The 127,650-nt window shown below is 39.7% G+C and overlaps 4 protein-coding genes and 1 long non-coding RNA gene across 15 annotated transcripts; 3 read left to right on the top strand and 2 right to left on the bottom strand.

The window, feature by feature from the left end:
- The first annotated feature begins 7,028 nt into the window (after nt 1-7,028).
- On the top strand, nt 7,029-12,041 carry pofut1 (protein O-fucosyltransferase 1). Of its 2 annotated transcripts, XM_049017956.1 has the most exons (8): nt 7,029-7,199; nt 7,425-7,546; nt 7,694-7,876; nt 8,388-8,500; nt 9,119-9,311; nt 9,550-9,792; nt 10,747-10,952; nt 11,237-12,041. In XM_049017956.1, the coding sequence occupies exons 1-7, from the start codon at nt 7,064-7,066 to the stop codon at nt 10,930-10,932; spliced, it is 1,176 nt and encodes a 391-aa protein (XP_048873913.1). In that variant the 5' UTR covers nt 7,029-7,063; the 3' UTR covers nt 10,933-10,952; nt 11,237-12,041. The 2 variants fall into 2 exon arrangements, with proteins under 2 accessions (XP_048873913.1, XP_048873912.1); XM_049017955.1 differs by having other exon boundaries at nt 10,747-12,041.
- A 139-nt stretch (nt 12,042-12,180) lies between these two features.
- Nucleotides 12,181-21,578, top strand: kif3b (kinesin family member 3B). 3 transcript variants are annotated; one of them, XM_049017926.1, is made up of 9 exons: nt 12,181-12,666; nt 13,874-15,374; nt 15,475-15,576; nt 15,953-16,075; nt 16,221-16,339; nt 16,498-16,614; nt 17,006-17,111; nt 18,646-18,848; nt 19,228-21,578. In XM_049017926.1, the coding sequence occupies exons 2-9, from the start codon at nt 13,953-13,955 to the stop codon at nt 19,331-19,333; spliced, it is 2,298 nt and encodes a 765-aa protein (XP_048873883.1). In that variant the 5' UTR covers nt 12,181-12,666; nt 13,874-13,952; the 3' UTR covers nt 19,334-21,578. The 3 variants fall into 3 exon arrangements, with proteins under 3 accessions (XP_048873883.1, XP_048873881.1, XP_048873882.1); XM_049017924.1 differs by having other exon boundaries at nt 19,225-21,578; XM_049017925.1 differs by lacking the exon at nt 12,181-12,666 and adding an exon at nt 12,829-13,525 and having other exon boundaries at nt 19,225-21,578.
- A 2,301-nt stretch (nt 21,579-23,879) lies between these two features.
- On the bottom strand, nt 23,880-28,654 carry LOC125745277 (protein-L-isoaspartate O-methyltransferase domain-containing protein 2-like). 4 transcript variants are annotated; one of them, XM_049017958.1, is made up of 6 exons: nt 28,546-28,654; nt 27,382-27,725; nt 26,916-27,018; nt 26,565-26,736; nt 25,586-25,709; nt 23,880-25,076 (listed from the first exon to the last, which is right to left on the bottom strand). In XM_049017958.1, the coding sequence occupies exons 2-6, from the start codon at nt 27,686-27,688 to the stop codon at nt 24,634-24,636; spliced, it is 1,149 nt and encodes a 382-aa protein (XP_048873915.1). In that variant the 5' UTR covers nt 27,689-27,725; nt 28,546-28,654; the 3' UTR covers nt 23,880-24,633. The 4 variants fall into 4 exon arrangements, with proteins under 4 accessions (XP_048873915.1, XP_048873914.1, XP_048873917.1 ...); XM_049017957.1 differs by having other exon boundaries at nt 28,404-28,651; XM_049017960.1 differs by having other exon boundaries at nt 23,880-25,073; nt 28,404-28,651.
- Nucleotides 28,655-37,287: 8,633 nt separating this feature from the next.
- Nucleotides 37,288-63,608, bottom strand: LOC125745258 (myelin transcription factor 1-like). 5 transcript variants are annotated; one of them, XM_049017916.1, is made up of 23 exons: nt 63,479-63,608; nt 57,290-57,390; nt 54,445-54,499; nt 53,780-53,810; nt 52,735-52,797; nt 51,717-51,982; nt 50,518-51,504; nt 48,898-49,032; nt 48,495-48,585; nt 47,549-47,668; nt 45,744-45,958; nt 44,661-44,866; nt 43,691-43,951; nt 43,412-43,566; nt 42,942-43,004; nt 42,247-42,315; nt 41,606-41,668; nt 40,752-40,835; nt 39,779-40,000; nt 39,359-39,450; nt 39,107-39,210; nt 38,726-38,869; nt 37,288-38,143 (listed from the first exon to the last, which is right to left on the bottom strand). In XM_049017916.1, exons 1-23 carry the CDS (start codon nt 63,534-63,536, stop codon nt 38,000-38,002), a joined length of 3,729 nt encoding a protein of 1,242 aa, XP_048873873.1. In that variant the 5' UTR covers nt 63,537-63,608; the 3' UTR covers nt 37,288-37,999. The 5 variants fall into 5 exon arrangements, with proteins under 5 accessions (XP_048873873.1, XP_048873874.1, XP_048873875.1 ...); XM_049017917.1 differs by having other exon boundaries at nt 37,288-38,140; XM_049017918.1 differs by lacking the exon at nt 63,479-63,608 and adding an exon at nt 60,839-60,971.
- Nucleotides 63,609-80,021: 16,413 nt separating this feature from the next.
- On the top strand, nt 80,022-82,141 carry LOC125745289 (uncharacterized). Its single transcript, XR_007398619.1, has 4 exons — nt 80,022-80,314; nt 80,462-80,525; nt 81,277-81,355; nt 81,764-82,141. It is a non-coding gene; the product is annotated as an uncharacterized LOC125745289 (long non-coding RNA).
- The last annotated feature ends 45,509 nt before the right edge of the window (nt 82,142-127,650 follow it).

Raw genomic sequence — 127,650 nt, 5'->3', positions numbered from 1 at the left:
TTAAGTAATATAAATAAATATTGACTATATAAGATAAATAAAAAAACAATCTCTTTGATAATCACGAGTGATGGTAAGGTATGGTACAAATTGTTGTTTAAATATAACTAGATTACATAGCTAATTCAAAGAGATAAACTGGGAATAGACTTGAATAGTTTCGGAAAGATAATATTAAAACACTGAACAAGACTGCAGTGGAACCCACGTGAGAAGTCCTGGTCGCCGACAATACACCTAGTATTTTGGGGCTAAAGAATTACTTCCAGGGCATATCAGCCCGTTTCCTCGCTACCCCTCAACCCCCCTTAACCTCTGCACAATCACTCATCTGGCGGATGGATGTAGAAGCATGTGTGAACTTCTGTTTGTCTCTGCTTGAGAAGCCGTGGGGGGATTGGGGTCTTCTGTGTGCTTTGACCAGTTCAAACGTTTTGAACTTCGTATAATCAGAGGAGGAACTAAAACGAAATGCTGTGAAATGAAGTGTGCCATTCCGTCCGAATAACATCATTTTTTACTTCTTTTCTTGTATTTATACCTTTTACTAACAAAAACGTTTGTGTTTACGGTTTAAATCTATTGAGAAACCGTTGTCAGAATTAAGTTCTTTTAGTATTCTATTGTTTAGGGCATGAGAAAAAGAGATGTGCAACGATAACATTTTATTAGGCTACATAAAACGCACTGTCGATCATGTGTGTCCTTGGAATATATTTAATTTAATCGAAAAGTTTCGAAAACGTTAGTGTTAGAATGTCCTACGGAATTGCACATACACATTACAAATTTCCAAACGAAACAGAATATTGATCACTTTTTGAGTATATAACGATATTTCTCTCACTAGTTCTAGATCCATCCATCCATCCATTTTCCAAACCGCTTATCCTATTGGGTCGCGGGGGGTCCGGAGCCTATCCCGGAAGCAATGGGCACGAGGCAGGGAACAACCCAGGATGGGGGGCCAGCCCATCGCAGGGCACACTCACACACCAGGCACACACACATGCACACCTATGGGCAATTTAGCGACTCCAATTAGCCTCAGCATGTTTTTGGACTGTGGGGGGAAACCGGAGTACCCGGAGGAAACCCCACGACGACATGGGGAGAACATGCAAACTCCACACACATGTGACCCAGGCGGAGACTCGAACCCGGGTCCCAGAGGTGTGAGGCAACAGTGCTAACCACTGCACCACCATGCCGCCCCTAGTTCTAGATCATGCATCTAAAATTAAAAAGAAAACAGACCACATCAAATCATTTTTATTAGAAAACGTTAAATAATGGCTGACTTTTTTCAAGTTAAATATTCAGGTGATATTTGTTTTTATATGAAAATAAAATATGCAGTGTGCTGCTTGGGTTACTCTGCTTTAAGTACGACATTTAGCATGTAAACATAAATACATAAACAAACCGCAATTTATATATAAGAAAACATTTGGGTAGAATTTATGTATAGCGGGTTCTGTGCTATTGTCTCAATCCACTCAGTGCTCCTGAATTTTGTTCACATGTTTAGATTTCATTGTGAAATAGTAATTTCTTCAAAATAGCAGAAATGTCCCCGCGACCCAGTAGGATAAGCGGTTTGGAAAATGGATGGATGGATAGCAGAAATGTTAAACTGCCTCTGAGACTAAATTTAGTCAGGATTGGTTTGTAAGTTTAAGATTAGTCAGTATGAAAGTATAAAGATCCATCCCTGTACTGTAGAAATGGGTCTGAAATTAATTAGGACCCATAACACGTGTCCATTTAGGACTCCACTTAGAGTTTCTCCATTTCCACTATGATTTATTTTATATTAAAATAATTTAACGTGAGCAATTGCAATGTTAATGGAGAGTAATGAAAAGTAACATTTCCTATCAAAAAAGTACAACTGGACCAGCTGTCCAGGTGTGGCATTTCCACCCCATCCTCCATTTTGGGTGGGTATTGGCAGCTTATTTTTTAAAATACCATTTAATATATATACGTTTTTAGTTATTATTGAGAAATTTCCATCATATTTTGCTTAGATGATTAGTCTCCTCCCCTGGTCACCTGTCCACTTCAGGGATGCCAGCAAAACCAGCAGAACGTGCTGAATGAGACCCCATTACCTATATGTTGCGTGCTGTTGATGTTGAGAGGAAAAATATATATATTTTTTTATTGAAATGAACCTTCTGCTTCATGAAATTTCACTTGTTTTTCCATGTTCTGGAGCACAACCTTCTCATTATTAAATTTGATTAAGTTAAAAGTGATGACATAGAGAAATAATAAAACACTGTTAGTGTTAACAGACTGGAGGCAGTTGAAAATCTAATCTGAGATAGTTTTTGTTACTATGTCAGTCTACCTCTCCTTTACACTTTCCACACATTTCTAACTGCTTCTCCTAAAAAAAAAAGAATACGACACATTAAAATTCCATCATATAGAACAATGGCAGTTAGTTTGAGGATATTTATACACATCTGGTCTTTATTTTCTCATGAGCAGAAAAGACGGTAACCCTTCCTTTGACGCGCAAAGCTGCCCGCTGAGTTTGATGGGCTTAATAACAGATGGGTGGTTTAACGTTTACCAGGGCTGGCATAGAGACAGTCACTCAAATACCAATCATATTAACAGCAACTAGTGCAAGTGCATCTTCTTGCACTATGACATTTCACACTATATTTGGTGAAAATAGCCACAAGATCCATTAGCAGTAAGTATAGTATTTTTGACAGTCTAACTGTAGATGCATTTTTTAAATCCTTTGCTCTCCTTTCAATTTGCTGTAGAAATTTATTTTGTGAAACATGTTAATGAATACACCACGTGAGAAAATATAACGATAGTTATATTAAATTTGCCCTCCCTGCCAAGTTACTGTATTTCCTGTTCAATGGGAATTTTTGGTAGAATATATAGGAACAGGATTTAGAAAAAAGGAGGGAAGACAAATGAAGAATAGAGAATATTTCAAGAATGCAAGTGGACCGATAAAAGTGTGTGAAAATAAGAAACCTAAATTTGGAAGATGGGAGGGGAGGCAGAGCCAGTGGTGGAATATCATGTGTGTGACATTCAGGGTTGGGTGTCTGCTGTCAGATGATAAGGCAATGGGTGTACCTGATGTTGTTCCACAGAACATAGATCATCACCATTCACTCCTCATTACTACCAGAAAGAATTCTGTTATCCAACATTAATTAGTAGAAAATAATGATAAATGATTGCCTGTTTTATAGCAGCTCGGTATTTTTTATCACTTTTGTTTTGCTATTTTTGGTTGTATTGATTTTTTTTTTTGTACAAGCTAAATATGGAAACAAATGAGCCATGGTGCACATGTGGAAAATTGGTGATTGCCACACATATGTGCCTAGAATGGGAAAAAGGCAGATATCTTTATGGTATGGCATGAGCCGGTAGGGCTTGATGGTTTGAAATAGGGTCTTGGTGCCGACGTGTTTTGTGATGGGCTGCAGGCTGCACACTGAGTAAATTAGCAATATTTCATTAGGGGAGCATGTCAGCCTGAAGAATGAAAGGAAAGACATTGGCCTCAAAGTGCTAAAGCATGCACAATTAACTCAAGCAGCTGCCCAGACTGTGAGGTCACAAAGAGGTAGGCAAAATGGACTATCTGCTAAGTGTAATATAGATCACGGGAGCACAATGCATGCTGGGTAACATTTCTGGGTGCTCAGCACATATTTAAACACTTATTACTTTGCTTCAGTCAAATATTGGTATTAACTTTGGACATTTCAGCATAAGTATTTTCTACATGAAAACAGTACACAAACATCGCTGTCTGAGCAAAACATGCAATCTTCACACACAAATTCATGTAACCACTATTAATTAATTGATCAGTGGAGGCATGTTATTCGCTATTGGGATTACTTATTCATGGGTATGGTGAAAGTCCAATTGAGAGCTGAGCCACATGCCAAAAAAGTTATGGAGGGTTCTTAATAGTGTCCAACTTATTGGTCCCATTGGCATGGACTGGGTTCATTCATCCCTTTAGAAATGAGCATGAATGCAGGAAAGCCTATAACCTGGATAATATAGTCTTCCGTCATTAAGCAGGTGCAACCAGAAACGCTCTCTTCTCTAACTGGTAAAAGACACTTTTACTTCCATGCTTATTAGCCAATATAATCTCTGATTCAGGAGTACAACACTGTTTTTTAGACAGAACAGGTGCCTGGAAACGCACTGAATGGCAGGGATTGCCCTGGAATCAACATGCCGTTTTCTCCCACAAGCAGTAGTAGGACCAGCCAGCTGGCTAAACAACCTGCTAGCAATTGCCCAGGAACCAACAGACCTCAACCCAAAAGGAATTACTGTACTTCATGAAGAATTTCTTATGTGGTAGCAGCAGCACTAACCCCAGTCTCAGTGAGGGAGAGTCAGAGAGGGAAATACCTTGTCATGTCTGTGTGTGTGTGTCCGTGTCTTTATGTCTACGTGTGTCTGACTGCCTTAACTCCTGCGGAAGGTAGTGTACCCCTACAGGGTGATATATGCTTTCTGAAGCCTGTTTGCAATTATTGCTGAGATTTAGCAAAGTTCCCATAAAATGCAGATTGAGTACTAACTTCTGCCTTTATCTTTAGTGCCATTTGGGTTTGCTGCAGTCAACCTGTAACACATGGATTGTAACTATGGCTAATTAAGTAATTAGATAATTACCAACTTGGAAAGCCCTCAGAAACACCTGCCTGTAAAATGCGTACAACGTGTATTTTTACAGTTCCTAAAGTCTCCTTTTATACTATTATCCTGTTTCACAGACAGACACCAAGCTAGAATCCTACTTTTATACTTAATTTCTGTGTTATTTAGACATGAATTTTGAATTAAATTTAAATCAGTTTAATTGCACTGTATTGAAGAATACAAAAAGGTTTAAGAATGAGAAAAGTTTTGGAATTAAAAAAAACTTGTGTTAAAAAATTAAGAATGGAGGGGTGAAAACTAAGGTCTTCATAATTATATTGCTCTTTATTCATGAAGCCAATAATGTTCATTATTATTGTTATTACTATTATTATTATTATCATTTTCACAAAGTATCAAAAACAACTTCCTTCAGCTTCCTTTATTCAGCCTGAGTGCCTGGTGAACATGTGTTTCTAGCAGATCCCTGTCTCATAAACACGCCGTCCTGTGCACATTCAGTGTCTGTCTAGCCCCTAAAAGAGCGTATCACAGCAAAGGGACCAAGTTGTAGAGTGGCGTGTGGAGGGGACCAGTTATAGATAATTAATGTACTAAAAGAAACTCCATGTTTCATAACCTTTCTTGCACATGCCATATCAATAACAATTAAACAACTCTTAGCATTGAAGGATATACAGCACATGTACATTAAGCATTACTACAGTAAAATGTTTTAATTACATTTTGCTGCATACATTTATCGTGTAACTATGGATGCATGTTCTTTCTATATGAGGCTATTTAGAACAACGTTTCTTATCTAAAATGCAATAAATAACACACATTAATATACATTATTCTAATAAAATGCAACTTAGACAATGAAATTATGACTTTATATAAATTTCTTTGTAACTATAAAAACGGTCAAACAAATTTCCAGAAACTCACAACTTAATATATACATGAATATTCGGTGTATTTCAATGTGTAGACATCTTACAAAGGTTTTTCTCAGAGACACCTTACAAATACACATATATGCAAATAAGAGGTTGCATTTAAAGAACTACAGCAGCGCTTAATAACGGAATCCGATTCGTTGAGGTTTAACAATATACATCACAAATCAGAACATACGAAATACTAAGAAACTGAAATGAACGATTATTGTAAAATGCAGACAATAACTAACTTTACAGGAAATAAGTAGATGGAGTGTACACAATTGTAGATTCGTTGATAGCTACAAAACAAAATCATCAATTATCCAGTTTGGAAGTATTTGACGAAAAAAATTATAATAAAGAAGTCATACTTTGAAAATATGTTTTAGAAGATAATACTATTTTGTTCAATCTAGCTGACGTAAGATGATCGTTCGTCAGGACAACCAACTAATTAAGAACAAATTAAGTGCATTTGATTTCATATCAAGAAATACAATTGAAAGAAATTGATTACTTGTTTGGAAATGTACATGTGTTTGTACCAAAATACATTAAATAACATTTTGTTCGTCAAATTGATATTAGTGATTTATCGCAGATACATTTCCGGTGGCCGAATGACATTTTTCATGAACCAGAAGTTGAATCGACACTGCAGACGAAATGCATTGTGGGTTGAGGCACAAGCCTTATCTAGCGTGTCCTTTATTAAAAGCTTGAACGCTGCCGCGGGAGTAACACATGTGGCAAAATGGCGGCTCATATTCAAGGCAATGAAAGTAATAGATTTACGTAGCTGCATTTCCTAAGAGTAAAGCTTTTTGCTATAGCCAAGATAAATTCTCGAAAATCCTCAGATTGGTTATAGGCGCTGTCTCTCCAATCGTTTTTGTTTTGTCATGAATATTAATGACCTTATTATATTTTTTATCCAGAATGTATACTTTTTAGTAAACTATTTGTCAGAAATAAGTACCTTGGGGAATTATCACGGACATTTTTATCAAAATACATTTTTAAGCACGTATATTGTATTTAAAAACATAGCTTAAATATATATACCTTTTGCCACGGACACGCTTGTCCATGTATAAGGACTGTTTGACTATCCCTGCTTCCAGCTACCTTGCAAATGTATAAGTACACAACACAAATCCTATCTGATCTCGTTTTGCGTCATTGGATATTAAAGCATTTCTTGAAAAAGATGCTCCATTGCTATTAACTTTTATTGACATATACATGGATGCCCCAGCACCAGTTTAATGTTTTATAATCCTAGCATAAAAATAACATACTACAATCGAATCCAGAAGCTCATACTTCCATTCTTTTCGCGCTTTTTAAAAGCCGCCAACACGCATGGCTGGTGCTCTTATAAGCTCCTCCCACATGTGGCGTCACCAGCGAGACACCGGTTTTGAAAGCCGTCTGCTTCTGTAGACATGGCGGCCGGAGTGGGTGATTTAAAATGTTTCTTTATTAGGTTAATTGGGATAATCCTCCTATCTCTGCTGTTTTCTGACGCAGCTGTGCCTGTGTGGGATGAGAATGGCTACGTACTGTACTGTCCGTGCATGGGTAATTTTATTTCGTTTACCTTGTATTGTTTTTGGATATAGTACCAAGTACATTTCCACAGGCAGATTAACCAGCCACTTTAAACTGTGCCAGTTTAACAACCGATTCTGCTGCACATGTGGTATACTACCTGCCTAAGTACATGATCGCCTGTGTTTATGACAGTTTAACTTTGCGATTTCTTTGTTACACTAGTAATTACTTAATTCGTTTATTTTATTTCAGGTAGATTTGGCAATCAGGCAGACCATTTCTTGGGGTCCCTGTCATTTGCCAAAATGCTCAATCGGACGCTGGCAGTTCCGCCCTGGATCGTTTATCGGCACCACACGCCCCCTTACACCAATGTAAGCAGATTGATTGACATAGATGTATTTAGGATGTTTTATCTGTATTAGCCTGCTGTACCTGGAACCAGAGTGATAATTAAGGCAATGTAAAGTCACATTCAAAATGTATATCCCCTCATCCCCCAACCATACACGCGTAAAAAGATGCACATCCCCTACGAAGAGTTTTTCCAGCTGGATGCCCTGCATGAATACCATAGGGTGGTGAGTCTGGAGGACTTCATGGAGCATTTAGCACCTACACACTGGCCTCCAGGCGAAAGGGTGGCTTATTGTTTTGAGGTGGCTGCCCAACGCTCTGCTGACAAGAAGACCTGCCCCATGAAGGTAAGCAATTTATCGCAGACACATAAACTTAACACTATAAACATAACAAGATTGACTTCTGAATTCACAAGTTACTGCTTGCACACAGCACTCTCCCCGAGCTTGATTATAAATTGTTTGCGTACTGGAATGTTTCTCTGAAAGATTTAATTGAATGTTTTATGTCGAGAGTTTACCGAAGAATCGATATGATTTTTGTTTTTGATGAATTCCATGTATTATCTTCTATACCCTACTAACGTGAATGGATTTGACAAAGCCTGCAGTCCATGTTCTGTTTTACTTCAGAAATGCTCATTTACCATGAAATATACACTGTAAGATAAAGTTAGTATTATTTCATTCAGTTGTGTAAAGTCAGTTGCATTCTAGCATTTATGCTAAGACTTGGTTATTTAAGTGCAGCTCCTAATATGGAGTCAGCAGTTCTTTGTCTTTCAACAGTGTGTCGTCATATTTTTCCATTTTCATATTTATTTTGAACGTTACGTTGCATTTTCTTTTCTTCCAGGATGGCAATCCGTTCGGCCCATTCTGGGACCACTTTGCAGTGGAGTTTGATAAGTCGATACTTTTCAATAGTATATCATTTGGATCCTACTATGAGACCCACTGGATGACAAAGTGAGTGTTTAATGTAATATTTTCATAGTAAAAAAATGTTTTAAAAATGCAGGCTATAGCACATTACATTTCTGGCATGTGCATGCAAAAATGACTTAGTCATTCTTTCAAATAGATTAGTTGTACAGACATTCCTAGGTTACCAACAGGTTTTGTTCAATAGGTATATCTTTAAGTTGAATTTGTAGGTCGGACAAAAAAATGTAGACAGTAATAATAAAATTCACTACATATAATTCTGTACTGTACGTTGAGCTGATGAATGGCTAAAGCCACACAATGTTTTCATGAGTCACACAGTAGTGTATATATTTATCACAAACCATTGTATTTAATCCAAACCCTAACATTATAGGCTTTATGACAGCCCATTTGTAAGTAAGAGTTGTCAATAAGTCTGGCATTCTTAACCCAGCCTGTATATACATTTTTGGCTTGTGTATTAGGTTTGCATATTTAAAAGAGACAAAAAGGACCAGTGATGGTTATATAGGGACTATGGAGAAAAATTACCTTAATTTGCTCTAGAAATTGTGGGACTTAACTTTAACCGTATTAACTTTTGTATTGTTGATGTTGTATTATAGCAGGCTTGTTGCGTACCTTTTGTGTGTGTAGATTCCCTCCTTCTGAGCATCCTGTCATGGCTCTCCCTGGAGCTCCAGCCCAGTTTCCAGTTCAGGAAGAGCATTTAGGTTTGCAGCGTTATATGGTGTGGTCAGATAAGATGGTACAGGCAGGAGAGGAGCACGTCAAAGCCCTGCTCAGTCGACCATACGTCGGCATTCACCTGAGAATTGGATCAGACTGGGTGAGATGATTGTGGTGCAGACATTCAGCGCATTTCTTACATTATGTATTGTTTTAATATGAGGAAATCACTTTGTGAGAATGTTCAGTTATTTAGCATTCATGTATATTGGATTTTTAATGGTAGCCTTATTTTTTATTAATCTAAATTTGCTTTGTTTTTGTTGTACTCTGGTTCAAAACAACATGGTATTTAAAATCTCGCAATGGCTAAAAAACTGCTCTTCCTCTCCTTTCAGCAAAATGCCTGTAAGCTTCTGGAAAATAAGGACACAGGGCCCCATTTTATGGCGTCCCCGCAATGTGTGGGATACAGTCGTCACACGGCTCGACCTCTCACCATGACAATGTGCCTGCCCGACCTGGCAGAGATTAGCCGTGCCCTCAGGCTGTGGGTTAAGAAGATAGGTGCCCGCTCTGTCTACATTGCAACTGACTCTGAGTCCTATAAGACTGAGATCCATAAGCTATTTAAAGGAAAGGTTAGTCTTCGTGAATGACAAACCTCCTACACCCTTGATCAGTCATTTTTCATTCTGCTATTTGCACCTCTTGGATATGTTGCACTGTTCCACAAATACTGCTTATATTTCTGGTTTCTTACTTTTTCCTAGTGTTTTTTTTTCTCCTATATTCATTGTCCTTTGTTGCGTATACATATTGGCTGGAGTTCTACCAAATAATATTTCACTTATGAACTGAATTGAAAATGCTTGGTAAATTCCAAATCATTTCCTGGAGCTGAAATTGAAATGGCGATTGCTCCTTGGTCTAGGGAAACATAATTGCAACTGAAGTGGAATGATAGGAAACCGAATTGAATTTCACTTAATTTCAAGAAATTTAAATTCTAATAGGTTTTCTTGATTTGCTAAGTATTATTATTATTATCATTATTATTATGCTAAATACTTCAGAAGAGAGCAAGCTTCCGAAGTCACATCCACAACCACACTGCTACCAGCATCAAGGGATGTTTTCTGAACCTACCATTCCATGGTTAGGAAACTAATTCTCTTGAGTACCGGAATCCAGTTCCATTACTTGGCCAAACTTGTATTCCAGGACATAGCTGTTCAGCAAGAAAATTAAACCTGACCTATTTGTAATCCTAGCGATTTTCAAATTCTGAACAGGGCATGATTGTTCAATGCAATAAAAAGTGATATTTAATAAAAGGACATCAGTATAAATCAATAGATAAGTTTTGAGGCATTGTATTAGAGAAACAAGTATTGCAGTACACATTTTTTCCACTGCACGCAGTAACTTGCATGTCTATATATGTAACTAATCAAAATATTTCTGTTCATGTAATCGTTTACTGGATGAAATAATTTAGTTCATTTTATGGAAAATGCATCAGTTTTAAAAACAGATTTGTTTGGATCTGAAAATTGTACAAGAACTTCTTCCCTTTTCCTATTTTCCTACAGGTGAAGGTTGTCAACCTGCAGCCAGAAATGGCACAAATTGACCTGTATATTCTGGGACAAGCAGATCACTTCATCGGGAACTGTGTGTCTTCCTTCTCTGCTTTCGTAAAGAGGGATCGAGATATCCATGGACGTGCCTCATCTTTCTTTGGCTTGGACAACCCTGGAAAGAGGGATGAACTTTAATAATATCAAGTAGCATTGAGGTGTAAACCCTTGAATTTACTTCATTTGATTAGTCTGAAACATCTGTCTGAAATGGCTATGAATGGTTTTTACCGATAGAAATGAGAATTAGTAGGTCAGCTACAAGGAGGAAATAATAATGGAAATGGTCACTTTTTAGTATCTCTTTACCCAATTCAACATACTTATATTAATGTAGAATTGAGATACACTGAGTTTCCAAAATATATATATTTTTATATGCACTACAGTATTATACTATAGAATGCCAGTTTGATACTGATTTGTTTATTTGGTCCAGCAGGCCTTTCATGGCACTGGAGCATTTCCAGTTTCCCCAAACAGAACTTCTCTTCAATAGTTGAATTTGCATCCCAGTCAAGGGAGGACGAACCTGGGTCAGTTCATTAAGCACGCATTCTCCGTGGCTGCAGAAAGTACATCCCTTTCAGAGAGCATGTTATGAAAGGAAAAACAGGGAACCTAGAACCTTTCTTCCTCTCAGCTGGATTTTTCATCATGTGAGCATGGGCACATATAGGTGGTGGTAACTGATCCTTGGGATGCTAATTATAGGGAGGTCATTATAATGTTACCGCCTTGTATATCTTTCTGTTGCACTCCGATTTGTGTGTCTAAATATGCCAGCTATTTTCCAAAGAAACTCTTGAACTCACTCTGTACTTGTTTCCTTTAATGTGAGGCACGGGCAAAGTAAATGCGAGTTGAGAAGACACTGAATAGATTTCTGTTCGTTCGTGAAGTCCTGTTTTACAATGTTGTCTGCTTCCTTTATATATCCAGTAAGATGTTTTCAGAATGCAGTATAGTTATGTTAGCAGTGTATTATCATTTCATCTGCATTATTATTTTAAGCATGGAGTAATCATGAAGCAGTTTCCCTGCCTTTATTGTAACTAAACATACCTACACTATGAAGACCTATGACCTGGAAGTGCAAACATTCTTTTTCCATTCCATATAATAACGTTCAGTGTATACTGTTATGTGTCCGTTCAATTATCATGTGTTGCAGGTCAAATTTGAAGGGTGGCCAGATTTTATTCAGTTGTAAAAACCAACTAATTTAAACGCCTTTTGGAACCATTTACGCATGTGAATTATTTCTCCAACTCATCTTGCACTTTGTAATGTACTATATACAGCTGTGTATCGTCTGCGTTGACTTTTGTAACACGATACATGGAAATTGTAGAAATTACTTCACATTTTGGATTCTAGCAAAGTATGCAACAGTTTCGTATTACATTAAAAGAATGCATACTAAAACGTATAACTATAAAATATTGTAAGGCCAATTTATTTGTTGAAATTATGTCTTTAGTATGTTTTGGGATTTATCGCAATATGACTACTATTTAGATTACCGAAAGATTCTGTTGCAAAAAAATGTAGCCACTGCTATTTTTAACACATCCAAATGGATGTCCTTAGACATATTTTGATAATTCTGTATTCCAGATAATATGGTTTTTGTGAAATAAAACTATCTTTTTCCGATGGAGTGAATTCGTCAGGCTTGGAAGGGTGGGAGGATGTTTTCTCTCATCCCAGCTTTTCCGGGTGGAGGCGCAGAGGCGCTATCCCGCTCCTTCCGGGAAAACGCAGGACATGCAGGCAGGACTGCAGTAATGGCCGATCTCGTCGCTGAGCGGAGCTCCAGGTAGTAGGCAAACGAGGAGCTGTGTCATCGGCCTGACGTTTGCTTTTTCTGTAAGTGGAAAGCACAACTTGCTGGGTTTGCTAGTTTGGGAAAAACCGGGTGATGCCTTGATTTTCTGCGCGCGGGGGGTCGCGCTGAAGCTCGCCTTCCTTCGCACGAGACTGTTTTGCCGTTGCTAGGCCGCTCGTGCTCGGTTGCCGTGGAGGCGACCCTTTAGTTTCATTCAGCGAAACCTTCAGCACGAAGCTGGCGTGGTGGCTGGCGCTCTTGTCGGCGTTATTTTTATGTGTATTTATGTATAATATAATTCGATGTGTTTTAGACAATAAAAAGTACTGCTTGTTTAGTAGGATGGTTTACGATACTATTTAGCCCTTGAAAAAAACGCCCGGCAGTAAGCAGTTTGAGACTGGTAGATTTTGTACAGGTTACTATCAGCAAAACGTATTTATGCGTTGATTAGGTTGAATAAATTAATTCTGTCAGCTATTTCCTGACCGCTGACAATCTGAAGTAGCGTTTGCATAAGTTAATACAGGTACCGATTGTTAGAATGGAAGGGTAAGCTGGCTAATTAGCATTAGCTAATGAAAACGAATTAATTTTGCCTGGCTCGCTAGTGGCGGTCATAGACGTCATTGTCTATGAATGTTTATAATATTAATAGTGAAATCGATTAATTCAACTTGAGGACCGTCAAAACCAGGTCTTCGTGATTTATAAAATGCTTTCTGAAGGAAGCGGCGATTTCCTGTGAAACATTCGTCTGTTTTATGACTGGGATTCCCAAGATATTTAATAAAGCAGAGGAAAACCCCTGGAAATTAGTATTTTGACGCTGTCGGGTCTATAGGGCGAAATGGTTTAAGACTGGAGGATCAAGCTGGCTGCGGCGACTAACAGCCACCGGTCAGTTTTATACGTATGCAGTGATTTCGGCCTGACAATTCATTTAATTTTATTAATTTGGCTGTGACATTTCCCCCCCCCCTGAATCTAATGTCAAAATTGAGAATCCCTGCTTTACGTGTAAATAAATAGTGATTAAACGTTTTCTTTGTGAAAGGTTACAGAATATTTTACGTTATTGATGTTAGAGTAATTTCGTTCTTTCGTACGAAATATCTAAGTTTCGCTTGGGTAAACAGGATTGTTTTTTGCAGAAATACACATGAAATGTTATTAAAGTAAATTATTCTGTAAATGCCATCAAAAACGCCAGATGTTTTTTTTAATTGAGTGATCCTCTTCCTGCAGGTGTTGATGCTCCTGCAGTCAGTGCTGTGAAAGAACGTTGTAAGCAACAAATGAATTAAGGAGTTAAGAAACTAACAAAATGTCCAAGAGTAAGAACTCAGAGTCTGTGAAGGTGGTGGTGCGATGCCGACCAATGAACGAAAAGGAGAAGGCAGCCAACTTTGAGAGGGTTGTCTCAATTGATGTGAAATTCGGGCAGGTGTCCGTGAAGAACCCCAGGGGCACTGCCCAAGAACACCCGAAGGTATTCACCTTTGATTCTGTCTATGACTGGAACTCTAAGCAAGTGGAGCTGTATGATGAGACGTTCAGGTCGCTTGTAGAATCTGTCTTGCTGGGATTTAATGGCACAATTTTTGCCTATGGCCAAACAGGCACAGGGAAAACCTACACAATGGAAGGGGTGCGTAATGATCCAGAGCGCAGAGGTGTTATTCCAAACTCTTTTGAGCATATTTTCACACATATATCACGGTCACAAAACCAGCAATATTTAGTACGGGCTTCTTACCTGGAAATCTACCAAGAGGAGATCAGAGACCTTCTGTCGAAAGACCAGACTAGGCGTCTAGAATTAAAGGAACGTCCAGACACAGGAGTTTATGTCAAAGATCTGTCTTCCTTTGTTACAAAGAGTGTCAAAGAGATAGAGCATGTAATGAATGTGGGAAACCAAAACCGTTCAGTTGGTGCCACAAACATGAATGAGCATAGCTCCCGTTCTCACGCCATTTTTGTCATCACCATCGAATGCAGCGAGATCGGCCTAGATGGGGAGAACCACATCCGTGTTGGCAAGTTAAACCTCGTGGACCTGGCAGGCAGCGAAAGGCAGACTAAGACAGGGGCTCAGGGGGAGCGGCTGAAGGAAGCGACCAAGATAAATCTTTCTCTGTCTGCACTGGGAAATGTTATATCTGCACTGGTGGATGGCAAGAGCACCCACATTCCATACCGTGATTCGAAGCTGACGCGACTTCTGCAGGATTCACTGGGGGGGAATGCCAAGACTGTGATGGTGGCCAATATTGGTCCGGCCTCTTATAATGTGGAGGAGACCCTGACTACCCTGCGGTACTCTAACCGTGCGAAGAACATAAAGAACAAGCCCCGTGTGAACGAGGACCCGAAGGATGCACTTTTGCGGGAGTTCCAGGAGGAGATTGCCCGTCTCAAAGAGCAGTTGCAGAAGCGTTCTGGCAAGAGGAAGAAGAGGAGGAGGAGGAAGAGGTTCGGGGAAGGTGGGGAGGAACTGGATGAAGAGGAGGAATATGATGATGAGGATGATGACGGAGCTGATGGGGCAGATGGAGAAGAGAAGGAGGATGCTGACTACTGGCTGGAACAGCAAGAGAAGCTTGAGAAGGAGCAGAAAGCCATCATGGAGGACCATAGTCTGGTGGCAGAAGAGAAGCTGAAGTTGCTCCGGGAAAAAGAGAAGAAGATGGAGGACCTCAGGAGGGAGCAAGAAGCTGCAGAACTGCTGGCAGCTAAAGTGAAGGTAAATAATTTCTTTCAGTGGCGCACATATTCTGAGCATGTTTTTAATGTGTCTATGACATCATTTAATGTTGTTTTTGCCCCATTTGTTCTTTTATAAGGCTATGGAGAGCAAGCTTCTGGTTGGAGGGAAAAATATCGTAGACCACACCAATGAGCAGCAGAAAATACTGGAGCAAAAGCGACAGGAAATTGCTGAACAGGCAAAATGTTTAAGCTTGAATTTTTTGCTGTTGGGTGGCTGTTTGTATCCTTACTTGTCTTAAGTGCAAGGTCCAAATGAAACACTTTACAGTTTGATGGGTTCTTTAAAATTATGTTTACCAGTCTTTTGTGTGGACTGTTGTAATATGAATTACGATTCACTTCCATTAGGAAGGACGTCATTGTTAATGTTAATGATCTATCACGTTTGTCACTTGACAGTATTTTCACTACACAGATGTATAGTGTATGCATGTGTGTGAGACAAATAAAACTTTTTTTCCCCATCTGCCTTCACCCCATTGCTGTCATGCTTCTGCTGCCAATGCCTACTTGTCAGTGTGGGTCTTTGTTACACCCGTGGTGTGTTTACAGAAACGCAAGGAGCGAGAGATACAGCAGCAGGTGGAATGTCGGGATGAGGAAACGCTGGAGCTCAAAGAGACGTACAGCTCCCTCCAGCAAGAAGTGGACATCAAAACCAAAAAGCTAAAAAAGGTCAGTATGAGTGCACAGCAGGTCATGTTCCTACCTCCTTTCATTTGAGTTGTAGCATTGCAGTCAGTATTACAAACCTTTTTAGGAATTATGTTTCTGTGGTCGTCATGATTATTAAGTCATTGGCATAATTGTCTTTTATCAGCTGTTTGCAAAGCTGCAGGCCGTAAAGTCAGAGATCCAGGATGCTCAGGAAGTACACATCAAGGAGCGACAGGAACTGGAACAGACACAGAATGAGCTCACCCGGGAACTAAAGCTCAAGTAGGGAACTGTAACTCCTTTCATTTCATCGCCTTTTGTACCATGACAAAATTTCAACATAACCCCTATGAAAGTGACACAATTTTGAAACTAGCTCTTTTCCTCTCTACGTAGTCTCTACTTTCCACGCATCTTTTCTTATTTTGTGTGCTTCACAGGCACTTGATTATTGAGAACTTTATCCCCATGGAGGAGAAGAACAAAATAGTGAACCGAGCATTCTTGGATGATGAGGAAGACCAGTGGAAACTGCGGCCCATCACCCGTATTCAGGAGTAAGCGTCGTGTGCTGCTCTGTGTGTACTGCCGGTCACTTGGAAAGTTTGTGTTTTGCTCTTGTCAAAATGTCTATCTTAATGTGAAAGAGGTGAGGATATGAGCTTGCGTGAGTCACCTTCAGTGGAGGCACAGGAGAGCTCAGATTAAATGGATTAAGTCTTCAAAGACAAACTTAACATGCCAAGAGTATGATTCACTCCTGGAATAAAACCAGTGCACGAGTCAGAAAGGAATAATTTTCTAGAATGGGCTTGGCTTTTCTGTGCACTCCGCTCGTCTGAATTAGTAGGGGGGAGGTCACAGAAACATATGTCGTTCGTCATCTGCAAGTTTTTTTAAAATCATTTCTTCATCTGCTTCCATCTGTCCTGTTGCCCCCTTTCCCAGTAACCAGCAGATGATGACTCGGCCTGTGTCAGCAGTGGGCTATAGGCGACCACTCAGCCAGCATGCACGCAGTGCTATGATGATGCGACCAGACGTGAGATACAGGGTATGCCTGCTTTTTCGTTTTGCTTTAACTGCCTTCCACCAGACTAGCTTGTGCACTGAACATTGATTTGTAAAAGCCACGTGAGAAACCAGAGCGATGGCACTATGTTAATAAATCCCTGGATGGCTCATCTGTCAGCCGCTTTTCTCTAATGCATTTTAATGACCATGTTTCTCAGGGCTGATTATTGATTTAAAGGGGATTTTGCATTAAAGGGAAACAGCAGTTCTTGTATTTTATATAATGTACCTTACAGAACTTTAATGACCCCTTGCATCTGGTTATTTTTCACGTTTGTGGCCCCTGTTTGAAAAACGGTTTCAGCAATTTAATCTTGCAGTGGTTCTTACAGGAGAGGGTAACTTGGCAGACTGCAGAGTAAAGTTGTATCATTTTTCCTGTGTATGCCTTGTGGATCAATACTGTTTGCTTTAGACATTGTAAGTGTAATGCATATAAGCTAATGGTCACAGAGGAAGCCTCATGACTGACTGTAGTGTGGTTCTCTTTCGCTGTGTCTCCAACTGCTGCTTGTTTTATCCATTATGCTTTTCAATACCAGCTTTTTATTTTGGCAAATCTGTTAAATGACGGTTCCTTTGTATTATGGAAAACTCTGGAATTTGATTTAGTTTGATTTTGATATTGTTTTCCAAGTTTGGGTAAGTATGGAAAAAGGAAGGAAAGTATACCAAGACTAATGCAAACATTTGGCCTACTGTATGTTCTAATTTATGTGTTCTAGTAAATCTGAACTTTTTAATGTTTAATGTTTCAATCACTGATGTGAGCTGGTTGTCAGTGCCAAAGTGCACAGATAGCACTTTGAAGAGCCATGGAGTAGGGGTGTACATGTGTGCGCTTGATTAATCTCCATCAGGAAACATTGATGTATGCTACCTTGCAGTTTAAAATGCTCACAGTGGGCAAATGCGAGTTTTTACCTGCTTGTTCTGGCAATGGCAGATATTATTACTGGTTGGTTAAGGATCCCAAGTGTGAACAGAAAGCAAGATACAAAACACGTGTGAAGATGTTTGACATTTCAAACATGGGCTTGTTGTGAGCCACATGATGGGCAGAAGCATTGCCATCTAGTCGCAGCCAGTGGTGGACCCTGGCATGGAAAAGATGGCCAGTTGTCCAGGGTGGCAATCTCCTTGTGCATGTGAGAATCAGAACTTAATCATACACTACAACAGTCTAGTGCAGTGTTTCCAAATCTGGTCCTCAGTCAGTCCACATTTTTGCTCCATCCCAGCTCCAGGTGGGGAGCAAAAACATGGACTGTCTGGGGGTCACCAAGGACTTGATTGGGAAGCACTGATGTAGTGAAATGCTTTGGAGTCATCCAAGGCTAATTCAGTTGAATGGACATGATTTGGAAAGACACACACATGTCAATGTAAGGTCCCACAACTGACAATGCATATCAGACAATAAAAAACTGTCTGCCAAAAAAGTCTTTTGCATGCACGGTAGTATTATCACTGTATTATATGAGTGATCACTTAAGACTTTTCCTGTGCCGCAGGCTGAGAACATACTACTGTTGGAACTGGACCTGCCCACACGGACCACTAAGGTATACGAGGAGCCAGTCATTGCGCCCAAGGTGGCAGCAGCTCTGGAGGATGCCCTGCGGGATGAGGACGAGATCCAGGTTGACGCCTCCACGTTCCACAGCACCGACCTGCTGTGCAGCAGTGCTAGCAGCATGAGGAAGCCAAAGTCTAGGTGAGCTGTTTGCTGGAATACTGCTTTGTTTTCCATTTCCTAATTTAAAAGTACATATGGTTGAAGTAGCAATGTAGTGTGTTGATTGGAGGAGTAAATATTACTGCCTGTGTTCAAATAATCCTATGCAGATGACAGTGGTTGGTCTCCAAAGTATTTGTTTATGTAAATTAGTGTCTGTAAGTAAAAGTAATTCTGTTTGCAATGGAGAATATTATCGATATCGCAAAATATCATGTCCTGATAATATGATGAGGTATTCCTCTACCTGTACTTTAAACATGTCAGTGAGTCGAGTCTGTTTTTCTTTTGAATTGGTAGGGAGGCAAGCTAAGGATCAATCAGAATAAAACCCTTTTCTCCCTCTCCCATTCAGCAGCCTTCCCAAGACTGGAAAAAAGGCGAGCACTCCCAGTTCCTCACAGATTCCCTCCAGCTCAGGACATCCCCTCTACCCACAATCTCGTGGACTTGTACCCAAATGATTACTTGAGTTTCTCTATTCTGGGGGCCCTCTGCTGTACAGAAAGAAATGAAAGGACTGGTACAACCTGACTAAAACACAGGGCAGAAATCTCCCAATACAGGATATTCAAGTTCTGCTTTTTTCCTTTGGTACATTAGATTTCAAGGACCACAAGGGAGGCAAACTGTACAGGACTGTCAGTCTGAATTGTAACCTCTCAAGTGTGTCTACTGTGAATAGAAGGAGTCTTATGTCTCATGTTTAAAGTTATGACCTTAAATTGTCCTTAAAAATAACTACAGTAGAGTGTGTCAGGATACACGCTTTCCCCGTTACTTGAATCAGTGCCACGGTGCACATAGTGTTTTCTTGCTTAAAAGGACTGCATTTCCTTGACAAGGTTTGCATACATTCTGATGTTATAAAATGGCAGCACTCTTACCAGCTGCTGGCTGGGTCAAACTGCTTGTTCCTGGGCACTTTACAGATTGACACATTAAAGAGGCACTTTAAAATATGTCAAGTGCACACATTGCATAGGTGTTTGAAGTTAAAATGTTGGTGTATTTTGTGTAATATGTAATATAGCTTGCGTGCACAATTCCAGGCTGATTCTAATGCTACTCCAAAAGTTGATGAGAACTTGCTAGGACATTTCTGCTATAACAATAATTTAGTGGGGCTAAAAGCAAATTCATCAGTCCAGAATTAGGGTTGGTTTTCAGACATTTATTTATACACTTTAAACACTTGAGCAAATGATATCTTTGCTTGAATTTTTCATTGAAGATCAGGTGAAAGGAGTTTCTCAGAATATAAACTGCAAATGCCGACTGTTTGGCAGGTGACTTTTAGGCTCAGTTAAGTTTTTTGCTTGATGACATGCAGAGCGCCATTTCTGTTTTTAAGCTGTTGCTTCCAGAACATCTGGAATAGGATAATATGAGGGGAAATATACATGAACGTTTCAAGGTGCCTTTAACTTCACTCCATCATGTAAGAAGCAAATATATTTCAAAAGCGCATTCTGGAAAAAAGGAATGACTGGCACCGTCCTTTTAATATGTAATGGCATTTCTTCCTCTGTGTCAGTTTGCAAAACTAGCCAATTCGACTCATACTAGCTTTAAACAATTTTGTGACCGGTATCCAAGCAGCACAATGTTTAGAAGACTAGTTATCCAATCTCCATATCACGAAGAATTTTCATTCCCTTTCCAGCTGAACATCTGTGGTACTGTCTACTGTCTACCAGTAAACACCTCACTGCCATGCATTTGTTGGTAATGTGTTTTATGTGTTGTGATTCACTGCAGTTCCAGAATGAGTTCTTGAATTGTTGTTCGCTTTGCCTTTCACGTGGCGAATACTGAGACACAATTCAGAATTTTTGTCCTGCACCCTTACCTCCACTTATTTCCATTTAGTGCCACTGCTTGCTGCTATTATACTGTAATAACTCTAACATTTACAATGTATATAGTCTGTAAGAATGCATTGATAGATTATCCTTAAGTTTTTCAGTATATGTAAAACCTTTTCAAACATTTGATACAAAGTACCAAGTTTGCAGATCTAGCTCTTATTTTGGTATTACCTGTTTATTTTATAACATTGAAGCTCATTTTGTTGTAGGTTATTTTTCTTGGAGTAGACTTTTTAATGTAAGATTTAAGTTATGCAATACTTGTATATTTTGCATTTTTGAAATGCAGATAAAAGAATATTTTCAGATTGGTAAAATGTTTTTAGCTTTACTTTGTATAAAGTGCACAAAACCTTTTCCAGGAAGGTGGTCCACAGTTTTCATTCGCAATCTTGCGTAATAATTTAGTTTTATTGACTTTAACAAGTACGCATGCTTGGCTTCTTGCATACCTGATTTGAGAACAAATACCCATAATTAGAGAAATTGCGTCAACAACGAGCCGGAAATCACACCTTTTTTTCTAAATTGTGCGGAAAGTAATTATGTACAGCATGATTTCATACATTCATACATATTATAACGTGAATGAATATGACTGAAATGTGAGTTTTAATTTTCAAATGCTACTGTAACAGTCAACCATATAGTCATATTCACTGAATACATATTCCCTGGATTATGAAATGCATTTCCTAAATGTCCTTTCTAATTTATACTGTGATGAATAGGACAAATGTCCATGTATTTTCATTTGTGTGGCTGACTGGGAATGTTAGACTCATCTTTTTACCCTTCAGCGCTTTTTGAATTAAAGATATAAAACAAAAAAGTCCAATGATCACTTTTATAATTTTTTTTTTATTGGTGTCATTTATAATTATTTTGGGAGGGTGAAAATAAATGTCATTAATTTAAAATAACATTTGGGAATTTGAGAATGAAGGCCATGCAAGAGAAGATGCTGGCTGTTATAATTTAGCTTAATTTTATTTTTTTCTCAGCATTTTTAGCTAAAATGGATCTGGGTGTTTTATTCTTCCTGGGTTATGGGTTCGAATTTCACCATCAGTTTGTGTGTGGTTGGCATGTTCTCCCTGTGTTGTGTGCGTTTCCTCCTGTGGTGAAAAAACACGCACTAAAGATAACTCGTCTCTGAACTGTCCATCGAGTATCATCGTGTGTAGGTGCCTGGCAGTGAGCTGGAATACTGTCCAAGGTGTGTACTTCTGCATTATACCCATTTCTGCCTGGGATACGTTCCTGGTGACCGTGGCCAGGTAAGCTGTTAGAAGATGGATGCATGGATGATGACACTGCTATTTTTCCTGTTTTGAATTTAGAACAGAAAAAATTAAGTACAGAATTATACTTTTGTTATGGTTTACATGACCATCTTTGATCTATTACGGTAAAATGTTGAGACAAGGAAACTAAATTATTTTCAAAAGCTGTTTCCAGATATCTGCGACCTTGCATATAAGGATCTTGCAATAAATGAATGAGCTTTGAAAAATTTTGTAGATTTTGTAGGAAATGTCCAGTATACAAACATGAGTAGGGTATCTGCATTATCATTAAAAAATAATACTTTGGTGTGTTAATTTTTCAAACTGCATTCCATGCGCTGTGCTGAATTCACTGTTAAGATCAACATTCCATGAAAAATCAAGTCATAAAAGAATATTGCTCTTAGTCTACACTACTGGTCGAAGGTTTTAGAACACCCACATTTTTCCAGTTTTTTATTGAAATGCAAGCAGTTCAATGTCTTATTGCACTCTGAAATGAAAGCATAGAACAAATACCTAAAGTTAAAAAAGTTCTTCCCAACTGTGTTGCAGAAGTTCCCACAAATGTGTGGCACTTATGGGTTGCTTTGTTTTTACCCCACTGTCCAGTTCATCCGAAACCAGCTTGATGGGGTTTAAGTCTGGAGACTGCGCTGGCCGCTCCATGTTTTCAAGCTTACCATCTTGTTCTTTTTCTTTAAGGTATTTTTGGCATAGCTTGGACTTATATTTCTTGTCATTATCTTGCTGTAGGATGAGCCCTAACCCACTAGGCGCAAACCAGAGGGCACTGCATGGCGCTGCAGAATGCTGTGGTAGCCATTTTGGTTCAGGGTGCCTCTCACTCTGTACAAGTCACTGAGCCTGGATCCAGCAAAACAGCCCCAGACCATCACACTTTCTCCTCCATGTTTGACAGTTGATGTAACACACTGAGCTGTAACCACCACTATTAAGCTGTGCTTGAAGCTGTGGTCCTGTGAGCCACCTATCACGCAAGCTGTTGACTCTCAGAAACTTGTCTTCTGCTGCCGTTGTGACTTTGGGTCTGCCAGACCTCTTCCTGTCAGAGTTTCCCCCAGTTTCTGAGTGGCTTTTGATGGTGAAGGAGACTATACTCATTGACACCATGACTTTCTCTGCAATTTCTCTGTAGGACAGACCTACACTTTTGAGTGTTATGATGGTTTGTCTCTCTTCTATTGTTAATTTTTCTTTAGCCTGACATCCCCTTTATCACAGGTGTCCACCATCAAGTTCTGGGAGGCTTACAGTAGAACAAGGGGTCCCCAGAGGGGGCACCCACAGCTCCCCACCTAAGGTCTCCAAGAGGCCTAGATACACTGAACTGATGTTCAGAGCATTGGCAAAGGCAAGAGTTAGAGCCCATCCCTCAACAAAGTCATAGTGAGACGCCCCTCATTTAGTGGGGTAAACTCCAACGTCCTGGTACCAAATCTGGGGGGCTATGAATAGACCTGGCCGTGCCTGGTGCCTCTTACCGAAGACAACTCCAGGATGGAATAGACTTCAGGCTACGTTGTAGCACATTAAACACTGTTAACACTGTTGCATATCACCACTTTGCACGTGTGGAGTTTTTGAGCAGGATAAGTGGTTGCAAGAGATTTATGTGGCTAACACCTATTTTAAAGCTATGAATATTAATATCATGCACATACTCGACTCCACTTTAAATGCTACTGATTATGACCAAAGCAAACAAACATCAGTTTGTTAGAGGAAAAATGCTAATGTAGAAATTTTGTTTTTAAGTTAAACTCTTGGCCTAGAATATATCCTCTAATTGTGAATATCAAAAATAATGATGATCAAATGAAACTGAAGAGGTACAAAACATGTTTATTGAAACATCTCAAACAATATTTTATTAGCAAGCTCATTTTAAGTTGCATAAAAATAGAAAAATGACATGGACAAAAGTGTGGGAAAATCGTTCCTGTTTTACAAACAAACACATTGCAGCTGAAGTGCTGCACTTGCACAAGAGCTCAGGACGTCAACAGAAGAAAGCAAAGTACAAGCTATCACGTGTCTATCTGGTATTTAAGCTGCGTGGTCATAATCAAACTACTGCACCCACCTCACACTGGACACTGATGCAAACTCTGGAGGAATGTATAGTAATCCAAAACTGTTAGAACCATTATTCCAAGTACCAGTGTCGCATCAACAGATGACAGGATATATGGAGAACAGGACCCGTCTGCTACAAATTTATTTTTATTTACAATTTCTTCTCAATGGTTCCGAAGTGTCATTTATAGGTGTGGAGACCCCACACTGCTAATGAATCTTAGAAAGAACATTTATCTTCCAGAAACATTAAATCCACTAAAGACTACCTCAGCTTTTCTCCTAAAGGTCAATGCTTCTGCACCACGAGTCAGGTTTTGCTTCTCAGAGTCCAAAAATTTAACCAAAGTAGTATACTGAGCACCATTACTCCATCCTAGAAATATTTCTGGTATTTTAATACAAGAAAGGAGAAAGTGAGTCTTTATTTAACCAGGTTAAAGGCTCCCCAGAAATCTTGTTTTCAGCTGCAGCTCAAGAAGTGTTTGCTAAGATGCCGCTTGTTTACTTTTGTCGGTAGTACAACAAGTACATTTTGAGTGGTTCGGGCAATGGCAGGGAGAGGATTCTCTCTCTTAGCAAGTTAATTGCAGGCTCTTGTGCAGAATCTCTGTTTCCCCTCTCCTCTTCCTCATCTTTGGCCTGGTACCCCACCCCAAGACGCCCTAGCTGACCCTCCTCCTCCACACCGTCACTGCTGTCATCGTCAAAGGATTCCGGAATCATGCGGTGCTCTAAGGTGTGTTTGCTGGCCAAGAGCACAGAGTTGATGCGTCGCCGGTGAATGCGCCTGCGCTTGAAACAAGGCCCGCTCTTGGGTACCCCCAACACTGGCCGCTGACACCCAGCGGCCCCGCGCTCATGACTGGCCCCCAGAATCACCTTCAGGGTGTGACGTATGGAGATGCGTGCCAAGTCTTGCAGCGTCCGCACTTCGAACATCGCTGCTTCAGGAGATTCACCAGAGGATGTGCATTTGTACAGGTAAATGAACAGAGTGACAATAATGGGAGGAAAAAATTCAAGAGGTTATTTTTCTCACTACCAAGATAAACACTCTTTTACTGGTTAAACAAAACTAATAATAATCAATGACAACTTGGTGTAATGTAGCCTGACACAAAGCGGCGAGCCACTAACCAAGTTAGAGTTCATTATTTTCGTATAACCACACACCTTGAAGTGGTTTATCCCGCTTATACCACGGCTAATAAAGATTACACTAGTCATAGTTCATTTTTTAGAAGAAAATTAAATCAATTAGCATTTAATAATGTTACATTGTGCCCTTAAAAATACAGTCTCTATAAGGATAGAATGTCTGGTCAGGCTATCACTGGAAGCACCTACGCAACATTGCTGGAGCTATAAGAAAATAGTATTGAACAAAGCTGTGGTATAATCTTGAATATTTTATTAACGTTTGTCATTTATATGGCTGATTCTGCACACTTACGTAGAGAGACCTCTGCGGATTGGCTCCTGTCCCCATTCTTTGGCAGGACAAGAGGAGCAAAAGAAACTGCAATGATCTTCTTTGTTTCCCAGGTACTGTGACTTGTGCGGATGATCTTTGTCAGCTGTAAGAAACAGGAGAACTAAAATGTGCCCTGCATGTAAAAAACATTTACATGTGAACATTTTGTTTGTTTCCAAAATGTAATAATTTAAATTGTGAATTTAACTGTATTTTTTTTAACACAAAGTTCCAAAGTAAGCAAAATAAGCTGAGTGGAAGGGAGACGACTCCCACGGCTGGCCTAAGCAGCTGATATAGCTTGACCAATTTTTATCCTCCATCAGTGTAGTCAAAAAAAATCCATCAAGATTGAACTATACTGCTTCATCTAACACAAACACAACCACAGAAGCACACTTGGTCAATAGTCACTTTAGATCATTTGGAAGGAAAAAAAATAAGTCCTTTAGTGAGATCTACAAATCCTTTTGCATTACCAATAACAACTGCAGTGTCCGTGCGAAGCACCAAGAGTAGAATTAATGGACTAGTGACTAAAGCAGAACGACGTGTACAGTACAGTAAAGAGTGCTTTAAGCATTACACTACGGGGGATAATGCACACCACATCATTCTCAAATTATGCATTTTTATAGGTATTTATTAATAATTACACTGTGTCCATTCATCCCAATGACTGTAAGCAAGTGATAGCTATTGAACATGAAGGACACATACATACATCAATCCATCCATATGTCCATTTTCTATAAGTGCTTGTCCTATGGGCCTTGCACCCATAGCTTCTGGGACAGGCTCCAGACCCATACTGTACCAATTTGCCCCTTTGCTTGTCACTGGGACTGTACCCTCAAGTGCCTGGCAATTGTACCCTAGCTGTAGGTAACTGTACCTTTTAAAGTTAAAATCCAAATTGTTTTTAATGGTGCTGGATGAACACATCAAAGTGACTCACCTTCTCCTCCAGTGGCAAAACCAGGATTCCCCCAACCTTCAGAAGGTTCTTCATAAAGTTCTCATGCTCCCTTTGTACCCCTGCTCCACAGTAGACCCTGTCATACTGTCTGCAATTTGGGATGATCTCTAGGCAGTTCCCAACCACAAAAGAGGGCTCGCAAAACTCAAACCTGCACGGGGACAAATCAAAATATATCAGTCTTCAATGCGTATAAAAACAAGTTCATCTTATGTTACACAACAAAACAAATATTTAATAAATGTGTCACCAGGTCTATGCATTTTCACCCCTTAAAGGTGGCAGCTATGGATTTTCCTACACAAGTAGGGAGTGCACAGGAAGTGTTACTTGTCAAAGCTGTCGCTGGTTTTGATGAAGAAATCCAGTTTCTTGTAAGCATAATCTATGACATCTGCATGAAGCTCAACCCCGTGGTTGACACCAAAAGGACCTGGCAAAAAAGTCAGTGGTCAGAAAATGAATAAATTGTGGACTTACATCAGCAATGAGAAATCCCACATTAGAAATGGCCATATTTTGTATGGTAAACTAAAGTTGTTTGTGCAGAAAAAAAACGTTAGAAGACTAAACACACACGTTCCAGTTTCAACATACAATTAACTGATCTTGCAAGACAAGTTAAACATGCAGCAATGAATATTTATTTTGCCAAATAGTTCATTACACAATCTATCGGCAAGGAGCAACTGCTTCTGCAGGAACAACTGAATATTCAGCAGTTTCATCTCAGTTTGAACAGTTGAGGACCAGAAAGGGGATCATCTGACATCTCAAACTTAGTAAAAGGTCTCACCGAGAATGAGGCCCACCATGGTGCTGAGGTAGCCCGTACCGCTGCCCAGGTTCAGGAAGGACAGCCCTGGCTGCAAATCCAGGGCCTCCATCACCTCAGAGTAGATGCAGGGAGCAGACAGGTGGATGTTTCCATGCCTCCAGGCGAGGTCTTTATAGGCGTTATCACGGAACTCCTCCAAATAATAGTCAGCACGGTCAATGGCCCGAAAGGCCTGCTCCACCAGGTCGGAGCGAATGTAATGTGCTTCCTTCAGGTTGTCAATCAGCTCATCATTGTCTTCCCCAGCACTTACAGCCCCTCCCATTTCAGCAGCACGAAAAGGCCTGAGTAGGTGTCTACTCCTGCAAACAGGAAATGGGGGTTAAATTTAAATTACACAGAATTTGTTTAAAATGCATATAGGACGTGGGATGCATTATCTGCCCGGCCATTTTAAACAACAATCAACCAATAATAAGTCTTGCACACATTTTCCCTGATTCATACAAATATTTCTCATATTGTTTTATACATTTTTTAATATGGCACAGCACCATGGATGGCTTTCAGCACAAGCCACAATAAATAAAATGACTGGACAATGTCATATTCAGGGAATGCAGGTGTCCTTTTTCTGTCACACAAGAGATCAAGAGCTAAATATTTGCGGGCGTGCCACCAGTTGATGGCGCTGGAGGGTTCATTTAGTAATAAACACCACCACTATTTCCTGCGGGGGATTTACATGCACTGTGTTTCCTTATTTGTCCATCGTTTTTCCCCGTATGCAGGCTTATTTAAAAAAATACAATCTTTCCATATACTAATAAGAATGCCACGTTATACTATTTAATGCACGTGGCACCTTATAAACATGAATTATACGAAATAATAGAACTGCCATACTCACAATGCTAAAATGTTGGCTATCGAATCGTAGCGCTACCATTTACAAGCAGCCTGACTTCATTCGGAAACCGACGCTTAATGCAACTGCGCAACAAAATTACAGCAACTGTAAGGTGCTAAAGTTCGCCCACCTTCATATATATTCCCCGGTATGTTAAATCGGAAATATAAAAAAACGAAAGAAGAGGAGGAAATAAACGGAGGAAGTTTCGCCACGGCTGAGAAGAATAGGTCACGCAAGTAGAATTAGTTTAGGCATTAAAATGTTTTTACCAAGAGTATCTCGATTTGGAAAGAGAATAACGTGTCGCTGCACGATGGTGCCCCTTTTTTCCAGCGCTTCCTAGCCAGCGCCACACTGCATGTAAACATTTACCACCTGACCAACCGACGTCATGCGCGCTCCCGGGAGTCGGGGAGTTACCGGCACTATTCGCCACATTCATCTAACACATAATTTCTCCTCTAAAGAGAAAAAAAGAATTCCCCTCAGATCATGACCTTAGCGTGGTGGAGGGGGTTGTGTACTTTAACAATCCACTGAACGATGCATTCTGGAGTTTTATCTTTCTGTATAATCTCCCTTAGCAAACAGCTTTGTGAAACGAACGACGATCCAACAGAGCATAATGAAAAAATAAAATAGAGTAAGGAGCATGCTTATTGGAGCCACTCGTGGATCCAGGCCTGATGGTGGTGTTTGTGGGGGGGGACACTTAGTAGTCGGGCCATCCATGTAACCCAGCAAGGCTCAGCCTGAAATGGCTATATTGAGCATCTTCCAAGCTCACCACTCATAAGATGAAAAACGGGGTCAGATACAGTGCCATATGGGCAGCAAGGATATGTAGGTAGGACCCAGAATTCAGACTGTCAGTTCTGGAACTAAACCCTTCAATCTGTAGTCTATCCTTCTCTGGATGTACTCTTGGTGAAAGACCACAGGTGGGTGTTTGGTACTCTTGTCTGCCCAGTAGGTTAAAGGATTGCTTCTATGCAACTGAAAGTTGCAGAAACTCGAGGCTGTGTGTTTTGAACATTAGTGCAGAGAGTAGAGTGTGCCATGTGAATTCAGGGACATGAAGTATCAATGGACTATGTTCAAGGAATCAGTTGTTGCAGTGGCCACATTGGGCTTTGGGCAGAAGGCAGTCACGCCTGTCATGACAGTAATGGATTGATGGACACTGGTGGCGAAGGAAGCTGTCAAGCTGAAAAGGGAGGCCTTCAAGGCAATACTTGCATAGGGCTGAAACAGCTGAAAGGTACCAACAAGTTATAAAGGCTGCGGCAAAGGCAGTGACAGGAACAAAAGCTTGTGCGTAGGAGGATTTAAAGAGGCATTGTGGTGTTGCCCCAAAAGATGTTTTGACAAAGCGTTTAACAAATCAGGTGGGACCTCAGGAGAGAGGTGAGATCTTGCTGAGGCTCTGTTCACCTAGGGTTGGGAAGTGTTGACTTACTCTAGGGATATTGTCGAGCAGTGCGAGGTAGACTTTGAGGAACTTCTCACACTGACGGAAATGGTGGCTGTACTTACCAGGGGTCAGTATTAGAAATATCTGGCGGACCCCAGTCCCCAGCACTGCGATCTTCACCAAGGAAAGTGATGTGAATAAGATAAATAAACACACAATTAATTTTCAAATTAGTGTTGGTTTAATCGTGGTGGCACAGTAGTTAGCACTGTTACGTCACATCTCTGGGACCATCGTTGAGTCTCTGCCTCGACTCCCTGTGGGGTTTCCTCCTGGTACTCTGGTTTCTCCCCACGGTCTAAAAACATGCTGAGGTTGATTGGAGTTACCAAACTGCCCATACAGTAGGTGTGCAGGTGTGAGTGCTCTGTGATATACTGGTCTCCCATCCTTGGTTGTTCTCTGCCTCATGCCCACAAGCTCTGGACCCCACACGACTCCTCACACTAAGTGGTTACAGAAAATGGATGGTTTTATTATTTCTTTGTTTATGTGCAGAATTTGAAATTAATATAATTGTAATTGTACTAGGAGACTTCACTGATGCCATCAGGAAGTAAGATAAAGGAAGTGATAAAAGTTAATTTATAGGCTAAACTCCACTTTTGAGAACTGCCTGGTTGCTGCCTACAGTAACCACTGCAGAATGCAGTAATTATATAGGAGAGATATGGAAAACTGACTCCATACAAACAAATGGTGTCCTGAGACCCCTGAGTAAATTAATCATCAAACAGCTGTGTGTACACAGCTTGGATTTCATTTACATTTAACAAATCGTGTAGTAACTTGGTTGTATTCAGTTAAGCTATTTTAGTGTAAATGCTCAGTCATGCTGATTTTGAAGTGAAATGGGTGTCAGTTATTTTTTAGATTTCTGCCATGGGAAATATGCATTTAAATGATGCAGTTTTTGTTCTCCTCTCTATTACAAGTTGCTCTTCAAAATGACCCGGTACTTTTGTCCAGCAGGTGTCAGCATTCATTTACAAAATTCAACAACTTTTCAAAGCAATAAAAATATCCAAGATGTCCCCCTAAAATGTTCTTTAGCCCCCCTCCTGTCACGATCGGGCTGATGACACGGGTGTACGGGTGAGCGTAGTGGCAGGCAGGCAAGCAGGAAGCAGTACGGGACAAACGGGACTTTAATAAAGGCGCGGGACGGGCGGAGCAGAACATCAGCCCAAAGACTAACATCAATGACAGACAAGGAAGTGAGGCAAGACATGGACTCAAATAGACGAGACAACAGGGTACGGCTGGGTACAATCAGGGAAGCACACGTGGATAATCAGGGGGGCGTGGCACACATGAGGATCATATGAGCTGGGCGTGACACCTCCCCCCTACAAATAAGTATATATTTTTTGGCTTAAGTCATTAATAGCTTTTACATTACATATAAATTTGCCATCGCCCCCCCCCCCCCCAAGTAAAGACTCCTCTGATCCATTCATCTCTAACTACACCCCTGCTGGATACAATCTTGGCACATTATATTTACATATAATTGGCGCAATCACAAATAATTAAATATTTTATTAGTTTATACATAAAAAAACAATATAGAACAAGAACCTACTGAGCTGAAGTTCTTGCTGTACCCTGTCCTTCCCAGGTTCCCGATAAGCTCCACTGTTGATCTTTTAAAATATAGTATATAGATAGTAATTTACTGGTTACAATGCTTTATTATAACCATAATTGCAAGTGAAACCTCAGGGAACTATTGCTCAATAATAAATTCTTGTGACATAATAAAATGTTGCCTACAATTTATCTCATTTTAGGAATGGCTACATCACAAGTCACTTTGGATAAATGTAGCAACCAAACTGAAACATTATTTTGCCATTTAGATTTCTAAAGATAGGCATGCATGTATTGATCTAATACAACCTCATAAAGGCTGATTACATACCTTACCTGACAATTTGCAGGACCAAGAATTGGCTGAGGAGTTTGCTGGGAGGTCATGTGCAGTGATTGTCAAAGAAACTCTCACTAGATTAGACCTGAATTGCATGGAAAAACCATGTCAAGGCTGGGAGAGAGCTGCTGATTAATGCCAAAGCTGCTGTCTGACTGTTATGGCCCGACTTTGGTTTAAATCGTTCCCTAAGTTTTACAGTCTGAGCCTTTCAGTATACTCACTTAATTTCACATGCAAATAAATTAAAAGGGACATCAATCTTTACCAGTTTTCCCACCTAGGGTAGGGTGAGCCTGAAGCCTGTTCCAGGAAGTACAGGATATGATACAGTGGACACCCTAGATGGATGCCAGTCCATCAAAGGTCAGTCACACACAGAGAATGTCATACTAAGGTCAATTTAATCCGATTGGTCCCCCCAACCACATGTTTCTAGGCTGCAGAAACAGGGAGAACATGCCGACTCCTTGCCCAAAGAACAGGCACAAAATTACAACTCCCAACCCCAGAAGGCTGAGGCAAAAGTGCTACCAACTGAATTACCACTCCACTGTTAAAGAAATACACTTTTTTCTTATTATTAATAACATTTGGGTTTCTATTTATGCTAACAGCTAATTTGCTAAGTACACAAGGAGTTTGGGGCCAGTGCTCTATGCCAGAAACCACAGGTCCTGCTGAGAGTAACTTATTTCACTTGAGACTCCCTCCATCTGTCAGCACATGGGATGGTGATCGGCCATCTTACGGCTGCTACCAATCTCCGCTTACAACATCAGCACCCATTGGTGTTGCAGCCACGTTGAGATCAAAGTAGAGATTCACTTTCCGGTCTTTGTCTTAGGCTGCACCAACCAGCACTAAAAAAAAAAAATAAATTAAGTCAGGACTTCATAAAAAACACAGAAGAACAAAATGGTATCAGAAATTCTTGGATCTCTGTGTTTTCTCTTTCTTCCTCTTCCAGAAACACGCATGCATGCACAAAAGACTGACAAAACAAAAAAAAAAGATGTGCTAATGTATGGATGCAGATGAAAGTTATCTTTGTTTCTCACTTATTTTTTATGCAAATGGATATGGGATTAAATATAAGACCCGGCAGAAGTGCGCTGGCTGAGTGGTGAAGCTCGTGCTTTGAAGCTTCCTCAGCTGTCCTGGCTTCAGAGGCTAACAGCTTGTCATCTGTGCCAAGTGCAGGCACTGAGAAAGAAAGGACGCGAGGTCCACTGCAGATGGACAGGCTGTTCTTCTGAGTTTTGAATTCATTGAGAAAAACAGTAGGGGTTTAAAGGCTGTGTGTGGGTGTGTGTAGGGGGGGGGGTGACCATTGGAGTGTTGATACACAGTTTTCATTTGTCGTTAACTGACTGGTTTTTGAATTATTATGATTCAACTGGAGAACTGCAAGTGAAACCTCAAGTTCTTTTCTCTTTTGCAAAGGACAAACAATTCTATGAAATGCTTTATTATAAGCGTAAAAGGAATTAAACTAGTTATAAATATGAAAAACATTACGCAGTCCTTTTTCAGACTGATGGTAAGCATCTGCTCTAATAACAGAATGACTAATGATGGAAGCCATATGTTATTTTTCGCTTGCATCTGGGCTTCCAAGAAATGACGGAAAAATAACACTGGCTCATTATTTCAATAATAATTTATTATTTTCCATAGATAACATTAAAATGAATCATACACACAATTACAGACGCCACTTTTTTCAATAACACTGACAAATGTAAACAGCTGCACAGGTACATGAATTCAGAGACTTTACAATCCAGGCAGATTTACAGAGTTCACTTCAAATAGACCTCAAATAAATTAAAAATAAAGACCCCAGCATACACACACTCAAGGCTTGGCCTGCTTTCTATAAGTAACCCCTCTTCTACAGAAGAAAAAAAAAAAAAATAAGCACAGTTATTATTATTATTTTGGAAGTTTTTGTCATTTGGAAGTACCGTCTTTTCAAATCAATGTCCACATCAGTACTATAAAAAATATTACCAGTAAAAATAGTTATTTTTAAAAATCTGCTAGCAGGACAAACCTTGACTGTAAATGATATCATACCTTATCTAACTTTTTTTTTATTTATTTAGTGCTACATCAACGACAAGAACAACACTGTCATTTAATACAAAGTTTTACAAAGAAGTCCACTTGTTTAAAAATAATGCCCTGCCCTTGTTCATAGTCCTTCTATATGTCATCATTTGTTTCCTCGTATCTTTATCTTACAGTATTTCACCAGTTAATGGAATTTGGTACCTGAATCGTCGTATCAAATCACAGTTTCTTTGCGTGTTTTCTCTCCCTAAAGCTATACGGAATCTGCCACCATCTTAGTCGCTACACCTGTTTGTGTTTAAGTTGGCGGCATCTTTCACTGCGTACGATTATTTTCATCCTCACCCCTTTCACTGGGGTCATTCTATTCACTTTTCACATCCTGAGCAATATTTGAATCCAGTTCCCTTGTGTAAACAAACTCTTTCCTGCAATGAATGGAGTGAGAAAGGCACAAATGATAAAATTACAAGTTTTAAGCTACAGTACCTAGTAGGGAATTTTGGTTATGCAAGCTTAATAGAGTCCATTTCTACCAAACATGCCTTTCTCCTCTTTGTGCATGTGTTTTATATCTTAGAAATTATTATTATTACTTTTTCATTTGAAGCTCTGGCCATGTCTATATTTCAAATATCTAAGTACCTTGTTTTTCTCTAAACCAGTGTGTCCATTTTCTAGCTTTTGTTAAGTGGAGCACATGGTTTGAGTCAAGACACAGTTTAGGCCTTCAGCCGGTATTTTTGGTGCATGTAATTGTAAAGATTCCTTCATTTGACACTTTAATTGCTGGGTACTGGAACCTAATGTTAACGTGCATATAGAGCGAAGAACACATGGAATCCTTTAACCCATTTGTAGGAAAACAACATTAAACCCATTGACCAAGGAATAAAGGAACTTAAATGGATAGAGGCTACATAGAACCAACACTTGCCAACATAGAACCAACGTTTTCCTTTCTTTCTTGAAAAGGGAAATTCAGAATCTCATATGGTCTTCAGTCATTCCTATTCATTCATTATCAAGACACAGAGGTTAAGGTCAAAACACTACAAATTAAGGGGGGGACAGGAAAATTAAGAAATTAAGACATGGTGCATAAGTACCATCAGTTTAGAGTGAATAATCTGTAGAAAAATAAATATATGTATTAATAGTATTTTAAGTTATCAGTGATGGACATCGGTAAATGCTACAGACTCATCATTCTCTGCCTCAAACCCATTTTTTTCACATAGGGCTTGATTCCCTCTAGTTTATCTCAGAATTTTACAAGGGTTATTGTTGCTTCGGTATTTATTCTAACAAGCTTCAGTTATTCGTCAGTATATAACTTAAAACCAAACAGGTTGTGTATGTCGTAACAGAGAGACTGAAGATTCTGTCTGTTATTGGTTTTAGGGTTAGGGTTAGGGTTAGGGTTAGGACTGAACTCAGTCAAAACACTAATATACAATCAGTTTGAAGTTACAGTTTGTGACAGGAAAAAAAATAAATTAATATTTGCATTTTTGTAAATACTTGTTCTAGTGGTAGGGCTGACTTCTGTCCATAAAAGCCGAGGCTATGGTACCATTGTTGGTGTATCTCAGGGCGAAATGCCACACTCACTGCCAGAGTATCCCCAAGTATTCTGCCAGTTTGGATTTTATAATGTTACATATTTGCTGGGATACAGCCTGCAGTATTACCTAATCCACTTTAGAAACTTCAGCAAGCCAACTCAGTTATTCTATTCATATAGTGGGTACGATTTCATCTCTGAAAACTCTTGTCAATGCTATCATAACTGATTTGTACGTGTGACTTTAGTATGACTTTAGCAGAATAGCCAATACCAACAGTTTGTGCATGTTAGATATCTGTAGAAACGTTTGTGTTACTGCCACAAAGACAGTACCTACATTTAAAGACATCACATCTTTGTTTACCAAGCATGATTATAAATGGTTTTGTCAAAATGGTCTAGCTTCATTTGTACAGCATACAAGACTGATATGTGTAGGCAATGGCAAAAGTGTTTAGAAAAATTCCATTAATTTACATTAATTTTTGAAAACCTATTCATATCTAAAAGATAACACTTTGAATGGAAATATCCTAAAACCACAGTCAACCAGGTCTGAAACAGGATTCACAACTTTAAAATGATGCACTTACTGAGTTACAGTATTTACACAAACTGTGTTGCTAAGTTACAAGGAGAGAACGTTAAGTGTCAACAATTACACTTGAAAAATATATCTATATGTATTTATATATAGTATTTTTAGAGAAGGTAAATATAGTGTATTCATGGCCATCTTGGCAAGAGAAAAGACATTTCATAAATCACTACTATAATCACTACTATATTACGCCACTGAAAAGAGGGTAGCATCATTGCTGAATGAGAATCAACAAAATGAAGTTATTAGCGGCACTTTGTGCATCAAAAATATAAAATAAGAATAAGGCTACAAGCCTGTATGCTTGTCTCAAAGAAGCTGTCATACGACTTATTCCAAAAACGAATTATGAATTTTCATTTCTGTCACCGGAGATGGTTCAACATAACAGCACAGTTTGAAAGAAAGTATTTTAACAGAAGGCATAAATCATTATAAGGACTAACTTGGATGAACCTGGTATAGATGCTACAGACTGCTAAAAGGTAAAGTGTAGTACAGTAAATTTATAGCATTTGTCTTATTTTTCATCATTACTCCCCTAATAGGTTCAAAGATTGTAAATACTGACGGACTTTAGCACAATGTGAAAGGAAAAACTGCTGGTTTTCTGATACATGATGGACACATCATGGAATCCATACTATTCTGGACATTTTTGAGAATGAGTGAATATGAATAAATGTTCTCTCACTTAAATATCGAGAGGACTTTCAATATTCACACTCTACCTTCATAAACACAACATTTTAAAATAAATATTTGACAATATCAATGTTTCCATTGTTGCCATTATTTGCTAAATATTAAATAAATAAATATGTCATATTATTTCTGCCGAAGGCTGAAATATTTTACAGAAAAAACATAACAAATGTGAAACTTAAAAAAATATCAAACCTTGTCAGATACAAAATATTTGCACTTAAAAAAGAGGCTAAAAATCTCACCTGTGAAAATAAATAAGATATATAAAATAATTTGCTACAGTTGAAATTCTAAACCGCTTCCTCAACTTTGAAAACATATATGAGGAAGACTTATTTCCTCATGGCTGTTTAAAAATACTGTATAAGGGTGACATAAAGTCAATAAATAGGCAAGGTTAAATAAATAGGCAGATTTAACATAAATTAGTGTGAATAAATTACATTTCACCCCCTCAAAGATTTAAATAATTTATATAAGACCTGTAATTCTACAAACTATTCATGGAAACGAAGTGCAAATCCTATGCTCAAAAATACCAATGATAACTCTAACTGACGGCTATTTACATGATATATAAAGGGAGAGGCGGAGCCTGTACATGTCACATGTAGCTGTTACAGTATGAGCCATACAGTAACTTGTAGAAATCTCCTTGGATGCAAGGACTACGGTCTTACAGAGGAAACAATTTACGTGTTGCAACGGCACAACCTCTGAGATCATGTATTCTCCCACTCCAGACGTTCTGCCACGGGCATCGTCCATTAGCTGAACCACTTCATTGTAAACAAGCAAATGGCTTGCAAGTGGCAACTGTCGAGTGACAAACGGAGAACCCAGAAAACCCAGAACAAGAAAACTTTAAGGCCCGAATGCTTATTGATGAAGAGATGCCACTAATGGAAAGAGCCGTGAAAAAGAATGTTTATCTTCCTACTGCCTATACGCATATATGCGCCGCTAGACATTTATGTGCATTTTTGACCTTCCCTGTTGTTCAGAAGGTCGAGAGAAACCAGACTTGGGACATCCATTCGCCTTGATCCCCAGTCATTTGTCTTCAGTGTGCCATGATAGAAATGGAACTGGGACAAACCAAAAAAAAATATATCTAGAAATAAATATATTGGAAGAATAAATACGTAAATAAATGTGCTGATAAATAAGAAGAATTTGGTTCTGTTTGGCTTATCCTTATTAACCAATAGCAGTATCTCTGGATGTCTTTCGTGTTTGTCTTCTCTCTGATGCAATGCCTCTGGGATGTAGTTAAACAACATGCTAATAACCTGAATGCCTGTTTCCACCACGTTGAACTCTCACTTTGCTCTTCTTCGCGTTGTTCTCGTCGGCCTTCAGACCTTGATGCCCTTCACTGCTTGGTTGATAGTTTCCAAAAGGGCCTTATTCTCCGGGTTCTGGTAGCAGTCCTTATTAGTGTACATGTCGGTCAGAGTGCTCACGTAGGCATCAAAATTCTGCTCAGTTATTGGCTCCTGCTGAAATAAAATGTTTTGCATGTTTAAGAACTGAGTCTCCCCAAATCTTTTCTGCTATTGTCCCTCCCAATCTGGCAGGTCGTCTTAATAATTTTGTCAGTGTGACACAACAATCCGCTTTTAAAAGGCTGCAATTTTTTGGCAGTTTTTTCATCTATATTTGCAAACAAATATGGAACATTTTCTGTTCTCCAGCATTAATGATAAGTGCCCAATCCAGCAGTCAGGAGAACCTAAAACATTACAAAATATATGAAATAACCAAACAAACAAGATATGCAACATGTGTTTTCCACATTTATAATGTTATAATGTTCCTAAAAAAACAGTTACATAAAAAAAAAAAACCTAATGTGATTTAGTGATTCTAATCTCAACAGAACACCGAATTACCTTGGAAATCAATAACACTCGGAAAGGGGAAGTGTATCTTTCTATTGTGTGGAAAACATTTGCTGCGGCTCCATGCCAGCAGATGGTTTTCTCTGTGACAACTCTGATTGGACACCGTGTACCGTGTCAATGGCTGCCACGGTGACTTGGGGACCTGCCGGCCCAGCATCCAGCGTGTGTGAAACTCACCATGTGCGGAAGGCGGATGTTGGCCAAGCTGCGGATCAGGGCCTTGCTCAGCCCTGATAACTCCACAAACAGAGCCTCGTTTTGCTCCTCGATCAGTTTGTTTTCCTCCTCGATGTTCTTCAGGTTTTTCTCCATTGATGAGATCTGAGGGCAAACCCCAGAGTGAAATTATTCCACATTATACTTGCTAATGTCACTTACAGAAGTAATATTTCCATCAACCATAATATTATGAAAGATAAAGCCTGCAGACTGTGTTAGCCACACACAAATGTCACCCCTGAGTGGTTTAACAGGCTATTAAAAGCACACATACACAATTATGATCAAGTTGAATAATTAACATAGAAATACTTTGGGCGAAAGGACTCCAAGACAAACCTGTGTCTGGAGATTGACCATGTCTGCCTCCATCTCACTGTTGGATTCATTTAGTTCACTAATCTCTTTGTTAAGTTGCTTGATATCTTCATCGTTGTCTAAAACTGATTGGGGAAAAAAACAACACTGTCTTACAATAAGCAAAGATACTCCAAGAGTAAGTAAATGCAAGATGGTCAATACATCTGATATTCAAAATATGTACCAGAAACTGCTACCGAAAATGAACAAGAAACGTGTTTATTAACTTACCATCACTGGCCCTGAATTTTGTGTTCAGATATTCATCCGTAGAGAACTTGGCTTTCTTTTTGGCCAGTGAGGCTCTGGGGCATCCGGAGAGACTGCAAAACACAAGTGAGTGGTGATCTGAGAACTGGGAAGTTCTGGTCATCCTGAACATATCAACTTGGATGTGGTCTGAGAAGAACCACTTAGGAGGCACTGATAGTCACTTTAATTCACAATTCAGAAAAATAACAATTCCAATGAAAACTAATATAGAAGTGATAGATTTGTATGGCATGTCCCTATGCATTTTAAACTGGAAAACGTGCTGTCGGTATTGGATACGCAGCTCGAGAATGTGGTTGGATGGATGGATAACTGCCAGTGACGGATGAAGTGGTACACAGGGGGCACCCTGTGACTCCAGGCTTCAACCAGGATTACCTTCTGTGTGTGAGGAAGCTGCCATTGGCATGTCCAGAGCCATCACAGCCTGGGGTCGGGCAAGTGGGCCCTTCGGTCTTAAAGGACTTCCAGGAGAATGGAGAACCATTGAGGAGCCCCTCCTTTTGCCTGCGGGCAGCCAGCGGGCATCCGTAGGCACTGCGATGGGTGGCATATTTCCCACTGATATGGCCCAGGCTGTCACATCCCGGGACTGGGCATCTGTTGGTTTGTGTGTGCAGAATACATAAAGAATTAAGATTAGCTTGACAAGGGTCAATGATGCAAGACGTTTCGATTTCAAATCCAGTGCTATAAGACATTTTAATCTCTGTACTACTTTAGGTTTAATTTTCTTTTAGCATCGCGGTGTCTGTCTCATGCACACAAACACTAGCACTTCTGATGACAAATGAGAAGTCCACTGTATACTATAACCGTGCATTTAAACGTGCATTTTATAGTGGAAATTTATATACCTGATAGAAAATGATTGTGATAATTTGCTCAAGAAAAGAAGTTAAAAAATGACTCCAAAAGAAGCCAGCCAGACAGGAAATATTGACCAGATACATGCATAATCTTAATGTGTATGTGTGTGTGCATATGTGTATTCACATACGAATTATGTATATGCATGTGTGTGTATATGTGCGCACGTGTGTTTGAGTATATATATATATATATATATATATATATATATATATATATATATATATAAAATTTGTTCTACAAATCATACATATATAAGCAACATAACTGTGACACAACTGTTCTATTTTAAACCCTTGTGATGGATATTACCTCAACTGTTGTCCTCTATAAATAGCTATAGTGATAGCTGTGAGATACCTGCAATTGGTTAGTTCCTATGGGATTATATCAGTCTGAAAGTTTGGTCAGTCTGTATCGGCTTTTTGATGAGGAGGTTTGTTATCGGAAAACGTGAGATGACATTTATCGCTGTACGAACTTTAAGAGCTCAGAGTCCTCCTTGTCGTCCTTGGTTGGGGTTGTTTTTGCTCCACCTTTCTTGGCACGCGGGCAACCAGACAAACTGAAAAACAAAACCAGAGAGTGGAAAGGAAAAGCTATGAAATGGCATGACAGGACAAAAGTCCATTGTTAATTCTCACAGGTATTAAATCCATCCATTTATTTAAAATAACATACAGACGCTATATTTTTCCCAATTGGGGGAAGTTGGGTAGTGACTGTTATCCGGTTCAGTTTGGGTTCCGAACCTTTCAGATCTATCAGAACGCGTAAACATTTGGGGATGTAAACAAAAGGTGTGGGTTGAAAATAAATCCTTTATTTTTAGAATATTAGATCTTGAAAAGCGCTATATAAATAAAATTATTATCGTTGTTGTTGTTATTATTATTTTAAGTAGTAGTAGCAGTATTAATATGCACCCAGGGCACATGGCAGGACACAGTCCACACAATCACAGACTACAGTCAATGCAGACGCACCGAATTTCATCATTAGAAAGTGGGATGTAACCCAAGTTCAGTGGAAACCCAGTACTGACATGTGCAAATTCTTCACTCAGAGAGCCAGGACTCAAATCTAAGGCAGAGCCCTAGAGGTGTCAGGCCACGGCGCTTCTCACTGAAGCACCACTGCACTTGCATATTAAATCCAAATCCTTCAAAAGCAACAACGTATGAGAGACTGATATAACATTTAAAGACATAGGGGGCGATGTGCCTTCAATACAATGAATGTGTCCTCATATCATCTCCCCGTGAATTCCTATGGATCCCGATGCAGACTCTCCCTTCAATTAACAGGGAACCAAGGAGATAATAACAAGCGTACCTTCTGTGTGAAGCGTAGTTCCCAGTGATATGTCCCGAGCCGTCACATCCTGGAGTAGGGCACCTGTAGGTTGGGGAATGAGGTCTACTATTAGCCTAAAAGCAAGCAGAAGCATGGCAGATACAATCCAATGCACTGCAGCATGGCTCACTGCGGCACAGTGTCTACAGGAGGGGCTCTTAACAGATGCAATCAGCTGCACCACTAAACATGTACACATCAGTATTCAACATTCCTCACCTATATGTCAAATGCATGCGGCGAATGTGACCCCAATTGGAGGGAGACTGATGCTGAAGTAGGAGCAACGGGAATGTGGCTATATTAAACTTTTAAATTGAGCAAATGAAGCCGGGTGTGATTTGTAAACATCTTAATCTGTGCTTTTACAAGCCTCTTACGATTCTGTCTGTACAAGGTTATTAATTTTAACCTTTAAATTAATTCAGTTTTCATCTTTTTCTTTTTAAACATGAAAAATTGTGCATGAGCCCCAAGATCACGCGTGAGAATTAAATGAGATGACAAAACTGGATTTTTTTGTCATGGTAGCATGGATCTGTAGTGGAAGAAGGAAGTCGAGGCTGAGAAGCAGTAGGACCAAGCAGGAAGAAGCAGCAGAGTGAGGCAGCCACACATACTTGAGTTCAGGAGAGTGGGCTGCCATTAGGGAGCGCAGACTCTTATCAGCAAGAGGACACCCAGAGAGGCTGGAAGAGAGAGACAGGGAGTGGGCACAGGGCAGGAGTAATGGGAGCCTGTTTCCGGAGCAGCACCGAAGGAGGGAAGCAGACAGGAAAAGCAGCCTTCGTGGAGCTGTGCTCTTGTTAAGAAGCCAATGAGACAAATGCATTTACTTGCTTCTCTGACACCTGTCAATAATTCTATAATCCAGGCCCTATAATCCAACTGGAGGCAGGACCACAAGACTACAGACCAACATGGGCAATTCAGGGCTTCCAGTCAGTACAGAAAGCACCTTTTCTGATTTTTGGGAGAAAAGGTTAGTTGGAAGTCACAGACTTCAGGCAACAGACAGGAGTCTGGGGGCAGGATTTAATGGAAACCCTCTTCAGATGTCAGATGCAAGCTGGTGGTGAAAATTAGCAAATATGTGAAATGGCTGGAGTGGTTTGGGAACTGAATCAGTGTTCTTTAAGTCATCTAATGGAAAACTGTGCTTTTTCCCCTACGTAAATATATACTCACTACCCAGATAAGTAGATTTAAACATTTGTTTCCATCCTGTTTTCCAAGACCGTAAAAATAGTAGAAAATTGTGAAAGATGAGCTTATTCTGAATGGTCAGCTGGCAGAAGGCAGCCTGGAGGCATACCTGCGATGGGATGCATAGTTTCCAGTGATATGGCCGCTACCATCGCAACCAGGGGTGGGACACCTAGAAGTAGTGTGTGACAAGGTTAGGTGGGTAAATGTTTCAGAACTTACAGTTTGCAGGTTATTTAATTTCTACATTAGAAGTTAACAAGAACCATGATGTTAGAGCCTGCAGGATTTTTATACCTAACAAATCAAATCATTACGAAGCCTAACACTCTGAATGTATACATTTACATCAGAAATGTGGAATAAAGGTCTGCCCAAAAGCCCCTTTTGAAAAGTAGACTACTGACTTGGTTATTATTATATCATGAAAGTGATTGCAATCTCAAGGCATTTTGAATAAGCACCCAAACAGAACTTACAGTAACTAGCACGGAGTACGTAGTAAAGAAGGGCTGGTTTTTTGACTGACTGTTCATTGGTGGCATCGAGCATGCTTGTGTCTCCACAGAGGGCACTTACAGCAGGAGGTCCTTCTTGCAGTCCTTAGTCTGGAATTTAACTTTGAAGCTGGGGGTGGTCACTTCTCCGGGATACTTTCTATCCTCTGGGCAGTCTTGTTTCATCTCACAGTCCTCAGGCTCAGATGACATATAGGACTGGCTCGTCTGCTCCATCTGCACAGAACGAATCACGTAAAGAGCCTTTTTGCACAGAGGGGGCCAAGGAGTAACTATTTGCCTGCTGTGTCTTTATTTGGCATTTGAAGAAATCGAAACAGAAAAATGGGGAAATGCTGACCTCTTCCAGGTCTTCCTCTCGTTGACGATTGGGCTTTGTGTAATCGAGAGGCCCCTCCCATTCGTCCTGTTTGTAGGTGTGGATGGACTGGGGAGAGGTCACACTGCTGCTACTGCCTGGGAGCTGAGAGGAAGAGGAGAAGAAGGACGGATCTGGGGAGTGGATCCCAGGGCTGCTGCATGGCATACTGCCCTCTCTCTTGGCACATTTCTTCATGCTAAGGTCCAGCGTTCCATTCTCGTCCACTTCTATATCCATCGCCTGAAAGGATAAGAGAGGACGGCGCTAGATCACACTGCCACGACATCGTCATCTTCCCCAACTGACTAGCCGAGACGTTTGCCGCGATCATGGATCCGATCCAGTTGCGATCAGCCAAAGTTTTGCTGTTAAGAACCTATTTATCAAAGCAGAAAGTGAACGCAGGCTCCAGTTTTGGCTGAAAAGGTAACTGGATACTGGGAGGAAGTGGCAGTAGCCAAAGAAATCTGAGAGCAGTGGGAGAGACAGGGCAGCTCCCAGAGTGCACCAGGGCAGATTACTGCAGTGCTCTCAGTCAGCCGCACCATTAATCTTCAGTTTTTTTTTTTTATTTCAGAAACCTAGAGGAAAAAACATGCAAACAATGGAAAAAAAAACAATGTCAGGAAATGGAAAAAATGATGAAGTATTCATTCTGCAGCGGCACAGAGGGCTTCAAAAAAACACACAGAAGTGCTGGCACAATTATACTGTCAGCAGAGGGAAAACGCGAACCTGCATCTATCATCCTATCTGCTCTGCATGCTTTCAGCCAACGAAAAAGATCAGCATGAAGCACTCCATAGCTTAATCAATGAAGACCAGACGGCCTTGCTTACTAATAATAAAAGGCCAAAAGGTTTACAGGTGCTAAATGATACTATCTCAGAGCAATCATTGTTATGACAATAATTATTCTGGGATGGAATGGAGACTGGGAATGCCCCACCTTGCTGGGTGTGGTCTGTTGCTTGGTGCTCAGATTCTCGGGCATCTCCCAGCATCGTGTAGAGAGGTTGAGGATGGCAGTGGCAGCCATGTGTGCCGCCTCTGCATCATGTGAGTAGTCGTACCCGCTAGATGAGGTGGAATTGCTCTTTGTGTAGCCTCCAGGAATGTTGTGACTAGGGGAGGAGGCCTTAGGGAGAGGTTTAGCTGTGGGCCCAAAAGTGACATCACCAAATTTAATACATTCCTGAATTTTATGATGCACAAAACACAAACATACTCTTCATACATTTCCTCAGCTGGATATTTTGCACATATTAGTTCAAGTTACCTTTTTCGGGAATATGACAGGGCAGCCTTGTACAAGGCAGGGCATATTAATTAGATTTTCATACTGTAATCCAGAATCCTACCAATAATGTGTGATACTTTAGCAATACTGCAAAACAACTACTTTGTCATAAACAAGCTAAAACTGCACACATTTAAGAGCATGAATGGAAGATCAATGAACTCCCATACAAACTTCAGACCAGGTAATCCATCTGAAGCTAAGTAGGTTAGGGGCTGGCTAATACTTGGGTGAGAGACCGTCTAGGAAAGTGCTGTTGCTGCTGGAAGAAGCATTGATGGGACCAACAGATCAGCCCATCCTGTGGTCTGTGTGGGTCCTAGTGCAGTGACAGGGACACTGTGCTGTACAGATGGTACCATCTTTTGGATCAGATGCTCGGAGATCATAAAACATTCCTGGGCATCTTTTGAAAGAGTAGGGGTGGTACCCCGATGCCCAGGCTAAAATAGTCTACTGATGCTCTGTCAAATCTGGCCTCCTAATCATCCCCTATATCTAACTGGTGAATTCTCTCCTGCCCCTTCACCACCTTAGCTACTCTGTGGAGAGCGTACTGGTGCAGAATGGCTGCCATCGTATCATCCAGGTGGGGGGACTACGCAGCAGTGGTGGTTAAAGTGGCCCCCTATTGGTTATATAAAGTGCCTTGGGTGTCTAGAAAAGTGCCAAGTAAATGTAATATTCGTTCAAAGACTTTATCTTCTAAGGTGAGCAGAAGAAGGTCCTTACGTTTAAAGGCTTTTGGTGAGGTTTCAGTGGCGTGTATCTTTGGCGCCAGCATGCGTTTCCCAAAGACCTGAACGTCGAAGCTTGCATAATCGAAGGAGACTTTGGAGTACTTCTCCAGCTCCTTGGCTAGGTTGGCACGAGGAGTAGTAGGGAGCACACTTGGTCTGTAGCTGCCATAGTGCGGGATCTCCAACTGCTTTACGAAGCACATGGGCCTGTGGAGAAGAAGAGGGGTTGGGGTTAGATGGACAGAGAGAAAGCAGGAGAGTTATACCTGAATGAAGTAGCTGGGGAGAGGACAGGAGGGTACAGATGGAATGAAATGGGGGACAGAAGACTCGGGATGTAAATAGGGTGAGGGAGACAGCAGAGGACGGAAACGGAGTCTCAGGAGCGACAGATATGGGATTAAAATCCATTTTATCAATACAGGGCACATTTATATGTGGTAGTGAGGAAGTCAAGAGCTTACGATGTCTCATTTTTGTCAAGTGTTCTGCTAAATCCTCAGACAGGCACATATGTCTCAACAGATTCCCTGCCCTTTATCGGGAAAAGAAAAGGTGACACCAGGAGACATTAGATGACTGTGAAGTAGAGAACAGGAGGATTATCATGACTAATCGCTGCTGTGTGTATTCTTCTTTAATTATGTGCCTTACATCGAAAGATGGAATTTGAAATTCAGAGAGTCTCTTTGGAAGCTCCTGCATGTTTTGCTAATAAGGTCTCAAAATCAGGCATGCTTATTAGAAGAAAAAAGAGATTAGGTTTGTTATGTTTTTAATCCTGAGTGCTTTGTTTGACCATGGAAGAGATTCCTCAAAGAACGTAATTATTTTTCAGTGCTCACAATGCCCTATAACTCGCATAATTAGCTTATCTGCGGGATAATTAAAATACTCTAGAAAATGAGAAAGGCACTCAGAATAATACCAGAATCGGGTCGTTAATTATGATTCTTGTAGATGCTATGAAAGGGTAGGAGGAATGCAGTAATGTGCAGATGTTGAATTAGGGACCTGTTTAGAGCAGACTGACTAATCATGACACTTGGTGCACTTCGGCCTGACTGCAGCACGGACGAATCACGTGGCTTCCTAGTGGCCTGACGTCAGTGACATCAGAACGAAAGATGCCTTTTGCATCATCAGATGAAACTTTGGGTTATTTGTGTCATGTCCTGCCTGCCATGTCCACCTGACCCTCCTGTCTCCTCTCTGGCGTGGTCCTAACAAGCCATGGCTGATACTTGTTTACCTCCCGTTCCTAACGCTCATGTTAATCACTTCCAGCTGCCTCACATTACCTCCCTCTTTTTTTTCCATATGCATGCGCTTCCCAGTCCTGTGTTCCCCAGTCCGGTCATTGACGTCACTTATCTTGCTAGTCCATGTCCCTCCCCATTGTATTCCTCTCGTTTTGACCTCTGTTTGTTTAAGTTTAATAAAACCCCTTTTGTTTTGCCCAAGATGCCAAGAGTCATTTGTCCTGCGTGTTGTGACAACTTGACGTATTCTCTGCTTCTTTGATGAGTATGAAGTGCTTCATTACGGAGTACCCAGAGTAAAACACCCAGTAAAGTTAGGAAAGAACCGGCAACTAAAACGATGTTTTGGAAAAAAAAGGCAGCTAAGTATTCTGCCTGAGTCTCGCTCGCTAAGGTTCAGGAAGTGTTTTGGGTGACAGGGAGCTCCGCATCGCCATTTGTGTGAGTATCCCCTCGGGAGGGACCGTGTCACTGGCTATTCAGCAAGCTGTTACTGATGCATCTCTGATCCCGTTCCATCAGGACACTCGCTCACCTGAGTACTCTGTCAGAGTTTGGGCTTCCTTTGGCATGTTCACTCAGAGGCTGAGAGAGCTGCTGCTTCTCGTGTGTTTTTGACAGCTTCTCTGCTGCTGCGATGGGACATCCAGACAAACTAGAGGAAACACAGTAATCACGTGAAATAACATTTTCTTCTCATGTATACTGTGTTCAGTTTTCAGAGTTACCAGGGACGTGCTATAGCTATAATGTATTTTACTTGATGGAGTACAAATAATATAGTATTATACTATTACTTATGTAATAACTAACCACAAACTAAGTCTTAGTTACATACTGATCTCATGTTAATATGTAATTAATGAATTGTGACGTTTTATCTCATGCAGTTACTATGTTTGTTAATATATCTGTTAATTAAGTAAACCTTTGTGAATTACTGAAGGAACTACTGAAGGAAGAATTGAAAACAAGTCACACAGGTTAACATAAGTGGAACACTGATCTCATATTTGTTTGTCATTAATGAATAATGATAGATCTTTCGTCCCAAGCAGTTACTATATTTGTTCCTGCATCTGTTAATCCAGTAAACCTTTGTGAATTAGTGAAGGTGCCAGTAATGAATAACACAAGTGAAATACTGATCTCATGTTAGTTCATCATTAATGAATGGTGACGCCTCTTATCTCAAGTAGCAATTATATTTGTTCATGATTTGTTCATAATTTGTACTTCAGTAGTACCTGAGTTATTAATACGTTTTTTGTGCGCTGTCAAGTAAAGTGTTACTGATATAATTATACAGCGAGGAGTCACACAGCATATTTGTTTATTTGAAATTTTTGCAGCCTGAATAGTAATCTATCTTCCACAGGTAGCATGCTCTGCATCAGCAGGAGCTAGAGGTGTGAAGCTGGTGCACACGTGTTAACTGATAAAGACCAGTGAGGGGAGGGAAAGTTGAGGGGCTTTTGCACCTTCTGTGCGTGTTGCGGTTACTGTTGACGTGTCCCTGTCCCGTGCAGCCAGGCGTCGGGCACTTTAGCACATTCTCATGCATGGCTAGGACTGCAGAAACAGAAGGAATCTGCTTAGACCGAAGGCATGGACTGCAAGGAGTATGTCCCAGATGGCTCTCAGACAGTGAAGAAGACTCACGGAAACAGAAATAATGTCACATTCATTATTCATTAGTTATGTCTACATTTTATTATTTTTTTAGAAGAATCAACCTTATATCCGTGTTTACTTGTTGAAGGATGGTGACTGGACTGTAGAATTAGAATTTCGATTTGTGCTAAAACAAATACTGAGAGGTTCTGTGATGAAACACAGCACAACGTAATGTCAGATGTAAGACAGGACACCTAAAGTACTCACTTTCTGGTGGGATTCTGTCCTTATGTGGGCATCCTGAAAGGCTGCGGTGGTGGGGGTACAGTCCGGTCACGTGACCTGTTCCATCACACCCAGGGGTGGGACATTTGATTTCCCTTTTCTCTGGCCTGGAACTCTCTGTGGTGTGCATGGAGTGTGGGACAAGTTTGTTAGATGTGACAATAAACCTCAGCAGATTCTCACATGGACGGTCAATGCATAATAATTTCTACCTCTTACTCCCAGACTGTCCCAAAAATAAACCTTACATGTGAGCAGTAAGCAGTTCCTAAAGTGGGACAGAATTATTACTGTAATTACCTACAGAATATGCGATAATACCATCATATCAACATGTAATTACCACAGGTGAGAAGATGAAAAGCCTGTGGCTGTGGTACAGCCGATATGGCATCCATCAAACCGCACTCACGGCATTCTTCCCGTTTATAAATCTGTATATATAGCAATCTGAAGCCCTACACAGAGTGGAGAGTAAGAATGAGAGGAAATGAAGGAGAGTGACCTGCTAACTGAATGTTAACAAGACATGCAGCTTATAATTAAAACTGGACAGAAAACGAGTGGCATGCCGTGTTCTCAGAGGCAGGGCTGAGCGAGAAGCAGACTGGACTGGGACCTGAGCAGCACTACTTTTTATCGTATCTGTCAAGAGAGATACTTTTGCATAGGGTTCAACATCATGCTCAAGAATGATATTAAGAAATTATTTTTGCAACTACCCTCTTACCAATACAGGTTATGAAAAATTCCAGCATTATCTGAGCATTAAATAAAATATATTCCGATTATAAATGGACAAAGGACTGCATTACATGATTCACTGTAGGCTTTAAAACTATTGTGTTTTAAATCCCAGAAACAATTTTTTATTAAGAATTGTTATTTTTTCCCTGATAAATTCGAAGTGAAAATTTTTACTCTATAAGGCACATTGCAAAAGCAAATCCTTTATGGCAAAGTAACAAAATTACATACATTTATATATTCGATTTCTAGACTTCCCTGAATACCTTCTCCAAATTATGCATAGCACATAATCATAATCTGGGAAATAATTTCTCAGGAATATATGTGCAATATATGTCTTATATGCAGCGTGTTTTTTTTCAGGCATTGAAATCTTTTATTTGCCATTTTCTTTTGTTCAGTCTGTTCATATCCAAGTAGGTAATGATTTCTAAATAATCCTGATTTCATTCATGTACCTCAGCCACCTCTTCGTCTTCCAAAACAAAAAAAAATCCCCATGAAGTACAATTTTGTGGTTTTGTAATGTAAAAAGTCTACTTATATACTCAGATCATGCAATAAATGTATGAACTCCTGGGAAATTAAAATATTAGTTTTCATTTCTGCAAGTCTCCTTTTTAAAATATTATTTGTATGCTAAAATTAAATGTATGTTGTACAAAGTAGCTGAAGATTTGCTGAAATGGCGCCTCCAGGGAATTTAACAACTGGAGGGAAGTTCTGGCACGCAGAGGAAGTAAATATCATTAAATTAATGTATAACCAGCCGTACTTGTATTTATTTATGTTGTGCCAGGCAGATGCATGTCAGTGTTTTTTTCTCTGTGATTTATTAAATGATGGCCTTACCCTTGCTAAAGTAACTCTTGCGAATTGTATCCATGCGCTTCCTGTCCTCTGTGGAAAAGTACCGCAGGTGTTCAGGGCCATGGTTCATCTCATGTGGACTTCTCACTTGTTCAGCTTTGAGAGCAATAGCTTGCTCCAGCAAGCCCAAGTTCCCCTTTGTCATGTCATACATCTCTGACTCGTCGGTTACTGCTGACTTTTGTGACTGGTTGTCCTCATCGTCCTCATCCTCCTCCTCCCTCTCTTCATCATCTCCATCTTCCTCCTTCTCTGACTCCTTAGACTGAACATCGATGACAATAGAGGGTATGACCTTATGGCACATGTAGTCCTCTTGAGATGCAGTTCTATGCCCCTCAGTCTCAGATCTTTGAAACTGGGTGCTGGTGGTGATGACGCCAGAGAAGGCATGTACACTATAAACTTCTTCATCTTCTCCCAACTCCTCATCTACCCGTAGGACGTCCTGCTTCTTTAATCCTAATTCTCCCTGCACTATATCCTTTGCCTGGCCATTCTGGAAGTCTCCACTGAAATACTGATGGTCCGAATTGTCATTTTGCCTTCTAAATTGCTTTTCTTGTTTTTCATCCTCATTGCAATCTTCTTCTTCCTCATCTTCATCTTCAAAATGCATCACTACTCTGTCCCCTTCAGTCTGTGGCTTTGTCACAGCTTTCTCCATCGCCTCATTGGCCATTCGACAGTTCTCACCTTCGTCCTCCTCTTCATCATTCCCCTGGCTGTCTAAGGGTGTTTTCTCTGACACATGCGGCTTTTCCATACCTCTGGCCTGCAGCAATTGGACAGGTATGGTGTCAGGAGGACTGTGTCTCTCAGCAATCTGGCCCAGTTTGAGCAGGGAGCTGGCCACCATTTCTTGGTAGCTTGAATACTCGTCTCTCTGAGTACCCGCTGAGTCTTTTGGTTTTGTCTCTGAGTCTTTAGATTTCACTGTATTTGAAGGTTCCAGAACCACACAGTCCTCTGTATAAGATAATAGGAAAACTGAATGAATTAGAAAATTAACACATAAAAACACATTTCAGAAAAGAAGATGAGAAAGACAAAGTGGGGAATATTCCAAAATATCTTTGTGCCTAGTACTTTGACTAGAGGTAACATCACAATTACTGTTTCTGTTATTGATTTTCCTATTATCCAGTCATTTCTTATAATTGATATTGCATAAAACACACCTTCCTCATGCTCATTTACGTCTTCTTGCTCTTTGCTATCTACTCTCTCTTCTACCCCATCCTCTTGTTCTTCTGGGGATTCTTCTGATTCTGCACAAGATTCCTCCTTCAATTCTGTCTCTTCGCTGCTAGCATCACTGTCTACGTTGTATCCTTCATCCAGGGCCAGCTTCAGGGGGTGGGACTTCCTCTTGGATATCGGCTGATCTTGGTCTGAGTCCACCTCTTGGAGTCTCCTTTTCCGAGCCAATGGGCAGCTTAGTGCACTATTGATGGAAGGTAGTGGTGGTGAAGGAGGAGGGAGGGGGGGGATGGGTCATAAGGAACCACAAGAAGGACAATTAGCATCACATTCAAGCACATCATATCTGTGAACGCCAATTCAGACAAACTGATCACCTGACCTTCAGCCATAGTCAGGTGGTTCAATGACAAATAAATGAAAATAACACGCCTGTGCAAGGGTAAGTGACAAGGGATTTGATATGAATAATGGATAGGTGCTGAGTATGAACCCAACATGGAGCAATGTGACATAGCATCCAGCTGACTGGAAAATTTCATTAACAAAGAAAAGCAGCAGAGAAGTGAATTCAATAAAACCTTCACCTAAAAACTAGCAGTGGGGGCAGAAAGATTTATAAAAGGAAATAATCCATAAAAATTCTCTCTAAAATGAGCACTCGTGTAAATAAACAGGAACATAATCTCTTTGCAATAAACCTTTAGGCACGTTTGAGTGTGCTGGTTGGTAACGCGATTTTCATATGAGAGCATTCGTGATATCTGAAGTTGGCTGCCTCTTCAGACTGAAAAACTTCACTCTCTGCTTCATTTCCTATTCTTTTGCTGTTCTAGTGCCATCTGGAAAGTCTCCATCCCTCAATGCTGAGGGTGTAACTGTAGTGCTGTTTACCAGCAAAACACGGCATCTCGGGATCAATTTTGACTCTTCTTCTAGTTGCTTTGGGCCTCGCCTATATCTCAAGCCACTATACCTCCGGTGTTGCTGCCCTACCTTCTGTGTCTTGCATATTTTCCACTGATATGGCCTGAACCACTGCATCCAGGAGTTGGGCAGCTAAATGGGGTCAGAAATAAATTGGATGAAATTAGTTGATTTGTAAGACTTTTTTGTCGCCCCGCAAGGATCAAAAGATATTGGGTGCACTGATGCACAGGAAGCAAATCTTTGTTGGCAAATATGCATAAATACGCAGACTCACATGCCTACACAGCCAAGAGTACAATTTAGGAGGAGTAAAGTATACATATTTTAACCTAATTCATAACGTTCACTATATTCTGAATTAAACTATTTAAAATTTGTTCTAAACGAACTGTAAATATTACAGGAATATCTTGTTTCTTCGTTCTTACTTCATTCTGTGTATGACCTAGCAGGAATGACATTACATTTATAAGGTACCAGCACCACTACCCCCCCCCCCCCCCCCCATTGCCTGATATGACCTCTCCTTTTACAACCTATAAAGTCCTCTTCTCGTAATATTCTAATGCCGCCAACAATCCCATCTTTACCTGTGAAACCTGCAAAATCACTTCTCATAACACATTACCAGAATATTATAGCTTCAGTCTAGACATCTGTGGTGTCCCCAAGGATGACTAAATCAAATTCTCAATACCATTTTTTTCATAATGACCATTTTTATTTAAATAAATATTGCTTCTATTTGTTAAATGGTGCATTAGCATTTTAAATCAAACTGAGCATTCACTCTGATGCCTTTAGGTGTGAATTCTGAAAATTGATTAATGCTGCAAGGTGAAGCATGACAAATGAGAAATTAGGCAAAATTGGCTTTTGATTCAAGAATGATGGCATTGTGATAAAAAATGAGGGCTGGCTGAAGTTGTGTTTATTCAAAAAGAGCTGGCATTATTAGCAATATCACATTCTGAGGCATCACACTGGCGATTGTATTATGTTTGTCGTTATATGTGCGATGCTGTCTACTCCGGAATCATCTGAACATGCTGCATTTCTGAAACTTTAGGAAATATAGACTAGTATCTAACACAAGCAGCTCTTTTCTTACCTGAATTCTTGTCCTACAACTTCTATTGGCACTATGTAAGAGAGAAAAAACAGAAGCGTAATAATAAATCAATCAGGATTATTGCTAAAAGACGGAAAAGCAAATAACACAATATAAAGTATTTTTTTTGATGTATTCCAGACAAATTACTCTAAACTATAATGCTCTTCTGTGATCAACATCATGTCAAATCTGAAAAACAAGGTAATATTTGATATTGAAATTTACCACAAATCAGATTTTTAATTAAACTGTTAGGTAATAAAGATTAGCAATTAATCAATAACAAGTAATTTGCATCAAATGAAGTAATGAACCCTAGCATAATAATAAAACCAAAAATCAAGACTAAAATAATTCCTATTAAAAAAATGCAGGGATTCTCTTGCAATTATTACAGGCTCTTTCATCATCACTGTGACTAGAGGAATCCTACTGCATTCATATCACAGCAGGTAATTTCACCATGAGTGAAATCAATCTATGTTGTTATTGATATGTGATGCTCTGATAGTTTTACAGGTAATTTTTAATGGAACTAAAAAAATTTGCAGTTAAACAAAGCATAATTTACAAGGACCTACCTTATAATGTTAGTTTTAAACAAATAAAACAACAAATAAAAAAAACTAAAACATTTGCACAAAACCTTTATCTGGACTCACCTCTTATTCCTTTGGACCGTGTTCGTGTTCTTTTGTGGTCACTGTCCTCGTTCATCTATAGCCAGAGGAAACAGTGAGAATCAGAGAGGAACACAAACAAACAGACACATGCAAACAAAAACAAGCACGTTCAGTGAGCCAGAAAAAACAGCGAAAATCAGAGAGAACACAAACAGACACATGCAAACAAAAACAAGCACGTTCGGTGAGCCAGAAGAAACAGCGAAAATCAGAGGAACAGAAACAAACAGACACATGCAAACAAAAACTAGTGCGTTCAGTGAGCCAGAAAAAACAGCGAAAATCAGAGAAACACAAACAAACAGACACATGCAAACAAAAACAAGCACGTTCAGTGAAGAAGCTCCCCAAACATTTCGTCTCTATTGTTTTTGTTGCATCTTGTGTAACCTGGCACGTCATTCTCCCTTTTGTTTACAGAGACCATTGGGGATGGTATTAAAATAAAAAATCCTGGGGGACGAACCCAATATTACATATATACAATAGGATGGAAATGAAAAAGGGGCTTGTTGAAAGGTTTCAGTAAGATAACTGAAAGCAAAATAAGGCTCTGAAAATCCTAACAGCGAAAACCTCACAGCGTTTGTGCTTCTGTTCAATCCCACACCGCCCCCCCCCCCCCCCACCCCACAAGCCCACCTGGCCTTGTGCTGTAATTTACCGCACCTGAGCGTTCTCTGTGATTGGACACTGTACTGAGATGCGTTCCGTCTGGCGCGGTGCCCTTTTATGGCCGAAATGCTACACAGTAGAGGGCAAGGCGCAAAAATAATAACAGTCAATTACAACTCCCTGTTTCTAGCATGCACACTTAGTATACGACAGTGGTTGGCACAAAAGACCAGGTGTCAACTCAACACCTCTCTTTTATTTCAAAGTCCCCCCCCCCCTTTTTTTTAAATGCAGCACACGCTTAGCAATCTAACGCCTGCTCCGACAATGAGGCCATTAGTTTTGATTACTAGGGACATCACGTTTATCGTGAGCTCTGCACTTAGCGGCTTTGTTCCTCTTACTGGCGGATTTGGCAGGGGTATAGTTGATTTAAACAGAGTCTCTGGCAATCACCACTTCCTGCTGATAAATGATTTTAAAAGGGTGAGGCAGATTTTTTTATTTTAAAAGAAAGAAGTGTAGCATCCCCGGGCATGTTCTGAGTGACTGTACTCTACAGGTGCAGTGGGGCCCATTTAAGGCAGCACTTTTAGATGAATGCTCAGTTACACAACAAGCCCACTTTGTGTGCTGCTTGACGGACCAGTCTGATTATCTCCATAGTTCTGCCATTAAACTTGGTTTCCTAAACACAGGACGGGAGCTGTCTGACATGCTCAGATGTTCACACTTATGAAGGAATTACAGTGACAAAGCGGGATGCATCTTTCTTGCTCTGCAGTACCAAGCTTCAAAAAAATAACTGTCATTAGTTGTTTGCATGTACATATATTTGTGTGTGCATATATATACTACCATTTTCATATGTAAATTGTATTTCAAACATTTTTTTGTGAACTAATTATAATAGGCAAGTATATTTAAAGATTGAAAAAGAATTTTTGGTCTAGCTTTAAAGCAGCATTTCATCTTGACTTCAATCATATGATTTTGATGAAAAAATATGTGGGTTTTATCAGAGGAATGAGAGACAGGCCCATACACTGGATGCATGGAGGCCTCCGTGTGCCTGCAGGCTGCAGTGTACATTATTAATAATGTCCCTCTTTGTCTGCCATACTCACAGGAAGGCTTTTCTACTCTGCATTCTGACAGCTATATGTAAATTTCTGGCTGGGGGCAATGACTTCATAGAGAAGGTCACCCCTTCTCCCCTGCCTGCATAAATGAGCCTTTTATTCATTTTCACTTTTACAAGCAAGTCCAGGAGCAACATGGTGCATTTATTAGGCAATACGAGCGGTTAGCGAGAGACAGACTGATGTTTTGAAAATTACCTGCAGGCTGAAACCACCAATTAAGAGCCAATCCATTCTGGAGTGCCGCTACATACTGGAATACGCTGCTGCCTCACTCAAACACTCCATAGTTCACCACAAAAAGGCACAAATATGTCTTATATCCTGTATGTTTTCTTACATATATATAATGTACAATATATTTATATTTTTATAATTTGTGTTGTTCAGTTGTTTCAAACTGAATCCCTCAAAAGAAGTTTTTTTTTTAAGATCTGTAAGGTCTGATATATCTCACGGGAGCGTAAGGAAGTAAATGAAGCAGTCTTTTGAATAATCCTATTGAATGTTTTAAAAGCTGTGGCACTATTGAAAGCAGGGAAAAAAGATCAATAAAGCGATTCCTTTTGATGTATGCTCGATATCAGTGGGAGGAAACAGACCACAAGGCTCAGGAAATGGATCGCTTCCTTATATAATGCAACTACAAGATACAAACCATCCCTCATCAAAAATGGGAATAAAACGAAAAGATATCAATTCAAACTTAAAAAAAAAATTAAAAAACTCTATTCAACAGGAGCACAAAACAAACACTTTGACAGTATTGCTGTTTGGACACTGAAAGATTTTTATGCTGATCAGTCAAATGTAAAGAACTGCTTGAGTTATAATTCTGAAAAGTGCTCTAAATGGACTTCTTAAAATATAATGCTGAGTACAGACAATTTGATTTGTTGTGTTTAGGGGCCTAATGCACAATATCCATGACTCTGGCACAGTGCACATTAAGTATGGCTCCTCATTCCCCCTCCTACCAGGTCCGCCACACCCTCTCCCCCCACCCTCTCCCGCCACAGCCCCTCTGATGCTCTCAAAAGGCAGATGTAAAGTGCCGTGTCACTTACTTTGATTTGTCTGCCCAGAGAGCTTCGCGTAGATTCACAACTGCTGATTCTCTCTCCTCTTGTCCACCTCTGTTTCAGCAGCTCACCTCGAAACTCATTTTCTGATGGGTCACAGATGGATGGGGATATATGTATGGGGGAGAGGCAGCGAGAGGGGAAGAGAAGGGAAAGGAGGCTTTATTCAGGCGATGTCAGCAGAAGAGCGTGGAGATGAAGTGGAGAGCCAGGAACACTGGAGGTGGACAGAATAGGGGTAACCCCACAGGGCAGCATGCTGCCGGCAGTGTTGTTAAGTCGAGTCCCAGCTGGATCACCACAGACTGCTATTAGAATCAATCAAATCTGTGCATTTTTATTGTCCTCTTAGTACTTTCAGGAGTATGAAAAGGGGTGGGGGCAGGGTGAAGAGGCCACTGAATAATGAATCATCCATAAATCAAGTTTTTTTTTATCCCCATAATTCTAATAATCAAACATACCTTCCCCTTTTAATCCACACACTATTAAAAACATAGGAAAACCATGAGGAGTCAGGCAGTAACCAAAGCACATTAAAAACCAATGTTACAATACAACAGTTCTACATCAAACTGCACACAAACGCGATTACTGCAGAATTATAGAGAGTAAACCTTGTTTACAACTTAATAAAATTAAAGCTGACCAACAGTGACGACAGTTTTTTTTAGTCACTGCTCATAAACATTTTGAGTAAAAGGAAATCTGTTAATAAAATATCTTTTCAAAAATTCCCTATCATGCAGAAGCGGAACTGGACTCTTTCTCAAAAAATATTTTATCTATAATTCAGACCCTAAGCAAACTCACAGAAAGCGCTAGTCAGGAATTTAGTTAATTTAGTCGAAAACTTACCAGAGACAAACTTATCGTGGAAAACAAATTCCAGGCAAACCTGTCTGTGCCAGATTTGTTTGAATTAAGCTTCCTTGGTGATGTGTTTTCCCGGATACAGAGAAGCATAGTCTCTAAAAAAAACAGTTTTACACCTTCGCCATCCTCTAATCTGATTCATTTCCTGAGAGTGAGTGCCTTTCCTCCTTAACCACCATCTGTCTGTCCCTCGGCACTGGCACAGAAGCCTGCGGCTGTAGCCTCCAGATGGGAATGAGTGAAGCAAAGTTAAACAACTACATCTCATACTCTTCAAACCAAAACAACAAACTCCCTCACAGTCCACCTAAAAGCCCCCCCCCCCCCCCCCGCCTCCGCCTGATCGTCTCTTTATCACACCACATTTCTCTTTCCTATCTTTCTCGTATTCTGCCGAAAGAAAAGCAATGTTTTGCATGGCTTTAAATGTAGGTATTAAAGTATAACAACTTATAGCTGTTTTTATAAAATAAGTTAAACAGCAGCAAATGGAAATGCTTCAAGAAGACCATGACCTCCCACACTGGTCAGTGACAAGGAGCCTGAGCTGTGTTGATGTGCTTGATGTCAAACTCCCCTTTCCCTAACAGCCGGAAACAAATGACGTAGTGTAGGATGAAGCATGAAAACAAAATTCCAAAACAACAAATTCTAAATATCATTAAGAAAATCTCATTAGGACATCTACAAATTTTTAACTCTTAATTTTATTTGTACAATCGGTTGCAGATGTGAAAGAACTTTTGTAATACTCAATGTGCAAAACGTACAATGCATTGTGAGTCTAAAAGCATCACACAATAGAAAGAGAATCACATACACCGTGTATAATATTCTGCTTCCACTGAGGCCACCACTTGATAACACTATTGATAATAGTTAATAACCAGCATTTCATTCACCAGCTTAAGAGCTATAATAAAAAAAATGCATACAAATTATTTAAATAATATTGATTATTTAATCAATCGATATTACTATTACTAATATAGCATGACACCGAATAAACAACACATTTGCACAATCTATTATTATTATTATTGTTGTTATTATTGTTATTATTATTATTACACAATTTAAATAACCAATTTTTGGTACGTACGATCAACATCCAGTATCGTTGTTACAGACTCAGAAGTACGAGGGGAATGAATGAGTTCATGACTGATAGTGTTACAGTATTTCAGTAAACATTACAGTGCACTGCCTTTTCAGTTTAGAGATACGATGCGTTTTCCACTTCTCCGTGAGCAGAGGCGGCTGGAATGTTTCTAAATGGCGACATGAAATGACCCCCCGACACACACACACATACATACACACACACGCACACACACACACGCACACACACATACATACACCCCTCCCCATCCCCCCCCCCCCTCTCCCAAGCACGACAACCTCTCAGTCCTTCGTATTTCTATATAACCTTACAGTTATGTGTTACTTTCATCACTCGGCCTTAAATGGATTAAGTGTGAAGCCGAAGCTTAATAAGATGCGATCGATAACATAAAAAGGTATTTTAAATAACTACATTTAGGAAAGTCGGGTGAAGAATCCCGTTCTTGGTGCATGGACACGCTATATGAAGCAGTCATAAATAATTCTAAGCAATAATTTATTAGGTCGATCATGACAGTAGGCCTACATAATACATTAATTTTCATCTATTAAAAGCAAATCCCAATACAAAAAAATCAAGGCAAGAAAGCTCGACAACAATACACTGTACAGGCAAGTCCGACCGCGCCACAGTTGTCCATTTCCCCATTAGTTTTCTGTTACATTCACGTCCGGTCTAATTAATCTGATTAAACAATGTTTGGGCACACAGTAAAACAGGATAAGTGCGATGAACTTTTAAACTCTCAAAGCAATTCTTCTGTTTCGTAGGCGCAGGTCTCAAGCTAAGAAAACGAAACACTGAGCATCGCGTAAGAAGATAATACGCCGGTAAATTTACTGCCGCTGCTGTAAATTACACATCATGTACTACTACTACTTTAATAATAATAATAATAATAATAATAATAATAATAATAATAATAATAATAATAATAAATGTGACGCTTATAAGATATATATATTATGCGAATATTGTATAAGAGTTCATTATTAAGTTTACTTAATTCTTATCCGGCCGAACACCTCACCACTGTCTTGTAGTCATCCGTGTCAGAAACAAGCTCCAGTCTTGAAGACGTATTCTACTATGTCTCGTAACGATTGCGAACCAGCAACCATTTAAGCAAACAAGCCTAGATGTTTATACGGTAAGAACATCATGACAAGCTTGGTAACGTACTGAGATATAGATCGCAAGCTTCCATGAAAGAGCGAGCTGTGCAATAAATGCAAAATACCTGCCTTGAAATATTTCTCGCGGAAGCCTCTTCCTTTGACGATTGCGAGTATCCTTGTCTTTATTTCAACAACTTCAATCCTAAGTCAGCGAACAAGTCCGCAATAGCCCAACCAATACCAGTTATTATTATCCACTAATATTCTGATTCTGTTAATAAAAAAATAACAGAATTCTGGTACTTATCAGCGTTATAAGCAGCCCAGCATTCGTTGCGTCAAATGTTACTTGTTTGTAAGCAAAAACATGGCTTCATTTGCCTTTGTCAGCGAGAAAATGTAATATTGACTTACCTTTCCCTCATGAACCATTGTCCCCCCTCCCCTCTGCGTGACATCACGGAAAGCTGTAGTAAAACCTAAAGCACAACATCATATGGGCAGGGCTTTGGGTCCCCCCACATCCAATAATGTGCACATACGTACATACACCCACAAATACCTCTCATGACCTTTTGAGTTTTAGAACTAAACGAAATCAAAGCAACTATCACCAAGACACCGATATCTACTTCACACAGACAAAGAATCGTGCCCAGTAAGCCATGCTTTCATCTTTTACGCTCGCATGCAGACATTTATTAATTTCATCCGATGGCGAATCTGAAGATGAATAAATATTCCACATTACATTAGTTACACTAATTGTAAAATCATCAGCTTTTGCTTAAAGCAGAATACGGATTATTCGGGCTAAGTGATTAATTTTTAATATCCTCTCTCACTCCAGGAAGGCTTGAACATGTCACAACTGTCATTTGAACCATCCCCCATAATTTCGCGCAGGTGGTACCGTCCAATAACTCAACACAATGGACACTTCATGGAGCAGAGAATGCATGTATATATACAATAAATATCTTTGCAAATTCATCCTGACGTGGCCGCATTCGGAAAAAAAATGTTTTTATAAAAAGAGTGTCAAACAGTAATACGAATGTGAGTTGAATAAACGCATAGACTTAAAAGGAACGGATCCACAGAATATCTTACCAAACGTTACTATAGAAATTGATTATTTATGCAGCTGCTTTTCCAATAATAGGTTTTTCAAGGGGAAATTGTCAAACGTGTTTGTTTTTAATGGCGAACTCAAAGTTTACAACATCTTTTTCTCATTCTATAAGATTAAAAACACCGAATTGAATAGGCTAAATGTCCGATATAGACTTGACAATTAAGTGCATTACAGTTTCGTATTGAACAGATAATTAAACACCCCCAAAAAGCATACCTGCTTCCACTTAACTTTCAGAAAAAATACATAACGATTTTTAAAAATAGTCTCAAATGTTACGAAGTGCACCGCTTGCTTTTGTTGTTTCCTAACCATTAGAGAAAATGACAACCATTCATTACAAGCCGTTTGAGAATATTCTTCACAAATGCCATCCTTTATCTCATGCCTTCACATTGTGCATGCATGGAATATTCAAAAGCCAACCTTCGTCTTTCAGAAATTCTATTAAAATCTTATCTCTTTGCAGCAGGCATTTCTTTAGCACTGCCATTGTTATGCATTCAAGCTTAAATCAATCACTGATGTCCATGCCGCATCAATATGATTTCACTTGCACTATAGCTTGAGATTATCCGCCAAAGCGTCAAGTGAGTAAACAAAAGGGCAAAACACACATAATCTATCGCCTTCTATCCAGAACACGTCAAGTGTATCGGGTGTTACTTTGAGTTTGTAGCATAACACCAGCTTGCATTTATTTTTTTCTGGTCAAGCGACTAATGTAACTTCAGGACCCAAGACAGCACCCGTAGCCCCCCACAGTTCAGAACCACGGACAGCAACTTAGATTTCTCTCAGGTGTGGAAAGGTGCTGCCTTTTTTCAAGTAGGCGTGGGTTTAGTGATATGGATTGTCCTGGTCGCTCCTGTATACATATCGATATGTAAGTTACCTAATGGGCTGATCAAAGGGATCCGCTGGCCTTCATCAACATAATTAGTAACACGAGAAAACACAGACCGACACATCAATAATATTGTGACACTATAAGGTCCTATTATGAGGAAAACAATAATAGTAAAACAGACGGTAATATAATAAAAACTCTTCGTACGTCAACAAAAAAGAAAAGATTGTTAAGAAGATTCAGAAGAAAAGTTTTCTGTATATTTAATAAGCTTGTACTTAGTCGAATACCAGCTGGGATACTTTTTTTTTTTTTTTTACCCGGCCAACCTCTGTCCATATGGGTAGCCCCATTGCTTTAGAGTACGATTAGTTATGTGCATAAATGCAATAATCTCGCCGGCTGGTATTATCCCCATAGCATCGAAAGGAACATCCTTTAGGCGTCCATCTTTTTTTCTACTTTTATGAAGAATAAATTTGTCGATCATTCTAAATTATGAGAAATATTCAGCTTGGAAACAACGGATCGTTAAAATCGTACAATATAACCGGGGATGACACATAAACGTCCGATTTCAGAATAGAAATATTTTTGACTGTAAATAATTTGAATAATGTATAATTTTATACAGTTGAAAAACTCTGAGCAACTTAATCCAGCTTCTTCGTTCGTAGTAGAGTTGACATATAATCAACAAGTGACATGATTCTTACACTGCGCTATAATTAAAAACATCTATCATTTATATATTCGTTTCAAATAATATTATATTAATTATTGATAAATATCGCGTTAAAGTCTGCGCTCGCGCATTAACATACAAATAGTCTACAAAATGAAACATTTCGTAAAGTGTGTTAAGTTTCATATATAGGCTTATATTAGACAGGCCTACGCATAAAACGAAAACGCATCAACGTAACATTAAGATGAAACTGCTACAACAAAACTGAGAATCACATGACAGCTGGTATTTGTTTCTACATACATTTAAGTTAGATCGCTATCCGAAGAATACAGTTGCCTGTAATGGTTAAAAGATGACATATAGGATAGTACGAACCTAGAAAAGTTCCGCACAGCTTCATGTTTGCGGTCTTTTCCCCTTCATTTACTACCATCACGCACGAAGAAGTTAACTTCTTGGAAGAGTTTAATTCGAAAGCGTCCAGCTTATCACTTTAGAGGGGAAGGGAACCCGAATGCCGCGGAGCCGAGCGGCTTCCCAGGAACCAGCCAATCACAAGCGCTGTCGAGTAATTGTATCTGTGCACAACCAATCTGCATAGCCAATCAGGGCAACGGACTCTCACAGTTTTCATCAACAATGGTCTTTTAACGCGAATACAAAAGATTGGAGTTATCTTACCCGAGGCAACAGCCGGTCAAACTTGTTTGTTTCTTGACTGTCTGGCAGTTTTATGTTATACCTTAATTAATATCAGTGTTCTTTCTTTCTTTCTTTCTTTCTTTCTTTCTTTCTTTCTTTCTTTCTTTCTTTCTTTCTTTCTTTCTTTCTTTCTTTCTTCTAAAAACTTTGTACTGTTGCAAATATTAACACTAAAAACAACACAATAATGCAATAAATAATATACACACATACACACACACACCTAAAATTATATAATTTATTATCATGTCTCTTCAAGTCGAGTTTGACTCCTAGACCGACAGATGGATAGTACTGCTTACTAGGAATTACATTACACTTGGTGTAGCTGGGTAATTGCACGGTTTTGTCTTGTGCAACGCAACCGATGGAACTTGATGAAGCTGCCATCTTAACTAGCAGCTATATATATATATATATATATATATATATATATATATATATATATATATATAAAGCATACTTTTAAATGACAGCAACAAATGTGTAATGAGTTATATCAAAGTTACATGTTTCATAATTTATTTTCAAAAACAGAGCAGACACTGCCTTCTCCACCTCAATAACCTTGAAGTTATTATATACTTGCAGCCATTTGTCAATAAAGTAAGTTTTACGACTTTGTTACTCAACATCCAGAAAAATGATTTGAGACACTAATACAGCCGTAAATTATAGGTGCATCGCTATAAATTACTACTACTACTTATACTACTATCATTTATTAATGAATATTATTGTATTATATTATTGTTATTGTTGTTGTTCTCATCATCATCACATAAATTGACTTGAAAAACACATCCAATATTTATTTTTGCGTAGGAAATGCATAATAGAAACAGAAAATTATGTATATCTGAAGCACTTGATTTTTCAAGAATAAACACATATGCTTAAGAAAAGTATAGTTCCAGTTATTTGTCCCACCTATTATGGGTTGCAGTTTAAACTGATCTGATTGGGAATCTGCTAGATAATGCATATAAAACTCTTATATTCCAAGAGCAAGGTATCATAAAAACAACATTTCACTGAATTCCCAATATAACATTCCCACAAAAGTTTCACAACATTCCCACAAAAGGAAAATAAACCAAGCTGAAATGGTTTGTTTCTAGTTCGAAGGTTCTATCTTTATTAGTACCTAATAAAACCACAGGTAATTATGTTTGTCTGTAGTACCCTAGTTAGCCTTAGTTAAATAAGTTAGCAATGGGTGCTGCCATAACAGAGGGCCCAGTGAACAATTATGGTTCTGCTGTGATGTCTCAAGACCTTGTGCTTGTTGCTATGGTAAAAAGGGAACAAGTAATGAATTCACCGCTTATTAAATTTTCTGTCACTGTGTGTTCATATTGAACAGCTCTAAGTTTATAATATTGCTGACCTTCCTAATATCTCTGGGAGGATTTATCTGGGAATCCCTGGCACTTGGTGGTCTCACTGGGCAGCGGTGAAGAAGATTTGTTAACCAAATAACTTTAAAATCACCCCAAAAAGGGCTCTCTAACACTGTTTCCACTCAGATTCCCAAAGTTCTACACTTCCTACATAGGTCTAAAATGTAAAACATGTAAAACATAAGTGAAAACACACTTCAAGCAAAAGTAGATGGGAGTACTTTTCTCAAGCAATGGAAGACAATAAAAATGTCCAGGAATGCTTCATTACAGCCTTCATAAAATGAATATTAAACATGATTGGGATTTACATTAAATGACCAGCAATTATGAACGCAAGGAATCATACAAATTAGGCGGCAAGAGCAAAAGTTCGAAGAGCATTTAAGGTGGGCAGTGCAGGCAATGCATTATTGTAGCCGTTCCTGGTACTGTTGATGGTCTTGGGAGTAGAGTAAGGTATTGTAGGAGCTGTATGTACTGCCAATTTGTCCCAGTGTATGGTCTGGTATTTTGTACAACAGTATTTTGTACAAACAGAAACCAGACAGGTCTAAGTGCCAGGATTCATAAGCTTCATCATCAGTTCCTTGTTTAAAGATCCACAGTCCTGTTGGCCCAATCCTGCCAAAAGGAATCCAGTCTCTATCTGCCCAATTGCTGGACCTTGCCGGAATGCAGCTTGGCTTATTCCTTGTTCCTCCCCACACACCTCCTGTGCTCTCCCCCCCCCCCCCCCCCTCAGAAATCCTGCCTCATTCAAACATACAGGCAGCTCTGCAGTAGCAGGCTGGGTAAATACAAGGCATGACCAGTGGTAAATACAGGCATCACTCCACAAACAAGGCCTGATTACAATGACAAAAGCCACCACACTTTTGGGTGGAGCTTACTGCAATTTGGGGCTGTGGGGGCCACTGAGTAAGAGGCATTATTAATGGGCTTTGTGTATGAAGAAGAGGCCTGAGCTTCTTTGCCCAGCTGTCACAAGCTAGTGGCCACAGCCATTTCTTCCTTCTTTTCAAGGTTAAAGATCACATGACACATAAACTGATATTTACATAGCATGTAGCTGTATCCAGCTCTAGTGGATATGATAAAAACCAGATACTAATTAGTTGTGGAACTGTATTAGTTTTGAAGTATTCCATAATTTTGGAAAAGTATTTTTCTTTCATATTATTGTGCCAGACTTACAAATACTTTCAAGAGTAAATTTTTTTTTTTAATGCACTCAGAGGCTTAATTTTAGGCCCCAAAATGGTGCATGGATGTGTCAGGCAAACTCCTTTTGAAAACTTAATAGAACTAAGCAAGAGTCACAGGGTGTCTCAAAAATCTGTTTGAGCTTCTAATTCCTGGAAAATTAGCTTAGCAGATGTCCCACAGCATAGCCGCCTTGTTCCAAGAAGTAAAAGGGTAAAAAAAAACAGGATACAAGGGAAAAGCAGAGGGATGTATGGATCTGGTGCATAAGCTGAATCAGAGGTGTCTTCTCGGCCCTCCCCATTTTGTCCCGCGCACAGTCCCGCTCTTTCATCATTATTAGACGTTTCTCACTTTCCAGTCTCCGTCCAACAGCTCAGCCACCCCTGTATGTCTCTCAGCAGGAAACCGGGCAAACACTGATCCTACCTCCTCCACTGTGGGCCACTGAGTTACCATTCTCGCTTATTCTCCCACCATGTGTTCCTCCTCATTTTCTTTGCATTATGAACTGTAAAGTAAAACGCAAAAAATAAAAAAATAAAAAAAAAAAAATTGAGAGAAAAGATAAATAGGCGAGGGGGAAAGAGGTGTGATTGCAAAAAACTATGAGTGCCCCAAACTTCAATGGCAATTGTAGTGCCACCTGGGCTTGTAGAGGTTCAAAACTTCACTTACCATAGACTGATGGTTACAGATTTTGGGGTGGCCACACATGCCCCTATTACCATGGAGCAGGGACCCTCCCTGCATCTGATCAGAGGGGGGATTTTTGGGAGACATCTGTATGCAAATCACATTATGGTATAGAGCAATGTGGAGTGGACTGCATGGAGTCTCGCGCTGAGAATGCACATGGACATAGGAGCTGTGTCTAACCTGTCTGTTAATTCTGGTTTGTTAAGAGTGGAAACTACGGTATTTTAACGTTGAGCCTGTCCGTGTGTCACTTGGAAATACAGGAAGCTTTAAATTTTTTTTAAAAAAGAGCGCATCGTTGGTTTATGAATGAATTACCTCAAAAGGTTAAACAAAACACTCTTGAGAACATTTCCTCATATTATATCAAAGTGCTTTGGCTAAAAGCTAAGCAGCTGAAATACAGTTGCAATGGCAAAATGATAAAGATTCCCCTATATGCATGATCTAAAAGAACAATTAAATAAAGGATGCAGCACATGCGAGCAGAGCAGAGGACTCCCGCCTCCCCGAGCGGCCTGCGCTTTAAGACCTTAACGGCGACAGCTGATGAGTAACTGAAGCAGCCATGATACCAATCAGTGCCGCGACGTCACCCTGCCTGCCCCGATCCACCCAGCCTCTCCCAGCGTATGGCCGCCCTCGCCCCACCCTCGGGACGTGAGCTGTGCTCGTGCTCGACCCCCAGAATCCCCCCCCCCCCCCCCTCGCCCAGAGTACTCCCTGCCAGGCTGTCGCGCAGTGCCGGTCCGCAGCACATGGCTGTCTTCCTCTCAGTACCCCATTCCAACTGGCTGCCTTCCAGTTTAAACAGAAGGTTCAAAAAAAAAAAAACCAGCACTGGGTCATGAATAATTCATGGCACCCGGTAATAAAGCGGGTACACTCTTTAAAGTGTTTCTTCTGTAATGGAGTTTCAGAGACAGAGCTATCATTTTCTCTTAATGGTGTTTTCTATGCCGCTCATCGTATTCCACAACCCCCCCCCCCCCCCCCCCCGCCCCTTTCCCAACCACAGCACCCTAACCCAGCAGTGATAACTACACATTACCATCAGTATATAGAGGGTGATTACCAACAGCTGCTGGAGTTTTGTTGCTACAAAGTGCTCAATTTTCTCCCCGGCTTTTAAAAAACAAAATGCCTTGTAAAAAAATGGAATACATGCATTATGGGTCATTGCTATTCAGGACATGTGTGTCAATATCTGAGTTTCGTGCAGCTGACAGTGAGTGACACTGAAGGCCAACCTTTGAGGTTAGCAAACAGCAGCACCAAGTCCTTGCCACTTCTATGGAGCCCTGCACATCTCCTGCTTTCAGGTGAGGTGAGTGTTTGGTTTTCATTCCTTAAATGGCAACACTTTACTTTCCGTGGCACAAATAGTTAGTGTTACCTCAGTTACTACTAAAGTACAGATCATGAACAAAGATATTAGCTACTTAGGATAAAAGATGCATCACGATTTATTGATGATAAACAAACATGAGATCAGTAATTCACTTGTGTTATTTATTACTTGTTCATTCAATATTTCTTTAGTAGTTTGTTCAGTGGTTCCTTCAGTAGTTCTCAAAGATTTACAGAATTAAGAGATAAATATTGTAACTGCTTGGGATAAAAGATGCTTCTCGACTCATTAACGATGAACAAACATGTGATTAGTATTTCACATGTGTTATTCATTATTTGTTCCTTCAGTAGTTCACAGCCGATTGTTGAATTAACCGATGTAGTAACAAATATAATAATTGCTTGGGATAAAAGATGTATCGCAATTCATTAATGACGAATGAACATGAGAACAGTATGTAACTATGAGATAGTTTGCGGTTAATTAATACATAAGTAAGAGCATAATTCTACATTATGTGTGCCCCCTCAAGTAGGGAGTGACCCATTAGGGATGCCATTAATTGGAGTTAGGTGCAGAGATCCAGCACGTCAAAGCCTCTAAGAGTGGTGATGCATGTAGGTCATGCTCGACGCACCTTTTATCTGGCCAAGAATTCCATACTGTGCTAAATGGAACCAGAACAAAAAGGATCTCTGCCAGAGGTGGACATTTCGGGTCCAAAACTTTAAAATCCAGGCCAAGATTTGTTTCAACCAACCAATTGAGGACTCTGTGGCAGTGACTCTCTATACTCAGCTGCTTGTTTGACACAAAATCATGGTCTAGCGTTTACTTTCTAGAATATCCATCTCTAATATCTATTCATTTCAAAACCTTTCCGTCCCTAAGATGTAAAATGCTGTGTTCCCCGGTAGCTCTGGCTCAGCTTGGGCTAATGCACACCCAGTGTACCTGGTGCAGCTGGCAGGATGTGAGCAGAAGGAAACACAAGGTAATGCACTACTGGTAGGCTGGACACAGCTTTTCGTGCTCGTCACTGAAATGAAACAAATAGTCGATGGTCCAGCCTAATAAACATTATTTCTAGCTTCATTGTGAGTTTCCTCACATTCAGTTTCAGAGGTGGATAGTCCAAGTCCAGAAAGCAAAAATCCCGACCAAGATTTTATTTCAACCAGCCAGTTGAATATAAAGAGGCACAATCACAGAGTACTCAACTGGTTGATTGAAACTAATCTTGGCCTGGAATTTTACTTTCTGGACCTGAACTATCCAGCTCTGGATATCTTACAGGGTTTCCTGAAATGTAACACACAGGCCTTGTCTTATTGGAAAGGTATCCAGCCTTTAGTGTTTACTTATATCAAATGAATGTTTGTTCATTGTAAACAGGGATTAGAAATACACTGTCATTTTTATTGTATCATGGACATTACAAATGTTAAATTAAGATCAATATAGCAGTGTGTGTTATAACAGGACAGTAGTGGTCTACAGTGGGGTCTCTTTACACTCATGTGAAAGTAAACCTGGCACATTAAAGAGCAATTGATGGCATTTTACTGGGAGCTGAAGTGAGTGTAAATGGGATTTTCTCTCCAGGAAGAGGAAGGGGAAAAAAACCCCGTCTACGCAACTCCGACAAGCGAGCAGCTGTTTAGTGCGCATACCTGCTAGGCAGATGCACTGCAGCAAATACAGAACACAGACGCTCAAAAAAGGCCCAGACTTTAGTGTAGGGAGGGGTGAGTCAGGTGCTTGAGGGAAGGCTCACATGCGCGTCTGCATGCGTGTGTGTGCGTGCGTGTGTCCCCTTGTGTGCACGCATACGTGCCTGTGCGCAGCACCTGCCGTCTGCCGTCCACTGGCAGAGGGGCCATATGCCGTTGAAAGAATGCAGGGAAGTCATCTTTTCTCCCTCAGGCAGCAGAAAGAAAGTTTTCCTGTTCCTACAAGTCGAGAAAACAAACCATTAGGCCAGAGACAAAGGCCAGGCCTGCACCTGCTGCAGTCTTTGTGGGGCCTCCAGGCGACTAAGCACGGAACTCTACACATTAACCCAGAGTTGCTCCTTCAGGACACTGCATGCATCCCCTCTTAAAACTTGCCTCATATATATATAACCCCTACCCAGCCCTAACCTTAACCAAAAGTAACCAAACAAAATACAAGACTTTTGACATTTTTACTTTTTTGATTGCATTCACAGATTTTTTATAAAATTGAGGTTACACAAATAGGGACCTAAAGAAGTGTCCCCGAAAGTAAGGAAGTTTCAGGTTTTACCGCACTTCGGGAGCATTTTTACATGTGTGTGTGTGTGTGTGTGTGTAAACATACTAGATTATTGAAGTACAATCCAGAAAACAATGTGACCAAAATATACATCTTTATGAATATTTTTATCGGATTATTAAATAAATCCGCAAATAACATTTGTTTGAAATAGGAGAACTGCTATTATTGTCTATGGTTTATGGTTACCAATGCTTATCGAAATGTGCATTAAAGAATATATTTTTTTCCAGTTTAACATTCTTGTTCTGGTCCTAATGTACCCTATTCTTACCAGGCTTAGAGTGCTATAATACTATATAAATGTGGAAGAATGGTTCGTAGTGACAACTCGCTTGCTTTTTTTTTATGTATATATAAAGGAAGGAAGCAGCGTGTAACAGATTGTGTGGGGGAATTTGTATGTGCATTTAAGGGGATGGCAGTACTGTGAAAAATGGGAAAGATCCACAGTGGTACTTAGTATTCAAAGCCAAGCGGGCAAAATCTGTCAGGTATTTTCACTGTGATCTGAGCTGGCAAAGCGGAAACTACGGAACAGCTAAAAAATAAACACACTTGGAATCCGGTGCAAACCGAACGGGCTTTTTCCTGTTTGACTGACCACAATGTGGAAGGAAACGTGACAGAAGGCAAAAAAACAGACGCAGGCCTAGTAATCCAGAGCAACGGGGGTGGGGGTGGGGGGGGGGGGATAGGCGTTGTTTAATTTTTGTATGAGAAATTTTCATTACCCTGTGAATCGCAAAGATGGAAGTTGAAATAATCCATCAACGTATTTGAGCGACAGTTCATATTAATCTATTACGGAATTTAATTTATAATAAATGAGAGTGTCAGACTACTAATCCGATGTTTTATTAAAAGATTTCCTACACATGGCAAACAGTGTTTTAGTTTGATGGTCTGCTTTAGTGAATAAAAAGCAAAAGCGACACAAGAAAACATGATGAGGTAGAAGATGGAAACAGGGTGAATACAGAACAATAACTACTTATCGAATCATTACATGTATTAATAAAATGATTTGCATTATTATTTCACAAAACAGTGACAACAATAATCATAATAAATAATAAGAAAATACTGACTGATGTGAATCCAAGAAAAAAAAAATTCACTGCAACATTACTGTTGGATTGTAGTATTTGACTGGATTCTTAAAAAATATAGCTTTTGACCTAAACGAATGGCTCGATAGCAATTAAAAGCATATCAAAACCATTCAGTTATGTTTAGAGGTCATTTGTTGCTATGGCTTGCCAAATATCTCCAAACCTCAAAGGCAGAGTGGTGCGTGACCCACTCTCTCACAGACAGTTAAATGTCAATTACATGTAAACAGAAACAATGCCTGGTTCCATCTGTCTTTGTCACGGATCCATAATTAATAACAAACATTTAGTTTACAGCATAACAACAAGTGCGCCAGTGCTTCTGCTCTGGCATGACAGTGACAGTGTTGGCCTTTTGAAATAAGCCTCTTGTGCTTTTATGCATTATTTTGATGCATTCCCTTTTGTTCCATTATTGCATTATTGCACTCCCCATATAGCACAATGAACTGCTTCGTATTTCCCCTTTAGTGTTTCATAATATAATCATGGTAATTTTGGGGGCTGTGAAAATGACTCCGCAGTCAGTGTATTAATACCATAATAGGCCACCTTGGAGATGGACGGGTGAAATATTTAGTAGGCAATTACACTCATGGGTTATAGAAACAAAATCAAATGCATTTTTGCAGTAACACATCAAACACAGGTTAAAGGGAAAATTACGCTAATTGTCGATTACATTCTTCCTCATTTTTAAGGCACGTGGCATTAACATATTTTTGTGTTTCATTATATGTCCAAAGCTCAGAATGTGTATAACCCCACTGGCTTCTGATCTTGTCTAGATCTTAGGCCTTTCCTAGTGCTCTGACAACAAGGCTGATCCGGATAGCTGTTACCCTAACCAAGCCAGACGCTGCTGCTTCTTCAGTACCTGATTCGGTTTGACGTTCCACTAACCCGGACCAGATGGTGCTGCATATTCAGTACCAGATCTGGCTAGCTGTTCCCCCAACCCGGGCCAGACGCTGCTACTTGTTCAGTACCTGATCCGGTTAGATGTTCCCCTAACCCGGGCCAGATGCTGCTACTTGTTCAGTACCTGATCCGGTTAGATGTTCCCCTAACCCGGGCCAGATGCTGCTGCTTGTTCAGTCCCAGATCCTCCCTGAATCTCCTGAACACAGCACTGTGGGACTAGCCATTTGTGGCCAAAAATGACTTTAAAAAACATTGTCATGAACATAAGTACAATAATTTGCTACCCTAAATAAACCACAACTGAAATCTATTATATTTTAGATGTATTAAATATTTATCACGTGTGACTTTTCCTTTTCATCCTGTGAGTTATTAGCGGTGTATCTGAAGCAGCTGGAGACCTACACACATCAGAAACCTGCAGAGAAATGTAGTTACTTAGTTTAGATAGATACCTCTAGTTTAGAAGATACCTTTGCCTCAGTATGGCACAAGAACTCACTCTTCTGGCGTAAACTCCATCGCCTCCCCCCAGGCGCATCTGACAGGACTGTCTTCATTACCATAGCTGACCATTCTTTACACTGCTTATTAGAGTTTAGGTTATAAAAGCCAGCAATCTGTACCTTGCAAGCTTTAAGGAGAACAAGAGAGGGGAAGGCCGCAACAAAAGGGAGGGATTTTCCTGGGAGCTACAGAGCAACAGAGGCAGAAGAGCTCAGAGGCCTAGAAGGTCCCGGTAAGGTATCTGCCTGCACCGAGCTCCACTCCTTTGTATACTAACACAGTCTGGGTCTATTATCCTGGGCAGCTGCTCAAAATGCTGCCTGCTGGTCAGAAAAGACCAAAAGAGCCGAGTGTAATTTATTTACTTCACACAATTGTCTGTTTGAACAGGCTCCAGGAAAGTATGTGGGAGGGGAGGCTGCTGGGGAGGTGTGTTAGATGGGGTCGGTGTGGGGGGTTGGGGGTTTTGGGTGGTGGGGGACAGATGAATGAACATTAGTACAGTCTCCATGCAAGGCTTGATCCTATAAAGTGAGTGTGCAGCCAGCCAGCAAGCACATGCAAAAAAAAATAAACAGAAACTCTGCAAGTCATTTTGCTGCTCTATATTACGTCTATGTGCTAATGACTTCCTTGATTAATTCCTCATAGGACAATGTTCATTTGAATGCATGAATGCAAAGCGGAATTATTTCAACAGCAGTTACAATTTAAGAACAGCAAGGTTACAGTGACTTGCTTCCACTTTTGAAAGGCGAAATGCACAGAATTTCCAGGCCAAACTCTGACTCTGCAGGAAGGACCGGGGTTAGATGGTGACCGAGGGTCACTAACAATACTTAGTCTCTGACCCTAACAGCACACTACCTTCGTTCCCTTCTTTTTATGTCCCACAGAGAGAACACTATGTGTCCTGGAGGCCAAGCGACCTCTGGCTGGGTTGTTAGGGTCTTGATTGTCCTATTCAGCTTCGTGTGGCTTCCTGGGTGACATTTTACAATGCTCTTACTGAATGCCACTTCTTGTTTCATCTTTAGAAGCAATTACTACTAAACAGCGGTATAGAAAACACAAGAAGAACCTTCTGTTACTCTAAAAGCTTTACTTGGGTTAGTTGTAACATTTCTGAACAACATTGCCATCTCAGAAATTCTTCGTTTGCTCACTCGAGGTATTACTCAAGGAATTTAAAATAAAATATTTGTATCATTAGACATCATCGGCTTATTCATAGTCCGTTAAACGAAATAATGTGCAATAACTATGTTCTAATAATGGCAGCGGTAGTCAGATTGTCCTGATTTTGTCTGGATTGCAAAGTTTTGGGTTTAAGCATTTTGTGAGTGAACTTCAACGGTAGGTAGACATTTATGTTAGTTTTTCAGGACCAGAACCAGAAAACACTTGTACAGTCACAGACATTTATGGTAAAATCTCCAGTGTCTCCAGTGAACTACAATGCATGGCTACATCGCCCTACATCTTCTGTATTTGTACTGTTTCTGATGATTCTTCTCTTCCAGCTCATAGCTATACCAGCAAAAAAGAAACGTAATGATTTTGCCTTAGGTTTTGTCTCCAGTTCTGTCTTGCTTTATCTATCCTAATAGATGTTTGTGTGTATGCGTGTGTCTTGATGTGTGCTGGTTATTGTTTCTTGGTCTTTTGTTTCCTCCACTCTTTGTAATTGGGCACTGTGTGTGATCCACACTTGGCCGCCATGGAGACCAGAATCAACCTGCATGTAAAATTCAATATATGGAATAATAACCATCTAAACGCACTGGCTTCTCCACCAGGAAAACAGTTGATTGATAGTAATACCTTGTCACAAGAGTGACGCATTGTTATTATTTTGACAAAGCCATAAAAATTGTGGCAGCGCACAAGTATTTTTTTTCTTCCTATGTGCTCTTCATTAATATTGTTACAGCAGGCAAAATGGCAGGAGTGGTACCGAGAAGGACATGATAAATGTGGAGTAATAAAAGAGCATTTTGATGGTATGATTTAAGGAATGTTAGTGAAAGGGGATCTTGATGCACACATGAATCAATTGCTTGCTACTCCTTGATCCACTGGTTTAATTCTTTGCCTTTTTTTTTCGCATGCAGAGATTTCCGATTTCTGATTCCGTATGACTGACATGGCTAAACCTGGTTTTCCCAGCCTCTCTCTGAAGATCCCATCTGACGTATAAATGAACACAAGCCAGCGTGCATCGCCGACCACCTTAGCTGTGTTTGCTCTCGTCGGCGAATAGAAGCAACACAGCACTCATTTGCCATTGTTTAAGCTTCTAGTTTTGTATTGTGGCTGGATACTGACTGTTGGGTGAGACTGCAAGATGTGTGCATCACCAAGCTACTCCTCCCTACATCCGGAAGGCAGCAAATGGCACGACGATCACCTAACAGTGGTTAAGCACATATCACCCACATTTCTTACACTCACACATCCCCATATGATATACAGATAGGGCTACACTGATCCTGGGGAGCGGTGCTGAATGATTAATAGAACAGTCTGTCGTGTGAGAAGGATTTTTACAGGATTATTATATATTGATTTATAACTTATTCAAATCAGCCCTTGAGAAATAACATCAAGAACAGCACCAAAGTTGCCATATTAAAGTCAACATCCTCTCAATCTCCAGTACTACCCCAACCCCCCAGAACGAACTTTCCTAGACCCCCACACGTACAGAACAGCATTTTCAGATGTATTGTTTTCCGGATTCGGCTGGAGTGTGTGCTATGCGAGGTATGCATGAATGGGCAGAATCAACCTTGCAAATTAATTTGGAGAGGTGTAATGAGAATCTGCGCTCTGCACAGGCCCAATTTCACAGCGACATTATCAGGGTAAAATAAAGCCCTGCCCTAATCGAGAAAGCCCCAAGGTCAGCCGCCACGCCTCCTAATGGAAGATGACAGGTGAGAAGCGGCGCTCCACACTTTCCCATTAAAGTCACATTTTTTAGGATATGACTTTGAGAGGGACTGCAGGCTTGCAAAGGAATGCTGAAGTCTGTAAGCTGTGCTCCATGCAATATAGGCGCTCTTATTGTACTACGGAAAAAGAATACATTTTAAGCTTTCTTCAGTCAGCAAATTTCTACACCTGGCAAACAACTGGAAGCTTCTATGCATGCATATGCATTTGATATAAATATACAAACAAAAAATATATATGTCTAGCAATGTGTACACACACACATACATACACACACACACACACACACATATATATATATGTATATATATATATCATGCAAACGTATGCAAAGTGGAATAAAGAAAAGGCAAAAAAAAACAAAAGTTTCAATCCAAACATCATCTCATCCAGTAAATAAGAATATTCCAGACAGGGAATGACTTTTATTCATATGCATTTGACTGAATAATGAGCTAATTTATCTGAAGAAAATAATGCTAGATGTGGAATGAATTATCTAATGAATCATAGACATTTCAATAGCTAGCCAATAAGCAGTATTTTACACTTAAGAGTTTGACTGTGGCTGTGACAATAATGTTCTCAGGGAACAGGCAATTGACATGTTTTTTTAACAGCATTTCTTTTGTGCATGAGTGCACCTGCAAATCATCTGACATCGGAGTTCCGAATGCGTATCTAGGATACCGATTCCTTTTTTTTCTAGGGCACAATCACACACTAAGGGCAATTTGGAAACATCAGTTCACCTAAGCAACATATCTTTCAATCTGTGTATGGAAACATATTGTGCTTCAACTTCTTTTATATAAGGTATGTTACTCATTTGAATGGATGAATGAATTTAATGCATTTGTATTCACTTCTGTGAAGCAAATATATCTCTAGACTAACACTAGACTGTGCACTCTGCCTGACTGAAGGCAGAGAAAGTTGCTTGGAATTGGTAAAGATCCATTGGCAGGCAGATTACTGTGGCAGACCGTGTGTTGTTGAGAAAGACCTGAAACGACTTAGTAAACAGTAGATATTTCCCAGAATAATTAGCAAAGATTTGTCTGTGTGACTGCTTGACCAGTTGTAGCTATGTGATTTAGCCCAGTGTCATTTTGCAGTAACTTACACAATTATTTGTCAATTAAAATCGCCCATTTAGTTGTTAATCTGGGTTTCATAAATTATGAAAAATAAGATTTACTTTTAATGCATAGAGTATCTCAGCTCTTTTTTTCTTTGTTCCAACAGCCAACATTGGTATCGTCTTTGTGTGTAAAAGGCTTTGAATTTATATAAAAAATAAAGTAACTTTTACATAACCTTGCCAACATTTTCCTAATTAGTTTTGTGTGTTTGGTTAAAACATAGACCAATAGTCACTTGCACAGTTGAATGAACAGTTGAATGAAACTTGGTTTTTACTGTTACATCACGTTTTGTGTGCCTTTGACATGGGTCAATGGTTTATTTTCATAAATATCATAAATACATCAACTGATTAAATCACTCAGTCATATTTAGGTCTGCATCAATACATATATACACATCTTACAAAAGACTTTGCTCAATAAATTGAATTAATAATACAGTAATGGGACACATGATTATAACATAATTTTTGACAGCCTAACAATCCTATTAAAAAGAATAGATGTAATATGAAACAAAATTGTACATTCATTAAACTTTAATTCGGAGCATAAAATGAGATTCATCTCCCTAATTCAAAACAAATAGGTCAATATCGAGGTAACAAGAAAAGTAAAGAAATTAAATTGCTTAGTTAGTCTTAGACATTAGAAGGCACTTCTTCATCATAGACTTAAGCATGTACTCTAAGGCAGGGTTCCCCAATTACAGTCCTGGAGGGCCAGAACCCAACACAGTTTGTAGATTTCCCTGGTCAAACAGCTATTTACCAGGTTGGGTAGGTGTATCTGAGCAAGGAAATCGGCAAACTGTTGAATTCTGGCCCTCCAGGACTGTATTTGGGGAACCCTGCTCTATAGTTCTCTATCTATAGTTGTCATCTACTACATCTAGACTGCAAACACGAATTAGCTATATTCTTACCTAGTTCTTGCTGCTGATAGTTTCTTCTTTCTGTCTAAGCTCAGTGCTGTTTCCATTTGCTTAACATTAACAGCATAACAGTCCTGCTGAAAAGATCAAGGGCCACATCAGGAAACAACGGCGAGAATGTGAGGATTAGATTACAAGTTAATACTCTACAGTGCAGGCGCTCAGAATTCAGCCAGGCCTTGTGATGAGGGTCATGATAATGAGAGTCGTGCTTTGCTAATTCCTGCATGACATCCACACCTACAACCAGTCCGCGGTCCAGCTGCGGTCGTATTGTCTGGCTTATGACTGATGAAGTTTGGTGCTAGCAATCAGGTATTTACAATCAGTGATGCTTTTCCTGCCTCGGTGTCGTGTTTCATCACACTGTTAAGTGTACATTTCTTTTACCAATGAGTGAACAATTTGAATATAAATTGTTATATGTCATATAATATACTAAGACATGGTGTTTTACATCCAGATGGAAAATGTATTTCTTACATAGAGGATTTTTTAGAGTGAGCAAAGATCATCTTTGGATTGGTATCCGCTGGAGAGTTTGCAGCAGGCTTTTGAATAATATTGTTCATTGCAATTTTTAAAGTGTTTTCTCTTGTAAAAAACTGGTTTCTTATAGTGGTTAATTGGTTGTCTAGGGAACATCTTAGTAGAGAAATGCAGTGATGGAAATAACAATTCTTTATATTTCAATAGAATTTATAGTTTTAATTCATATTAAAATCATTCATACTAAAATATGAATTTGCTTTTGGATAAGTTACACAACTTTTTTATTAAGGAATTGAAATTGTTTATATACATAACAAATACAATTTGTCTTTATTAATATGTGAAACAAGGAACTCGCTCTGGATTTAATATTCTGTTAAACAGCAAATAAATATTTTACTGTTGGTAAATGTAAGCAGGCTACCTATAGTATAATTGCACATTTTTGCATTATCATTCCATGGGCTACGTATTCAGAAAGTTTATAAGTTTGCATTTTATGCTATTTATTTGTGAACTTATAAGACTTCAGTTTATGAAATGAATAGTCTTCTAAACCAACACACATCAGATGGCAGAAGAATTCCCTAAAGACGGCCAGTCAGCACTGGCGGGGTCTCTCTGCTTTGCAAAGTTCTTGAAGTTAAGGGCTTAAGACTCCCTGAGGCCGCAGCCCAGTTTTGTTGCATTTTGTGCCTGTTTGCTATGGTTGGGGGGGGGATGGGGACTAAAAAAATGCCACATTTATTCTGCGTCTGGTCTTATTTAATGATCTAATTAGCAGTTATATGCTGCAGCTGTCGGTACGCTAATTGCATTTGTACACGCTCTCATTGGATGTCCCTGCTAAAGGAGACTCAGTCTGATAGAGTAAATTAAAACGACTGTAATAGAATCAAGAGAAAGTAGAAAGAGAACCGGCAACCAAGGCATCAAACTTTTGTGCATGCCAGGTCCCTGGGGCGAAGTGCCTATTGACACCGGGGGACACATATCTTCCTCCAGTTCGGATTTTGACCCTGTTCATCAGAGACAGAAGGTAAAAGATAGTATAGCCAACTCCCTAAACACACCCCCCTAATCAATATCCCTTCACCAGCTCCTTTGGTGGAGGACGTGCCTTCGGCAGAGGATGTGAAAGAGATCTGATAAATCTTAACGACGCAGAGCTAAACCCATCAGAAGTCCTGAAAGATCTCCTGTTGGGATAATAGGAAGGACAGCAAAGTTTGCCACAATGGGCTTTCCTAATTAGCGGGCCACTTCCAAATGACATATGTTCAAGTAGCAAGACAGCAACATAAAGCAGCTTGAGCCCAAAGACAATGGTATCTGTTTATCATAATGCCAAAGAGTAGTAACATGCAGATGGAGGACTATTCTGCAGGTGACAGCAGCTGTACGGTGGTCCAGGGCTGAAGTACAGCTGATATGCAGTGCCGTGATGAGGAGCGCTGCTCTTGTGTAAACAGTGAGCATCGCTGACTATGATGGAGCAGCAAGACGAGATACGAGAACATCTAATGGCTGATGACTTAATGGGGAGAAACATAAACCTTCTTCAAGCCTATTGTCCCTAGTTGTCATAATAATTGGCATTGTTTTATTCCTCTTGTAGAGCTGTCATGGGGACAATAAATACATTTAAGGTTAGAGGTATGTCCGCAGACACTCAGGAGAAAGTAAGTGAAAGACAACTGTATTTGTTGGGTTTCTTCCTGTCTAGTCACTTAACACTAGCTTCCTGATGCCATTTTTTGTGAAGGATAAGTGAAGTTTTGATCTAACTGAACGCTTACTGTAGAACAGAAGCTGTATTAAATAAAAGATGCAAATGTAAATGAAATAAATGTTAACAAAATATAATATCTACAGCTGATTGTGAGGTAAGCATATGTATGCATTTTCAAGTAATGCCACATTAAGTCATATCAGGTATTACATTATGAACAAGTAAACTAAGCAAATGGAATAGTGGACATGCCTTTACTGGTCCAGTGGAATAGTGGACATGCCTTTATTGGTCCAGAGGAATAGTGGACATGCCTTTATTGGTCCAGTGGAATAGTGGACCAGTGTTGGTCCAGTGTTCTTGTGTTACCAGAGGGAACACAGCCCTAGCAAAGCCTAGCATCTATTGTTATATGTTTGAGATGATCTATGTCCAGAATTACTCTAGTTTAATATCCAGCTACATAAATGAGTCATGCAGGTAATTTGATTATTATTATTTGATTATTGTTATTTTTATCATTATTATTCTATTATACAAGTAATTTTTCACATATGTACATAAAATTCAGCTGCATAATTTATATGACATTATAGGGCAATACGGTGGCTCATTGGGTAGCTTTGTTGTTGGGATTAAATATAGCTTTAGTATGTAAGTAATTTGTCGTGCTCTCCCAGCTACTGCGGTTTTCCTTTCAGAAACGTGATGCTCTGGCAAGTTATTGACTACTGAATGCCCTTTGTGAGGAGATCTGCGTGACTGAGCTGACAGCATTCGGTGAAAAGTTTGGTTTTATTAAACATGAAGATGAAATGTATTCAAAATATTCTGCGCTTAAATGTAGCTTTTTGTTGGCTATGAGGAATGAAGAGGTTTTCCGCTAAGGTACATGTGGATGTTGTAAGGTGCACTTGTGATGTTGTTTATACAGTAGGTGATTCAATATACACGTAGTCAGCTCAAAAGTTATTCATACCCTCCATAAAAATTCGAAAAATAATTGTGCAATAACACACACATGATTGAAATGTCCTACTTTTGTGTTTGGGGAAGTTGCCTATATTTCTTTTAACAAAATAATTTTTCAGGAAGATAGTGGTACAGTTAAAAAAAAAAACATAGTAAAACAAAGTGGAACAAAGTGGGCTTTGTTAAGAAATTCTACTCTTTTCAATTGATCTCCAGGAACTGTTCTGCGGTCCTTCCTCAGATCCTGTATCCCTCGGAAAGGTTGCAGCAACCTCTTCGGGAGGCTACACAAAAGATGACCTTACTGAACACAACCCACAATTTGCAGTGTCTGAACTCTTCAGGCATGCACACAATCGGCATGTTTGACATCAAAAATGGCATCAAGCAAGGAAAAGCACCACAGTGAATTATACTGCTGGATCATCGATGCACTGGGGCTGATTGGCTGCTGCTATATGTCCGAAAGCTCAGTTTCTCCTGCCAGAATGTTAACACTTGGCCATAGATCAGTAAGACAATGACCCCAGATATTCATGAAAATATATTAAAAAAATGATTGAAGGACCGCAAAGCTTAGGTTTTTCAATGGTTATATACAACCCCATTTCCAAAAACGTTGGGATGACTGTGTAAAATGTAAATAAAAACAGAATGCAACAATTTGCAAATCATGAAAAACCCATAATTTAATTGAAATGTTATTGTTTTACAGTATGACAAATATATGCTCAATTTGAATTTCATGCCAGCAACACATTTCAAAATAGTTGGTACAGGGGAGTGTTTACCACGGTGTTGCATCACCTCTTCTTTTAACAAAACTCTATCTATAGTTTGGGAACTGAGGAGACCAGTTGCTGGAGTTTTGAAAGTAAAATGTTCCATTCTTGCCTGACATAGGATCTCAACTGCTCAACAGTTCAGGCTCTCCTTTGTCGTATTTTTCATTTCATGATGCACTAAATGTTTTCAGTGGGTGACAGGTCTGGACAGCAAGCATGCCAGTCTAGTACCCGGACTACAGAGCCAAGGTATTTAATACACGCAGAATGTGGTTTGGCATTGTCTTTCTGAAATCTAAAATGCCTTCTCTGAAAAAGAGGAGGACAGCATATGTTACTCCAAAACCTGTATAGATATATCGTTCAGCATTAATAGTGCCTTTGCCAAGCGGAGGATGGAGCGTCTATGATTTGAGTTTGGAATTTTGATTCCTCAAACTACAGGATAGTTTTCCATTTTGCCTCAGTCCATCTTAAAGGAGTTCGGCTCCAGAGCAGCGGCGTTACCAAATACTACATTTATGAAATATACATTCAAACCTATAGCATTTCATATGAAGGTTGTATCAGACCTTTACTTAAGAATATCAGAAATAATGGAATGTCCAGCCTGGAGAAGTGCTGCAAGACCCCCACCTCCAAAAACACACTCAGCTTGTCACATCTTACAGGAAGAGGCTCAGCTATCCACCCCAGGGGATGCTTTAAGAAATTATATCTATATTTTTTACAAAAAAAAAAAAAGTACTAGCCAATAAAATGTTTGAAAAATTTGGTAAAATTTATGTTGTGTTATAGGGCTTCCTCAAATACTTTAGCAGAACATTTGAATGCATATTGTTATGCTTATTTTTATTTTATCAATTAATTTTTACTGATTTTCATAAAGGGTGTCAATAATTCTTGAATTGACTATAGGTGCTCACATATGCACGCACACACACACACACACACACTCATGCACACACACTACAGACTGCAAATGCACTTAGTCCATTTTTTGCTACATAAAAACATTTTAGACACATGGAAAAATAACCTTACGAACTCACAGGGCTTACATCCACTTAAATACAGCAATTTCTACTAAACACTATAGTTGAGCTCCTGGATAACAGTTGGCCGGAGGTCTAAATATAATAACATATAAGGGAGTTTTATAAAAATCAGTGCATATTATGTTTCTTCATGGGACAGATTTGTTAACAAATACAAAATTTATGAAAAATACATTCAGACCTATAGCATTTCATATGAAGGTTGTACCAGACCATCTCCATGACGGACACATCTTCAGGCTCCTGTGTTGTCATGAGCCTTGACCCAACACTGGTAAGACTGCTTTCCTTCATCTTTGCATGATCAACCATAACAGTCTGTGGCCTTGACCGGGTTATTGCAGCAGTGCAGATTAAATTACATCTTCTCTTGTCATACCTATAGTGCTTCTTACCTTGACTCATAATCACAGAGATATTGTTAAAAATATATTTAAGCACAGCCTGGGAACCTTATCACTGGACAACAAGCATGTGGCTAAAAAAAGAGCAACATCCTGTCAGGACTGCATCCAGCCGTCTATTTCCTTGGTATGGGTGCTCTCAGAGTAAAGCTTTGCCTAAGGCACTGAAAAGGTAAGACTAGCTCTGCATCCAGTACCCAACACATAGACACAGTGCTTGAATAAATCAATCAAATTGTTTCCAGCTTGTTTTTCTACAGAAATTACCGGGGACTTGTGAATCCTCCTAATAAGTGAGTCTTAGGAAGCAAAATACTTACAAGTCAACAAGCCAATTAGTTACTATAGATGCCAAAAAATAACAAAAAGAGTGCTGGTACAGGGTGGAAGTATATTTGCAAAGCAGTAAATAAACTTTTGTTTTTGAAACTGATTTGTTTTTAAATTTTAATTCTGTTGTCTCCAAATGATGAACCACGAGTCACGGTGAATCCGACGAGCTGCTCTCTTTATGCTTGGTGTATCCGAGGATAACAAGCGAGCCGATAAAATTACCCACTGTGAGGTAAACATTACATCATGCACTGGGTCTCATCAGAAAAAGGTCTTCAAACCACCTCGCATTCTGCATGGCTGCAAGACCCACAGCTCCCACTTCAGACCTTCTGACCTCAAACGCTCGAGTCTCTCAGAGCTGAACCACTGCCCTCCGCCTTACAGTTCATAGGCCAGAAGGCAGCCCCCAATTCTGTTCCCTTAGGGTCCTTATAATCTGATCTAATTACAGAAGTTAGCCTTCTCCCAATCAGCAGGAAGGACCAGATTATCTCTGCACCATATGGTGCGTCAGTGAAACCCACTGTTAGTTAGAGTGCAAACACAATGCTTGGAAAGTTGATAAAAAAGATTTTTTTTTCCTTTTATACTTAATTTTTAAGACATTTTTTTTGGGGAGGGGGGATGTGGGGGGTGCGGCAGTATTGTGGTGGATCATGCTTATTCCCTGAAAGGAATGGAGGCTACTGCTTTTACTTATTATGGTTTTACGGAGTAATAAAATAATGATGGAAAAATAATTTTACTATATAGAAATTAATAAAGTAAATGATTACGGTAAATACAGTATTTTGCTAGGAAATCATTGGCAAATAAACCATTTCAGGAAGTGATGTAGAATCCTTCCCTGCTCTACACTGGGGTTCACACACACACATACTCGGGCCAAACACAAGTACATGCTCTCACATCCACAAACCCTGAAAAACAAGGCCCTCATACCTCTAAACCTTTAGATTGGATCTGAATTCCAAATTATGAGCACTGCCAGGGGAGCCCTGGCATGGGCCAGAACACGCCTCATTATCAGACAGGGACTCTCCGGTGCTATCCGGCTCCCCGAGCCAGATGGAAAGATCCGAGCGTTCTGCGCAGATACGGGATGGAAATCTAAGGGGGGAGTCATTTACCGGAAACTCAACTTGCCTCAGTTTTTGGGATCCGCGGCTCGCCGCTTCTAGCACGGCCGTGGGCGTGCTAGCCTGCCCTTTCCGTTAGCATCACCAGCTCATTTGGAGGGTGGTAGCGTGTTTTAAATCACGCGGGTGGTTTTAGAGCACTCGGGGGAAATCGCAAAACGGCAAAGGGGGAATGCGTGGCACGCTCTGGCAGCAGAAACGCACGGCCCTCCCCACACCACAGTCAGGCAACTCGATTTGACTCGGCCACTAACGCCCAAAAAGGTAGGCCGTCGGATGCTGTAACTTTCCACCTTTGTGGCCAGGAAAAAACTCCAGCAGATATAATTTGTATTTATGAGGTATTACACAGCTATTTTAAATATTATGCTTTCTATTTTATAGCTTTTGGGAGCCTGGCTATTGCTGTGGAAACCACAAGGTGTGATATTAGGGAATGGGAGAGCAGAACTGTGGAAAGAAAGCACTTAAATCCGACGTGTTTCTGCCCCATTGTTGGGAATAACAGCATTCCCAAGAGTTCTTTGTCATCCAACAGCAGACTGGTGCGCGGCTATTTACATGCTAATGTCCACTCCACTCCCTTTGTCCCGAGCCGCGGCCACTTTATCACACATGCGTTTTCCGTGCTAATGAAGCAAAGCCTTCCTTCTGCTCGTATTTCAGCTAAACGGGCCATGCGGTAGACGACGAGGGCCTGTGATCCTGCCTGGGCTTCCATCAGTAGATTTTTGCACCATGCTGCTATTTTCACCCCCCCCCCCCCCAAAACCACTTCACCAGCCGGGGTGGGAGGTATAACAAGCAGAGCAGGGGAGTCAGGATGGCATGAAGCACTGCAACTCAATGAGATGTCATCATTTTCTGATAATAAGGGGACGATTTTTAGCATTTTAGCGCCTTTAGCCTAAAATGATGGTTTCATCATTCTGAGCAATTAGGATCTCTGGTTGGTGCCACTTCAAAGAGTTAATACCATGACTGAAAACTTGATTATCTTCAGTGCGCAAAAACCAAAGAAAGCAGACACACTTATCTTACTAAAATCCATCCATCTCCCAAACACTTATCTTGGACAGGATTGCAAGCTGGCCTGGAGCCAAGCCCAGGTATCTCAAGTTGCAAGTCACTCATACTAAAATGAGGAATAAAATAATGCTGTGATCATTTAAGAGGAAAATGCATTAATAAATTCCTCAAATGATCATTCCAAATATATAACAGATTCAAAAATAAGACTAATGCTTTGCTGTTTACAATTGAATAAAAAGATCTTTGGAAGTGAATACGAAGAATAAACATAAATTCTTAAGTTCTTATAACATAGAGACTAGACCAGTCTTTTTCTCGTCATTTATATTCCCTGTATGTTTGGGTCAACTGAGAACACAATGGCAGTTTTTTTTTCAGTTTTTCCAGTGTTTTTACCAATGGGTGGGGGGATATTCATGTGCCACCCACTCATTCATAAAATGTTAGGTTCCTCACTGCCCCCGGACTCTGACAGCGGGGACAGAGAGGAGGATGAGCTAAGCCATTGACAGCTGCCACTTCAGTGTCGTCCCCAGGAAGGGGATCAGGGACCTCCGGTCAGGGGAGCACAGACACCCTTCTGTGTGCTGGGGGGGGGGGGGGGGGGGGGGGGGCTCTGCACTGCTGCTGTCTAAATGCTGGGTCAGGAGGATAAGCAAGCATTATTCCTGGACACTAAATAACTTTTTATACCAGCATCTGATGAAAAGTAAAAAGGGGTTAGTAGGGACGGGCAGGAAGATTAGACTACTCCCCCTCACTCCCCCCCAGCCCCCCCAGCTGTTAACGCTACTGCAAGTAAAACTGGTGCTAAAGGAGCTGATGTAGGTATCAATATCCAAATGTTTACTTTTAAATTACAACGGTGCTAAATTGTAAACAGCTACACTCATTTACTCATTTACTTCATCTCCTTGGTGCCATTAATGCATTTCGCTTGACAAACTGCTTAACAGAACGTTACCTTTATCCACAAGGGATCGCGAGCTACTGCTTGAAGAAGCATTAAAGCACAATCACTGTCACCATTTAGGCCTGGCCATGCTTTTGCAAAATAACAAAGTTCAATAATTTCATGTTCACTAGTTTATTGTTTATTATGTTTATTATTAATTAACAGAGGTCCTGTTAATGAACAGTTTAGGAAGTGAAAATGAAAATTGTTAGAATCATCACTCGCTATTTCTTCAGGCTCTGCGTATCTTAATTCAAGTTTAGCTCTGCCGTTCATTCAGATATATTTCAGCTGTCGCTCTTATTCAGAGTGACTTCTGCGGCCCCCCAAGGAAGGACACCAGAAGTGCTAATAAACTGCAAAATGCTGCAAAAAACACCAGCTACCTGGAGACAATAAATTCAGAGTATAAAATGAAGAAGCACCAAAACCAGCAGTACGTGATATATTTAAGCACAGTAACCTCTTGATCTTCAAGAGATTTCAGTTAAGGAGCTGAAGACTATTACCTGCTGCTTCTTGGCATACCTGTCATGCGTTTCACAAAATAATCCAAAAGTTATAGCATAAAAATCCTTTGTCGTATACTTATTAGTTTCATCACTACTTTTCTGAACATAGCTAAAGACTGTGTGTTGACTTGAATCTGCCTCAGGAGTTTCGAAATGAAATGTAGCAAAAAAAATCTCTGAGGGCAGCTGTCATCTTGGTCTTGCTGGATAAGCAACATCGTTCAGGAAGTGGCGGGCTCCGGGTCAGTGCTGTGTCTGTGCTACACTGCAGATAGGCCAGTCACTTCCTGGGGGCTCAAAAACAGTATCTAGGTCACCATCAGCTACTTCTGCCCCAGTCATTTCCAACAGTCGGCTGAGGTAGTGAGGGATGAGTCTGAGATTTAACCCCAAGTGCGGAACCTTTGTGCCTTAGATTATTGTGGTGTTTTCTATACATACAATAACCTTAAACACTTTCTATGAATGTCATGTCTATAAGAATCTGTGAACACATTCATAGCACATTACAATGCACTCATGAAGCATTATAAACATGACTACAAATAGGCAAAACGCATTGTAGCAACGTTTAATATGCATTATGAATGCTTTATGAAGCAGTCACCTATAATGCATTATAGATACCTTCATGATGCAGTACAAAGAATCTGTAATTCTTATACTGACAATTAATGCATTATGAAAGTATCTGTAGTGTATTAAAGATGAGAGCTTCATTGGAGGTAATGAAGCACTATAATCAACATAATTCCTTATGACTGTGAGTAGAAGATGCTATAATGCTTTATTAATTCTTATACTGTCCATTTTAATACATTTTAAAGGTATCTGTAGTGTATTAAGATGAGAGTTTCATTGGAGGTTATGAAGTACTGTAATCAACACTATAATGCCTTATGACTACTAATAGAAGATGCTGTAATACTTTATTAATGTTTATTGTGACCAGTATAATGCATTATTAAGACATCTGTGATGCATTTTATAGGACAGCTTCAAGTACAGTTACCAAACTTATCACACTTCAGAGAATTGTATTATGTTGTAATCAATGCATTTAGGGGGACATTGTCTTCCTCCTTGACATCTATGTCACTCGAGTGGTGAGCTGGGGAAATGTCAATATTTCACACATGGGTTGAGAAAGGGAGGTGTTTAGGAGACAAAGAAAGCAGGAGATCACACCAACACCACTGCACGCTCTTTAGAAAGACATTTCTGTTAGGTGTTGCACGTTGCCTGTGTGCCGTTGTTTTGACTGCTCAGTTATGTCTGAGCACACACTGATATGCGCTCTTTTTGTCAAGTTGAAAGAATTCCTTTTGCTGGACCATACCTGACACATTCCACTTACAATTCCACACTTCCTTTCACATCCAATGCTCCCTCCACCCCCTGTGAGTTTCCAGTGCATCTCCCTTTTCCCCAGTTTGAAAGTCATCTGCTTGCAGAGCGGTAAGCAATATTAAGACCTGCTTGACAAAATGAAAGTATACAAATGATTTGTGGCAACTTGGCCCTGGCGGCGGAGGGAGATAATGTCAGTTTCACCTTGTACTTCTGCACCAGTCCGTAATGATAATTTTTTCCCATTTTCACAGCAAATTTGTTTCAACGGTGCTGTCACAGAAACGCTCACCTCGCAGAGAAAACGCATTTGCACGGTGACCTTTTTCTGATCCAATCTCGTTGATGAATCCTAATGAAGGATTTAATAAAATCACAGTTTACAATCTGTCTCCGTGTTAAAGCGTGCAATCCAATTCAAAACAGCCCAGATCTACATTTCCAATATCCTTGTGTCCCCCTTACCCCCCCATTTTAAAATAAACAACTCGCTTCACAAAGCTGAGGACCTTAAAAATTGGCCCAATTGGATTGGATATGTCTGGGTCATTTCTTCCAGCAGTGCTCTAATACCATCATTTGTCACATTTATTTGATCTTTAATGAATGTTCAGTCAACTAATATAAATTTTGGCGCTTGCAGGCTGCAGTAGCCCCACCTCCGCCTAGGGCACCATCCCCCAACACTTTCCATCTTAAATTATGCTTGGAAATCTTTTGTTTCATTCTGGCCTACACCATATTGAATGACCTTTTATTGTAGAGCTCTTTGTCAACCTTTTATTGTTCTCCCCCCCCTATTTGAGGCAGGTTCTATGACCTGGGGGAAGGGGGGGGGGCAGGTTGTCACAGCCAACTAATTTCCTGTTCATCTTGTTACATGAGGACCACTGCTGCTGAGCCCAGACTCACCACCCCCCACTCCACCAGTGCACACATCAGCTGAGGACTGATAATCTACAAGTCCATCATCCTGGATCTCCACTGCATGCTGACTCACTTCATTCCAGTTTTTGGGGGTTCAGCTGTGGTGGGGGGGTCTTACCGGTTATCATAAACGTTACAATGGTGCCACTTTCCACTGTATTTAGTGGCAGCTATAGGTTTTGTGCCTACATAGACGGAGTGTGGGGTGTATTATATCAGCTAACCTGATTATTTTTGCAGCCTTCTGCTGAGTATATGCACAATATTTTACTGCCGAGTTGACAATCTGGCTGCATGAAATGGGGAAATCATGAAACAGACCCTGTTGTTAATAAACACAAAGACAAGTATCCAAATGAATGGTTGAGACAGTTTGGGTGGGGCTTGGTGTGCAAGTATACTTTATGTCCAGCTATGTATGCCAGTATAAAGGTTCCTACAAAAAGCTGCTATTCTACAGAGCACATGCTGAAATTAAATTGTTGCTGCCCAAGTCCAATGTATTTCAGAACCTAGATCTGGGTCCTTCCCTAAATGTTTTGTCCACTGTCCAGAATGTGGAATTTAACTTTAGTGACATCTACTGGTGTAATGGCGAATAGCAAACAATCAATGTTCGATGCAGTGTGTCTAAAAGATTTAATTAAGCTTTGATGACAGACTTGCACTTTTATTCCAAGGATGCTTGTATTTATCCATATCTCCTAAATGTTTATCATGGTCAGAGTAAAGGACTTTTAAATAGCGGAAATAAATATTGCAGAAATAATATATTTTGTCTTAATAGCATCGGAAATATGTTGTTTCTTATATTCACATAAAATGTGCTTCCCGAGGCTTATGCTATGTACGAAGAAAAACAATCTTTAAGGATTTAATAGTTTTACTGCCCAGTAACTATGGAGTACATCACAAAAAAAAATCTGAAGTGTGAGGGAAATAGAAAAATGAGTGTGATGGCAAGGCACGGCGACGGAGACCCACGTAGCGACAAACCAGGGTTTTACTAACAAAACACAATGGGAGAATCAGGAAACAAAGGGACCACGAGGGTCAAAACTAAACTAAGGCAGGAGCAACACCAGGAACAGCGATACCAAAGGGAGGAACACAGGAAGCTACAATAGCTAACACAGTGCAACTGCAACTACTAATCACACAGTGCAACTGCAACCACTAATCACACAGTGCAACTGCAACCACTAATCACACAGTGCAACTGCAACCACTAATCACACAGTGCAACTGCAACCACTAATCACACAGTGCAACTGCAACCACTAATCACACAGTGCAACTGCAACCACTAATCACACAGTGCAACTGCAACCACTAATCACACAGTGCAACTGCAACCACTAATCACACAGGGAAACAGCCACAACAAACCACTAAACAATAGCACACAAGCAGGCACTTTTAATACACAGCTAACGAGTCACAACGCAGAACAGGTGAGAACCATAACCTAATCAACCAATCACTAAGGGTTCGAGGTAACAAGGAAGAGGTCACTAGGAAGCAGTAACAAACACTGAGGGCTATCAACAGTATTAGAGCTCAAGGAACACAAGTAAAACAGAACATAAACAAGACACAAATTATCCATACGGGAAATAGAAGATACAATAAGTCCGAAATAGAGCAAAAGGTGAGACTGGCCTGAAGCGGAAGGGATATCGGCCTCTAAGTCCACTGAGCCCCGTGGAAGTCCAGGGAGCAGGGAAAACACACTAGGACAACAGCAAATGGGATGGCCAGCAGGAACCACTGGCCAAATTGGGAAAAGGCACATGGGACAAGGCCAGACGGGCAGCAACTCTGACAATCAGCCTGCTGATCTGGTAATTTCCCAATATTATATCGGCTATCATGTAGCATATTACATATTATTGCATATATCACTTCAATACTGAACCATTTTGAACGCATACATGTTTCATTCAATGGGGTAGAGTACAGATGGATAAATGAAGAAATAAAACAAGGCTATTTTAAATGAGTATGTTTTGCTATAGCTCTGATTAAAATAGTATATCTATGTCATACTAAGTCAATAAGAAATTCAATCAATTCAGAACATATCAGGGTGGCCAACGACAGTTGAGTGTCATTATTTGTAGAATATTTGTATTAAAGAATGAAGCAATGGTCATATTAAATTTGAAATCCAAAATGTCCTGTCACAATGATATTTTAGAAATCCGAAAAATAGATAATCAAAGAAAATGGGAAGCATGAGTAGCAGATATATAATCCTTACACAAACATTGAACACTCATGCCTAATTGTAAGCCTGCCTCTAGTGCAACACGCATGTTTGCTCCTGCATGCGGCAGTTTGCGAGCATCAGCGAAACAGCTGAAATGAGCAGAATCGGAAAGTGGCGAACACGCCACAAATCAAAAACCATTTGCTGTTGACAGAGTCATTACGCGCCACTCATCTAGTAAAACACGCCGCGCGAGTTCAGACACAAGCCACCCCCTTCGCAGAAACTCATTTCGTAGTGCAAGATCTTTTTTCCTTCTTGCGGTAACATTCACAGAAAATGGAAATTGTCCGTGAGGTGGGGAGTGAAGGGTGATTTCTGTGTGTGTGTGTGTGTGTGTGTGTGTGTGCGCGTGCGCATTCTCATGTTGTCCTCTGTAAAGTGACATATTTGTATATGATTTTCTGTATTATAAAAGCTCTCTCCAACAGCAGCATTAATAATGATGAGAATAAAATAACGACAATAAACTTCTAATTCAAAGCACATGCTAAGAAGATTCTAATACAAACAGTATATTAAGAATAAACTATTTTTTGCTCCAAGCAGTAATCCACTATAATGATAATTCACGTTCCATATTGGATTAGCACTTCCAGGATTATACTCATTGTTATAAAAAAAATGTATTACCTGCCAACAGAGTTTTTTAGGGTGATAATAGTTCAACTGAACCAATATTAGAATGTAGTCACTGGTGAGACTTCTAACCACTTACATAAGTCACTCTGGCTAAGTAAATGTAAATGTAAATGTAATCCATCCATCCATCCATCCATCCATCCATCTTCTATATGCTTATCTTGGTCAGTGGTGGGGGGTTACAAGGCACAGGGAGAACATACAACACAAAGAGCAGAGGTAGGGCTCAAACCCCCAACCCTAGAGATACTAAAACAATGCTTCAACCCAGTGTTCCACCAATACAATAATTCAATTATTTATTTAAGACTATAAAAAACATGGTAAACTACTGATAACTGATCGTAAACCAGCAGTCTTCCCTGCCCAGCAGTGGTTTCAGGTGTATAAAGCAGAATTCAGTCAAGACTACATGCTCTGTGGTATTACAGACAACATGCACAGCTTATGTTCCTGTGAAAGTCCTCAGGTTAGCAGAGAAAGGGTGCAGTTTCCCTACAAGTATCAGATTCATACATCGTAAATACATTTTACAGTACAGAATAAAACAATAAAACTGAAGCAGGGGAGTGTAAAATGTATCTGACCTTCTGCTACGTCGGGGTCAGTTCCACCTTATGCCTTCCAGCCAATATACTTAACTTAGATTCCACAGCCAAAAAAAATTCTATTTTTTAACACTGTCAATAATTATAGCTTTTTTCTTACTACATATGTCAATAAATAAAAAACTGCTGTAATACCAGTTTTCCACATGCTACTGTTCCTCCAGGATTCATGAATCATGGGCTGCATTAACACGAACTACTGAAACAGCTACAGTACTGTTTATTAGAACTAAAGTTAAAAGCACATCTACACTTTCAGAGTCAACAGGCAATATAATGTGTGTTATTCACAAACACACTAAAGTTTGAACCTCTAAAAAATTAATTGTCGGAGAATTTAGCATGACATGACAACCTGGTCAGCTGTCACGTGTGCACTGAATTGTTGTAAGAAACGAGAGTTGACCTCTGACCCCACATTCACACACACACACATCACCAGACACCAGCGGAGACACAATGATCTCCCTATATAAAATACAGCCACATACTGTATGGAACATAGTGATTATGTGGGTTTTTGCTAAGCACAGGAGTAGTTATTAAAGTTCACCCATTCTCTTAATCGATGAAGCCTTCCGTTTTTAAAGTCTGGCTTATGAAGACAGCTAATTATATTCTTTCTTCTGTACACTTACATGCATCAGCACAGAATCCAGTTCTTTCAGAAGCAGTGATACGTGATCAGAGACATTCGTAACCCCGTACAGAATCAGCGGTGACCCCATGACACCTTCACTGGCTTCTCAAATGGCTAACCTGAACAAATTCAGACCAGCATAGACATTAGCTTCCTATTTCATGCTGGAACACACTTACCTCTTCATTAATACACCGGATACATCTGCCATTCGATCCACTGGGGAGCTGGTTGATGAATGTGTGATACGTTCATAAATGGTTCCTCTTCACTTCAGGAATGCCGCCAGAGAACATGGTAGCTGCATTTGAGCGTTAAGCAGAAAGGCGGCAACAATACCCCCCTTTCAGGACAAGCAACAGAAAGAGGATCAGACAGAATGAAATTCAGCTGAAGGAAATATGTTTGAGAGCCAGATTGCTTATGGCTGTGTGGGATCCATCGTTCTTACAGCCACTACTTGCCATCAGAGGTGTAGCAGTAGGACAGGCAAGGCAGGCAGGAAAGACCTTGGGCCCCTAAGCTAGGGGGGGGCTGAGAACAGCTGATTACATATTACACTGCAATGACAAATCCGCTTTTTATGTATTCTGTTTTGCATATAAATAAAAAAGAAAGATTTGTGTTTATTAAATTCTTCATCGATCTTCTGTACCTGCTTGTCCTATCCAGGATCACAGGGTCCAGAGTCTATGCTGGATGCTATCTGTGCATGACTGGGAACATCCCAGAAGGGGGCAGCAACTTATTGCAGGGCACACTGAGGTAATATTCACACCTAACGGAAACTCACCTCAGCATGTTTTTTGAGTGTGTGTGTGTGTGTGTGTGTGTGTGTGTGGGGGGGGGGGGGGGGGGGGCTGGCAATCCCCACAAAAGCAAGGGGGGGGGGGCATGCAAACTCCACACATGGAGCCATGGTGGAGATTTGAACCCTTGTCTCAGGAATAAATGTGGAGGGGATGGGGTGAGTTGGAGGTTTCCATGGAGTTTTTTGCCTTAGGTTCCTGGAACTGCCCCAGCAAACCCGCATAATAACAGCTATGAATGTCCTTCACCAACATGAGAAACACCTGAGGTGAGTCACTCATCTGACTAAACTTTGTCCCTGACAACCCATTCCTGTTTGGTTCTGAAACTTTATATTGCATTACAATGGCGAAGAAAAAGTGAGAATGAAATGATGTTAAAGAAAAGAAAATTGGTCAACATTTCAGTGACTTCTCTAGTCTTTTCTAGTCTGAGGTAATAAGTATGAACAGAAATAAAACAAGTGTGCAGATAAGACCTGTGTTTCTAAAAATGCTTATTGTATTTTTGTTCAATTTTAAGTAGGTTAATAAAACTTCAAAGAGAGCGAAACACTTTCTGAAGATTATCTCAGATTTCTTGCCAAAAATAGGTTGAATATCCATTGCCATACTGTTGCTTTCAAAAAATACAAAACAGCTATAGTCGGGCTTTAAAAAGCTTGAGGCAAATAAATTCTTTGGATAATCAGCCGAATCACTTAGCTTGTCTCATGACTGCGTCTGATCTATGGTCTCCAAAGAAATGAAGCCAAATTGAAAAAAAAAAAATCACAAGACTGGGTTCACTGGAAAAGTTTGTGAAAGTTCAGAAAGTTTTCCATGCTTCTGGAGTAAAAATAAATCAGGAAATGATCACAACTTGTGTATCTATTGAATGCAAAACAGTGATTATTTAGTGGTAAAACCACCATTGATTCATCAACAATCAATTCCTCCTTGTTTAAACATTTAGTTTTCAAAAACAGTCTGTTTTAGCTAGCAGTACATTCCCTAACGTGATTTACAGCAGTCAAATTCTAAAACATTAGGCCATAAAATGTCATGTATTTATATTGAGAACTGATGTTTTACCTACACGATCGAAATGCTATTCATATTTAGTGTGCAGCCATACTTAAAGGCACCATTGTAGACTCCAATCACAAGCCATATTGTCCTGTAGAGGACCTAGATTGGATTAGCCTTTTGTCTTGCCCCATAATTACCCCCTTGCCTCTAATTTCTTCATTGGGTGCTCATGACTAAGAAGCTGCACTTATATGGTGTCTCCAAAGGATTGTAATTTCATGAATTAAACATGCTTATTCATCCTTCTTGTTTTTGTTTTTTTTGCAAGAACAATTTTAATCATGTAAACCACTCGCACACATGCTATAAACCCTTGATCTCAGTTCGTTGAATGTAGCTTCACCTTGATTTGCTTGATTTCTAAGAAGCACAGATACTAAACAAACCTCCATGTACTTGAAGAAAAAAGCAAAATTTCATATATGTCACAGGATAAATGTAAAGTGAGGATAAATGAGTCACTTCCACCACCCACATATACTGTAAATATATGTGTAGCATGACATTTATTTGTGTGTCACTCAAAATCCTTGTGTGACAGGAAAACTCTGATTACATGTTTGAATTCCGCACCAAAATGCTGTAAGATTCACCTATTTTAAGCTGTGAGGCAAACAGAAAGAGCAGTGTGATTGTTGAGTGCTTTTGGTAGGAGCTTTACTAACCAAGGAAGCTCAGATGTTTGTCCGTCTGTCAGTCGATCCATCCATCCATCCATCCATCCATCCATCCATCTGTGATTGGCTAACATGCCATCCATGGTGTTTTCTGCCTTGTGCCCCATTATTCCATGCACAGGCTCCTGACTCCCCAGAACTGAAGATGGATGAAAGGATGGATACCATTCTCAAGTCGTACTGCACATGTGTTTGAAATTTATGTAACAGAAATGTACAATTAGTACAGAATAAACATAAATATGAGACCGTGCTTACAGCTCTGGCACATGTCATGAAACATGCTTAACATTCTCACAACTGCATTTGGGTTAATTCACCTAAAACAATGAACTCAGTCTGAAGGCAAATAATTCTATCAGTGGCTCCAAAATGAAAAGTCCCTTCATCATTGCTTAAGCCACTACAGTCAAATTGCTTAAACATATCGTCAAAATGTCATATGTTCCTGATCTCCACAATTCTGAATTACAGTAGTTTCCTACTTAATCATAGTCAAAATGCTTGTTTCAACATTGCAAGGCTGTAAATTGCAGTGTGTAAATTCACTGGCGAGGGAACGCACACGCATGGCGATGTAACTTCTTTAGGTCAAAAAGACACAGTAAAATAGCAAACAAAAAAGTAACACAGCAGAGTTTCGCACAACAACAGAAAAATGTCAACAAAATCATGTGCTGCAGTAACCAAAAATACATCAATGCTGTATCATTGCACTTTATGGAATATATTCTTGAATCGCTTTGGTATTTTTTATCGTTGGGAAACTAAACAATCAATTTTAATCAACAAGACTTAAGCAACTGATAATTATGCCAAATGATTATCACACATTATTTTGCAAATGTTACATTCTGGTTGAGAAATTTGCCAAAGCAATCAAATAAAAGGACCGCACCTCGATATAAGATATAACAACTGAACTCTAGAAGCTGCAAAAAACCCACCAGGAATCTGTAACAATTCAAACTGTTACAGCAAATATTTTATTTACATTACCAGTTGAGTAAAAATTTAAAGATTATGTTCTTATGATACATTATGATCTTACTTTATAGGCCAGTAAATGGTTTTCTTACATGAAAAATGTCATCTATCATCCACCTGCAGCTGTTTATTTCATGCAGGGTCACAGTCACCCGAATCCTGTCTCTGGAAGCACAGGCTTTAATCAAGCAGACACTTGGGACAAGATAAAATTTCAGGAACTTAACTGATAAACAATGAATGAATTCATTGTGTAACTGACTTGTATTTCCATTATATAAATTGATATTTAAATGTTTTGATAGTTTACTGAACTGAAATGAAATCAGCGCTGTGGTGTCCATTTTCCCCTGCGGTCTCTGGAATGCTCGCGTATACCACCAGCAGGGGGCACTGTCACCCCATAGGTTTTCTCCATTGCTGTAACACACTTATCAAATGACAGTTATCCATCCATGTATTTTATATTTCGATTGTTCACAGCAAATCATCATTTCTTATTGTTTTCCAGAAATGTTTTAGTACATCCTACCAAATCCACATACTGTAGAACATTTCCATCAATTTTATATTGCTTTGAAATACACAGACCATTATGAGATAAACTAACAGCAATACCATATGATATAGATTTAACATTATCAGTGAAATATGCATACATTCATTAAACTCAATTCAGATTTCGATATTAATTTGATCTCAGCTGTTACAGCTCTTTTTCAACTGTGTCTCTCCCCAAAACACAGATTCAACACGTCCACGACATAGTACAGTTACACGTTTTTGTTCAATTGCTTAAATGAATTTTCCAGAATGGCAACATCTTTCGGAAAACTCCAATGTATTTCACAAATTGGTAAATGGATTGCATGTATATAGCATATTTTGTACTACAAGCACTCAAGACGCTTCTCATTCCATGCCTCATATTCACCTACCGGCAGTGGAAGCTGCCATGCAAGGCGCCAACCTGCACGCTGGGAGCAATTTGGGGTTCAGTGTCTTGCTCAAGGAGACAACAATGAGATCAGGAGGAACCAGGGCACGAACCTGCAATCCGGTTGCTGAACGGTAGCACTACCTCCTGCGCCACCATCGCCCCAACGCATTAGTAATGTAAATTAGTAAATGCAGTTATCACAACACTTAATAACAAGTGCAAAATAACAAAAATATCCCCTGACAATATGTATCATAGTATTCACAAAAGTCATCACTATAAACACATAAGTCACCATAAAAAAAACACACTTTTGTAGTACATACATAATCCCCCAAAACTGCTAGGTACTTAATTCAAAACCAGGGACACCATTAATGTTGTTATCAATGTAAAAGACACACAGTGATACAGAACAAAACACATTCAAATAAAACTTCCAAATCATGACATGACACAAAATCCGTTTTTTTACTATGTAAAAAAAGCATGCAGTGATGTCCTGCATTGTAAATACAACGTAGTCCTCATTTCAAACGCCCTTTGCTATATCACAGCACCGCCACACGGACCGGACACCTCCGCTGGGCTCAGTGGCCTGCTATGCTTCTGCCATGTTGCCGGGCTTTGTTTAGGTTGAATCCTGCTTCATTCACATGCATAAATGCATCTGCAGTGTCATTCACCTCCAGCTCCATCACCCTCTGCTAAGCAAACATCAGCAAATTCAGTGAAATTACATCCATCCATCCATTTTCCAAACCGCTTATCCTACTGGGTCACGGGGGGGTCCAGAGCCTATCCCGCACGCAATGGGCATGAGGCAGGGAACAACCCAGGATGGGGGGCCAGCCCATCGCAGGGCACACTCACGCACACCTATGGGCAATTTAGCAAGTCCAATTAGCCTTACCATGTTTTTGGACTGTGGGAGGAAACCGGAGTACCCGGAGGAAACCCCATGACGACATGGGGAGAACATGCAAACTCCACACACATGTGACCCAGGCAGAAACTTGAACCTGGGACCCAGAGGTGTGAGGCAACAGTGCTAACCACTGCACCACCATGCTGCCCCGTGAAATTACATATGATTCTGAAATAATGTAAGACACCAACCCGAGAAAAAATTCCAAAATTCCATATATTATGGTGCATGCTCTCAAATTACAATTATCCAAATATGGTTTGGATAAGCGGTTTGGAAAATGGATGGATGGATGGTTTTACTAAATGGAATTAATACGAAATGAAACTGTGCTGTAGCAATTGCCATTAATACTGTGGAGATTTGAGGATCTGTTATGGGAATGACGTTCTTGTTTCAAGAAACGCATTAAAGCAATTGAGAAAAAACTGATGGCATATTCCAATCAATCAGAAAGTCTGTAATGTGTGCAAATGAAGTTGTCCTCATTGGGCATAATTATCAGTTGTTTAAGTCTTGTTGATCATAATGGATTATGTACATTTCCCAGTGATTAAATTATTTTACGTCCAAATCTATACAGTGGCACCTCAGAACTTAATCCATTCAGAACTCGGGTTTGAATCCTAAAAAGTTCAAGTTCTGATCAAATTTTCCCCATAAGAAATAATGGAAAACCAATTAATTGGTTCCTGGCCTCAAAAAATTACACCTAAATAAGTTTTTTTAAGCATTTCAACACAAAATGAACAGGATCCAAACAATGTGTAAAGTTAAAAAAAAAACAATTATACCTTTTTCATAAACCCAGACACTGTGCCAACACTAGACTATGCCATGCGGTGCATTGTTTATTTTTATTATTACTCTGTATTTGTTAATTTGTTCGTAAATCGCAAACTTTTAGCTTGTAACATTTGTACAACTATTGCGTAAATTTTTGGTGAGCAATGACCACCAAAATGATATAAAGTTCAGTGTATTACCTGATATTTTCAATAAAAAAAAGCACTATCACCAACAAACGATGCTCTCACAGCGAATGCGAAGCTGAGCCTGAAGCGTTACGCTTTGTTTCCGCTGAGAGACGTGCGCGTGACTCATTTACCCGTATGGTTCGGCTTCTGAGAGTCGGATCAAATCCTAGGTCATTTTTTTCTAACTGGTTGATTCAACTTTTAAATTCGAGTTCTAATGAGTTCGATAACTGAGCTACCACTGTATATGCAAATAATATTTGTGTAAGCCGACACGTGCAAAACAGTTCACCAAATATTCAGAACGATTAAAAAACATATTTTGTAAATTACAATGAGGCAGCGCAGTTGTTTCGTTTTTGGTTCCCATGTTGCCTGATTTTTCTTTTTTGTTCATTTTGTATTGTGTTATACATATTGCTGTGTGACTCCATATTTTGCAATTGTGCAGTATCTTCAGACTGTTGAGACCTAAAGAACTTTATCTTGTTGAAATTTACATATTGTAATGCAGAACCTTGGAATGAAGAAACCTGTTTGTTTGCAATATATATATATATATCATTTAGTGACTGTGAGAAAATGGGAAATGACATTCAGAATTCTAGAGATCAGAAGCATGCTAACACTTACATGTTGACAATGTATCTAAGCCTTTGATGATCATAAACACTCTCACTTTAGTAACACTGACTAATTAACTGATAGAATCCTTTGCTTTTGAGATGTGAACTAATTGATTTGGGTGAGTTACGGCCTTTTGCAGCTTAATCTTACCTTTGTGCAGGGAGAGTGTTGCTGCCCAGTGAATGACAGATCTGGTTGTAATTGTCATTCCACATAGCGATGAGACAATGACACGCTGACCTCCACAGAAAGGAACATCTGACATGTCAATAATTCTGCCCAGAAACAATGCTAATTTATGCCAGACCAATACAGAGGTAATAGCAGAAACAGCAGAAACACTGACAGTATCACCTTTGTAAATCACACTATATATTATATATTTTAAAAATACATGTCCTTTTCAGAGTTCACTGATATGGACACACACATGGCCATCAATTTTATACACTTTATTTTGATAACTGGAGTGATCCATCAAAGAATTGTCCAGTAGTCTATAAGCAGCGCTAAGAGAAACACAATTTTACAAACTCTGTTACTGGAATGGTATCATAAAACGAAAACTAAAACAATAAACACTTAGCTAGAGAAAAGTATTATGAAAAATAATTACATTCTATATTACTGGAGAAGACCTGTTTCTCTGTGAAATATAAGATCGTTTTGTTGAACTAAGATCATAATGTTTTATTAGGCTAAGGAACAGACATTCCATCTAAATGTAGCACACTGATAAATGAGAACAGTTACCATAAGTGAAGTTTATGAAGCCAAGTGACAATTACAGCAAAATTGCCATGGCAACAGCTCTTGTGTGAAGACATGAGTGAACCCAAGTGTGATGTTTATGACAACTGCTACAGTAAACGGAAAATTTATGCATGTGAAAAATCTATAATTTCTTGCAACGAAGGCGAAGAATTTAATTTTTGTCATTTACTTCAATTTAAATACTCTCTCGCCTATTTTCTGTAATACAACTCATTTACCTAATTTTCATTTCATCACAGCTATATGGGATATTTTAATGACCACAATTCGTTGTTAAAACAGATCTACAAGTTTCACATACTTAGGCCATTTTTGTGTTTACAAAGTGCCAGACAATCCTGCAAAGATAATACATGCAAACACTTTGTATATAACATAAAACGTCTTTGTCCAATCACACTATTATTGTATGTAATTGCATGAGTGATGAGGTTTCGAAAATGCAAACATACGAAGAGTTTATTGACAGGGGATGTTAAGCAGGGCTCCTGAGGTCACCTTAAGTATTCATTACACTGCCAACTGTCACACGAACTTGACATGCCAAAGTAAACATCTCATTGTTCAGTTAATCTATAGACTGCCTCTTATTAGGTAGAACTTGATTGCATCTAAGAGGGATTGACAAACAGTCGACCAGCTGTCATGACCCACACAGCCACCTTGCTAACCATGCTTCCCTGTAACAATGAGCAGATCCCTGCCTGCTTTGTTCTAGGATTCCTACTGGGATTTCATGGGGTTTTGCATGTTTCAGGGTAAACAGTTGGGGAACAAACCACTCAAATCACCTATATAGCACTGTTGAAGAACTCACGTCTGGTTTTGGGCTGCAGTCGAATAGCCTTTTTTGCTTAGGAAGACTCTTAACTTATTGAAATGAATTGGAAGTGTCTAAATGAGAGCCATAATAAGAGCTGAATTCTTTAAAATGCTAAGTAAAGGTGCTTCAGTGCTTCCTGTCTTATCTTCTTTAGCACACGGTACACAGGACTAGCGATGGCCAGAATGACGTATCATGAACCGCGGTACATTTGACCCCACCAGATGGAGCTCTTGGACTGCTTTGGGGAATACTTTGAGCCCTTTTTTGAACAGAGAGCAGCATCTAGTGGGGTCAAAAAATGCAGCAAATGGTTAATGAAGCATCATTTTGGCCATCACTGGACCATTCTTTACAGAGATAATGCCATCCCATAATTCCTTGCAGCAGCAAAATTTAGAGCGGATCTTGTATAGTTTAACATTCATTGTGCCCCAAGTTCGTTCCTGGAGGGCAAGTTAGCGAGACTGCTCTTTCCAAGAACACAAGTACGATATTTGCATTCTGGGTGTTGAGAAATATAATGGCTACATAGACCGCTTCCTTCGAAGGACCCAACCGCCAAATTCGGATACAGCCACTATTATACAGTCTTGGAACTGGTCTGGCAATGAAAGATGATGTAAAATGGGTACCCAAGAACACAAGTGCAGTCAAATACGCATATTGAGAAACACCCATTATCCTCTCTGAACGAGACCAATCCCATAATTCATTGTGCCCCAAGTTCATTCTTGGGAGGCAAGTTAGCAGGACTGATCTTGGTCCACAGGTATGATCTTCGCATTCTTGGTATTGAGAAACACCAATTGTTGAGCCAAAATTCCCATCACTAAACAAGAGACCCTCACTCCACTGTAGCCATATATGTCACAGGTTTAGTTTCCAGCCAATCACGAACTTGCTTACAGTATCTGCTTACATGTCTCACTGGCTCCCACTGGCCATAGCTGAGGAGGTGAGCATCATTCTCATCATATTTCTGAGGACAAGAACAAAAAAATTATGGTTGTTTCTCAATATATAGAATGCAAAGATCGTACTTGTGGTCTTGGCAAGACCAGTCTTGCTAAGTTGCCTTCCAAGAACGAACTTGGGCCACACTGAATCATGGGATTGGTCTTGTTTAGCAAAGGTGGCACTGACTGATGTTTAGGGTGGGGCAGGAAAAACATCCAGGGATTTTTACCGTTCTCTGTACTTCTGTGCTTCAGTATTGAAACTGGCCTTCGTATGCAAGAACACAAGCACAGTCAATACACATATTGAGATGCATCCCAAATTTTTGCAGGGACATGATCGTGGGTGGGTAGTTCCAGTTAGGGACTTGCTCCCCATGAATGAATCATTCGCAAACGTCAGACCATTACTGTTTGGGTAATATATGTGAGTATTGGGGGAGATGGACGCTCCGTCAGAGGAAGCTTTGGTGTTGGTGTCGGCGAAGAAAGCAACAGCTCAGCTGCCACAGCATATTTTTAAAAAGGAGATATTGAAGATGAACAAGGTAAAAAGATGACTGTGGTTTGGTGATACTTTGGCAATTTAAAGTACAACAAGCAACAGACTGCTACTCTGCACTGTTAACTCTGCTGAAATCCTGTTCCAGATGAAACTGTGGAGCCTTGCCACCAAGATGAACATAGAGAAGGTAAACGCTTACAGTCACAGACACCATCAATTAGTGTTTCCTCTTTCAAAATGAATACAGGACATATTGGTTATTACACGGGATGGGTGGCAATTGCAACTGTAACATCATTATCGGGCACCCTGGAAAAAGTGAAGGCAGTCAGACCAAAAAACCCAGCCACTAATCAGGCTATTGGCATGTCACTAGCAACCACAAACATAAAAAAGTATTTTGTGTGTGATTTAATTGTTGAAATTAGATTTCACTTCGAACTCCATACAGTGTGTCATCTTTTTATGTTCTGAATCTGTTGAAAGGGTATCCAAAGGGAATTTAAAGCAGTAATGGAGCCTTAAAGTAAAGAAATTGAGACTTGAATAACGTTATAATAATTAATGCTATAATAATATAATAATATGAAAAAAATAAATATTTTACCATATCATCTTTTCTTACTACAGTGATAAACTTTCTTATTTCTGCTGTCTTCTTGAAATAACAATTCTGATGCTCCTCTATTTACGAATGAGATATGTTCTATGACAGAGAAGCCTATCAAGGTCTCATTTCCCTCGCCCGGACTAGGGTCACCGGGGCCCCACCCTGGAGCCAGGCCTGGGGGAGGGGCCCGTTGGCGAGCGCCTGGTGGCCGGGCCTTGGTCTGTGGGGCCCGGCCAAACCCAGCCCGAAAGAGGTACGCGGGACTGTCCCCAGGTGGGCCCACCACCCGCAAGGGGAATGTCAGGGATTCGGTGCTTTGTGGATCGGGTGGTCCTGGCGGTCCGATCCCTGGCTGATAAAACTGGCTTTTGGGACATGGAATGTCACTTCTCTGGTGGGGAAGGAGCCTGAGCTTGTGCGTGAGGTTGAGCGATGCTGACTAGATATAGTTGGGATCACCTCAACGCATAGCGTGGGTTCTGAAAGCAATCTCCTGGAGGGGGGTTGGACGCTCTTATGAATAAAATACTACATAATATGAATAATTATGTAGGCCTCTGACATCTTGTGTAAGTCATTGGGTATGTACAGGCAGAAGCAAAGCATATGAACAAGATAAATACATTCACTTTACAAATGTATTACACAGTCACAATATAATATCTCAGGAATTAATCAACTGCTAATATGTTTGAATTTATAAATAAATATTACCCATCCATATTCCATTAAATACATAATTAACATGATTATGCTGCAGTGCATGGCGTTTTAGGTTGATAAGATGCTTTGCATGCGTGTCGTACAAACTTTTTAATGAATGATTATTATAGATTGTGTTTTATACTTGTTTAAGATTCTCTTTTCCTTGGTTCAAAACTAAAAAGAACAAGTGCTATTGACTTCAGTCCAGACCTGTTCAAAAAGTCACCATAAAGATGCAGATTACTGAAGGGGAGACATGGAGGATGTACTGTGTCACGTCTGTCTTTTGGAAATCTCGTAGTGGACATGTTAAGGCTTTGCTTGTCTGGCATGGATAAAACACATTTTAATTCTATGAACAAAACTGGGAATTACTTTAGATAATCCAGGCTTTCAGGCTTGAAAGCTCCTGTTTTCAGAAGGGTGTTTCCCCTGGAACTTCCCAGAACATATTGATCGTGAAGAATGGTGCTGCTCTATCAGTGTTTGCGTGTGTCCATAGGCACATATAATATGTGCACTGTTATTACTTCACACTTTAATCTTATCCTTTGCTCTGCTCCACACCGGTTATGAAGACCACAGAAAGCAATAGACCTGCTCAGTCCCGTTATTACTGAGAGATATGAAAGTTTTTCCTGATTTTGCCAGGATGTGTATTATGGATGTACGTAAGTGGAGAAGAATTTTTACCTTTTTTAAAAAATGTGTGAGTTTTTCCAAGACAGCTGACAGTTGCAGTACCAAATGAAGAAAGAGGTATTACAAAATGCGGAGAAAAAATCTTTTGGCTTCATCAGGAACATATTATATATTCCATAACTGCTTATCTAATCGAGGGTCGCGGTGAGCCTGAAGCCATGTACAATATTAACCACCTAAAATGCCCCAATGTCCCATTATTCAAGCGTAATTTAAATCACCCCAATTGCTGTGAAATCAAATATTGGGAAGCTATTATCCATTATTTCTTATGGGGAAAATTATAATTTGCTCCAGCTCCATCCAAGAAATCCAAATTAATCTCCCAAAAATATCCCTAACACTCGAAAAGACATACTTCAGCATGTCAAATACCATTTTAAACACCAATTTCCCAAGTAACACATATGTAAGAAAAATGCATGTGTGTGTTTTTATACAGTATTTTTTATTTTTGTAGTAATAGCAATAGATATTTAACAGTCGTATTTATGTAAAAAAATAAAAATATACTAGAAATATACGTTACATTGCCCTGCTGTAATGGGCTATTACCGTAATGATTTGTTACTGGGAATTCATACTCCTGCTGTTTTTGGATATTACTCTGCCAGGCTTCAGTTGTGATCAAATAGCACTTGTTATAGCGGGACAGCTTCATTTACTTCTAATATATAAGAGTAATTAGGTCAGTAACCAATACAGGAAGCTGAAATACCAGGGTGTAGGTGCACAGAAAAATGAAATACAAACTTACAAAACACTATGTTGGCTAGGCTCCACGGGGGGGGGGCTGCCTGGACCTTTTATTATTGCGAATATTTGAGAAGCTCGCCTTTCAAAAATCATCGAGAATCCGGCGGCACTCCCTACATTTTAGAGTGGGGTCCATGACAACATAAAACCGAGGAAGAAGATAAAATATAGATGAAAGCAGTTTGGTTATATGCACCATGTAGTAGTTTTAAAAATACATAGGTATTAACAGAGTGACTGTTTTTAAAAGAGTAGATCTCCACTACCCAATTTACCCTCATATACTGGGGTGCAAGTTAAGATTTTTGCTACTAGCTAATTCGGCTATTTCAGTTATAAAAAAAAATAAAACTAAAACAGTCTGATGTGCAATTTCTTTCTTTTTTTTACTAGCCAGTGAGGTATTGTTAATTTTTTGTATTCACCCTTCATCTGGATTACTCACCTCAGGCGGGTGGGCGAGCTTAATTTCCAGTACTGCCCATATCCTTCTAATTGCCATGCCCTCCCCCCCTCTCTCTATATATATATCTTTTAAACAAGGAGAAATACATTTTGCACATTTGGAAAGCTGTGGCAGAGAACAGGGAATACAACATTTTGTAACTGGTATCATTCATATGTCAACATCTGAGAACATCACTCTATATAAACTACTTCCCTACTCAATGCACTCTGACGGACTGACAGCAACTGCTGTTGTGCTGAAATATAAATTTCACATATAATAAAGAAATAGCTAAATTTTTAAACTGTTTGCATGCCTGGAAGCACACAAAACCATCTGCTCATCTGCTCATCTGCAGTCTCCTGACAATTATTACTGGGTCATGAGAGCCTACGTTTCTGTTAATTTGATTTTAGAATTTAGAGTTCCTTGTAAGATAATTTAAGATCTCCAAGAGGAAATGGAAGACATACTCCACACTCAGTGGGGAGGAAGACTGAAACCCACCAAAACACCGTGCCTCCCATGAAAGAGAAGATCATAGGTGTATTTAAAAAGTATTCTTCCCACGTTTCTTACAACTTTTCACCATTCATCAGTGATGAGTTTCTCTGACCTCATCATCAGCAGTGATTCTTGTATATGTCTGAAAAGAGAAGTCATGGTCCCACTGCCTTCCAACCCTTGGGGATGAAGGAAATGAAACGGAGATCTGGGAAAGGTAGCAGACTAAATGCCAGCCGGCTTTCAGGTAACAGCGACCTTGTCCGTGAACTGACCGCGACAGGAAAGTCAGCCAGCTGTTCAGTTATTCCATCTGACAGTTATTGCTCCCACTTCTCTCTGGAAAAGGTGAAAAGTGAATGAAAGGATCACTGGCCACAAGTTCTCAATGATACATGTATTTCTGGTCCTCCTCCAGTCTTTCATTTCTCTGTGAGGTTTTTAATGAAATTCTAAACAGTCTAACACCATCTTTGGTAAGCGGCTTCTTCTTTTCTAAGCTAACCATTCATGGGCAGTAAAAAGGTGGCAAATGTGACCTGAGGAAACAGCGTCAAAATCCCATTTCCATAAATCACTGCCCCCCTGAATGACCTCTTTTAAGTCATCTTTTCATCACTGTGATCCCATCCACCAGAACATCCAATTATTCGAACAATTAAAGTTCATGTGAGATGCTACCGTACCCTGTGTGTCTGGAAACAAAATTGCCATTTTGACTTCCGCTTTTATAGATTCAGTCCCAGAAGTCTTTACATTGACTAAACACCTTGCCAAGCACAACTGAAAACCGATGAAGCAGCAAATTAATTTACTGACAAAGTGACCAATGTGGCGATGACAATGAAGACAATACATTTGACAGCAAAATTAAGATAAAATACAACAATCAAAGTCTGTTTCCAAGCTCACACTAAGCCAGTAGGTCTGTGACGTAATCCAGTATTGATGTTTCTCCTAGACATATTGACCATCTTGAGTAATCTACACCCATTTCACAAAATAATATGCCTCATTAATTACAAGGAGAAAATAATCCATAATACTAATCAAGTGTCCGCCTGAAGTTGCCAATGCTAGAAAATGCAAATTAGTCTTTTTATTCTTAATCTCTGTGGTCCAAATGCTCTGATATTTATCTACACAAAACTGGTATTTAAACTTGTTACAGACAGAAAAAGTTGTTGGTAAGCTATGGATCTAGTGACATAGGGGTTGCTGATGCGGAGGAAATAAGACCTGAACGTGGCGGTTAAACAGGACTTCAAACTCATGTTCACAGGAGAAATATCTCAATGGTGTCAGTGGATTATAGACATGGTAACCCCAAATGCAGAAAAGCAATCATAATTTTATTGTAGAATTGGCTGTTGTTTTGCCTGCTTTATTACGGCGGCAGGTTGTTTGCCTGCTCTAATGTGAACGAGTGGATCTGTTGACTGCATTTAATCCTTTTAACTGGTTAGCCCAGTGTTAGTTGTATTGAGTGGGGTTTTATATTTTATTTTTATTTGTGTTTTGAGATTGTTGGCTTTCTTCTCTTTTTACACCACTAGTGGGAGACCCCTGAGTCCTGGAGCTTCTGAAGAGCAGTGGTTAGTGGTGGCCGGCTGTAACTTATGTGGAGGTGGTCCCACTCATGGTGTACGTGTTATTTGTTGGTTCGAAGCTGAAAGCCGAAGGGGAATCTTGATGTGGCGGTGCCTTGTGTTGCGTGTAGTAGTACGGCACAGGATTTGCACGTGTGTGTGCGCACGGGAATTGTAGTGTTTTTGTTCGGGGATGCCATCCTCTGCCTGATTGGTCAATCTTTCATCCAGTGAGCACCAACTTTGAATCTGTTTCTTTTTATTGAAGATTGTGTTTGTTGATTTATGATTGTTAATAAGAGACTGTAACTGGAATCACGTTTTTTGCTGCCTGGTATAATGGACCTGAGTGCCTTTTGAGTTTACTTAGTTTATTACATATTTCCCTGGGTGAAATTTGGTGTCTTTTAAAGGGTGGTTCCCCAACTCTAAGCTTACTGCCTTAACACTGGAATATTAAGTATTTGGTTTAGAAATTATTCCTCCCCTGCGCTGAAGACATTTTTTCACATAGTGGCATTTTACAGTGTGGTGGCTCAATGGGCAGTCTCACACCTACAGGGTTGAGGGGTCAAGTGTGTGTATGGCTGACATGTTCTTCACATTTCTTCCTGCACCTCACATCTCTAAAACGTGTGACTGTGTGCCTTACAGAGACTGACGTCTCACCCAGAGTATCCGCTGCTATTGGCTCCAAGCTCATCACGCCCTTATAATGAATACGTTGCATAGAACATGGACCTAGTTACATAACATAAACTCTTACATGCCTGTTCGTTTACTGCTAAAGAGGTGCTTAGTATTCTACAACAGTAAAATATTGCAGGATGCTTAGATTTCAGGCATAAACCTTTGTAAGATGGTTTAAAAATATACCCTCGAGCCTGTTGGCACCTATTTGGCTTGAAGCGATTTACATGACAAGTGCTGTGGCATCAGCCATTCTTCAGATTAAGGACCAGATATTTGTATTTGCTACTAAACCGTGCATTTAATGAATGTTTTGGTCCACTAATGTCACACCTACTGCTGACTGGTAATCAGATAATTAACATTCACACATGTAGCAGACACAACTGCCTAAAGCGACATGCAAGAGAAGCAAATAGCACGTTGCAGATTTCTGAATAGCACATTTCGGATTGCAGCATCGACACAGTTAGACAGAAGTGCAGCTAGGCTGAGCTTCCAATGAACGCCCAGTTACAGTAGTAAGCAGTATCAGAGCAGGAGCCGCAACAACTACACAACTTCTATACAGCAAGAACCTAATAAGACTATTCAACAGCCAGACGTGTGACAAAAGGGCATTCAGGGAACGCAATGAAGCATCAGGCTAGTAAACGAAACAAACATGCTTTAATTGCCATTTGCACAAGTACAGATACATTGGAATACTTTTCTTTGCTGAGCCCATCATGCTCTCCATAGTTCGGGGGTCACAGCACAGGGTCAGCTAACATGCAGTACCCGTGCAGTTGGGGGTTAAGGGCTTCGACCAAGGGCCCCAACCTCAACCTCGGTGGTCTTCCTACTCAACCTAACACAGGGGTCAGATATTGGTGTTCTGGTTGATTCAGATTTATGATTCGATGCTCACATTAAAAGTATTACTAGAACTGCATTCTATCATCTACGGAACATAGTCAAGCTTCTCCTTTCATGACGCGGAGAAAGTAATACATGCTTTTATATCTTCCAGGCCGGACTTCTGTAATGCCCTCCTTTCTGGTTGCCCGTCTGGATCCATACATAAACTTCAGCTGGTACAAAATGCAGCAGCCAGATTTCTTACAAACACTAAAAAATTTGACCATATTAGCCCTGTTCTATGCTCTCTTCATTGGCTTCCAGTTAAGTCTCGGATTAACTACAAAATACTGCTATTGACTTATAAAACACCTAATGGCATTGCACCAGAACCTTAGTAATCTGCTGGCCTTATACAACCCTCCTCGCTTTCTTCCATCTCAAGGAGCAGGATATCTGTTAGTACCCAGGGTAGAGAGAGCTATGGCAGGCTGCAGAGCTTTCTCTTATAGAGCTCCTCAGCTGTGGAATGGTCTTTCAGCGGATGTGCGGGATTCAGGCTCACTCTCAATATTCAAGTCAGTTCAAGATATTCAAAATATACTAGCTCTAGCAAACTGCTCACTCCCAGTTAGACCTAGAGTGTGAGGCATAGAGCTTGGTGGGGATCGGTGCCATTGGCTTTTGATTGCCTGTGACGTCTTCCCTGTATGCCCTGATGCCCTACTACTGTTCGACCTGCCATCTGAATCAGCTCCAGCACTTGCCTGTCATCACCTCCCTTGCTTTGTATCTCAAATGTTAAGATTGGGAAAACGTGAAATGGGACTTTGACTTTCCCAGTCAGCCCCAGGAGGATGGGCTTCCCCTTTGAGTCTGGTTCCTCCCAAGGTTTCTTCCTTCTAGGGAGTTTTTCCTTGCCATTGTCGCCTCTGGCTTGCTCACTGGGGGCTTTGGGTGGGGATGCTGTAAAGCGCTTTGAGACGATGTAATATTGTGAGAACGTGCTATACAAATATTCATTTGATTCATTCAAATGAATTGAAACATTCATTGAATTGAAAGTTGTCAGCATGATCACTGGTTTGCTGGATTTGGGTCAGGGTCCATGGTTCTTGCGGACCCCCATCTTGTCTTGAGTTTCTGGTCCTGGCTTGTCAGCAACTTGTTCCTGTGTTCAGGGCCCTGATTAGCTGGAGTTCAATGCCTAATTTGTGCCGGAGCTCAGCTCAGGGACCTCGGGCTCAGTGCAGTCAGCATTCCTGCACCTCTAAGGTGCATTCCTCAAATGCTACAACCAGTATAATTAAAGATAATTTCAGTAAAACTTTGTAATACATGGAAACGGAACTAATGAAATGTATAGTTATAAAGCTGCTTGTGTTGTATGATTTTTTGACATACACTGCCTAAATTTACATTTTTCACCTTTGATTTGAAACACTATATACGTTTTCTTTCTTAAATATTCAGTATATGAAAATGTATGAGGGCAAGTACTATGTATTATATACATATTATTTATATACTATGTATATAAACAAATCTTATGCAGACTTCATACTTGTAACAAGGTCAAGATGTTCACTTTTGGTTCAACTAAGCATTTGAATGGCTAAGACTCTTGATTAAAGTGATTTTGAATATGCACTGATTTTTGGTGGTTTACACACTACAGGGCCTTACAGGAGTTTACAGATGATGTCATGATGAACAAAAACGTCCTGCTGACCTCATGAATGAAAGACATCAACGGAGAATGGCTTCTTAATGCTGATCAGAGGGCCGGAGGGCGAGAATCGCAAAAATAACAGCTCGATCCACCAGAGTGCAGAATGGCATCCTCACATGACTAATTTACAGTTGAAGTGGTTGAGGAGACGGAAATGGGTCCTTGCTGGTACTAGCTAGGAGTAAATAATACTGTGGCCATTGAAGGTATATTCATTTGCCAATGACCATACACTGTCCAGTAAGATTGCATTCGATATACATATACATACACACACACACACACACACACACACACACACACACACACACACACACACACACACACACACACGCACATAGCTCTGGAAATGATTGAGACCAATCTATATTTTTGAAAAATCAGCATTTTAAATCCTGTTTTAATCTTGGTGGCTACATTTCTGCTAAGACCGTCAACTTATTCAGTAGCGCTCATAAATAGGAGGATGACCTCAAGTGACCTTGAAAAAGAATGGGAAACATTAAATAGTGTGAAGTGCACTGCAAGGACAAGTTCATAACGGGCTCCTAGAAAGAGGACTGAAGACCAATACGGCATTGAAGAAGCCCTTCATCAATGAGAAGCAGGGAAGAGCCAGACTGGAGTGTACAAAAAGAAACAAAATACAGTGTATTATGCAGAAACACACACCCATAAATTAAGAAATGAGTGCAACTGAAAATTTTGCTGTGTCTTAATTTTACAGACACACACAGACACAGACACACACACAGACACACACACACACACACACACACACACACACACACACACACACACACACACACATTTAGAACAACAACATACACTAGAACAACAATATTAATCTATTAATTATTTTCTTTATTCATATATTGTGGTAGTAAATCTCCTAAATTTCTCAGCAAATGTCTTTTGTAGCACTTGTTTTTGAACACCTAGGGAGTCGAAATGGGCTCAGCATATATCCCCCATATCTATATTACACATCCAATCAAAGCCATTAGCAAAACAAATGTTTCCAATCCCACTACAATGAAATTATGGCTGCTTTTCTACATAAGGGCACTCTTGATTTGCCCCAGTGATATGTGAGTATGTTCAATGCTCCATCCCCTAAAGCTGCATTTAAAATGTTAGCAAAAATGTCAATGGGGGCAATTCTTTAAAAAAAAAAAAAAAAAAGCAAAGAGAGGACAGATCAGGTTGTACTTGTTAGGTAGCATGCAGTATTTATGGAAATAAGATGCAGACAGATCAGATAGACACATCAGGGTTTAGACAGACCATCACACTGTTGTCAAAGTAATCAATTTAACAAGGGCCTGAAGGTGTTGGAGGCTGGGGGCGATGGCTATTTAGATGGCCTATGAAAACACACCTGAAAGAAATAAATGCATTCCTCTAACACCCTGGTATAAATGGGTACCGATTCATTTTCTAAATTAATGGTTGGGATTAAAGAAAAATATAGCAGCAATAACGATACCAGGGCTTATTGAAGTAAGACAAGTGCAAACCTGGTGAGCTGCATACCCTCATACACGGCTGACATCAACACACCAGTAATCAATTACCGTTTCACTCTAGATGGGATTTTAATGCTGTTATATATGACTCTGAAACATATTTTAGTCTAGGAATTTCCTAGGCTGTGTAAGCCACTCTTCAAGCACAAGACGGAAGAGTGTTTGACATCTAAATCTGTCTGATAAGGTATCATGAAAATTCTACAGAGAGATCACGGTCTCTGCATTATCAGAGAGATGGTATAATGGTTAACACACCTCACGCCTATCAGACCCGCCATTCCACCCACAATCGCCCTGTCGTCCACCCCAGCGAACGCTTCCGACAAAGGCTGAAAGGCCAATGTGTCTTAATCACACGTCTATAAGCAAGATGCTGTGTAAATAATGGCTTGTATCACCAAAATCAAAATAGATTCATAGATCAACTAATTACGCAGAAAATACTATACCACTATACCAAGGAGGAGATGCATATGTTTATGATATAACAGAACCCCGTTAAGCCTCAATCCCACCCACAAAAACTCAGCTGTGCCTTTTCCCAGCTACACTTCTAAAAATAACAGATCTATGCAGCAGTGATATACGGAGCAGTGTCTGCGAGCGCATAACTCGCCTACCCTTGAAGGTTTTCTGGAAGTTTTCCTCTTTACATCAAAGTAAGATGTTCTGCTATCACAAATTTCTTTGTGCTGTTCTGTCTCTGTACTCCTGCTTAGACTGTGACATGGACCACCCCCACTAATAATTTAATAATTGATTATTTTTATATTGAAATGAACATATTAACAGCATTGAGAAAAAACATTTTGTTCTGTGACTTATCTGAGTATATACGCATGGCAAATCCATTTTTTTTTCAAATGACCATGAATCACTGCAGAGCACTCTGATAGTTAAATCTGATTTAATGAAAATAATCCAACATTAACTGTATTATCACCCTGCCATGTAACAAGCCTATTTTACAGCATTTTTGAACAACCTATGTATTATGACTTATATGCTTGTCTCTTGGCAACCACCATTTATAAATCCAAATGATGTTTCATAAATGAAGCAGTTAGCAATATAGCATATAGGCAGTGTTTTTCCTGTTTCGTGCATTACATCTCAATTTTGGCACCTTGTGCATTAAAAATCTTTAACATTGTGTGTCTTATAAACAAATTATAGTTTATGAAAAGTTTTATGTCAATTTATGTGATTCAGACTCTTTCAAGTCAACTACAAATCAAGCAAGACTGTGTCTGATTGTCATCCCCTCCCCTCCAGTCCTGCTTTTGGGCTCTTTGAGTGTTTAAAGTGAAATAGGAAGAAGCAAAAAGGTGTTCTCATTTTACGGCGGTTTAAAATAAGTGATTTGAAACTCGTGTCGTGCATTTTCTCTTCAAGTCACGTGGCATGAGCACCACTAACATAAACTAGATTCTTATTTCATTTCTTAATAGGGGATGTGAATTGATCTGATATGTTTAAACCATGTCCAGGTGCACGGAACTATAACAGCAGCTATATATGCAACCTTGAGATTCTACTATTATTCCTTTTATTGTTTGCATGTGTACGGAGTTTAATAAAGATCTTAATAAAGATCAAAGCATACAATGAAAAAAAAAATTCAATGCTAAACAGAAATCACTAAAACAGAATTGAAGGGAAATATTTTCATAAAACAGGGTATTATCCAAAGAAGCAACGGATCTCACAGGAAATAAAACAGTTGTTATTGCTGATTGCCAGATTTTTCCACAGTTAATTTCCTCAGTCTATTGTATGTCCATCTTGCCTCCCAGATGCTGCGCGAGAGTGATTACAGCATGCAGATAGGGAAGAAAAGCCCAACCTGTGGGTGTTCATTAAGCATATATAAACCTCTTATGTCTAATGACTCATAAAATGAAACAACAGCCTTTTATCTAATTAAACAGAAACTAATATTTATTAAATAACTAATAAATCTGCACTGAAATCACAAGGCGTGTCAGAAAGACAAACAATCCTTTCGAAACTAGACCATAAATTGTAAACTTTGAACCGTGACCATAAATACCTAAAGTCTAATTTCTATCTAATTTTCTATAATCCACACAATAAAAGTTAAGAAAGCACGAATGAAAGGTTCTCTTCCATAAACTACCGTGACACTTATTTATATTAATAATTCCAAGGTATTAATACAATGTGTTATTAACCCAATATGTATCATATTTTCCTTGCCTCGTGCCCATTGCTTCCGGGATAGGCTCAGGACCTCCCGCGACCCAGTAGGATAAGCGGTTTGGAAAATGGATGGATGGCTGTAAGCAGCTGGAATTAGGGAAGGCCGCAGGGATCTGTGGTATCCGGGGTGAACTTCTCCAGGCTGCTGGTAAGGCTGTCCTCCTGGCATCGCAGGCAATCTTCCCAACTGACTAGAAAATGGGACTCGTAGTTCCTTATCTGGAAAGGGAAGGGTGATCGCCTGGATTGCAGCAACTACAGGAGAATAATATTGTTCTCAGTAAGGTCCTTGCTAGGATCATCATAAACAGGATCTGTGATCACTTGCCCGCTTACCAGTGACCGGAACAGTCTGGTTTTACGCATAGGAAGTCTACCATCGACCGCATCCTGGCACTGAGGGTTTTCATGTAGCGCAAGCACAGATATCGGCAGAGCTTCTTCACGGCTTTTGTTAATTTTCGTGAAGTGTTTGACTCTGTTGACCAAGTTGCCCTGTGGGACATCCTGAGACTTCAAGTCCTGATGCTCACAACACTTGTGCAATGTCTTGCTGGAAGGCTGTGAGACACAAACGCCATCCAGTTAGCTGAGGTGGAGGCTGGACTCCTTTGGTACTGTGTCTCTACGGAGGATCCTTGGGTACCACTGGTTTGACCACTGGTGTCGAATGAGCGGTTGCTAGAGGAGTCCCGAATGAGGCACATTACCTGCACTGTGAGGGAGCGTCAGTTACGGCACTATGGCCATGTGGCACGTTTCCCTGAGGGTTATCCGGCTCACAGGATCCTCACGGCTGGACCAGGCCAAGGGGACACCCATGTAGCACCTGGCTGCGACAGATGGATGGCCACTTCCGGATGGTGGGACTGGACCGTGTGTCTGCCTGGGGGATCCTGAGGAGTTTCACCGTGTTTCGGGTGCAGCTACCGGCTGCATCAGCACATCCTCCCCAACCAGACCTGACCTGACCTGGAGTGTTACATATGCGTTCATAGTCATAAATCTTCTCTCTACTTAATAAATCAAGCATTATTTACATTACTAATAAAAATAAGATCAGAGTGCAGTCATTATAAATGTATTTAGTATACCATTTTGTCTAAATTCTCCCTAATGTAATTTCGTCACAGTCACTGAACGTCACAGTTGGAGCAGACACCAGTCTATTAATTACTAGTAATTACATGGCACATTCCAGGTTCCTTACATAGCCTCCTGAGAGCCAAGGAAAAACAGTGTCCTTCAATTTTAGGTTATTTGTGATTTTCTATGTCTTTGGAAGAAATAAGACATCTTACAATTTAGATTCTTTCAAATTCATTTTTATTTTTAATTCCACAGCATGTCCTCTTTAGTGTACAGCAAGAATAAATTAGTTTCCTTACATCAGTGAAAAGATGCAAAAACAAAATGTCCATTACAATGGGCATAAATGAATGGGTGGGGTCTCAGGAGGATATATATTAAATCCCTACGTGCAGAATTGCAAAGTTACATCTCTCCTAATCACGATTAAAAATACCCTTAAAGATGTTACTCATTTAATTTATTCTGCCTCGAGGTTTGGTATATCTATAAACCAGTTCATTAGTCCTAATGAATTTGAACCTTAATGCACTGACGTTAATTTTCCTCTGTTTGGAGCTAATAATAACAGAACAATAATTTCTGCTGCAACTGAAGCTGGCATTATGGCTTAATACAGTATACAGTTAAAACTGCCACCATAGTTTGGCATGTTTCATTAAATAATTTGTACATGCAAAGGATTTCCTTCACAAAACAAGATATTTTCCACTATCCTTACCGTGGCCCTCGAAAAATTACTTTTGTTGAGTTTGCTTTCATAGCCATTATTGACATTTTCGAATGGGTATGTAATGGAACTTTCATGCTTTAATTCTTTGTACACATTTCTCTTTGCTGATGGATAAAGCTGAAGGTAGGGATAGTATTTTATGTTCAGGCTACACCATTCAGTTATAAGTCATTTTGAAATGAAAGGCGTACAGAAATTATTTAGCAGACAGGTAATGACTGTCTGTTGTTTGGCTCTTTTCATCTCGTCAGCGTACCTGTGATTAATGCATAACGCAACACAACAAATAATCATCTGTTTGAGTTGTATGCAGTGTTTTCTCATTTAAAGCTGGTATTCAATAGTTCTATTATTATAGCTACATTCCAAAAAATCTTGTAGTATATGAGATAAAAGGAATTTTATTTATTATATTGAGATTTGCAATGGATTAAGTTGTCATAGTTATAACATTTTATTGATCTTATTTAATATAATGTTATATACATTAGCTTTAGTTCATTACCTAACCTAACCCTCAAATTTCATTTTAAACATTAATATATCCATCCATCCATCCATCCATCCATCCATCCATCCATCCATCCATCCATCCATCCATCCATCCATTTTCTTAAACCGCTGATCCTATTCTGAGTACTGGAAGTTATGAGTGCAAAGCAGGGAACAACGCAGGATGGGGCGCCAACCCATCACAGGGTATAACATGAAGATTTATTAAGCTTATTCTTTGAAAGCAGAGGGACAACGTTTCCCAATCTGGTCTTTCAGGACCCCTTGATAGTCCACATTTTTGCTCCCTCTCAGCTCCCAGTAGGAAGCAAAAACATGGATGGTCTGGAGGTCCCTGAGGACCAGGTTGGGTAACCCTGGCATAGAGAAATTGACAAATGAATATGACTGAGGGGTAAAGCTGGACCATCATACAGTACAAGTGGATTCTTGATAATGATAAACAGTTCTCTTGGAATGATACTACTAAGCTCAGTTGGGATGCTTGGTGAGGACACACAGAACCATATGGATGGTGGCCCTCTACTACAGGGGCTCTGCTAACCTATGACTCATTATATTAATAGCAGAATGTTTGCTGTATCTTAGAAAACAGAAAGACTAGCGTTCTAGCCTTTGTGGCTTTATGAATGACTCATGTAAGGCAGAGAGCTAAGCAGTGTTATGTGCTGTTTGGGCCATCTGCCCAAGCTCGTGACACTGGTAAGATCATCCATTTCATAAACCGATCTGCAGGTCCTGTGGGTCTCTTTGCTGTCCAGAGGATCCAGGTTTTCCACAACCTTTGGCAGGGCAGTGCAGTTAATGGGGGGAAGTAGTGAGATTTTTACAAAAATGCTAATTTCTACATTGGTGGAGTAAAACAGCCCTCCCCCCCGAGTCAAAGGGACAAGACACGTGTGAAAATGTGCAGATGGTTATGAAGAGATGCTGTGTTATTTGGGTGATCATGTTTTTATATGGACAGAAATTAAGAGAGGCATAGGTCAGGAAATGGTTTGTTTTCTTCGACTGGCAGACACCTATCAGGGGGGTGGGATTAAGGCCAGGAACACAACACCAACCAGGCAAGGTGGTGCTGCCTTAGAGACCTGCAGCGTTAGATTTACCATATGAGAAGGTTTTATAACAACAGGACAAAGATGTTATTCAAGATGACTTGTGCCAACTTCTTTGAAAAATTCAGAGCAAAATGATTCTTTAAGCACCCTTTAATGTAGAATTATTAGCCGATTTCAACAATTATAGGCATTTTGCTTTTAAGATGTGACATTTTCACTTAAGTTATAATTCTCAGCAATTGTTGGATAAAAATGGCTTTATTTGAATGATCCCCTCTTTCACTTACCATTCCTTATATAGGAAAATCTATGTAGTTCACTATATAGGGAATTTGTCAGTGAAACATAATTATGGTTTTGGACACTGCTTTCCGAGAAGCTCTGTGTTGGTATCCTAGCAACATTTGACAGCTGACATTTGAGATTAGCAAAAAATAGTGACAATATAAATGGCATGATATGGCGAATATGGACACTTAAGCCTGTATTTTATTTCAAATAATTACTTGAAATTATTATATTTTTATTTTATAATCATTAAATGATTTAAAATTGAATTTCTGTCTTTACGGAGATTTCTAGTGTCATAAGTTACTCTTATACTTCTATATACAAAAATATATGCAGAAATATAAATTTGTATAGAAAGTTGTAGCTTTGGTCCATCAGTTGACAAGACGGGTCACTTGTACATTGCATTATGGGATACGGGGAGTATTAACATGTACATTGTCTATGCTGCAGTGTGAGTATTTTATTACTACATTGTACAGTGATTATTTGCTGTATTATATAGTTTTATTGCAGAGAACTGCAGATTCACTATATAATGCACTATTTAGAGAATAGGGAACAATTTCAAAAACAGCCAAAAACCCAGAAGTTGAAATTTTTACTGTTAATTTTCCTGTATGCTTGACTTGACTATATTGCTTAGCAATGTTTTATTTGTTTGTTTAGGCTTAGGCAGAATTTATAGGTATTTCTATTGATATATAAGTCACCTACTTATCTAATATAATATCAATGTTAAGTTGGGTAGGCTGTGGACTTTTCAGAGAGGGAGGTGAAGGGGCAAGGGGTCTTCTCACCTATAAGTAATTGTATACATTTGGGTGGTATGGGGTGGTATGGTGGCGTAGGAGTCAGTACTGTTGCCTCACACCTCTCCGATCAGGCTATGAGTTTCTGCCATGGCTCCATGTGTGGAGGTAGCCTGTTCTCCTCGTGTCATCATGGAGTTTCCTCCTCCCCAGTACTGAGTTCTGGAACTTCCGCACTTGGTGCTTTTAGCTTACTGAATGTATGCGCCCTATTGTATTCCCTGCAGTAACACTTTGTGATAGTACAGAAAAGGGCAGTTTCAGAGACTTGACCCTATCAGCACAAAAGTTTTTTAAAATATTTGACAGATCTTTTTCAAACTTTGCAGGCACATTCTCTGGGGAATGAACTGGAACTGATTACATTGTTAGTCAGATCGCCCCCAAACTGAAACAGCATTGCATACTGATAGCAAAGAAAAGGAAAGTTTTGACACTTGATCTTGTCTGAGGGATAAAATAAAAAGTATTTGAAGTATGTTTTTTTCAAAATTTGTAGACACATTGGTGTGAGTAACTGAATAGATTTTTGAAAATAATGTGCACCAAAACTGAAGCAGATAACATTTTAACTGCTGCTGCAAAAAAAATATTATGTGGAAAATCTACACCTGATTTCATTTTGAGACAAATTGCTCAAAAGAATGAAGAGGTACTGCTATGCAGTAGCAAAGGAATGAAAGGCAGCTGTAGAAAACTTGTTCTTTTGGAATCAGTAACTCTAATAGTATTTCATGGATCATTTTCAAATTTTGTAAACACAGTGTATGGGTGACACACTGGAAGTGATCAAATTTTAGACAGATCTCCCTTTAACTGAAGCAGTGCTGCATAGTGATAGGAAGAAAATACCTCAGTTTCAGACACTTGCTGTTAGTGCGACAACACAAAAAGTATTAGAGGGAACTTTTTCAACCTTCACAGACATATTAACATGGCGAAGATCTGAACCTGATCAAATTTCATCAAAAATCTAACTAAAATTTAAGATGTACCACACAGTGATATCTAACAGAAGGGCACTCTCAGACACTGCATCTTGTCAGCATGATAACTCAAAAATGTTTATTGTCTTTACTACATCTGAAGAAGTATATAGCCTATAATTCTATTCACATGTAAACTAAAATGATTCCAGATGATTAAGCCAGATCTTTCTGTACATACCAAATTACCTTTGAATGGTAAAGTTACAAATGCTTTAGGGGGGATGTGCAGAACACTGAAATGTGATTAATGATGTCTATTAAGACGACACATGGTGAATTATGTAGGGTAAAAAGATGAAATATGAGGGAATAATTATTTTGGCATTTGTGAATAAAGGGCAGTGTGAGTGTTAAAGGCGTCTATTAGGGACTCTGCCCTTGGCATCCCTTTGTGGGTTCATCATTACTTTGTTCCCCGCTGCTGGCATTTCTAAATCAACACCAGTCTCCCCGTGTGGCACATAAGGCACATATTAATCAGGCACATCTGAAGCTAAAAAGGGGTGGACAAGATAGAGTAACAGGAAAAAAGATTCTGAATGCCCAATCATCTACAGGCAAGAGTTAGGACCCGGGCTTGAAGCTCCTTAAATAAAGTATGTATATATATACTTTTCACAGATTTTCACACATCTTTTTGAAGCAATAGCTCTTTTTCCCTACAGAATAAAGGGTAAGTGTTTTTCTCATTGCACTTATCTATTGGCCTGTTCACCTTCCTGCAGTGAGAAACATGAACCTACACAAAGTACACTTGCCACCCAGATAAACAGCTTTAATCATTTCTTTGGACTGCCTAAGACTTTTGCACAGCACTGTATGCTCCATAACCCATTCACCTTCCATAGCAGTCAAACAGGAAAGCGCACATGGGGGTAAGTGACTTGCCTTATTATCCTCCTTTTAAGCAGATCTGATTGAATCTCCCACACTGCTGCTTCAACCTCACAAGAGAGGAAATATTGAGCTTCATTTGGCCTGTAAGTGGTCTTTAGATTGACTTTTCAGGGGCTTGTTAATGCTGCCAAAATTATTTTTCCCATCCGGCCACAATACTGGGGCTATTTTTTATATTATTTCCTTTTCTACATTTTCCTAGCTACAGTATTAACTTCTCATTTTTCTGGTTTAGAAAAGTAACCTTTTTTTCTTACCTCTGTGCTTGAGATCTTAACCATTGTTCGTCCTTCCATTGCTTTGGATAACTGCATCTCCTAAATAAATAACAATATAGGATTTTTTTCATTTAAATTCATAGACAATGACACAGCATACAGCTCATTAAATGAACTACATGCTTTACGTAAGAATGGGTGAAATATTCAGATACAGTGGAAACCACTTACTGTATAGTGATCACAGTTATAGTGATCAACTGCTTATATAGATTAAAAAGTTTGGGACATAATCATTCCTGTACAAACACTGTTAATAGCAACACTGTCCATTTTATTATCTTATTTTCGTGTAATAAATACACAAATGTCAATTAGATAGTAATCTGCCTGAGACATAAAGAAGAAAAAAAAATCAGTTATAATGATAATTCACGTATAGTGATCAATTTCACCCAAACAGATGTTATCACTACGAGCGGTTTCCACTGCAATTCGATATTTTTTTAGTAATTGCTAAATTAGTACCAATCAAAAAGAGACCTTTTCACAAGAGAACTGTCAGGTATGTAAGATTTACGGTGATCTGCCACTTGCTGCCTGAGTCACAGCATTTTAAACAGAGTTTTCAAAGTCAGTCTTACCTCTGTACAAAAGACCCGGTTTCAAATATTTATAAGAAATCAGGAAGGAATCATTCCAGCAAGGTCCATAAGGATAATTCACAGTGATCTTAGGGGTCCAAGCACCAACAGTGCTGGATGCCTATTGTTTTTTACTCTTTTTTCTGCTTCAGTGAAGGTTGCGAGGTCCAAACCACAACACCATTTAGCCTTATTGAGCAAACAGTATAATATTTCACATGACTGACACAATTAGTTTCATACACCATTCATGGCACTTTGCTTCACTGATGCGAAATTACTTAACAACATATATGATTGCATTTGAAATATGTGCAGTCTTCTCTGTTTTCTATAGGGTGGGACTCGAACCCCCCCTCCCTTTTTTTTTATGGGTACATAACAATTAACGGAACTCAAACCCTCCTGCTTTTTCAAGGGTTGGACTCTAGCCTCCCATTATATTAAAAAAATGTGGTAATGCTTTATATTAACTGCACCTTCATAATGCTTTTATATTCCATTCATAAAACGTTCAGTACACCTTCATAATGTATTCATGAAGTATTCATAAAACATTCAGAAACATCATGTATGTATACCGTAACATTCCAACATCCCTTAACAGCTGTAATATACAGCCCTGTGATGGACTTGCATCCTCTCCAGGGTTTCCCCTGTTTTAAGCTCCATACTGCAATATCACCTGCAGCTCTGACGATTGGAAAATGGATGGATGGATTGAAATAAAGACATGAACACAAGAACGCATTCTGATACACGTGGCAACATAGAAGCATTCAGTAAATCCTGACAGTAAACCGAATATGTCATATCATATGTATCATCGTACCTAATTCATTATCGCACAGAAAAACCTTCAGATTTCTACTTCTTTGCATTTGTTTGTGCCAGTCGCACAATTTTCAGGGGATTTTATTAGGGGTATGTTTGCTTGTAAGAGAGGAGAAATCATACCAAGAAAGACACATGATCTATCTGCATGACGTTCTCAAAATTAATAAATGATTATGTAACTGTCAAAATCTAAGCACAAGTTGTCATTTAGGCCAAAGAGTTAGTGAGGTTTCTGCGTGGGACACCATCAAGCTGATGTTTTTGTCCATTTAACAAGAAAACAATTAAGTTCTTCATGGATTACATTAGGAAATTACAAAGATTTTTTCCCATAAGAATACTGGCAGTCTTTTGTCTTTTAACTTTTTTTTGTTTGTGTTATTTAATTAATGGGGGAAGGGAAAGGGTGAGGGGCGGCATGGTGGTGTACTGGTTAGTACTGTTGCCTCACACCTCTGGGACCCGGGTTCGAGTCTCCATCTGGGTTACATGTGTGCAGAGTTTGCATGTTCTCCCCATGTCGTCGTGGGGTTTCCTCCGGGTACTCCGGTTTCCCCCCACAGTCCAAAAACATGCTGAGGCTAAATGGACTTGCTAAATTGCCCATAGGTGTGCATGTGTGAGTGAATGGTGCGTGAGTGTGCCCTGTGATGGGCTGGCCCCCCATCCTGGGTTGTTCCCTGCCTTGTGCCCATTGCTTCCGGGATAGGCTCCGGACCCCCCGCGACCCAGTAGGATAAGCGGTTTGGAAAATGGATGGATGGATGGATAGGAAAGGGTGAGTCAGTCATGCATGCACACTTTCTGCAGATGGATACTGGGGGATGGCCCCCTGCACACAATCTCCTGGTTGCAAAGGAATACTGGGGGATGAACAAACTGATTCCCCGTTCTATAGCATGTCCTTGTTCCTTCAATAAACCAAAGCCCCTCAACGGCCATTTGTCTCTCGAGCCTCCTTGCCCAACACAATGAATTCCAAAAGACATGCTTAATATATAACCTCATATCCATAAAAATCCAGGTTTTCTTGAGATACTGATGTTAACATGCATTTATAAAGAAGCTTGATTAACGTGTTTTAATATTTTATATATATGATTACATTATGGAAATATGTGCTGATTTTTGCTGTCGAAATTGGAAATAAAATAATCTTGATGGTGCTGTAAAATTCTATCTGGCACATTATGGAGTCTGCACTTGTGAGTTGAAAAAAGATCTTATGAATGGTGTTTTAATTCACACCACTCTGTGCCCTTACATTCTGTGTAAGTGGACATTGTCATTCCAGAAGATTCCATCAGAACATGAATTTTTCACCATAGGAAGAATGTGATCACTCATGCTAGTTTTATTTTTGTAGGAATTTATTTTGCCCTCTTAGTGCTACAGCGATCCAACATAGAACCAAGGAAATAAACTATGTGTCATAACAGACCTGTCACCTCCCTTAACTGTGGGATATAAACACTCAAGGCTCAAGGTGGAAGCATGAATCACATGATTCTTTCCCCATTGCTCAACAGACCAGTGCCTGTATTCTTTGCACAACTTTACTTGTAATTAAAATAATCAAGATTGAGTCTAAACTCTGATGGTTCATATTAATATAAATATGGATTTTAATGTGGAAAACACACACACACACACACACACACACACACTGACATTGAGATTATCTACGGTAATTTTTAATCGTAGGTCTTCTCCCTGGTTCCTCATTCTTTTATGACATTTACAGAGAACTGGAATGAATCAGAAACTTTTCAGCTCTGCTAAGTACCAAAACCCAGAGGCTGCCTGCAACAGGGCCACTAGTGTTGGTATTTCACCACTTTTCTTGGCAGTGTCATCATGCATTTGGGAGAGTTTTATAGAAAAATGTTTCAAATGGCAGTATTTTTAGATGTGTCCAGAGGGATGTAGACCTGTCAGTCTGAAATAAAAAGCAGGATTACTGCAGTCTGCTTCTATTTCACTTTAATGATGTTTTCTGTCTTGTTATGCCAGGATTATTACTTATTTTTTTACTTGGCATTTGCATGGAATTTGTGCATTTAGTCTTGAGCTTAAGTAATATGCATTATCATTATTATGCATTTTAAATAAAGAGGCGATTTTTGTACCTTAATATTTACAGTAGAATTAAGGTAGGAGTTTGTTTACTTGCATTTTGTTCTTAATGTCATGACCATTTACATATTAATATTTATCTAAAAATGTCAGTGTCTAGGCGATGGGTTTGCAGCGAAGCTGCCTGTTGCAGGGGAATTTCAGGGGTTAAAAACATTCCATGTGACAGTGTACGCAGCAGCATTTGTGAAGGCTGTAGTATATTTCCTAAAATAAACAGAGCAGTCAGCGACGTACAGCCTAGCCTCAAATTACACTAATCGCGGGAAAAGGAAAAAGTTTATTACAATTTTACAAAAGTTCCTTTTCGATATTTGTATTAATACGTCATAACGTGGGGGTATATAATCAGCACTACCAAATGAGATTTTATTCTAATAATCTAAACTACAGGATTTACATATTATCTTTTTTTTTTTTTTTTTTTGGGGGGGGGGGGGGGGGGGGCAATGTTGGCGGAGAGCTGCATTGCACGTCTTACCAGCGCCAGCGGGAATTGACGCTGAAACTCAAAAAATAAGATGCATTGCTGATTGCTGCCACACATACAACATTCAAGTAGGAAGCTTGTGGCGGAATATTAATAATACAGACTAAACCAACGAAATACATATGTAAGTATAAACAGTCACAAATAATAATACATGTGTCATAAATAATAAGTATATATAAAATAAAATAAAATAAAAAATAAAGGACTGGAGGAGTTCATAAAATCAACAACTATACATTAACATGACTACAACAGAATTATTTTGGAGTATGTATTATTCCACTATTTCTCTGGGCTCCAGCCCAGGTGCTGAACTTTACTG

This window comes from Brienomyrus brachyistius, chromosome 6, assembly GCF_023856365.1.
Source record: "Brienomyrus brachyistius isolate T26 chromosome 6, BBRACH_0.4, whole genome shotgun sequence".
NCBI classification, from domain to species: Eukaryota; Metazoa; Chordata; class Actinopteri; order Osteoglossiformes; family Mormyridae; genus Brienomyrus; species Brienomyrus brachyistius.
Note: the sequence above shows the minus strand (reverse complement) of the source record. Positions and strands in the feature narration are given on the sequence as shown.

What these genes read in the sequence shown, in the direction of transcription:
- pofut1 (XM_049017956.1), top strand. Translation starts at nt 7,064, where the DNA reads ATGGCGGCCGGAGTGGGTGATTTAAAATGTTTCTTTATTAGGTTAATT. An exon ending in ACACGCCCCCTTACACCAAT is followed by an intron (nt 7,547 to 7,693) that starts GTAAGCAGATTG and finishes ACGCGTAAAAAG; the next exon opens with ATGCACATCCCCTACGAAGA. An exon ending in ATAAGCTATTTAAAGGAAAG is followed by an intron (nt 9,793 to 10,746) that starts GTTAGTCTTCGT and finishes ATTTTCCTACAG; the next exon opens with GTGAAGGTTGTCAACCTGCA.
- kif3b (XM_049017924.1), top strand. Translation starts at nt 13,953, where the DNA reads ATGTCCAAGAGTAAGAACTCAGAGTCTGTGAAGGTGGTGGTGCGATGC. An exon ending in GACAGGAAATTGCTGAACAG is followed by an intron (nt 15,577 to 15,952) that starts GCAAAATGTTTA and finishes GTGTGTTTACAG; the next exon opens with AAACGCAAGGAGCGAGAGAT. An exon ending in CCCATCACCCGTATTCAGGA is followed by an intron (nt 16,615 to 17,005) that starts GTAAGCGTCGTG and finishes CCCCTTTCCCAG; the next exon opens with TAACCAGCAGATGATGACTC.
- LOC125745277 (XM_049017958.1), bottom strand. Translation starts at nt 27,688, where the DNA reads ATGGGAGGGGCTGTAAGTGCTGGGGAAGACAATGATGAGCTGATTGAC. An exon ending in ACCAGCGACAGCTTTGACAA is followed by an intron (nt 26,737 to 26,915) that starts GTAACACTTCCT and finishes GTCCCCGTGCAG; the next exon opens with GTTTGAGTTTTGCGAGCCCT. An exon ending in TTTTGCCACTGGAGGAGAAG is followed by an intron (nt 25,710 to 26,564) that starts GTGAGTCACTTT and finishes TGTTTCTTACAG; the next exon opens with CTGACAAAGATCATCCGCAC.
- LOC125745258 (XM_049017916.1), bottom strand. Translation starts at nt 63,536, where the DNA reads ATGGTAGTAAATGAAGGGGAAAAGACCGCAAACATGAAGCTGTGCGGA. An exon ending in GCTGTGCGGAACTTTTCTAG is followed by an intron (nt 57,391 to 63,478) that starts GTTCGTACTATC and finishes GTGACCCATCAG; the next exon opens with AAAATGAGTTTCGAGGTGAG. An exon ending in CTCACCAAAAGCCTTTAAAC is followed by an intron (nt 44,867 to 45,743) that starts GTAAGGACCTTC and finishes TTGGGCCCACAG; the next exon opens with CTAAACCTCTCCCTAAGGCC.